General features: G+C 38.5%; 4 protein-coding genes across 7 annotated transcripts; 2 read left to right on the top strand and 2 right to left on the bottom strand.

The window, feature by feature from the left end:
- Positions 1-27,021: 27,021 nt before the first annotated feature.
- plac8l1 (PLAC8 like 1) lies at positions 27,022-35,787 on the bottom strand. 4 transcript variants are annotated; one of them, XM_052100505.1, is made up of 6 exons: positions 35,194-35,217; positions 32,799-32,850; positions 32,088-32,213; positions 30,143-30,326; positions 29,253-29,389; positions 27,022-27,776 (listed from the first exon to the last, which is right to left on the bottom strand). In XM_052100505.1, the coding sequence occupies exons 4-6, from the start codon at positions 30,318-30,320 to the stop codon at positions 27,645-27,647; spliced, it is 447 nt and encodes a 148-aa protein (XP_051956465.1). In that variant the 5' UTR covers positions 30,321-30,326; positions 32,088-32,213; positions 32,799-32,850; positions 35,194-35,217; the 3' UTR covers positions 27,022-27,644. The 4 variants fall into 4 exon arrangements, with proteins under 4 accessions (XP_051956465.1, XP_051956462.1, XP_051956463.1 ...); XM_052100502.1 differs by lacking the exon at positions 32,088-32,213 and adding an exon at positions 32,637-32,697 and having other exon boundaries at positions 35,194-35,211; XM_052100503.1 differs by lacking the exon at positions 32,088-32,213 and having other exon boundaries at positions 32,799-32,853; positions 35,194-35,787.
- A 305-nt stretch (positions 35,788-36,092) lies between these two features.
- LOC127624697 (leucine--tRNA ligase, cytoplasmic) lies at positions 36,093-81,951 on the bottom strand. The gene is made up of 32 exons (XM_052099534.1): positions 81,857-81,951; positions 79,786-79,907; positions 79,609-79,696; positions 79,164-79,244; positions 78,859-78,999; positions 78,505-78,666; positions 78,284-78,396; positions 76,157-76,220; positions 76,003-76,070; positions 75,024-75,249; positions 68,735-68,822; positions 68,219-68,295; positions 67,985-68,038; positions 66,460-66,600; positions 65,803-65,880; positions 65,338-65,423; positions 64,438-64,503; positions 64,244-64,326; positions 63,791-63,929; positions 62,748-62,960; positions 60,068-60,125; positions 59,918-59,981; positions 59,042-59,225; positions 58,810-58,900; positions 52,484-52,624; positions 52,058-52,198; positions 48,192-48,302; positions 45,889-45,999; positions 41,090-41,194; positions 38,776-38,871; positions 37,659-37,791; positions 36,093-37,128 (listed from the first exon to the last, which is right to left on the bottom strand). The coding sequence occupies exons 1-32, from the start codon at positions 81,860-81,862 to the stop codon at positions 36,923-36,925; spliced, it is 3,537 nt and encodes a 1,178-aa protein (XP_051955494.1). The 5' UTR covers positions 81,863-81,951; the 3' UTR covers positions 36,093-36,922.
- A 1,377-nt stretch (positions 81,952-83,328) lies between these two features.
- rbm27 (RNA binding motif protein 27) lies at positions 83,329-121,452 on the top strand. The gene is given in 22 exon segments (XM_052099535.1): positions 83,329-83,494; positions 84,085-84,203; positions 87,166-87,287; positions 90,387-90,466; positions 91,250-91,440; positions 92,168-92,244; positions 92,246-92,471; positions 95,546-95,764; positions 102,145-102,294; positions 102,831-102,977; positions 103,124-103,268; positions 107,264-107,417; positions 107,762-107,965; positions 108,427-108,543; positions 110,660-110,782; positions 110,900-110,974; positions 111,273-111,440; positions 112,547-112,651; positions 118,169-118,366; positions 118,463-118,546; positions 118,647-118,778; positions 119,434-121,452. Coding segments are annotated over 22 exon segments (2,985 nt in total). The 5' UTR covers positions 83,329-83,435; the 3' UTR covers positions 119,524-121,452.
- A 13,108-nt stretch (positions 121,453-134,560) lies between these two features.
- Positions 134,561-135,822, top strand: pou4f3 (POU class 4 homeobox 3). The gene is made up of 2 exons (XM_052099536.1): positions 134,561-134,656; positions 134,923-135,822. Exons 1-2 carry the CDS (start codon positions 134,561-134,563, stop codon positions 135,820-135,822), a joined length of 996 nt encoding a protein of 331 aa, XP_051955496.1.
- The last annotated feature ends 4,344 nt before the right edge of the window (positions 135,823-140,166 follow it).

Genomic DNA, 140,166 nt, shown 5'->3' with positions numbered 1-140,166 from the left:
GTCTATGTTACTACTGCTGTCACCAAAAAGAGAATTAAAAGGCTTACCGTGTGCTGAAGACCTGTTTTCTGTCCTCCATCCTTTAACTGTTCTACACTGGTGCCGAAACCCGGGAAGCTATTAGGAACACCTGTTCTTGTTCCAAATTATGGAACAGAATCGCCCCATAGAGTCCTCCCAGCTGGCGGAAGTCCTCCAGTCCCTCGCTACTCTTCATCAGGGCCACCAACAGGCTCTGGTGGAGCTCCGACAGGACCAGGATCGCCGGTTCTTTGAGATAATGCGGGCTCAAGCAGAGGACCGCCTTGCCATCCGAGCCTCCTCAGCCAGGAGGCTGCCCCAGACGCAGCCGCGACCCCGACCCCGCGCCACCCTGCCCCCGCCTCGCTACAGAAGATGGGGCCGGCAGATGATCCAGAGGCGTTCCTGGACCTCTTCGAACGCACGGCGGAAATTTGGGGTTGGCCCCGGACCAGTGGGCAGCCCGCCTCGTCCCTCTCTTGTCCGGGAAGCACAGCTCGCGGCACAACAGCTGCCGGCAGCAAGCCTCCTGGCTTACACCGATCTGAGGAGAGCCATCCTGCAACGGGTTGGTCGGAGTCCGGAAGAAATTCGCCAGCTCTTCCGGCCTTGAAGCTGGATAAACCGACCGCCCGCTTATGCCGCCCAGCTGCCCGCGGATGCCTGTCGGAGGTGGCTGCTCGCGCAGGACCGCTGACGCCGAGGAGCTAGTCGATCAGGTGGTACTGGAGCAGTTTGTCCAGCGCTTGCCCCGAAAACGGGCGGAGTGGGTCCAGTGCCACCGCCCGGCGCCGCTGGAGGAAGCCGTGCGACTCGCTGGAGGACCACATGGCGGCGATTCCCAGGGCGGATGAGCCCTCTCTCTCCCTCCCCTTCCCCTGTGCCTTCCCCTGTTTTTCTTCCCTCCCCTCTTCCCTCTCACTCTGCTCTCTCCCCAGGGCCCGCTTCCTGCCCCGCAGGCGCTGGAGGACTCGTGGAGACCAGCTTCCCGGCCGTGGGAACACCCGCCTAGCCCTTCCCTCGCCCTTCAGCCGCCTCCTCCTCAGGTGGGGGCACCCGCCAGCACGGTGCGGCCGCAGCCTCGGGCCGGTCTGCTGGAGGTGCGGAGACCCGACCACTTCCTGGATCAGTGTCCGCTGATGGAAATAGGGACAGTGGTGCGGGTCTCCGATGTCCCGCAGGCTGCCCCCGATCGGGCTGGAGCGCACTGGATTCGGTAAGGATCCAGGGGTACATACCAAGCTTTGTTGGATACCGGCTGTAACCAGACCACCATCCACCAACGCTTGGTTCAACCCGGGCTCTGGGCTCAGCTAAACTGGTGAGGGTGAGGTGTGTGCATGGGGATATTCACAAGTATCCCGTGGTGACTCTGGCGATCAAATTCGGGAGAAAGACATAGTGTGGAGGCAGCGGTTAGTTCCTCACTCACCCATCCGCTAATTTTGGGTACTGATTGGCCGAATTTTAGAAAGTTATTGGAGGGAGTTTGTGCGGATGGGTCCTGCATGAAAGTGAAGGGATGTGTGATGTGCGATGCTTTGGCGGGGAGGCGGAGCTGGGGCCGCCCTCTGCTGCTCGAATGACGTGGAAGGGGCGAGGTGGTCGCCTCCTCTCCGGAATTCCCGGAGGGGACTTCCCTTGGAGCAGTCGCGGATGAAACCCTTAAGCACGCTTTTGACCAAGTGAGAGTAATCGATGGTCAACAACTCCGCCGGTGTCGCCGTTTCATATCCGTATTTTTCGCTTATTAAAGATCGGTTATACAGAGTGACGCAGGACGCTCAAACAAAGGAGGAAGTAACGCAATTATTGATTCCACAGAGCCGCCGGAAATGGTTTTCCAGGCGGATCACTATAATCCCATGGCCGGTCACCTAGGGGAACGGAAAACACTTCTCCGCCTAATAGCCCGCTTCTATTGGCCAGGCATTGGCGGTGACGCCCGCAGGTGGTGTGCGGCGTGCCGTGAATGTCAGCTGGTAAACCCACCGCCACCCCAAAAGCGCCATTGCGCTCTCTACCATTAATCGAGGTCCCCTTCGAAGAATTGGGATGGACCTCGCCGGGCCATTAGAACGGTCAGCACGCGGACATCGCCGTGTTAGTCCTAGTGGATTACGCGACGCGATATCCGGAAGCAGTGCCTCTGAGCAACATCTCCGCACGTAGTGTTGCAGGGGCACTCTTCAAGATAATCTCCGGTGGGGATTCCGAAAGAAATCCTCACCGATCAAGGCACGACTTTTATGTCACTTAACACTTCGCTAACTTTACGAGCTCTTGGGCATCAAATCGATTCAAGACTAGCTGCTACTCATCCTCAGACAGATGGCCTAGTGGAACGATTTAATAAAACGCCAAGAACATGATTCAGTAAATTGCATACCGATGACGCTTAGAAATTGGGATAAGTGGCTAGACCCCTGTTGTTTGCAGTACGAGAGGTCCCGCAAGCCTCCACCGGTTCTCCCCGCTTGAGCTGCTGTACGGGCGACGCTCGCGGTGTCCTTGACGCCATCCGCTGGCTGGGAGGAGGGACCTTCTAATAGTAAAAATGAAATTCAGTTCGTTCTCGATCTTAGAGCAAAACTCCACACACTGGGGCAACTAACACAGGAGAATTTGCTCCAAGCTCAAGAACGCCAACGCCGGCTGTATAACAGGGGTGCTCGGCTACGGATATTTGCACCGGAGACAAGGTACTCAGATACTCCCAACATCGAAGCTCTAAATTACTCGCCAAGTGGCAAGGACCCTTTGAGGTCACACGACGAGTGGGGGATCTCGATTATGAGGTTAAACGCACCGATAGAGGGGCGCTGTCAAATTTATCACCTCAACCTCCTGAAATTATGGAGGGAGGAGGCGCCTCTGTGACGCTGGCCACGGCAGTTCCGAGAGGGCGGAGCTCGGACCGAGATAAACAAAAACTACAATCTCAACACTCGTTACTTGTGGAGACCAACTCTCACCGCGGCAGCTCACAGAGGTTTCTGAATTACAAAAGGAATTTGCGGATGTGTTTTCCCTCTACCGGGCCGCACAAACATCATACAGCACCACATCGACGACCGAGCCGGGCGCTGTGGTGCGTTGTCGCCTCTATCGCTATCCGAACATAAAAAGAAAATAGTACGGAAGAATTAGATGCGATGCTTGATATGGGCGTAATAGAGGAATCCCACAGTGATTGGTCCAGCCCAGTTGTTCTTGTTCCCAAGAGTGATGGGTCTGTTCGATTCTGTGTGGATTACAGAAAAGTCAACGCTGTGTCTAAATTTGACGCTGCACCCAATGCCCCGTGTTGATGAACTGCTCGATCGGTTAGGTACTGCTCGATTTTATTCGACCTTGGATTTAACGAAGGGTTATTGGCAGATCCCCTTGACACCAATGTCCCGTGGAGAAAACAGCCTTCACTACGCCGCTTGGATTACACCAATTTGTGACGCTTCCTTTCGGTTTGTTTGGGGCACCAGCCACGCTTCAGCGACTCATGGATCGGATCCTCAGACCGCACACCGCGTATGCCGCTGCCTATTTAGATGATATTATCATTTATAGCAATGATTGGCAGCGCACATGCAACATCTGAGGGCCGCCCTGAGATCGCTGCGGCGGGCGGGCTCACAGCAAACCCCAAGAAGTGCTGCGGTTGGGCGGTGGAGGTACGGTATCTGGGGTTCCACTTGGGTCATGGCCAGGTGCGTCCCCAAATTGATAAGACCACGGCGATTGCGACTTGCCCTAGACCTAAGACCAAAAAAGGGGTGAGGCAGTTCCTGGGGCTGGCTGGCTATTACAGAAGATTTGTGCCTAATTATTCGGACGTCACCAGCCCGCTGACTGACCTCACTAAAAAGGGGCTCCAGATCCGGTCCAATGGTCAGAGCAGTGCCAACAGGCGCTTACGCAGATTAAAGCTGCACTTTGTGGGGGCCGCTTTGCATGCACCTGACTTCTCTCTCCTTTTGTATTGCAGACGGACGCTTCAGACAGAGGGCTGGGGGTCGTACTCACGAGGTGGTGGAGGGAGAGGAGCCCGGTGCTGTACATTAGCCGGAAGCTCTCCTTAAGGGAGACTAAGTACAGCACCGTAGAGAAGGAGTGTCTGGCCATCAAGTGGGCAGTCCTCACCCTCCGATACTACCTGCTGGGGCGGGCCTTCACCCTCTGCTCGGATCATGCCCCACTGCAGTGGCTCCACCGCATGAAAGATACTAACGCCCGGATCACCCGCTGGTATCTGGCCCTCCAGCCTTTTAAGTTCAAGGTGGTCCACAGACCGGGGTGCAGATGGCTGCTGCTGACTTCCTCTCCAGAAATGGGGAGTGGTAGGCAGGTCGGATGACGCCCGGCCTGAGTCGGGCGGTGGGGGTATGTGGCAGCGGGGGCGTGGTCAAGCGCCCGTCCGGGAGAGAAAAGCTGTAAGGGCGCTCACACCTGAGCCAAATTATGTCTAACACCTGTCTCTAATTGCAGTAGAGCGAGGAGAGCGGATAAAAAGCCAGCAGCCACAGAGCATGGGAAGAGAGAGACCGACAGCAAACCCAGCGTTTGAGTCCTTATTGTATTGTGTGTGTCTATGTTACTACTGCTGTCACCAAAAAGAGAATTAAAAGGCTTACCGTGTGCTGAAGACCTGTTTTCTGTCCTCCATCCTTTAACTGTTCTACACATAATTACTCAAGTAGAAGTAAAAGTACTAACATAAATAATAACTTGAATAAGAGTAAGAAAGTATCCAATTAAACGAGTACTCAAGTATTGAGTAACTTGTTACTTTCACAAGTGACATAATGGATGTTAACTCCCATATATTCCATTACATAATACACATTTAGCATGTAATACAGAATTATGATTATTATTAATGGAAAATCTTCATCATTCACCGTCATGTTCCTATCCCATATAACTTTCTTTCTTTCATGCAACACAATAAGGAGATATTAGACAAAAATTTTGCCTGAATCACTATTTACTTTCAGTGAATGTTTTTTTTTCTCCATATTTTGAAAGTGAATTGTGACTGAGACTGTCAGTCCCTAACATTCTGTCTAACATATTTTGTGTTCCACATAATGCAAAGCGTCACACTGGTTTGGAACTACATGAGGTAGTGAAATTATGACAGAATATTAAATTATGGCTGAGCTATCACTTTAAAGAGATAGTTTAACCAAAAATGAAAATTCTCTCATCATTTACTCACCCTTATGTCATCCAAGATATGTATGACTTCCTTTCTTCTGCAGAACTCAAATTAAGATTTTTAGAAGAATATTTTAGCTCTGTAGGTCCATACAATGCAAGTGAATGGGTGGCAACATTATAAAGCTAAACATAACATAATAACAAAGCCAATCTCTTCACCAGACGATCGACTCACGCCCGCACATCTCTCGCAAGCACGCCCCGTGCACCTCGCTGTGCACACGCAGAAATGCTGTCTGTTCGCACTCCAGTTGTCCATCACGCGAATGGCAGTGATTTACACAGTTAATCCGCCTGAAGTAACTGTGATAGTTTCCAGTACCCCCACGTGGGCGTGGGGTAAATGCGTAAATACTGCTCATGACATGTGGGACAAAGCGTACTGATATATTGCTGCACTGATTTAAAAAATTTACACTTAAAAACTGATGTCATAAGAGCCCAGTTACATTATCACTCTGAATGACCATTTCAAAACACAGAAAAGCCCACTGTTATGAAGGTAAGTGAGGACCCAAAAGCGATATAAACAAAAAGAGTCTTTAATGACAGTTCAAAGCAGCAAAAAATGAAGAACACAAATCTTCTCTTTGAGAGGTAATGGCAAACACAAAATACCCGCAGAGAGGGCGATAAATAATGGAAAACTTCCTCAGACAGCTTTCAGTGAGAGTCCTTAGGCAGCGGTCGGGGTAGTAGTGAAGCGGCGACAGGCTGCAGGTGCCCCAAGGGTAGACAAGGGTCGAGGCGAGACTGTGGTAACCAGATCACTCGCAGCGTAGGGCGAACTGGACAGAATACAAATATCGAGACGATTAGTAGTGAACAGATAGCGTTGACAAGCGGATCCCAACAGGACAGGACTGGACAGCGACAAACGAGACAGTGATTGCTCCTTGCGTGTGAAACTCAAGTGAGACTCAGACAAAGAAAGCAGCAAAAGCAGAGAGGGAAGTAGAGACCTAATCAGCGGGGAAACGGGAACAGGTGGGAAGAGAACTAACAAGGAATTAAGGGGAGATGAGGAACAGCTGGAGGAGGAGAGAAAGGAAAGGAAAAGTAACCTATAAAGACCAGCAGAGGGCGACAGAGTAAAGAGAAAGAACAGGAACAAAACATATCATGACAGGACGAGACAAAAACATGACAGTACCCCCCCCTCAACGAGCGCCCCCTGGCGCTCCCGAGGAGGAAACCTGGCGGCTCTGGAGGATATCATCGATTAGCACGTCCCGAGAGGGAACCCAACTTCTCTCCTCAGGTCCGTATCCCTCCCAATCCACCAGAAACTGATGACCACGACCCCGAGGGCGCATGTCCAGAATCTTGCAGACCCTGTAGATGGGCACGCCTTCAACAAGAATGGGGGGGGAAGAGGGACGAGTGGGAGCACGAGAGGCGGGCTTGACACACGAGACGTGGAAGACCGGGTGGACACGGCGAAGGTAGCGGGGGAGAAGAAGTCGCACCGCAACGGGACTAATGACCTGAGAAATACGGATCAGACCGATGAAGCGCGGGGTCAACTTACGAGAGGCAGACTTAAGGGGGAGGTTGAGAGTGGAGAGCCATACCTTCTGGCCGCGACAGTATCTAGGGCTTTTAGTTCTACGCTTGTTAGCAGCTCTCACAGTCTGGTCCCTATAACGGCAAAGGGCTGACCTGACACCCCTCCAGGTGCGCTCACAGCGTTGAACAAAAGCCTGAGCGGAGGGAACGCAGGAATCGGCGAGCTGAGACGCGAACAGCAGAGGTTGGTACCCGAGGCTACTCTGAAAAGGAGACAGCCCGGTGGCGGACGAAGGAAGCGAGTTATGGGCGTATTCTGCCCATATGGGGAGGTGCTCAGACCAGGACGCGGGGTTACGGAAAGAAAGACTGCGCAGGATGCGACCAACAGTCTGATTGGCCCGTTCGGCTTGACCGTTAGACTGAGGGTGGAAGCCGGACGAGAGACTGACGGAAGCCCCAATCAAATGACAAAACTCCCTCCAAAATTGAGACGTGAACTGCGGACCTCTGTCCGAAACGAAGGCCATGAATTCTGAAAACATTTTCGATGATAATTTGCGCCATCTCCTTAGTGGAAGGGAGCTTAGCGAGGGGGATAAAATGGGCCGCCTTAGAGAATCGATCGATAACCGTGAGAATAACTGTCTTGCCCGCCGACGAAGGAAGTCCGGTGATAAAATCTAAGGCGATGTGTGACCACGGTCGAGAGGGAATAGGAAGTGGTCTGAGAAGTCCGGCAGGAGGGTTGGGTTCCCAGACTTAGTCTGCGCGCAGACGGAGCAAGCCGCCACGAAACGACTCGTGTCACGTTCCCGAGTGGGCCACCAAAAACGCTGGTGAATGGAAGCAAGCGTACCCCGAACGCCGGGGTGGCCAGCCAACTTGGCCGAGTGAGCCCACTGAAGGACGGCCAGGCGGGTAGGGGTGGGAACGAAAAGAAGGTGTCTAGGACAGGTGCGTGGCAAAGGAGTGTGAGCGAGCACTCGTCTAACCTGCCTCTCAATTCCCCAGACAGTCGACCCGATGACACGTCCCTCAGGGAGAATCCCCTCGGGGTCCGTGGAGACTTCTGAGGAAAAGAGACGCGATAAGGCATCAGGCTTGGTGTTCTTGGAGCCTGGACGGTAGGAAATAACAAAATCAAATCGAGTGAAAAACAGAGCGCAACGGGCCTGACGCGCATTAAGTCGTTTAGCAGAACGAATGTACTCTAGATTCCTATGGTCAGTCCAAATGACAAAAGGAACGGTCGCCCCCTCCAACCACTGTCGCCATTCTCCTAGAGATAGGCGGATGGCGAGCAGCTCGCGGTTACCCACATCATAGTTACGTTCAGACGGCGACAGGTGATGAGAAAAGTATGCGCAAGGGTGGACCTTGTTGTTAGAGAGAGAGCGCTGGGAAAGGATGGCTCCCACGCCCACCTCTGACGCGTCAACCTCGACCACAAACTGTCTAGATAAATCAGGAGTAGCAAGGATGGGTGCAGACGTAAAGCGATTCTTGAGAAGATCAAAAGCCCCCTGGGCGGAAACGGACCATTTAAATCACGTTTTGACAGACGTAAGGGCAGTCAGGGGAGAAGCCACCTGACCGAAATTACGGATGAAGCGTCGATAAAAATTAGCGAAGCCGAGAAAGCGCTGCAGCTCGACGCGTGACTTAGGTACGGGCCAATCTATAACGGCTTGGACCTTAGCGGAATCCATCCTAATACCTTCTTCAGAAATGACAGAGCCGAGAAAAATTACGGAGGAGGCATGGAAAGTGCATTTCTCAGCCTTCACGTAAAGACAGTTCTCTAATAGGCGCTGAAGGACGCGACAAACATGCTGGACATGAATTTGGAGTGACGGCGAGAAAATCAGGATATCGTCGAGGTAAACGAAAACAAAGATGTTCAGCATGTCTCTCAGGACGTCATTTATCAGTGCCTGAAAGACAGCTGGGGCGTTTACGTGACCGAAAGGAAGGACCCGATATTCAAAGTGCCCTGACGGAGTGTTAAACGGCATCTTCCACTCGTCCCCTTCCCTAATGCGTACGAGATGGTAAGCGTTACGCAGGTCCAACTTAGTAAAAAACTTGGCTCCCTGCAAGATCTCGAAAGCTGATGACATAAGAGGGAGCGGGTAACGATTCTTAACTGTTATGTCATTCAGCCCTCAATAATCAATGCAGGGGCGCAAGGACCGTCCTTCTTTTGAACAAAAAACCCCACCCCGGCGGGAGAGGAGGAGGGGACAATAGTACCGGCATCGAGAGCTACAGATAAATAATCTTCGAGAGCCTGACGTTCGGGAGCCGACAGCGAGTAAAGTCTTCCCCGGGGAGGAGTGGTCCCGGAAGAAGCTCGATATTACAATCATACGAACGATGCGGAGGGAGAGAAGTGGCTGACAGAACACCGTCCGCAGATCGTGATACTCCTCCGGCACCCCCGTCAAATCACCAGGCTCCTCCTGAGAGAAAGAGACAGAGGAAATGGGGGGAATAGCAGACATTAAACATTCCACATGACAAGACCAATTAATACAGGGATTATGTCGAACTAGCCAGGGATGGCCTAAAACAATAGGGGCGAAAGGTGACTGAAAAATAAAAAAAGAAATGGTCTCGCTATGATTACCAGAGACAGTGAGGGTTAAAGGTAACGTCTCATGCTGAATCCTGGGGAGAGAACTACCGTCCAAGGCAAACAGGGCCGTGGGCTCCTCTAAATCCATAAGAGGGATACCATGTTCCCGATCCCAGGTCTCGTCCATGAAACAGCCATCCGCCCCAGAGTCAATCAAAGCACTGCAGGTGGCAGAAGAACCGGTCCAGCGGAGATGGACAGAAAAGGTAGTGCAAGACCTTGAGGGAGAGGCCAGAGTTGTAGCGCTCACCAGTAGCTCTCCTCTTACTGGCGAGCTCTGGCTTTTACCGGGCAGGAGGTAACGAAGTGAGTGGCAGAACCACAATAGAGACAGAAATTGTCAGACAAGGGTCGAGGCGATACTGTGGTAACCAGATCACTCGCAACGTAGGGCGAACTGGACAGAATACAAATATCGAGACGATTAGTAGTGAACAGATAGCGTTGACAAGCGGATGCCAACAGGACAGGACTGGACAAAAGCAGAGAGGGAAGTAGAGACCTAATCAGCGGGGAAACGGGAACAGGTGGGAAGAGAACTAACAAGGAATTAAGGGGAGATGAGGAACAGCTAGAGGAGGAGAGAAAGGAAAGGAAAAGTAACCTATAAAGACCAGCAGAGGGCGACAGAGTAAAGAGAAAGAACAGGAACAAGACATACCATGACAGGACGAGACAAAGACATGACACCCACATTAGGATTAGAGCCAAAATTTACCTCAGCGTGTTGCCTTCAATCGGTGCTGTGATTTTAATCTTGAAATATCAGCTTGTCTTGGTGTTAAATGAAGGCATTGCATGACGAATCTATAATTACTTTCAATGTGCGGAGCGAAAAAAGTGTTTCACATTGAAGAGTTTGACACTGCAGCAGTAATTGAGTGACAGTCTGTGTTACCGGCTCAGCGTGCTTAGCTGTGTGAACTTCCACTCTCATAAAAGTCCCATTCAATAATCGCTCAATAAATTACACATTAATTAAAATTAAACCCAGTAATGTAATGACAGGAATGCCACCCACTGTTAAAAAGTAAAAGTAAACAAAAATGATTAGAAATTAACTTGAGTGAAAGTAAAAAGTACCCACTTTTAAACCTACTCTAAAAGTACATTTATTAAGTTACTCAAGTAAATGTAATGGAGTAAATGTAGTGTGTTACTACCCACCTCTGTACACAGAACATTACAGTGAGAAGACTGAATACAGATAACAAAATAATGTATTAATAGACATACAAAAAAATTATCCTGAAATTTCTCTTGAAGTCCACTATCATCTCTACTGTTTTGCTCAAGGTTGTTGTGACCGCACCAGACATCCAGCTGTTCAACCCATCTCTATGCAGACTCATCACCATCGTGGATGAGGAAAATGACCGTGGTGTTGTCTGCAAAATTCAGAAGCTTGACAGAGGGGTCCAATGCAGATCTGTCATTCGTGTACAGGGAGAAGTGCAGTGGAGAGAGCATCCCTGAGGAGCACTAGTGATAATAGTGAGGGATTATTTTCATCAGTAAAATAATGAATGTAAATGTTGATAATATAAGGTTCTAATAACATATGCCACTTTTACACTGGGGGGTGTATCCAGCAGCAACAATTGGTGTAAAAAGCATCTACCATTTCTTTTTCAACTGAAAGTATGAACATAATAGCAAATAAATTATAATAATAATTTAAATGAGTCATATTATTCATGTTAATTATTTATTTATTGTTCCCCTGAGGTCCAATTATAATGTTTGTAAAGTTATAGCCGTAAACAGTGATAAGCGTAAAATTATAAAGACCTATATAATTAAATGAGTTATTCTGACCAATAGAATTAAATGGGCCTTTTTTACTACTGTTCCTTTAAGACTTATGTGTAAAAAACAATTGAATTTGAAGAACAAAAGTCAAATAGAAAGAAAGATTAAAACAGCCTCTAAAACAAGATATTTCTAAAAATTCTTCCATATTAAATTACACTAATGAAATTTAATCTCTACATCAAAGCCAAGTTGAAAATGTGGAGTCTTCAAAATGGTAATTCTCCTCCTCACCTGACACAATGATGTTTTTATAGCAAGTTAATCCTCAGAGACTGCCTCTGCGCCCTCTTCATGTTCTTTGTAAGTTACACATTGGTTGTGGCAACACCTAAAAGATTTAGAACAGCCGTGAAGGGGCTCTATTAATTATGGGTCTATAGCACTCGCAGTCAAACAGAATACTAAAAGATTTTGCTTTGTAGTAGTGATACAAAAGGAGCATTGTTCGCCAACAAGGTCAGCCTCAGGAGTCAGGAATGCAGAGAATGACAGAGGCTCAGGACCCAAGTGCAGAGTTGAATAACAGGAAATGATTAAAACAAAAAGCATACACAATCTACCCCATAAGGGGAAAAAGTAATCCATGGTTGGGGCAGAAGGCAGCGGGGAACAGGACCGACCGGACTGAGTAGGAATGAGCAGGACAGGAAACTAGACTGAGCTTGATGTACACCTGTGTTCAGGAGAACCAGTCAATCTATTGACACGAGTGCATGCTGCTAAGATGACATAAGCATGATGCACCCATGTCAATAACAGACAGACATGGAGCATGAGTGTCCAGATCACGACACAGACCGAAACTGAACCAGACAGGAAGTCAGGACCCAGACACCATACTCCAGATATGAAACAAGACAGACCGAAGAGTATGCAGGGAATACAACCAAAACTGCACGCGCACACAAAGATAGACAACGAAGCAGAAGACAGACATGGGACGATAATGCCATGGTCCTGTCAGACCAAAACCCAGACTGACAGAGTGACAGGACCGTGACATCAGGTATTTTGTGAAAGCATCCGCATGTGGCATTGTGTTTAGCTGCTGCATGCAAAAAAGTTCTATCCTTGGACTACAGATGTGTGACATTGAATTCACACCTTGTGAACTTGCAATATCCAATGTATCTGCCAACTGGTCCAGACTTTCATGCTTATTAAAAGCACGGGTGTCGCCTACATGCAGTGATCTCATTGGTCATTATCTGTGTTGTAGGGACATCCTGTGGTGCTGGGGCTGGAGAGGCTAAAGATGGAAATTACTGTGGGAAGAAAAGAACATTCACGCACTGGCAAGAACACTTGCATCTCACTCAATTATTCACAAGTGCCTGGCTAATCCAGATGGAAGGGGATTTGTAGAAAAGTGCTTTGGAAGATACAAATTAAGGTTTGATTGGCAGCATCGCTGAATGTTTGAGTTAAGTGCTGATCTGGGAACACTTTTGCCTCATAATGGATCACGATTGAGGTAAAAATCATGACAGCAGAAATTTGTCCATGAAAAACCTATTTTTAGATTGTGGCACATGCCACATTTATTTTCAAAGTGTTCAGTTGTGGTGACTTGTGCAAGACCTCAGTGGTCAAAGATGTCCATCTAGTGCATGTTTACAAAGTGAATCAATTGAAAAACAACTTGTACGGATGGTGTGAATGTCTCCTTATACACATGACACAGCACAAGTTAAATTTATTCTAATTGGTTTCTCTGAAAATAGCCAATTCAAAAGAATGATTCATTCACTAATCAGGAATGTGATTCTACACAGCCGAAAGGATCACATGGAAAGTCAACATGTTGCTACCAAATGTTCCAGTATCCTGACATCAACCTCATTCTGCTGTTACTGACAAGAGGTATCTCCCATCATACTTTTTTGCATCATTTAAAAGGTGTTTAATGTATCTTCTCCTGAGGCGTTACTCATAGTGCGTTGCATCAGGACCATGGTAGCGCTGACAGTGAGGTCCCTGCCAAATTGTTTTGTGATGTTTGTGAGTCTTGTGAAGTCAAGTCTGTTCTCCACTCAGTTCCTGAACCTCGGACAATCCTGTCCTTGTTTATCTTTTGTTGATCTTTGTTCTGATTAGTCTTTTCTCTCCCTTGTGAGAGTACGTTTTTGTATTTTGTTTATTAAATAAATGCCATTATATTTGGGTCCTTCCTCAAAATTCGTGACTGAAAAATCGGGCCATTTTTGGACACAGCGGAGTCAACATGGGCATATCTTTAAACCCAGCTCCAGCCCAAGAGAGGTCGGCCTCCCAAGACACCACCCTGGTTCTTGGTTTCTGCTCCCAGCTTGGTCGCCCCATTGGTGTTTATGCTGAGGAGCTTTTCGATGCAGCCTGCAGGTGGTGTATTGGTGAGACCATCCTCAACAACCTCTTTTTTGTTGGGCCTAGACGTGTTCATTTATCCAGAGGAGCTGGGGGAGATATTTATCTGGCTCTTTTGGGATTTGGTGGACCACATCAGCTGGGTCACAGAAGTTGAGCTTATGCGGACGAGGAGGAATGTCATATCCCAAGACCCCTCTCAGCTGGTGCCCTGTCATCTCTGTGGCTGTTTCCGGGCTGCCGAAAAGGAGGAATTGTGCTGCTGAATGCCAGGAGGCTGAGGGGCCCGCAGCTGACCACCAGGAGGCGGAAGAGCTTTCTGCTGACCTCCAGGAGACGGAGGAGAAAGCTGTTGACCTCCGTTCCTGCAACAGTGCTTCTGACCTTCCAGAAGGGCTCCTGCTTCCCATTGCTGCCAGTGCTCCCAGCCAAGGAGTTTTGTTCATCGAGTTTGTCCAGTTTCCTGAGGGTGTTGATGAACCTGTCCTGTTCCCTGTGGTCATTGATGAGCCTGTCCTTTTCCCTGTGGTTATTGTGTCTGTCCAGTTCCCTGAGGCTGTCAATGAGCCTGTCCTGTTCCCTATTGCCGTCAATGAGTCCATCCAGGTCCTTGAGGCTTTCGACGAGCCAATATAGTTCCTCATGGCTGTTGACAAGTCTGTCCAGTTCCCTGTTGTGATTGACAAGACTGTCCTGTTCCCTGTGGCTTTTGTCAAGCCTGTCCAGTTTCCTGTGGCCGTCGAGCCTATTCAGTCCCCTGTGACAATTTACTACCCTGTACATTCCCCAGCTGTCTTCAACCAGCCTTTTGCTCAGTCCAGTGGCCAACACCCATTAGACACCAGCCACTAGTCTTTTGCTCAGCCCAGTATCCAGCACCCATCACACACCAGCCACCAGTCTGTTGCTCAGCCCAGTAACCAGCACCCACCTGACCTTGCTCCTGTCCTGGAGCTGCCTGACCTTGCTCTTCTCCTGGAGTCTCCTCCCATTTTGTTTATTTTCAATAAATGCCCTTAAACCTGCCTCTCTGTGTTGGGGTCCTTCCCCAAAATTCTGGACTACATCCTTTAAAACCAAAAACTACTCACTTTACAACTCATTTTTGGCTCCAATCTATGGACTTTTCACCCGAAACGAGCTCACGCATAACGTACTGTTAACAAATTCACAGTGAGATCAGCCTGGATAGAAATGTGGGACACACGTCTTAATTGCTGAAAATAAAATAAAAAATTGTCAGAGAAAATATTTCTCAGATCAGTCGGAATATTCATGATACCCACAGTTTGACAGCTGTACAACAAACAGAGTCTTTTAGCGCCCTAGGTGAGATTTTACATTTGCGCCCCCTAGCTGCCTTATTGTCATATTGAAAAGTTAGATCATATAATCTAATCAGTGATGAATAAGGGATTTGTTGTACACATACTATAGATACTAAATAATATTGGCATATATTTTGTCAAGGTTTTCATTCAATAAGATTTGCATATATTCATGCTGTATATCCAAATGATGGATTATCAATCATTAACACAAAAGGAAGGCCTAAATACAAATAAATTGTATGAATAATTTTTGTTACAGGTCTTTCAGCCAAATTTCAACAGAATCACATCAAATAATCATCCAGTGAAGACTTGGAAACAATGGTGAAACTTTTTTCCTTACATTTTTTATTGTATAATGTTGTAATTGTGGGTTGCCTTTTAACAGTGACACTCACCGATCAGGTTTCTGGTTTGAAGCATGAATATGCGCATATGTGCAAGTCTGCGAGTGCTGTGCATTTTGGTATGGACTCTTCCAATAGCCATATGATTGGCATGCCTGGTCTTGAGTGTGGCTTATACAGTAGGTAGTGGAAATAGGAGAAGGTAGAGGGGGGTGTGGATCCAAGTGCGGCTTTATTTGAATTAACATAAAAGAAACAAAACACAGAAACAAATAAAAATGGCAAACCAAATACTGAAGAATACGGAGGGCGGAGAACAACAGGGTAACCTCGGATGGACAGACGGATAACAGGGTAACCACGAGCGGGTAGACAGACTGGCAGGGAACACGAACAGAGAGAGTCAGAATCAGACATACGCGGAGACATGTAACGTCAACGCACGACAACAGGAAGGGAAAACAGGGGGGTTTAAATAAAGAGACACGGTAATGACAAAATGACAGACAGGTGCGGACAATAACACACTGACACGACGGGAAGAAGGGAAGTGTAGTTTTCACAAAGACAGTGAAACATGGGCGGACAACAAGGAAGACATGACATGGAACGTGATCGGCAAAACCGAAAACATGGTGCAGACGACACGAAACATGGTGCGGATGACACGAAACATGGTGCGGACGACACGAAACCGTAACAATTTGATAGCTGCTGTAAGTGGTGGGCATATTTTATTGTGCTAAGTGCTAATAAGCCCCAGCAACCCCAAACAACTCAGAATGAATAGTGGAAATAAGCCCCAAAAAAACTCAACCCATGACTGCCCATATTTTCAAGTGACTTTCTGAAAATAAACAAGCGCAAAACCACTTATGAGCAGTGGAATTGGCAACTATGGTAGAGTGGTTTGCAGTTGTCATGAGCGGGTGCACAGTTGTCATAAGCGGATGCACTTCTGACCAAAAAAATGTATTCTCTCCTGCAGTGTCCCCTTGTCATTTTGCACCTTAGGCATAGCCTATGTTGCCTATGCCACGGGCCACCCCTTTGACTGACAGTAAAATGGGCAAAAAAATACTTACAAAAAAGATTCTTACAATATAGAGGTACCTGTGCCAACCCCACCCCACCCCAACCACTTAGAACACTTTAGCAACCGTATATAATTAGTATAATTAATTAGTTAGTGCAATAATTTACATTACAAGATTTTCTTAACAAGTTTTTAAGAGAGGTTATGTTGTATGTATAATTCAACTTCCCAGATATTTCCAGGATGTCTGCTTACAAAAAAATCTATAGTTGCCACAAACTTGTTGCAAATTCCACACATTATTTTCACATGCATAAGAGCTTTGCGGTAAACCCATCATTGTCACGAAAGGTTTGCTACAGGTTCACCACTACCAGGGAAGAGCTGCAAACTTCTGACAAACATTTGCAGCAAATAGCATGATTATTTGCATGTGAAAATAATAAGTGGTGAATTTGCGTCACTCTAGATGGTTTAAGCATATTAAAGAGTATTTCATCCGGATAGCACAGCATTCTAATTAACATCTGCTAAATATCTTAAAAAGATCAGATTTAAAAACGTTCAAAATCATAAATGTCGCGAAGACATCGTGTGAAGGTTTTTTGGACGTATTGCTGATGATAAAACCACCTAAAAAGATGTCTTCCTTATGTAAACACACACATAAAACAGACATGGTTGATATGTGTGTTCTATCAAGGTTAATATAAGCATATCAATGCTCCAAATCAAAAACTCTGTAGTTCATGTGCATTAATCTAGAAAATCCTGGCAGAGTAATTTCCCACTTCATTGGTGTCTGTACAGGTAACAAGAATCTTACTCATAAATCATTACTCAGAAAAAAAAGCTGCCTACTGGTGAGCATGCTTTGTGGTTGCATAACTGTGACACTGAGGCTACATTCATCCAAATGAGTAGCTGGCTGTTCACTCCGCTCACAAGCAGCTTCAATTACAGATGGCTATCAACCTGATTTCCATGAGTGCTTGAAGCTTGCATCCAACTCTCTTGGAAAGGCCAGACCTGTTCAATGCCCAGCTCCAAGCTCAATGCATGTGTTTTATAGAACAGCTAGTTCCAGTCCTCTAATCTGATTGGACAAACGGTGTTCCAAGAGTGCTGATATTCAGTATAACAGCACTAGGATGCTTCACTATTTGTATCAGTCCAATTCCCTGTGGCTGAGTCATTACTGTGTTTATCATAGGTGACAACAGCTCTCTTGCACGTGTTATATTGCTTAAAAAGGAGCAGTAAGCAATGTTAGGGAACGTTAGCAAAATAGCATTCACACATGACTCATGAAGCTTATTAGGGTGTTAAACTTGAACTTTATGCTTCAACTACCTCACTCTCAGCTTCCCATATAAACACCAACGGCCAGTGGTCACACTTTACTGTTTACAGAGCCTAGCTGTTTACAAAGAAAGATGTAATATTGCATTAGTCTGGACACCTAATTCAGTGATATCTCTCAGGTAACAGAACTTTTCTGCTTGACATTTCATTAAAAAAAAGCACCTTTGAGTAAGGCTGGTAAGTTGCTTTGGCAACTTAATACAGCTCCTTTGTTTTGAACCATTTTTATGTTGTTATAGTGCTTGGGCTATGTTATTTTAATACAATAATTACATGTGACTGAGGAAATATCCTGGAGTTTAAAAACAGTGGTATATCCAGTCTGTAATATTGCATTTGCTTAAATGAACCTATTTGAGTCCGGACGTTGCTTTTGTGTAAACAAGCAAAACAAGCAGAGTAATAAAAGGCATGTAAATGCACTGTTGTACTTTATCAGCGTTTGATATAACATGACTAACAACCTGCAAGAAAATAAGCAGTGCTTTAAATCATACAGATTCTAAAAAGGAAATATGTGTAGACTGGTTTGGTTTAGTGAGCTTTAATTTACAACAGCATGTCTTTTGCATTATTGAACGGCAGCTGTTCATTTTAATCAAATGACTCAAATTGTCTGTGAAGTTTTCTGAAGATACAATTAATTAGTGTTTCCTGCACTTGTGGTCTGGAGAGGAAAGATTGTTGTTGTTTTTTCCAGGCTCTGGGTGGTTAGGCCCATGAGCAGTTCTATATCACCCTAATGCCTGCTTGTCCATGTGTGTCAGTGAGATGAGGGGGTATACTTCAAATGTACTAAAATCAAAGGACAAATACTGCACATTATTACTGAATTTATAGTAAAAGTACACTCTTAAGAAAAATGGTTCTAAATAGTGCCAAATAAGGGTTATTCAGCTTGTAACAATAGCAGAACCCTTTTTGGTGCTAAACAGAACGTTTTTTTAAATGTTCCATAATGAGCTTTATTTTGAAAGTGCTATATAGGACCTCAAAAGTGCTATAAAGAACAGGGAGGGGGTTTTTCTACCCCCAAATAAGAGTAAGGCATGTGTAATTTAAGAACATTCATTTTCTATTTAAATTAACCATTTTAGCAATGTTTTTAGAGCAATCATTAGTTGAATACATTTATAAATTATTGTGATTAAGTAATTAAAAATGCATAAATCACTCACATTAATAAATACATTAACAAATACATAATGTCAATAAATGCATATGCAAATGAAATAGCAGACCCCTACATTGCTCCACACATTAAGGCTAGGAAAGAAACTTGCACATTCTTTTATCTTTTATAGTATTTTTATTTCACACTGACAACCAATCCTTCAAGGAAGAACAATGTCCCATGAAAACACAAAAGGGAGAAATATTCTGTTATCAGAGCAGACAATTAATCATACCCCACGTATGATGGATACCTGAAATCACAATAAAAATAAAAAATTACCTCCTTTTTCATAACATTTTTCATTAATTTAAAGAAAATGACAAATTGATAGCTCAGCTCTTGAGTTGGTCACAGTTTCATGTTCTGGTAGAGATCTATAAAATAAAAAAAAGACAATCTTATGGTTAGGAAACCACCAGTTACAGAAAGTTTTACTTTGTAAAGGTTACATTTTAAAGCGCTTAATATGGACTTGGTCAACATTTTGCAAAAACGTACCCATGTTCTGTGCTGACTTTATCAAGCACTGACAAAACCGTCTGTTGTCTGAAAGCAATGGTCTCAATTCTAAATTTCAAATTACATTTACCTTGACACAGTCCTAAAAATGCTTGGTTTATGATGCAACGCTACCAAAGTCAGATGCTCCAAAAGCGTTGTCTAACACCATGTCCTAACCAGATGTGACACGATCCTAAGACACACAATAAAAGGTATCTTTGCCATGTTAAACAGAGTCGCAGAATGAATGAAAGTGACAGGGCCCTCTGTTTTTGGAATTGTTTCTATTTCTGCGACGTTGCGCTGGTCAGCACAGTCAACAAATGGGGGCTAAAATTATTATTGCAGTTTTTGGCACCTACCGAATGTTGTGCTTGAGGTCTAGTTCTCTTCAGCTGGAGCTCTGTCACACACACACACACACACACACACACACACACACACACACACACACACACACATACACACACACATGTTGGTCTACCTATCATTATGAGGACTTTCCATAGACATAATGACTTTTATACTGTATAAACTATAGATTCTATCCTCTAAACCTAACCCTACCCCTAAACCTAACCCTCACAGAAAACTTTCTGCATTTTTACATTTTCAATAAAACATTGTTTAGTATGATTTTTAAGCGATTTGAATTATGGGGACACTAGAAATGTCCTCATAAATCACATTTATAGCATAATACCCTTGTAATTACTAATTTGTAACTTACAAAAGTGTCCTCGTAAATCACACAAACACGCACACACATCACACACACACACACACACACAGCGTAAAATTACTTTCTCCATGTGACAGGGAAGTGACGAGAAAGTCAGAATGAGTCGTATGTCTCCCCACTACCATTCTAAACAGGTGTGTGTGTGTGGTCAGGTTTGGGTTATTATGCTATAAATGCCGTTTATGAGGACATTTCTATTGTCCCAATAATTTAAATCACTGAAAAAACATACTAAATTATGTTTTTTTTAATTTACAAATGCAGAAAGTTTTTTGTGAGGGTTAGATTTAGGGTTAGGTTTAGGGGATATAATCTATAGTTTGTACAGTATAAAATCATTATGTCTATGGAGAGGACCAACATGCACTGTGTGTGTGTGTGTGTGTGTGTGTGTGTGTGTGTGTGTGTGTGTGTGTGTGTGTGTGTGTGTGTGTGTGTGCGTGTGTGTGTGTGTATTTATCCCCTCAGGGTTTGCTGTAGAAAGTGTATGCACATACGGAGCTTCAGTGGAAAAATGTGCTGCGTTTAGGACACGTGATGCAGGTGTACAGTGTCCTTAGAAAAGCCTTTTTAAAAGTCTTTCTCAACAGGTTGATGATTTTGATTGCAAAATGCATTGCTGTGTACTGTAGGCCTATGCCAGGCTTCTGTTCAGTGATATGGAAATAAACAATATATTGCCTTTTACCTTTTGTTTTGTCTAATCAATGCTGTACTTGTCTGCCACAATATATATTTTAATTATCGGAAAAATAATAATAATTATTATTATACTGTATATATTTTCTAATGTTATTTATTAGATTATAATGTTAGATATATATATATATATTTATATAAAAAAATAATCATTGTATTTTGAATTATTGCTATCAATTCACCATATCATGTAATTAAATTGATTGACATCTCTAATAAATATTGCCTTTTTATACTTATTAAAAAAAAACTATATCTCTCATTTTCAGTTTCCTTTTTTGTTAATTTGGAATTTTTTGATGACTTATATTTTATTGATGTTTTAAAAATTTGTATTGATTTTTTAACACTATATGTATGAAAGGTGCCGCACAAATACAATGTATTAGATTATTACTATTATATAAACTATTGTGTTGTTGGCTCCAATCTCAAAATACTAATACTGATGACTGAAATATCTCCACCAAACCATGGCTGCCCTATCCAGAAGAGCTTCATTTTTAACATGAGGGAGACAGCTTAGTTACACAGAGCTGTTGTTCTCCATCTGTTGTTCTGCATTTGATGAAAGCAGTCTTGGCATTCTGTCCTCCTTCAGTCTCACATGAAAAAAAAAAAAAGGGCACTAGAAAAAGAATTTCTTGGAAGTGAATACAAGAGTGAATCATAAGGAAACATGTCCAGGTCAAATTTTATTTCTAAATAAAAATAAGACATTTTATTTTCAATTAATAAATGAGTCTAATAAAAAGCCTAATTTGAGTTGCACTGCAAAATTGTATTATTATTTAATTTGATCTGTTTACTTGCAAAGTCTCATTACTGTAATATAGTAAGATTATAAAGAGTATAAAGAGCATCCTTAAGTATTTAGAAGTTTTATGCTATGGTATGATATGATGAGCAACAACAAAAAAAAACTTTTTTTTTTAAATTATCAGACATCAAAAGTGTTCAGGTAACACGAAGAAACGTGCTATACTTGTGATATGGTATTAATGAAGATCTGAGATAAACTAGAGAGTTCGCAAAGGAAATAAATACATAGCAATGATGTTTTGAACTCAGACATGACCAGCCTGTGAATGGGGCACTGAATTCAGCCAGTAACGCTCATGATAAACAGTGAATCACCGGTGTCCTCTGCAGCTGATCTCAGTAAGTTGTTATATTTGTTACACTGTTGTCATCTTATTTTGTGCATTGTTTTGTTCTGTAAGGGGATTCTTGACCAGCTACTCACTAAGTTTGGAAGATCGCAGCTATCTAAAAGTAAAACGGTGGGATTCTCAATCAATAATATTATATGCTATGGCAAATATCCAAATACAACCATCTGCTACACCAATGTTAATAATGATTCCACTGTATCAGTTTACAGAACCTAGCAAGTTAAGCCATCGTTAATACAATATAATGTAATAACATTACCTGTTAGTATCTTTAGCATAGATGTCATCTCTGACAATCTTGTTGGGCAATGTTATAATGATGGATTGCATTAATCTGTATGTTTAAACATGTCCTCAAAAACAAGTGTAAAAGCTGTATACAAACACACTGTGTCGCGCCATGTTTGTTTATGTTTGTGGTAGTCATGTGAAAAATGCAACATATAGTTCTAATAAACCCCAAAGTCCAGCTACAAAAGTCAATTTTAAATACATTGCTCACCCAAAACTAAAACATTCTGTTCATCATTTACTCACCATCATATACTCTCAAACCCATTTAAACAATTTTTTGAAAGTACTGTACACAGATCAGAATGTATATTTTTTTTGCTGAGAGAATTGAACCTCGCTAACATCTGTCCTCCACATCTAGACCTGTTATCAGACCGGTTTTAGATGGAGCCCACAGACTAAAAACTCCCTCATCTTCCATGTCAAACTAAACAGATCTCTAACCAGCTATGGACATTTTCTTGCAAGGAAGCAACAGCTTTAAAGCCATTAACACCTCCCTCTGTAGTGTGACACATGTTTGATGAACAGGATCATGAAAACGCTAAGATTTGCCTAAATGCCTGTTAAAATAAATTTTCCCTGCAGCCACAGTCATGCTTTGTTATTCTTTACAACTGTCTGCTTATCCATTTTAACAGAATCAAGCTTCAGGCACTCAACCATCTAACTGGCCTTCCATCACACTGCTGGGCAGGATGAGATGTACATTATTTGCCCCAGGTGTCCGTGCGGTTGCTGTGAACAGTTACCAAGGAGACACCTGGCTACTAAGGAGCTACACAGAAACACAGAGACACGTCACAGCACTAGGGCACTGATCTTCCTAAAATGATGCCACTGATCTTGTTGGATTGTCTTGTTTTCTTCAAAACCTCCTGGGAAGATGTCCTTATGATTTGGGAAATGGTGATTACAACATCAGGCGCTTTAAGTGATTTTGGTCTAAATAATAGCATATTTCGGTGTCACTTTATATTAGTTTTTAACTACTATGAACTGACATTAAAATACATATATTATAATGTATTTGTTGTGTAACTACATTGTCTACTTCTAAATTCTCACAACATTAACAATTGCTACTAAGACTAAGATCTGGGTAGATTTAGGAGTTGGAGTCCAGTTAGGGTTAGTTTTGGGGTTGGGGTAGGGTTAGTTTTAGGGATAACAGTGTTACTACTAAGATTTAATGAAAAGCAGGTACTTTAATTGTTAGTACAATGCAACAACACCTATGTACATAATAAGCACATTGTATAATATGCTTAAGTACATAGAAGTTAAAGGCACCAAATATAAAGTGGGTCCCATATTTCATTCTTTCTTTTTTAACTTCCCAACAAAAAGGGAGCTTTTTAGCGCTAGATGTGAATTAGGTGTATAAATGGCTTCATGCACTAGCCAGTTGCATTATAATAATACATTTTACCAGAACCCGTAACTAAGAATGAACATGATTACATCCTGGTTTCCATGGGACCAGAACCTGTATCACAGAGTGAATACGATTACTTCCTGGTTTCCACTGGACCAGAACCCATATCTCGGAGTGAACACGATTACATCCTGGTTTCCATGGGACCAGAACCGTGTCTCGGAGTGAACACGGTTACTACCCGTGTCTCGAAGTGAATGTGATTACTGCTTGGTTTCTATGGGTCTAGAGCCAATGTCTCGAAGTGGATACAAATACTCCCTGGTTTCCACAGGACCAGGACCAGTGTCTCGAAGTGAAAATGATTACTTCCTGGTCACCATGGACCAGAATCCATGTCTCAGAGTGAACATGATTACTTTCTGGTTTCCATGGGACCAGAACCAGTGTCTCGAAGTGAAAACGATTACTTCCTGGTCTCCACAAACCAGAACCCATGTCTCAAAGTGAACATGATTACAACCTGGTTTTCATGGGACCAGAAACATGTCTCGGAGTGAACAGAATTACCTCCTGGATTCCATGGGACAAGATCCCATGTCTCAGAGTGTGCACAATTACTTCCTGGTTGGTGAAAACGATTACTTTCTGGTCTCCACAGGACCAGAACCCATATCTTGGAGTGAACACGATTACAACCTGGTTTCCATGGGACCAGAACGTGTCTCAGAGTGAACACGGTTACTAAATGTGTCTCGAAGTGAATGTGATTACTGCTTGGTTTCTATGGGTCTAGACCAGACCAGAATCCATGTCTCAGAGTGAACACAATTACTTCCTGGTTTCCCGGGACCAGAACCAGTGTCTCGGAGTGAAAATGATTACTTCCTGGTTTCCACTGGACCAGAACCAGTATCTTGGATATTGCTTGAGCAACACACTATCAGTGACACCACAGAGGGCAACGTATTTCAATTGATGCACAAAATGTCTGATGGGGGTGGTGCTTACATATAAACATTCAAAGGCAGCATTTTGAATTCCTGCGTGATTGATTCTTTATTAACAGTACTCAAATTGCACTCAAACTTAATTGAACAGTCGGCATTCACAATTCAAACTAAATTGTATTTAATTTTATTTTATGGTTCAGACTGACAATTCCATTTTTGCAGATAAATGCTGTAAACCTGTGTACGCAAATTATATTTTAATGCACCAAGATGCTATGTTGCTTGGCAACCATAAACAGCCTACAGGCTCATGAAGAATGTTACTTGGTGGAAGAATTGTTTTATCTGATTATTAATATTAAAACATTTGACTATTTATTGAACAGTGGTGTCTTTTTTCAGATTGCTGTTATTGCTATTAAAGTGGTTAAAGGAATAGTTCAGCCAAAAATGATTAGTCTCTCATCATTTACTCACCCTTATTCCATCCCAGATGTGCATGACTTTCTTTCTTCTGCTGAAAGAATTTCTCTGCTCTCTTGGCAAGTGAATGGGTGCCAAAAAAATGTAAGCTCCAAAAATCACATAAGTCATCATAAAAGTAATCCATACAACTCCAGTGGTTAAAACAATATCTTCAGAAGCAATATGATTGGTGTGGGTGAGAAACAAATCACTTTTACATTCTTCTTCTTGTGTTAGTGTCTGTCCAACTGGGCAGGGAGAATAATTTCTAGCAAAAAAACAACTTAAATATTTATGTTTCTCACCCACACCTATCATATTGTGTCTGAACACATGGATTTAACCACTGGAGTCTTATGGATTACTTTTATGAGGCCTTGATGTGCTTTTTGGAGCTTCACATTTTTGGCACCCATTCACTTGCATTATTTTGACCTACAGAGCTGAAATATTCTTCTAAAAATCTTAATTTGTGCTCTGAAGAAGAAAAATGTCATACACATCTGAGATGGCAGGAGGGTGAGTAAATGATGAGAATTTGTATTTTTGTGTGAACTTTCCCTTTAAGGTGGTAAGAACCCCATTTCTTACCAAGAACAAAAATCAGTAATGCATGGCCTTTCATGGATTATTGTTTTAATGATTAATACCAATTTACATTATTTAATACACTAGAACTCAGAAAGTCTTGTTTTTAAAATAAAAATATTTATAAAGTAAAAGATGGGTATATTGGTGCTCAGTTATATTTGAGCCAGGAAAGTGTGTGTAAGAGAGAGAAAACAGGGCTCCTTGAAACGTTCCTTGATCTTGTGTCACAGTCTTCCCTGTTCGCATTTTTCACCTCTCTGGATTTGTATCTGCAGTGTTTAGGGCTCCAGCGATCTCATGTCCCTCAGGAACCCCACAGAAAACCCTTGACAGCAGACATACCCATGCCATCTCACACACAAATACACACTCTCTGTACTTCATGGACGGGAAGGAAAGTGTGTGTTACAACAGTGCCCTCTACAGAAATGTAGACAGACACTAAGCTTTCTTGAAACAGGAAATATAATGCAATATTGTAATGAATATCTTAATAATGTGATGGGTGGGTTTTCAATACAATATGTACATGAAAGACATTTGGAAAGTATCAATAATAAATTATGAAGACCTGGTAAAAAGAGAGAGAGAGAGAGAGAGAGAGAGAGAGAGAGAGAGAGAGAGAGAGAGAGAGAGAGAGAGAGAGCGTATAGGGAACCAAATGTAAAATGAACTGCTCAATCCTCACAGATTTAATTCAGCATAAATACATAATACATAGTTTAATACATATATTACAATTTCCTATTAAATATAAATGTTAAATATAAATTAAATGGCTTAATAAGCACAGTTGTCTTTCCTGTGTTTATGTTTTTCCAACAGGAAACTTAACCCAATCTCATGTGTTGTAATAAGAGAATGAGATGGCGAAATCAAGAGTTGGCTTGAACAGAAACAGATAAGCTTTACATCCATATAGAAAAAAAAATGAACCAACAAACATTAACATTTTTCTTAAGTGTAACCCCATACATAAACCTAACTATAAAGTATAAGGCCTTACGCAAACCCTAAACCTAACCATGATTTTAATAGGAAGAAAATAAAAACCTTTTGCATAAAAGTAGTAGAGAGTAACCTAATTTGTACACAGACATGTCCTTTCTTAAAATAAAGCATTGGATAGGATGCTAGCTCAAATTTCATGCTTGTATTGTAACTATTTGAAATTCTGTTTGTTCTTTATCCGGTCTCTATGGACATAAAAGTCTTACCTTTTCATACAAGCCAAGTTGTACGATGTCTTGTGTTTTTGGCATCTTGTACAAATTATTATGATTTGTCATATTTTAATAAAAAATAGGCCTTTTTTAAGGTTTCATAAGAGAGATCTCAAATCAGTTTTGACCAATCTCTCATTTTTAAATAATTATTATTTTTAATGGCCAACCAATGACAGGATGTTCAGAAAACCTGTTTGACATTCACTACATTTATTATCAACAGTCATTATTTTTGCAGTTCTGTTTGGTGACAGTTGCGGCACAGAAATTACACTTCAGCTTTAATACATAATAAAACTGCATGTGTACATGAACTGTGAGACAACAGTATGAAATCAAAGTGTACACCTCCACTCTCCACTCATGCATCTCTCTACCCATCTGTCTCTCCATCTATCTGTCAATTTGAAATGTCAGACATATCAATCTCCAAGCAAAGAATACTAATATGTCTTACCCTGCATGAACTTCTGGACCCTGGGTAATAAACATGCTGACAACTGAGACTGCCCCTAGTCCTTAACATCATCAAAAACACTGATGAGAAGACAATCTGAGCTGACTGCACACACACACACATTAGTTTTTCTCTCATAGTGGGGACTTTCTAATGACTTCAATAATTTTTATACTGATCTAAAGACATTTGCTACGCACTACCCCTGAAACTTCCCATTTTAAACTAGAATTGAAATCTTATTTATCAAACCATTTTCCTCATTTGAACTGTTGGCTGATCCCCACTTTGTAGGTGATTTATGTTGTGCCTTCATTGTGGGGACCAAATGTCCTGACCCCACACACAGAGTATCTCATGAGCTCTCCAGCACCGTGGAAACGGTGTAGGTCTGCGTCTTCAGCCTCTTCTTCATCTCTCTGATCATCTGACAGAGGGCCAGAGGGTAGCAGCAATAGACCGTAGTCCAGTCCTCACACACACTGCCCTACAAACACACACACGTACACATGGGTATGCTGCATTGTTGAATGAATTGTTTTTCCAAGTGAGATATCAGTCTATGATATTTGAATAGTTCAATTGATTCATATTAAGCTCAAATTCCTGGTGTCCATTAGTGGTGTCCATTAGTGGTCAACAGATATGGGTTTTTCATTGGCTGATTTGTAAACTATTACTCCCAATGCAACATATATGGTTACTGTCTTGCACATGATCTAACGCACTACATTATTTCAACCCTGTCACAGTGGATAAGAATTGTTATTCTTAGGCTTCTTAGGCTTGGTTCAAGTCCAGCCACAAACTCAAGATGACCCTTGACATTACAGAGTCATAGAAGCAGCATAAAATGACGTGGTTGTTTCAGAAATTGTGCTTTTTAGGTTTAGGTATAGATTATTGATCATTGATAATTGATAATTGACAGATTGATTTTTTTTAACATCTCATTTATATTTGAAAACACTATTGGTTAGGTTCAGGCAAAATTTTAGGTGAGGGGGTGTGTTATAAAAAAAAAAATCTAAAATTCACTTTAAAACCGCGTCTGAATATGACACCATCTTACTTGCTATTGGCGCCCCAGTTGGACTTTTAACTGTAAAACTGCAGCCAAACGTGTTATACAGCACATACATTTTGAATTGCAAAAATGTTGTCATGTTCATGTAAATTGCATGACCATGCTGCATAGACTGACTCATTCTGACAAGCAGCTTACTCAACTCTATCAGACACGCCTATGTCGTCATAGAAACACACACATATTAGACGCATGCCTATTATTTGCTGCTCCCTGTATCTTTATAAAATTTACAGACGACTGCATATAAATGGATGAATGCATATTTAAAATCATACCACTAGTTCATTTGTATTCTGAAAAAAAATATGATATAACATGCAGCCCCACTGGCCACCACTAAATTCATAATTTGTTAAAATATTTATGTAATGTCACAGTGTTTATGCTGATTACTAGTACATTGCAAGATGGTTGCTGGATGGTTGCTGGATGGCTGCTTACTGGTCCAATTTAGAAGAGACAATCTGTAAGTCTCTATGATATCCTAACCTATAAATTTGTGTGGGGACCTTTTAAATGGAAGTCTATGGGTTTTTTTCACTCATATAGGCAGACATGTATGTACAATTTTATATATACAGTATATATATATATATATATATATATATATATATATATATATATATATATATATATATATATATATATATATATATATATATGGCCATTATCCTGTATTTGTTTCAAACAATAATTAGCTTTTTTTTCTCAAAGTACCACAACTGAAATTAATTATATCAGTAGTTTCCTTATATTCCCTAGAATGACCCAGCTGTATATACATTTCTCTTGACTAATAAATACTCTTCAGTTGAAATTTGTTGGAAACATTCCTTTCCAGCATGCTGCATTATTTACACGTTGAATCCTTACCCTGATCTTAAAGCGCTCTCGGATGCCCACTCTCATGGCAAATGTAGATCCAGGCAGCAGCGGCAGACACATGCATTCTCCATACTGATGAGCTACACTCAGGTCCAAACAGCATGGCACAAACGCACCCATCAGAACTGCACAGAAGAGACAAGAGATTCTTTAAAACATGGGCTAGTATCTGTTAACAAACTTGAATGTTTATATGGAATTAGTCTAAAGCTGCTCATGTTGATTGACTTCAAAAGGATTCAGTTCAAAATGAATCCACAAAACAGCCAAATGAATATGGCTCAAATGCGTAGAAATGGAATATTCAATGTTCTTGTAAAAAGTATTACTTTGCTTTATGTCCAGGTTTACTTTAAATTAATGGAAATCCTTAGCCTTTTATAATCATTAAGGAATATCATGACCTATTAATTATTTTGAGACTGTAAACAAACCATGCTTATAATAAATGCATACTAATGCATGGACCTGTACATCTGTTGAAAAGTTTGACCTAAAAGATTTTAAATTATGTTGTACATTATCTAGAAAAAGCAAATATCCTGGAGAAGATAAACCTCTGGATAACTTTAATTACAATTTAATTATGGCACAGTTATTCTTGTCATTGTTTGTAAGCCTGTAAATACATTCAGAGTAAATATATGGTTTGATATTCTGATATAATGCAGTGACATTCGCAAATTTTAAGATTGTTTACACTACAAAATCTCTACAAACCTTTCCACATCCAAATGTTAAATGTCAAAAATGCAGTTCTTCTAAAAAGTAGAAGATTTAGCACTTTGGTCTACCTGCTTATGTCTATATCTTTATCTATGCTGTTTTTTACCACATACAGTACTACAACCAGGAGCTTGTTTCTCATAGGCTCTTACATGTGCTGGTGTCACCACACACGTCAAACAGCCCTGTGCTCCAGTCTCCACCCGTCTGACTAATTGTGGTCACTGTTGTCGTGGTCATCCCGAGGCCAGGTTGAGTCATTACAGGAAGTTCCATCTTCTCACTTCCTGTTGCATTCTGTTCAACCTCTTGACCACCTGACGAGTTCATTTGGTGCTGAGAAGAAAGATAGTTTCAAACCAAGAACATTCACTAAGTCTCACTTAGCCAGACTTTTGACTAAATGTCAGAGGAACCACACATGTACACAGGGGGATCCATCTGACTGACATAATATGTTTCTTGGTTATATATTTGTAAAGCAATAAATCACAGTTCATTTTGTTTTTATGTGCCGCTTACAGGTGGGTTTATCTGAGATTGATTATACCAGAATAAAAACCCAGCATCCAAAATATTAATTTCAATAATGGTGTTGCATCCTCAAACAATCGTCTTCTTTGCAACTTGGACTTCTTTGAATCTTTGTGACATAAAAAGGAAGATGCAGCACAATGAATGACGCAGAATGCAATTTGTCTCAAGATGTGCTTGTAAAAATTATTTTTAACCTGACATGGTGTCTAAAATGGTGAAAAAAACAGAGATGCGGCACAACAAAAATGTCTGTCCAGTGCTTTTTATCATAGAAAAACACACAAAACACACGTTCAGTGTGAACAGCCCTTAACTTGTCTGTTCACAAGTATCTGTGAGTAACATGTGTGCATGTATGCATGTGTGTAATGCTGTAGTGTATATTGTATATACATACATATATATCGATATATATATGCAGTACTGTGCAAAACTTATAGGCAAAAATATTGCATAGTGAGGATGTCTTCAAAAAGTATGGCAAAAATCGTTTTCATTTATCAATTAATGTCATACAAAGTCCAGTAAACTTAAAAAAGCTAAATCAATATTTGATGTGACCACCTTTGCCTTCAATACAGCATAAATTATCTTGGTACACCTGGACATAGTTTTTCTTGGTTGTTGGCAGATTGGATATTCCAAGCTTCTTGGAGAACTTTCCACAGTTTTTCTATCTATTTAGTCTATTTTAGTCACAATTGCTTCTGTCTCTTCATGTAATCTCAGACTGACTCAATGATGATGCGACCTGGCCTCTTTGAGGGCCATACCATCTGTTGCAGGACACCTTGTTCTACTTCTATTTAATTTGATTTGCAAAGGGAATGTTAACATCTAATATATGATATTTCCAACTGATACACTAAAAGCAGAATATTTAAAATAACCATTTTAAGATAAATGTTATTGTGAAAAATAGAATGCACCTAAGACTTGCACGGATCTGTATATATACTGTACTGTATAATAGCAGACCTCTAGTACAGTACACAAAATAAAAGCCGAGTATTTCATTGACTTAAACTTGTTAAACAAAGCAGAATATTTGATTCAGCTAGTGGATATCTAGTTTACTTGTTACTTAGTGCCTCTAACAATCCCCAAATATTTTTTTAAAGATTGAATGGAAACACTTTACAATAAGGTTCCATTAGTTAATGCATTAGGTATCATGAACTAACAATTAACTATATATTTTTACAGCATCTATTAATCTTTGTCATTGTTAGTTCATAAAAATACAATTATTCTTTGATAGTTCATGTTAGTTCATAGTGTATTAACTAATGTTAACAAATGCAACTTTTGATTTAAAAATGTATTAGTATATTTTGAAATTATCATTAAGATTAATGAATTCATAATAAGTATTGATTATTGTTCGTTCGTGTTAAATAATGTTGTTAACTAACGTTAATAAATGGAACCTTATTGTAAAGTGTTACCCATTTTATGTCACTAACCTGACAAATCTTCTTTACTATTCTTCAAATTACTAGTTTATCCTCAAATGCACAAATGCAACAGATTTGAAAATACTAGGCATTACACACTTACCGACTTATTGGAAAAATCGGTTCAGACAAAAACTGGGCATCACACGACTCAGAATCCACATTATCCCACTTACAAGTCAATCCAATCCAATTTCAAACTCTTGTGGAAAAATGTCCCCTTCTGTTTCTGACAGAGGTAAACATACATGATATGGGAGCAGTTGTTGTTGTCGCTACTGCATTCCAAGTCGTAAAAGAAATGGGCAAAGCACATTTGGGTGCAATCTTGGTTGGGAAGACACCACAGCCAGTATGGCCTCTGAAGACGGCAACACTTGTTGAGGTGAGTGCCATTAAACATTAAACTCCACTTGAGTGCTTGTTTGCCATTCCCGTTTCGTAAGCTTTGCGACCCTGCATGCTTAATTTCCATTGGCTGCTCACCATATGTCTTCAGATTTGAGTCGTGGAGCATCATATCAACTACCACTAACTCGGCCCAACTGAAAATCAATGTTAAAGTCTTGTAGTGTATTCCAGAATGCTTGCAGAATTTGCATAAATCCAGTCAATTAGATTGGAACTTGCTATGTTAGTCAGCGGCACTTACCATTATTGTGAGCAATAAACTTCAAACAGTCAGTGAACAGACTATGGAGGTTCATAAAACCCTATAAAGGTAATAAATGGCTAGTCATGACCTGAGCTGAAAGATTTGACAGCATTGTCAACATTACTTATAAAATGCATACTAATGAGAGTGAACACTTACCTAGTGGTGGATGTCAAATTGGCTAAGAATATTTCCTCCCGATGACAATAAACTGCTGGAAAAAACAGGGGTGAGTTTCCCATAGTGACAGTGGTGTGGTATCTCTGATAGCCAATTGGCCAAGACGCCCTGACAGAAAGCTGCTGTGAGCTGATAAGACTGCAGCCCTCTTAATGCGTTTGTCACATAGACACAAAAGACTCAATATACAAACAATTCAGACCTCTCAATTGGGTGTGTCTTTATATATGGGCACTTTTGGCCCTAGACTTTTAGAAACTCTCTAAACTCTCTAAAACTATTCACACTCTCACTAGTTGATTTAATTTGTCAACTAACAAAGTTCAACAGTGCACATAAATTCATCACAGGAGAATTCTGAGAATTCTCATTTTTGTCTTTTTCAGAACCAAGAAATGTCATTTCAACCACATTGTTGTATCGTTTCTGTTAACATTCTGTGGTGGAAATGATGGTGACGTAAATTATATTACCAACATATTTGGAATGAAATGTCTGATTACTTCATCTTGCCAAGGCTAATTATGTAGTTAGCATTTTATGTTTCCTAAATACGCAAATACAATAAAATTATATTTTCAACCTTTTTGCATAATTGGACAAAATTACAGCTTAATTAGAAATGACACATACTAAAATATTCTGTTTACAATTTATATTTATCAAAATTTATGATTTTTAATTGTTTTATTCACACATCAAATGTGTCATATTTATGGAAGCCCTTTTCCGCAGTGTCAAATCATAAAACAAATACAGCTCACGAGTAATTAGAGTTAAAATCTAATTCTTTTTCAAAACTAACTTAAAATTATGAGATAGTTTCTCAAAATGAGATAATGACTACAAATCAGATGTCTCAGAATAATGAGATTCTAAAAGTAATGAGATCCTAAATGAAAAATTAGATATCTCATAATAGTGAGAAAATATTTTAAAATAATGAGATACTCAAAAAATGAGATATTCTCAAAATAATGTGAAAATAATCTAAAAACTAATGAGATGCAATCTCAAAATAAAAATATATTAACTAAAAATAATAAGATATTAACTTAAATTGAGAGTATCTCAAAATAATGAGATACCATCTCAATGAAAACATGAGAAAATATCCAAATAATGAGATACTAACTCAAAAATGAGATCTCAAAACAGTCAGATACTCAAAAATTATATTTTAAAATAATGAGATACTAACTCAAAATAATGGGATATTATGTCATAATTATGACATTTTAAAACATTTGAACTGAAATTAACTCATAATGAGAATGTATCATAATAACTGTACAAATATAAAATAATGAGATATCTCAAATAATATACTCAGTGAGAAATCTTAAAATACTGAGATACTAACTCAGATATATCTCAAAATGAGATACTAACTCAAAATCAGATAATGTCTAAGAATAATGAGATAATCTTCAAATAATGAGATTCTAAAATGAATGAGATACCAACCGAAAAAGTAGACATCTCAAAACCGTGAGATATCGCAAAATAATTATATATATATATATATAAAAATAGATATCTCAAAATAATGTGATAAAATCTCAAAATAGAGATATTAACTTAAAATAATAAGATAATAACTCATGAGTTACTATCTCAACATAATAAGATACTTACTCAATACGATCCCACAATACTGAGATACTAACTCAACATCTCAAAAGGAGAAAATGCCCAAATAACAAGAAACTAACTAAAAAATTAGACATTTTGAACTGATATTAAATCATAATGAGAATATATCATAATAATTGTACACATTTAATATAATGAGATATCTCCAATAAGATACTCAATGAGATGTCTTAAAATACTGAGATACTAACTAAAAATATTATTGAGACACTGAAAATGAGATACTGACTCAAATTCAGATAATGTCTCAGAATAATGAGATTATCTTCAAATGAGATTCTAAAATGAATAAGATAACTCAAAAAATGAGATATCTCAAAACAGTGAGATAATATCTCAAAATAATTATATATACAACTGTGGGACAGTCATATTTTGTGTAAAAAACGACAAATAATTTTAACACAAAAAATATATTTTTTAATGAGTTTTATATTGTTAAAGTCTAGTTTTGGGTAAAACAATCAGATCTATACATAAAAGTTAGTTTAAAAGTAGCCAACATTATTGAAGGCATTGTAAAAAAATTCCAAGACAGTTTTATGTAACCTACATATAACTAAAAAGTTTTTATGAACATTAACCTGCAGTCATAATGCATATCAAAGTCAAACTGAATATTAAAGTCACATAAATATAACAAGAATCCATTCCATTACACACACTTCTAAAACACATTCTCATGCACTATTGAGACAAACATGCAACAAGAGCTTACCAGTGATCCAGCCAGTGTGTGATGCTACACAAATGCACCCCAAGAACACAGAGACAGACAATGCAGAATTGCACGTCCTTATGAGGTTAATGTCTTGCTTCACTTCCTTCTTCAGAGCAGCTAACCTGCATTAAACTGGGTCACATCCACAAATGAAACCTTGCTTGGTTTTGTCATATGTACAATGGCTTGGTTATATGTTTGTCAGTCAAGTCTTTTTAAATGCATGTAAATGTCTATTTGAACACGCTTATTTGTGGTTGATCTTTTCTCTAGCGCATCCGACTGTAGAAATTAGCTGTCTTCATATCTGCAATGGCCTGCTTGACAGCAAAATAGAGTAATAACCCTTGCAACAATTCTTAGGCTCGTTTTCTCTTTGTTTTGATTTGAAATTTGAAGTTTGAATTTGAAAAGTTTACTTCTGAACTTTTAAGAAATTATATTTTTCCACTCAGGTTTGAAGTAGCAGGGCCATCAACACCACGATTAGTGAGGAACCATCAGGAGGGAAACATCCCCTCAATGTTCAGATTATTAGTAAACAAGTATTTTTAATGGATTCTTAAACTATTATCCTAAAAATTAGGTAAAAAATAATAATTTATTCACCAATATTAACCCCAAGTCTAACCCTAAATCATTACATCATGATCTGGTCAAAAAGCCTCACAAATATATCAAATCTAAAGCATTTTACTAAAAATATACAAAGGATATGATAAATCATATATACTGTATATTTTTTTCAATTAAAGCTCATTTTAAGTTGCATTTAATTTATTTCTTTATTAAAATGTAATGGTGATGAATGAGTAAATAAAAAATATTTCAAATTAAATACTATTTTAATTCTTATTATTATTTTGCATTACACACAGAGTAAGTAGAATATATCAAAAATATTAATATCTGTGATTCTTCTTATTAATTATTTTTGTAGCAATTCAAAGGGGGAAAAAAAATATAAATTTCCCAAAAATGAGCTAGTCACCTGCCTAATCTGATTAGGGTGTGGCATTTATTCAAACATTTTATTAGCATCTTGTATTAAGTGTTCATTGAATGCATGTAATTTGACAGAAAAGGGTCCAAAGAAAAAATGTTGAAGAGAGAAAAACAATTTAAGTCTGGAGTTTTACAGAGAAATACAGGCATTAACTGCACCCAGAAAACATACTGTAGGTTGTACAAGTTCACAGATGAATGCACAACACAGCAGGTCTTTTCACATCTTCTTTGTAGGACTGTTGCGGTTTACATATGTAGGCTTGGTTTAAAATACAGGACAGATGTAAAAATTACAAATGAATCTGATTAACAGGTATAAACAAATAGAAGTACAACAACACCTCCAAGTTATACAAAAGGTCCCACATAAAAAACATTAATTTTCCCAAACATTTCCAGTCTAATTAGCATTATCCTAAATAAATATGAATTGTGCGTTTAAAGCTCCCCATTGGGCTTTTACTACAGAAAAGCCTGAAAATGAACATATGAATGTGTTATAACCCTTAATCAGAACAAATACCAAACACCAAAGCAGGAGTTAAACAGGTTTGTAACAACATGAGGCTGAGTAAATGATCCGTTTTTATGAGTTAACTATCCCTTTAGCTTGTTGCAATGAGGCTAAATGACAGCTAATGATAGATTAATTGCTCTCAAGCAGCTGATAGAGGGGAGAGGGGAACTGTATATTGAATATATTTGTACGTAGAACGTGTCACAGGAGCAGATAGAATAGAGTGTTCCCAATGTCTATATTCAGGCTGTTATCGCTCATATGGACTTTGCTTTGCTCCAGGTTGAGGTGGAAGATTGAACTGTCTGTGATGGGCAGTTTACCCTCCTCTTCCTTTCCCAAAACAGGGATTCTTCTAGGTCCCAACAGAGGGTCTTCAAAACACATCAACTTCACTTTGGATAAATCTGAAATTTTCACAACAGGGTTTTTCATAATATAATGATAAATGATAAAATATGTAACATACTAAGTCATACTTCAAATATACAGTCAATGAAAGTCATTGCATTAGACAATAAAGCATCAAATCAAGTGGCATCTGCAAACAAATGATCCTAGGGCTTTTCTCAGAACTAACTATAAAATGAGCCATTTTGGCAACTAATTTTATAGGAATAGTTGCTCAAAGATGAAAATTCTGTCAACTATACAGTGTCCAAAAACGTATTTTAACAGTATATCTGTTGTATAATTTCATTACAAATAAAAAGTATACCTGTACTGTATATTTTCAAATAAATGCCATTTGGTTATATGATGTGTTACCAAATACAAGGACGTTCAGAATCCTTTAAGTGTGCCTTAAGTGTCCACATATATTTTGGGCCATCTTTATGCTTTGAAATCTGTTTTACATATTTTATTATTTCTATAAAACCTTATTAATTCTTTCTATTACATTACTTTGCTCTAATGGCAGCACAATAAGGCTTACCCTTGATGCCTCGGTTGACTCGGGATAGTCTGCGGACGATGCTGTCTTTGCGGTCTCCCTGTCGAATGTCAACCTTAGTTGAGAACAGACCATTTGATGGCTGTGGATTCACCATCAAGACTGACACTCCAGGCTGAGACACACAGAGGTCACAGCTAATGATGCTGTATTTATAGATGCTATGTCACAAAGATCAAAACAGTGGCATGTTCAAAAATAAAATGTGTGTGTGTACCAACTTTAATGTCATATTTAATCATATTTTTTGAATACAATACAAGTCTATAGTTTGGGCACATCTACTCATTTATTATTATTATTATTTTCCATATTTTAGAAAAACAGTAAAGTTTTCAAAACTATGAATTAACTAGGGCTGTCAATTGATGGAAATTCTTAATAGAATTAATTACATGATTCATTAAATTGCAAATATTTCACAGCTCTCTGGAATACTCTATTATAATTGGTTAATGGCACCATCTAGCAGTAAGCTAATAAAATACATTTAAACTCAAATCAGTATTTCATGTGCATTTATTTATTTATATAATTGGCAAGTAGTCTTGTAATAAGCAAGATAATAAGCAGTCAGAAAGTCTCATTCTCACTTATTTACATAATTTCAACGTAAATACATTTTTCATGTTCATGTATTTATTTATTTGGTTAGAAGCCATGAAATAAGTGGCTTCACTTCCTTTCGGGGGGTCCTGATCTCTGATCAGGGTTTATACATATATCAATATTTTCTGAGAACGGCCACTAAAATAGAGAAAATTCTTGAGTGTATCCAAACGTTTGACTTGGTCGTGTATATTCATTTTATTTTGTGAATGTGAATTAGGAAAGGCTTTTGTGAATCAGATTTTGCAAATTCAATTCCAGAAAATTATTTGAAGTCAACTAAAAGCCTGGCAATAATTCAAAAACACTGAATGAATTCTGTACACCTACACTGTACCATTACCAATGCACATAGTGCTTCTAAAATTAGCCTGCCTGTAGCTGCATGCAGTGCAGGGCAGATCAACCATTAAAAAAGCAAAACAAAAGACGGAGGCTTTTGAGCGCGTGCGGCAGCAATGACAAGGCCCCAGTGGGCTGTCGGTTTCACCTCAGATCTGAAGACACAGAATGGTTTCCCAGGGCAACAGTCCTCCTTTACTTTGTCATCAGCTTCAGAGGCAAACACCACGTCTATCTGATCCAGCTGATGAGGACAGAGAGAAAGAAAATGGTAAACTCTTTAGCTACAGATAGAAAGAAGTATCAAGAGAGCTCAGATCTAACAGTCAACAGATTATTGTTTTTTCTACACTAAGCACTGCAATTTGATTGGTTGTTACCAAAGAAAACTGATCAAAAATCTGCTATTTAAGGAAAGTTATTTAGTTCACTCAATAATAAAAAATTATCATCAAAATGTCATCATTTACTCACCTTCATGTGTCTTCAAACACATATGACTTTCATATGAGGAACACAAAGGATTTATGCAGATGAAAGTGTATGGTGACTTACATTCTGTCTAACATCTATTTTGGGTTCCACAGAAGAAAGTCATACAGGTTTGGAACAAAGTTAGCATGCTTTTGTGACATGTTATGAGCATTTATTATTTTTTTTTTTACATATTTCCATGTGAAACAGAATATTCAGTGGGAAATAAGGGAGGATGGGGCTTGTTTTTTTTTGCTTTGGGACTTTGATGGGCCTGCAAAATTATTGGTCAATAATATTTATTTCCCATGGTTACATCAACACAAAAGATGTTGTTTCAAAAGACACATTATTATATTTATTAGAAAAATCTAATTGTTATTTTTTTTCCCTTTAGAATAGCATGCACTGATGAATCATGCAAAAAAATAGAAGCAGCATTTGTTAAAAAAGTAAACTGGGGGGGCTTGGGTAGCTCAGTGAGTAAAGACGCTGACTACCACCTCTGGAGTCGCATGTACGAATCCAGGGTGTGCCGAGTGACTCCAGCCAGGTCTCCTAAGCAACCAAAGTGGCCTGGTTGCTAGGGAGGGTAGTGTCACATGGGGTAACCTCCTCGTGGTCACTATAATGTGGTTTGCTCTCGGTGGGGCACATGGTAAGTTGTGCGTGGATGCCACGGAGAATAGCGTGAAGCCTCCACATGCGCTACGTCTCCGTGGTAACGCGCTCAACAAGCCACGTGATAAGATGCACGGATTGACGGTCACAGATGCAGAAGCAATTGAGATCTGTCCTCCGCCACCCGGATAGAGGCAAGTCACTATGCCACCACGACGACTTAGAAATTGGAAATTGGCATTCCAAATTGGGGTGTAAAGGGAAGGAAATTTGACATCTTTAAGTGGGTTAGATGAGAACATCAGAGAGGTTTAAATGCAGGACATTTATGGGGCTTTCCCACTGCATGGTACAGCTTGACTCTGCTTGTTTTTTGGGGGTTTTCCACTGTGGATAGTACCTGGTACTTTTTTAGTACCACCTCGGTTGAGGTTCCAAGCGAGCTGAGCTGATACTAAATGTGACGTCAAAATCCTGGACATCACTGATTGGCCAGAGAGAATCGTCGCTACCGGCGTCACTGGATTTGCGACATGGGACATCAACCTACTAGTTGTAAAGTTAGCAACAGCGATAGCAGTATCATTTGTTCACGTGACTTTTGAATTGTAAAAAGAAATGGCTGTGCGCAAAACCACGCCGTGGTCAATAGATGAGGTGCAGACGCTACTCTCGTTAGCAACGAACAAAACGAAAATGTCTTTCAGGAAGTGTCTCCACTTTTGGCCTCACACGGCTACCACCGTAGCTACCAACAGTGTAGGGAAAAGATAAAAAAAAAAGTTAAAATGACTACAGAACCATCAAGGACCACAACAGCTGGAGTGGTTCAAACTGAAGAAAGTGGAAGTGGTTCGACCAAATGGGCGCTATCTATGGCAATAGACCGGCGAGCAATGGGAGGGAGAGTGCCCTGGACTCGGCCACGGCGTTATTGGAGTCCATAATGGATGATGTTACGTTTTGTTATGTTAACTCTATACTCTGCTTGAAAGTTTCACTTTATTTAGTTGAGCAGCTACTGGAAGCTTGCTTCTAAAACAAACAGGACAATTTAACTGTTACACCTGTGTAAAATCACCATGTAACAACTGCTTTATGCAGCACAATGAGCTAGTAGCTAACAGCTAGCGGTCGTGTTATTGTTTATAGTCAGTAATGTTTATGTCACGTTTAAGATGATGTCACGGCAGTAGAGGCGGCGCAACTATGATGATCAGCCTATAATCCCACCCACGTTGAGGCGGCACAAAACTGCAGTGGAAAAGCAAGCTCAGAAAAGTAAAGCAGGCAGAGTCGAGTCGAACAGTAACGTGCAGTGGAAATGTGCCATTAAGTTGTTCTTCAAAATAGTTGTGTGGTGCTACCTCAAGTGAATTGGTCAAATACACAATGTTCTCCAGAAGGACTGCACGTTCATCAAAATCCAGCTCTAGATCCAGAACCCTCGGCCCGCTCTTCTCCAGGTTGTCCTGGAAACACAAAGACAGAAACATGGCCAACTTCAGTGTAGATTCGTAGTGCAAGAGACACATTTGCTTCCATTAAAAAATGTAAATGAATTCACAAAGCAATCACAGTAACAAACAATTTGCAGAAACAGCAAAGAAAGTTAGTAATTTACTATAATATAGTTAATATTACATTTATTATTTTGTTAATGATATATATTTATATCATTATTTAAATCTAACATATGCAATATATAAATATATAAAGTTCCATTCACACTGAGACCGTGACGAATAAAAAGAAAAACTATTTCGCCCCTGTACAGTAGGAGGTGCTGTTGCTGTTCTACAAATGAATTGATTTTGCTGCTCTGACCTTATTCAGCTGTTAATGTATAAGGTTCATTTATTTGATGCAGTTAAGGCATTTATTTATCTAATTTGAAAAACTGTTTCATTGTTAGCTCCATGTTTTTGATGCATTTTATGGAATATAGTATCTGTGTTTTTTATCCGAGTAAGATAAGTAAAGAGTGATATTATATGAAAATATGTTCGCTTTATATTTGCACATGTATTTTGCTATGAGAATATTCCAAAAGGACTCCCGAACCAACTTCAAATACACCAAATTAAATAATGTGCATTAAGACAAAACACCAGGTATGTTATAAAATATGAGGAATCAGCACATTACATAAATATTCTTAAAAAGAATGTTTACAGCTTCCACATTATTTATTTACTGCACCAGAACTCCAGTGTTTTTATTTTTTCATGCCCAATGCCGTTGTATGCCTGTTGATTAGCGTCACCAACACAATACATGCATCGTTGCGCTCTTGACTGCGATTGGACACGCGTTGTCTGCCGGCTAAACATTGCGCTTGGTGTTTAATGTTCCACTGTTTATCTGTGCCGTGAGACCTGCAGGTAGTAGCGGTTTGTTTCATTACTCCAGCAGTGACCACTTGTTTGAACATTTTATCTTTCCACTTGCACTCACATTGTTTGGACTGTATGGTGGATCACACTACCTACTGATCAATACTATACATCACTTGAGATTTGTTGTTGTTTGTAGTATTAAGTCTATTGTGCTTGTTGTTATATTGTTTGGTTTGCTTGTTTTGTTTGCATGTACTTTTCTGTTTAAGCATTGGCTGAAAGCACAAGTAAATTTGTTATTACTTGTTATTATCCAGCTTGTGGCATCTCCTTTATGTTACGTCCTTACACCTAGACGTGACGTTATATAAATGAAATGCCACAAGCAGGATTTTTTTATTTCATTTTTTCTCCCAAATTTGGAATGCCCAATTCCCAATGTGCTCTAATTCCTCATGGTGGCGTAGTGACTTGCCTCAATCCGGGTGACGGAGGAAGAATCTCAGTTGCCTCCGCATCTGAGATGTCAATCCGTGCATATAATGACAAAAGTTATTCTAAATCCCCAGTTGAAAATGTACTTCCCTAATCAAAAAGAAACAAAAGAAAATAAATAATTCTTCCCTACCTCCCTAACTATTCCAGAAAGAAGAAAAAACTCACATAATAAAAGAGTTTAGTTTATTTAGCTGTTTTCTCTTTGTGTGGGAGGGGAAATATTGATGGTGGGAAATGGAGTTTGTTCCAGAAGTGTTCTCCCAGAATCTGACTTTAGAAGTGTTTCAGAAATGTAGGAAAGATGATCTAATCCAGCTAGACAGATTCTTTGAAATGGCAATATCTAGGTCTGATGTTAAACATGTAATTTGATCTGAAATTTTGAATAAAATCATTGAAAGGATTGTTGGAGAGCCTGCTGCACTGGTTGAAGTTGATGCAAAGCTCCTCTTGCACACCGGTGCTACAAGTCCGCTTTTTGACCCTGGATTGGCAATTAAATTAAAAGAGCTGGAATTGCAAGTAGCGAGAGAGGAACGTGAGAATAGACTGCTCCATTTGCGTGAGGTATACGAGAAGCACAGTATACATTTCCTCAGTTATTTCGCCTTCAGTTCCTCCTCCTATATGGGTGGCCCAGAATGTGATAAGGGGTGAAGTGGGTTCAGTGAAAGGTACTTCTACCGTGGATAGAGACACAGCGACATCTGTTGCTGAATTTGATGTAAGCAAATATATCAAATTAGTACCTTCTTTTAGAAGTGGATTCGTACTTTATGCATTCGAACGCATTGCTTTCACTCTTAGATGGCCTCTGGAAATGTGGGCACTCCAATTAGTGTAAATTGGTGAGGAAGGCACAAAATAATTTGCTCAGCTTTACCTATTGAAGAAAGTTTAGAATATGACTTATGAATTCGTTTCAGAGGCTTATCGTCAAAAATGTAGAGCCCATTTGAAATCAGCAAAACAAACTTTTGTGAAGTTTGCTAGAGAAAAAGGGGCATTGTTTGACAAATGGTGTGGGGCCTGTAAAGCCACAATGCTTTCTCAGTTACGAGAACTGATTTTACTGGAGGATTTCAAGAGTGGTCTGCCAGATAAGGTAATAATTATTTTAAATGAGCAGAAAGTAACAGTTAGACGCTGCAGTTTTGGTTGATGAGTTTTACTTGACTCACAAAACTGATTCCCTGTATCAGAACGTCAAGAGAAACAATTATTCCCAGTTATTGATCTTTCAGTTAGAGAAAAAGTTTGCAGCACTTTTAAACAGACTAAGAGTGATGCAGGTGAAAAACCTTGTAATACTGCACACCCTTGCTCATCCGATAAAGTATGTTTTTACTGCCTTGACTCATCTCATCTTATCTCTGATTGTAAGATGTGGAAACAGAAGAAATCTAAGGGAGTGGGGTTTGATTGTGATTTGGATGACACTCAGAGTAGTCTTGCCTCATCCCCTGCTGTTTACAAACCATTCATTCTGAATGGATTTGTGGGGTTTTCAGATGCAGATGGTTTCTAATTTAAAGGATACAGGAGTCGCTTAATCATTTATGTTGGAGAGCGTGTTTCCATAATCTGATGAGTCATACTGCAGAATTAATGTGTTAGTTAGGGAGATTGAACAAGGCTGCGTAAAAGTTAAACTACATTCTGTGTATCTAAAATCAGACTTGGTTAGCGGATTTGTGAATGCTCAATTGCCTGTTGATGGCAATTGATGGTATTGATTGGGTGGTAATTCTGTTCCCATCATTCCGACCACAATCCGTTGGTGTTTTTGAGTCGGATGTCAAACTTGAATCAATGCTTAATGCGTTGGTCTTTAATTGTTCAAGAGTTCAATTTGGAGATTCATCACAAAAAGGGTGTGAAAAATGTGATTGCTTTTACGTTGTTCCGTGCCTTTAGTGTTGAGTAGGGTATTTCACTTTTTAGTCAAACGGTGGATTGACATTTATGGAAGGGAGGTGTTACATCCTTTGACGTATTGTGCAGCAGGTGACGCTGTTATTATGTGTGTTGTTCCCTTTCTTTTTGTCTTTTGTCTCTCTCTCTCTCTCTCTCTCTAAGGGGATTGGACCATGGAGAGAATCAGCTAGTCCTGAGGATTGGTGGATGTGGAGAGGTCTGCCTAATTATGGGGACAGTGTTGATCCGATGTGGCTTTCTCCCAAGGCCGTGGTGACCTTTTGTACTCTATAGTGTTTTTCCTCATTGTTAACATGTGGTAGTGAAAGCCAATGTCTAATTTATTGAAATGAGTGATTGTTTTCTCCAAAGTCAATATGTGATTGATCTTAAAGAGGAAGCTGTAGGAAATGGGGGCCTGTTTCTTTTATTGTGTGAGGTTTTTCTTGTTTCTGGAATCACTAGGGAGGTAGGGAACAATTATGTATTTATTTATTTTTTTTAATTTATAAAGTTAATTTTCAACTGAGAAGTTAGAAATACATTTTGGCCACACTAGTTTCTGAAGTCTTTGCTTCACTCTTACAAAGATAAATGTTTCATCCAATACATTTGGGAGTTTTGGTTATTCCTGCTTGTGGCGCCTCGTTTATGTTGCATCCTTACCCCTAGATTGGACGTAACGCTGGTGTGATAATCACAGAACATCTCAAAGCTCGCAATAGATGTGTTCTACATCCTGCTGTCCTTCCGAGTTAATTCTTCCAAGGTAGCTTGGCAAGACTGGTCTTCATAAGATCACAAGTCCGTTCTCTGCTTCTTAGTATTGAGAAACACCCAATGGCTAAGCTTAGAATGTATTACTGCACAGTGTAGCTGCCTACTATTTTTTTTTTTTAAATACCGGTAGTATGTGACACTCTACTCATCATGCAACAAATGTAGTATGCTACATTTCTGTCACATGACCTCTTAATGTTGCAAGCTTGATTTATCAAATGACGTTATCGCCTCAAATATAGGAAAGTTGCAGACATCTTGCAATTTTTATCCAATTTAAAGTAAAGACATCTTAACTTTTTGCAGTCAAATCAAATAATGTGCGCTTTTATTCCTTCTGGTTCATTCATCACACTGGAAATGGGAGGTGTGTATTGTATTGTATTGTGGGATACAGTATTTTGCCCAGTGTGCCGTGTAATATCCCACTCATTTTGGCAGTTGTATTAGGTCATCTGGCCATTCTATGCAAAAAAGAAATTCCCCATACTGTGCTAAACATACATGCTGTGTACTGCAGAAATAGCAGTATACAGTAGTTTTATATTCCGAACATGGCCCATGTTGATCCTATTATTTGACAGGCTCATAAATCTGAAATCAAATATTCATGTATCAAAATCTTCTTGTACCTTTATCATGGCTACAAAGGGCATCACTCGCTTCATGTATTTCTTCAGCTCTGGTATGGCACTCAGCTCCATGGCAATGACCTTATTGTCAGGCAGAGTTCCATTGTTGCTCTGGAAATGACAATGGGAAAGAAGAGCTCTTTGATTGACAGTTTACCAAGATTGAAGACTTTCAAATTCAACTCTGACATTCAAAAGATAGTTCCGAGATGGATAATAATTCACCAATCACTGTACAACTATATGCAACTTGGACATGGCCTTGTGTTTCAGTATTCCTTTATACTAAACCTAATATTTACCATTATTACATGGCTCTCTAGAAAACTTGATTCTGATTGAACAATTCTGCATTATGTGGCCTTTGCATCATGACTAGTGAAAAACCGAAATGGGTATTCTAATGGCTGATGCATACTTTGATATCTAGGGAGCAGGGTGACCGATGACAGATTTAATGGTGATATACTGTTTAGGGATGCACAAAACATCCGTAGCCGATTTACTATAGACTATTTCAAGACAGTTTAAGAAAGTGAAGGTTTTTTGTTCAAGGAACATTTCCTGCTTGTTGAGTGTTCCAAAAGGGATAAATCACCCTCTGACGGGTACTTTGAAGGGAGGACAATCATGATAGTCATACTGTATGATCGCTTCAGACAGGATTTCCAATAAAAATTACTTCAAAAGTGAGTTCCAAATGAGAATTATGTTTGAGCCCCACATCTTTTAGCCTTTCAAAACTGGATGGTAAAGTCTTTGAAGGGCATAGGGATGATCACTTATGAATGGAACGCACCCTTATTCAAAACAACAGTGGCAGGTGCTTCATTCATAGTGACTTTAACATGATACTAACCTCCACAAGTCATTTACATTTTGTAATTTAGCAGACACTTTTACCCAGAAGACAGAAACAAGAAAAGTATTATAATAATTAAAAAAAGAAATCCTTACATTGTCTGTGGGTCGCGCAGACAAACAGCTTCATTGATTATAACCAGAGGCTATTTAAACGCTGGGTCACTTCAATTAAAATGAATGGGAGAAATTGGAATGCCCAACAGTAAATGGATGTAGAAAGCAAGTCCTGCCTTACAGATAAATGAGCCAGTCACATTTTAGATACAGACATCATCTGTCAATCAACTCCAGAATGTGCATGCACATTAGCTATACTGTACAAGTAGGGAAAATAGTTTTTTTTGCATATTTTGAGGTAAAGAAGCAGAATTTATAATACCAGTGTTGTCAGATTTTACTGCCAATTTGAAATATGTTCTTTGATCGAAATCTTGGCCAACAGTTTTGGGATTTTTGTCTTTCCCCTTTCAAGTAGATAGGAGCTGCACTGGCATGCTGCTTGTAATATCTGCCCGAGAGTGTTCCAAAGATGTCTGCCGACTTGACTAGGCTTGCCTAAAAATATTTTTTTATAACAGGAGCGAATATTCCTGAGCTCTCGGAAAAGGAAATAATTATGACCATCTAACAATTTATCACCTCTCTCCCATAGACGTTTAGCATCAAAAAAACATCTGAAGTCACTTCAGGTAAACATTTGACGATACTTGAGGAAAATATGTTCACTCAGAGCCTTATTTAAAGGATCTGTTAAGGACAACGGAAGAGCTGCAGGAAAACTTGTATTCCAATTCCTTGTTATTGTTTACATGCTTGAAATGGTCTATAGGCAGATAACTGGGAAAATAACAAATACTCTGCTTGCGAGTTTTGAAAACAGCCATTGAAAATGTTCTTGGTAGATTATGGAAATGACAATCGGCCGATAATCTCAAAATGGGCAAATATAGAACTGGTCGATATATCTGCTTAATACTAATAATGACGGCTAAACTTTTTCATTGACTGTTGTCAGAGAATGCAGTCTCTTAGATCTCTTCTCATATAATAAAATTATTTCAACTCAAATCAATTATTCATGTTCATTTATTTATTTGGGAAGTAGTTTTATTATTATTTTAATAAATATAATAAGTGGGATAATGTACAGTCAGCTGGTTATAACAGCAAAATGAAACATTTCAGTGTGTTACAAGACCCTTCTATACTTTGCATTGCGTTTCTGAAAGCCACGTAAGGATTTATTATGGCATAATGACTGTTGGTGCTACATTATCGCTTGATTAATTTTCTCCTTTTATAGAAAAACAGTGTGGCCCATTTCTTCTTCTCTGTGAAGCACCATGTTAGTTGAAGTTCTTACAAATCAGAGTTGTTCTGAGCAATGTAAATATATGAAGACCACGTTGTCATGCATTCTTTGAGAAAAAAACAAGTACCTTGTAATGCTTGCCCAGCAGAGAGAGGGCGCTGTGCTGCCAGGGTGGATAGGTCTTTGCTACATAGATGGTGCAGTGTGTGGGGTTGGCTGGAGGCTTGTTGTCCCCTTTCTGTAAATAATAAAGGATCAAATAAAATGTGGTACTGTAAGTACCGTCAAGACTATTAGGTTTTATTCATTATAAGCATAATTACGAAAATGTGAACAATAGTAATAACAAGGAATGACAGAATGAATAAGCGTGTCCAAAACAGCCACTGCAGTTGGTGTCGGCATTTCTGGAGTGTATTATATATTTGAACAAGTTCTTTAAATCTACTTTAAACCTATAAATATAACCCTAGCTCTGACAATACTTATTTTTTACACAGTTTTTTATATTCAGTTACACCACTTTATTTTTCCTTTAAAGCTTAAAACCCACTAAAGCACATCACCACAACAACTCCCATCCAAAACAACGTCTATTACCACATGCTCATAGAAACAGGACTGAGCCTCCCTCCTCGTAACGGTTACGCAAGAGCCAGCAAAGGTAGAAACAGACTGTAGGGAGAGCGGCCCCTGTCAAAAGCGAGGGATAATGCACCGCTCTTCTCTCAGGGGAGGTTTGAATAGAACTGTACTCATTCTGCATGACAGCTGTCGCTTTAACTTACCTCACTGCTCATGTAAATTCTCTTTTGGGTGGAGTTGGGTCTGCTGGACATCTGTCTAATGACTTGATGTTGACGGGGATAGAGGCCATAAAATTACTTTTGTGAATTTGGCTACTAAATAAAAGTACAAAAATACATTTCTGGCCAAATATTTAAATGCACATGTGTCATTAACTATTAAAAATACCCCTGATTTATTTTGGTCTAGTGATAAATACAATATTCAATTTGTGTTATTAGCTGCAAAAACAAACAAAAATAAATTTACAAAAGAAGGGGGAAAAAAGCATGTCAGTACATGGATTATTGTAACACAGTAGATAGCAGTTTTAATTTTTGACAGGAATATAGATTAATATAATTGTCTCTGATTCACCATGGTAACCACGCTCAATATATAAACCAATGATGTACCAGGAGAAGACATAAACAGAGTACTGTAATCAAGACTTTTCAAGATTAGTTAAATCGCAGCAGCCACAATCTCTCTCATGTAAACACCAATCAGTCACAACATTAAAACCACCTGCCTAATATTGTGTAGGTCCCACTCGTGCCACCAAAACAGCACCAACCTGCATCTAAGAATAGCATTCGGAAATGATATTCTTCTCACCACAATTGTACAGTCCAGTTATCTGAATTACCGTAGACTTTGTTAGTGTGAACCTGTCTGGCCATTCTCTGTTGGCCTCTCTCATCAACAAGGAATTTCTGTCCACAGAACTGCCGCTCACTGGATGTTTTATTTGTTTTTGGCACCATTCAGAGTAAACTCTAGAAACTGTTGTGTGTGAAAATCCCAGGAGATCAGCAGTTACAGAAATACTCAAATCAGCCTGTCTGGCACCAACAATCATCCATGTGATTATCTAATAAGCCAATTGTGTGGCAGCAGTGGAGTGCAAAAAATCATGCAGATACAGGTCAGGAGCTTGAGGTAACCTTCACCCGAACAACCAAAATGGGAAACAAATGTGATCTCAGTGATTTGGACCGTATCATGACAGCTTCCCTGGGGTTTGATCTCCATTCAGTTGTTTGGTACAGGCGTTTGTTGTGATTGTGGTCATGTTATCCATGTAGGCCCTGATTGGGGAAGATGCAGCCCATTCTTCAAACATTCCCCTCTGACAACACATTGTGATGCTTGGATAAAGAGCTCCATTGCCATGGTGAATGCAAGAGGATAGATGGTATAGCCCGCCATTATGCCTATCTCAAGGTGTAACCAGGCGGAGGTTTTGTCCTGTGTTGTGAGACAGAATTGGAGATCCAGGAAGTAAGTGTTGACCAGATTTGTAATGCTCTCTGGGACCTGGAAGATGTTAAAAGCTGCCCACAGAATCTCATGAGGCACCGACCCAAAGGCACTGGAAAACCACATGCAGGTCTCTCTTCTCCTTGTCAGTTTGAATCTGGTGCCAGATGACATTTGTGTGTTCCAGACATCCTAAGAAACCACGTATACCGGCTTTCTGCACTGAAATGTCGAAAAAGTTGTTGCTCTTCAGAAATGCTGATAGTCTTTGGGTTTCTATCTTTGGGTTCCAAACAAGATTTTCCGTTACACATTCAGGAGGCTGATCTGGTGGAACTGGCAAATTGAGGAGTTCTTTTCTTAGAAAATTAGGATTCATCCTGCCCTTCACAATGTTTTGGGTATGATTTCTTTCCCCATGCCACTTTCATTGGTTTTCAGAGGTATTTCAGGATGCCGGGGGTGTTCTTATAGAGCCTGTATGTGCCACCATTGGGCACTGGGGCTGATCTTGTTCTTGATCTTGCTCCTTTCACTGTATTCTCCACCTCATTCCATGGAAGGGGCCTTATGTCCATTTGATGCTATGGTAGGTGAATTGGAGGCATGTCATCTGGAATGGTGATGACACATGCCTCTGGTTGTCAGAGTAGGTCTTTAGCTCCCTTACAGGTACTCTAAGGATCCTGCTCTTCTCTTTGACAAAGAAGCTTTTGACAAACATGTAGGGATCTCTGTAAAAGCATGTCCTCACCCGTTCTTTCCACTTATGTTGTATTCTCAGCCATTCTGCTCTTTGCAGCATTTCCAGGCGCTGCTTTATTCCAGCCTGTAGTGCTTCGAGTCCTTTCCTTTCCACTTCTGTGGACTTCCTCCACTTTCTCAGCTGTCTTCTTTCCTTCAAAAGTCTTTCAATTTCGTGTTGTCTCCTGGACGTAGGATGGGCAGCAGATTCCTTCTGTGTCCTCTGTTTTTTTCCTTCACCCCAAATTTCTCCACCCCATAGCTGTATATTATGCCTCCCATCTTCTCCAGTTTCCTTTCTACACATCCTTTCATTCCTTCTAGAAGATGGACGAGGTCTGTGTTGGCAGGATTTAGGCCACACGATTTGAGGCTTTCCTCCCTCCATCTTCCTCTCTTCTGCTGGCCGTGCCTGGCTGGGCTCTGGACTCATGTCTATTGGTGGGTCTGTGCTTAGTTGAGCTTCGCCTGGGGTGCTGATACCCTGTGGACAGTGGTGAATGGCCTGCCACTGGGCTTCTTACTCAACTAATCTGTCCTACCTCTTACGAGGTAATGATCACTGCGAGGCCCCTCGCCGAGCTCCCTCAGGCATTTTTTCCTGCCCTGGTGGATCTTTAGGCTCTTCTCTGATGCTATCTTTGTCCAGCCACAGATGCAGCTTTGTAGCTTTTAACCTACCAGAGCTGATTCTCTTTCGATGGCAGTGCTGGTCGCCTGATTCATCGTCATTTCCAATATCAAAGCACAAAATGCTATGATTTCATTATATATATATATATATATATATATATATATATATATATATATATATATATAGTATGCAGGCTCTGCACACTTCAAGCTCTATTCTGCTGTTTACAACAAGCACAGCAATGCTCATAAGCTGAAAACACAGCCAAAACATTTTATATGCGGCATCAGCACATACCGACTCTTTTCTATTTTACACATCACTATTTTTATTTAATTAACTGTTAATTTCAGTGTAAAATGAATAATAGCACACACTCATAAATGTATGAGCATTTGAAAGCAGCCCTCTGTCAGTTAGACAGCGCACGTGGACCAAATTGAGTTGGTGCTCGGTATTACCCGTACTGCAGAAACACTGGTATCGTTACATCTTTTTTTATTTTAGTATCGACTTGGTATCAAAGTACAAGTACTTATGACATCACTACTGTGAATAGTTCATACCTTGCTCTTGGCAGGCTGCATGTAAGCTTTCAGGCGAAGGCGGAGGTCATGAGCCGTGTCCATCAGATATTGTGAGGATCGCATCAAGATCTCGTCCACTGGACCGACCGTGGGCCAGCAGGCCTTCATCAGAGAACTGCTCTGTATGAAAAATAAACAGTCTGAGAACGTTATCCGAGTCTGTGCTGAGTCTACAATGAATTTTAAGCATAAATTTCACTATATTTTAAATATAAAAATTACATTTCGTTTTTTTCACCATTCCTCACAATAAAGATAATAATTATTATTGTAGTTATACTTGAATAAAAGTCACTGATATTCACTTCTAGCTCCTCAACAGCCTTAATGTCTTTGAAATGTTATGGTTTAAAAGTGGACTATTCCTCAATGAACAGCTGTCCTTCAGTGTAGAGGGCGTCTCACCTTCCCCAGCAGGGACCAGGTGTGTTCACACAGGTGTGGGCAGATAGGAGCCAGCAGCAGAGTTTGGTTCTCAATAAACTGGAACACAAGATCTCTGTGCATGCCCTCGATGGCCAGCTCTCTGTACTTATCCTTAGCAGCCTGAAGAAACAAAAACTTAATATTCAATTTGATACGTAGGGCAGAAGGTATTGTACATATAGCCTGGCAGTGTATAAACAACCACAAATAAACGTTAGATAGGTTTCCGTCCAAGTTGCAAAATTATAATAAATAATAAATGTTATCTTGTGTTCAAAGAGAACAAAATAATCACTTCCAGGGAAATTAGCACAAAATAGAAATCAGAGATTCCCTATGATGCCTCCAACATTTTAAATGGGGTGTGAAAAGAGGCTGTGTTAACCGAACATTTTCCATTATTTACAGAATTTCAAAAATGGAAAATACAGAAATTTGTGAATGGAAACCAAGTTATGCGGAATAATAATGCAATTACACGCAGTCAGATGGTGTGTTAAAGGAATCGTTCACGCAAAAATAAATTCTCTCACACACTCATTCCATTCTAGATGTGTATGACTTTCTTTCATCTGCTGAACATAAATTATTTTATGAAGATTTTTTGAATAATATTTCAGTTCTGTAGTGAATGATGACCAAAACTTTGACTATCATATTGCTTCTGAATATATGGATTTAACCACTGGAGTCATTATGTTGCATTTATATCCTTTTTGAAACTTCAAAGTTCTTGTCACCATTCATTGCATTGTGTAGACCTACAAGGCTGAGATAGTCTCTAAAAAAGAATTATTTATTTCGTGCAGAAGAAAGAAAGTCCTACACATCTTGGATAGCATGAGGGTGTGTCAATTATGGGAGAATTTTCATTTTGGGTGAACTATCATGAGGGTATATGTTTTTTTAAGCAGATTTTGGACATTTTATTCATATCATGATATTTTGTGCAATATCTCAAAAATGTTCATACAAATATATGGATGGAAAACAAGCTATTAGGGAATGACAATTGCATGCTGTCAGAGTTGCGCTAACCAAAATATATAGAATAATCTTTGTATAAATAATTTATATAAAGAATTGTCAGATCAAATCAAATCAAATCAAATCAAATCAAATCACTTTATTGTCACACTACCATGTACACAAGTGCAACAGTAGGTGAAATTCTTGTGTGCAGTTCCGAGCAACATAGCAGTCATGACAGTGACGAGACATATACCAATTACAATAAACAACATACTTACACAAAACAATTTACAAATCAGATGTACACAAACTTACACAAAACAATTTACAAATCAGATGTACACATACTTACACAACACAATTTACAAATCAGATGTACACATACTTACACAACACAATAATTATATACAATGCAGAATATAGAACAGAATATACAATACAATACAATAAGTGGGAGTATATGAAATATATATGTGTATATATATATATATAGCAGTTGTATTGAGGAGAATATGTTGACAGTCCAGTGTGAGATTATAGCTGAATAAAGTGCAGTGCTAATTATTGATCCTCATAGATCAAGAGTTCAACAGTCTGATTGCTTGGGGAAAAAGCTATCATGTAGTCGGCTGGTGCGGGTCCTGATGCTGCGATACCGCCTGCCTGATGGTAGCAGTGAGAACAGCCCATGACTTGGGTGACTGGAGTCTCTGATGATCCTCCGAGCTTTTTTCACACACCGCCTGGTGTATATGTCCTGGAGGGAGGGAAGCTCACCTCCGATGATGTTCCTGGCAGTTCGCACCACCCTTTGCAGGGCTTTGCAGTTGTGCGCGGTGCTATTGCCGTACCAGGCGGTGATGCAGCCAGTTAGGATGCTCTCTACAGTACTGATGTAGAACTGTGTGAGGATGTGGTGGTTCATTCCAAACTTCCTCAGCCGTCTCAGGAAGAAGAGGCGCTGGTGAGCCTTCTTCACAATGGCCTCAGTGTGGACGGACCATGTGAGTTCCTCAGTAATGTGGACACCGAGGAACTTGAAGCTGCTGACTCTCTCCACCGGTGCTCCATTGATGGTGATGGGGCTGTGTTCTCCGTCTTTCTTCCTGAAGTCCACAACAAGCTCCTTGGTTTTACTGACGTTGAGGGAGAGGTTGTGCTCCTGACACCAGCGTGTCAGAGTGTGCACCTCCTCTCTGTAGGCTCTTTCATCATTGTCAGTGATCAGACCTACCACCGTCGTATCGTCAGCAAACTTAATGATGGCATTGGAGCTATGTGTTGCCACACAGTCATGTGTGTACAGGGAATACAGGAGTGGGCTGAGAACACAGCCCTGCGGGGCTCCAGTGTTGAGGGTCAGTGATGAGGAGGTGTTGCTGCCCATTCTAACCACCTGACGTCTGCCTGACAGGAAATCCAGGATCCAGCTGCACAGCGAGCTGTTTAAGCCCAGAGCCCGGAGTTTCTCATCAAGCTTGGAGGGCACTATGGTGTTGAATGCTGAGCTGTAGTCTACAAACAGCATTCTCACATATGTGTTCCTTTTTTCCAGGTGGGAGAGAGCAGTGTGTATTGTAGATGCAATGGCATCATCAGTGGAGCAGTTGTTGCAGTAGGCAAACTGCAATGGGTCCAAAGAGGGGGCAGAACAGAGCAGATGTGATCTCTGATTAACCTCTCGAAGCATTTGCTGATGATGGGGGTCAGAGCAACAGGACGCCAGTCATTTAAGCATGTGATTATAGCTTGCTTCGGTACAGGCACAATGGTTGATGTTTTGAAGCATGTGGGGACTACAGACAGGGAGAGGGACAGATTGAAAATGTCCGTAAAAACACCAGCCAGTTGATTCGCAGCACGCTCTGATGACGCGGCCCGGAATGCCGTCTGGACCCGCGGCTTTACGGATGTTCACCCGTCGGAATGATCGGGTTACATCCACAACAGAGACGGAGAGTGAATCAACCTCTGTAGCGTCAGTCGCGAGTGCACTCTCCGCGAGGGCGGTGTTACTGTCCTCAAAACGAGCATAAAATGTATTAAGTTCGTCCGGGAGAGATGCAGCGGTGTTCATGGCGGAGACTTTATTCCGCTTGTAGTCCGTGATTGTGTTAATTCCCTGCCACATACTTCTGGAGTCAGTGGTGTTGAACTGACTTTCAAGTTTGTGCCTGTACTGGCGTTTAGCTGCACTGATAGTGTTACGGAGGGCATAACTGGCTTGTTTACGCTCCTCCGTGTTAGGAGAATTAAAGCGGAGGTCCGCGCAGTGAGTGCCGCGCGAACATCGCCGTTAACCCATGGTTTCTGGTTGGGGTATATCCGTATAGTTTTGGTCGGAACAACGTCCTCTACGCACTTCCTGATGAAACACGTTACGCTGTCAGCGTAAACCTCGATGTCGTCATCAGAGGCGGACCGAACATCTCCCAGTCCGCGTGATCAAAACAGTCTTGTAGCGCAGAGTCTGATTGGTCCGACCAGCACTGGATCGTTCTGAGGGTGGGTGCTTCCTGTTTCAGTTTCTGCCTGTAAGCGGGCAGAAGCAGAACGGAAGAATGGTCCGATTTGCCAAATAGGGGCGGGGAGGGATTTGTAGCCTTCCCGGAAGGGAGAGTAACAATGATCCAAAACCCGGTCCCCTCGTGTGTTGAACTTTATGTGTTGGTGGTATTTTGGGGCGATTGCTTTGAAGTTGGCTTTGTTAAAGTCCCCGGCAACAATGAACGCAGCCTCAGGGTGCGCGGTTTCCTGCTCACTTATACACCCATACAGTTCCCTGAGTGCCCGGTCTGTGTCGGCTTGCGGGGGGATGTACACAGCTGTGATGATAACCGCTGTGAATTCCCTCAGCAGCCAGAATGGTCGACACAGAAGCATGAGATATTCCAGATCAGGAGAGCAAAAAGACTTGATGAAATGTACGTTCCTCTGATCACACCATGATTTGTTGATCATAAAACATACACCACCACCTCTGCTTTTACCAGAGAGGTCTTTCGCTCTGTCCGCTCGGTGCACGGAAAAGCCCGTGATTTCGATGGCCGAGTCTGGAATCTCCGTAGACAGCCAGGTTTCTGCAAGGCACATAGATAATGCACAAGGCACACAGATAATCCCACAGATAATGACATTTTGACAGAAAAAAATATTTGGTATACCGCTTTTGCCTTATTTTGAAACAATCCCACAATAAATAATGCACATAGGGATTAGAAGAGATAGAGAGAGATTAGAAGAAAAGGGAAGAAAACTAAAAGTTTTTTAAGTGCCTTGGAGAGAAGAACAGACTGAAGCCGCTTTCACATAGAGATCCTGGGATGTATCCCTGAAAAGTCACCCCTGGATCTGTTCTGGGACTGCAAGATTTTGATCATTCACACTGCCCAAGCTTTCCTGGAATCTGTGCCAAGACAAAAGTGGTATTACGATGTACAGCGTCTTAAGTTTACTGATAACCTGTGTTTTTTCGTGCCTTACCAATAAAATACTAAATGCTAGTTTTTATATTGTTCGATGGAAATAGTTTTTGGCCAGTAAAGGGCAGTGAAGATCGAAAGTCAAAGCCATAAAAACAAATATACTGTATATATAAATGTGCCATGGTGCATTGCAATATTATTAATATTAAACAATAGAAAAAATAAACGAGTAATTTTCATACTGTGCTGCAACAGCTAAGATGTGTATTTGATTTAGTAATTGCTTTTGTAATTTAGTTTAAATTCCTAACGGGTTAACCTAAAAATAAAGAAAACGAAATACACAGAAAAGGTAAAGCTATGTTTTTTCCTTCAAACTTTTCTTAGTCAAAAAATTATTATTCAATTGGCATTTATTGATGGTACTTTTTTAATTTGCACTAGCAATGTCAGTGTGTTTCTGTATGCCTAAAGCACTTTTACATTAAAACTTTTTTTTAAAGTAGGCTATTTTACTAATTAAATGTAACTCTTGCGTTGCACTTGCATTTAGAAGCCCCGAGGCAAAGGTCAAGGTATTGCATTCATGATATGATTCTACAAGCTGTAAAAGAAATGTTTTTTAAAAGGTATATTTGGAAGTAAAACAGAAATTTGAGACATTATGCATAAAAAAAATATTTCTGTATAGTTATGTTCTTGCCCTTTTAGGGTTAAAAATAATAAATGAACAAACAATTAGCCAGTCATACGATTGCAGTCGCTGCAGTGAGTTAAAGCTGATGAATTATTACAAATCTTCCAAAATGTACTGTATATGGTTGTGTTTCTTATTTAAGGGGATCTATAATTTATAAGACTATATACTTCATGTATTTACAATTATATTCATCTTTGCAAATTTCTTGGGATGATGCTCATGGAGATTGCACTTCCTGCATGAGACGGTTCTATTTTCGACACAATTTGGGTTATCATCAACATTTTACATATTCAAAGTATTCATACATCGCAGACTTCAAACGCTCCATACTGCTCCGACATTGGGTGTGCAGTGCTTTGAATGACCAAGGAATTTATTTGATCATGGCAGGTTTGTGATGCTGTAATTGTAGCTGATTGTTTCTTTGTTGAACGGATATTTACAATGGAAACATTAATTCCTTTACTTGGACTTGGTGGAAAAATCTCAGAAATGAGAAAATGGTAATGTATGACAGCCATTTATATGTTTGTTTTTTAACCGCAGTACACCGTGAACTGTTAAATCTCTATTCTGCATACAGAATTCTCATCATAAATACGTCATCAATACAATACACACCATTAACGGGATCGGCTCTGCCTTTTGTTCACAAAAACACGTTCTGGGATTGATCCCGGAAATATAACAAGTGTCTGATTTCCAGGACCAGATTTTCTGGCATTCCAGCTCTGGCTTGCGTTCACACAGAAGGCTCCCCGCCATTGACCCCGGCAACATCCCGGGATCAGAGCCCAGTGTGAATGAGGTTCGAGAGACAGACATCAGAGAGAAATAAAAGTGAAATGCAAGAGATTCCAAATTGGGAATATCAAGACGAAAGGAAATTAAAAGACATACGTCTATATAGTTTTGGGGACAATTGAAACAACGGATAAAAACGGAGCATGACAAAAACACTTACAACAAAGGGGTGGAAGACGAAAAAAAATAAATGTCAGCCTCTGTATGCAGTCTCTGCGTTTCAACGTTCTATTAAATTAAAACGAGTGATGCAGAAGTATTATCTCTGTAAGACTCTATCCAACATTCGCAAAGTTTATTCAGCACAACAGATGCTGGCCATCTGCAGACACACATCAAAAATCAAACCGGTGTGTTTCGGTAAAGCAGGTGGATGCAATTGTGCATATACTGTATGTTACCTGGAACTCAAAGAATCCGCTCTTCAAACCCTCTTTATACATCATCCTCTCATAGTGCTGCTCAGTTTTAATGATGCTGGAGTTTATTTCGCTGCATATAGATAATCAGGCAGGAAAAACATTACATTTTCCAGAAAGAAAACCCAATAAAGGTATTTTCCAGATTCAAATCATGCTTTAACGAAAGAGTAACCTACAAATGGCTTAAATTATTCTATATCATGATTGTTACCTAATAAAGACTCTGTCATTAAATGTGTCCGCTGGTCCAGTCCTCAGGTTGTTCTGATTGGTGACCATCTCTTTCACCCACTCCACCCACGTATAGAGACGGAGGATTCCCGCATCGGCCATGGCTTCAACGAAGTTAGCGTCCTCTACCGTGTCTCCTGCATCAGCCAGGGCCAATCGCATACCTGAGACACATACAGACAGAGAGACAGAGGCCCCATTTACACTTGGGACTAAGATGCATTTTGATTGATCCGATCACAAGTGGTCAGCGCTAAATACAGGGCTAAACAGGGTCCGAAAAATTTTGTGTTCAGATCACAAAAACCCATGTGACCACATTATATATGAGATGTAAACGCTAATCAGTCCTGGCCAGTCCACTCACCTGTAAATCAAACACTGCGCTAAAACAAGATTTTGTTTTTAAAGGAGTGTACTCCTAGCATATTATTTAGCATACAATAGCATGATTTTTTTTCCTGTGGTATCGAAAATGATACTGAACATCATGAAATTTTAATGGTATTTCAACTACAGAAATTTTTGTATTGTGACAACACTAGTTGAATTAGTATTTTTCCTAAACACGTTTATGACAATAATGATCTTACAGATCTCTTAAAAGACAATATTTGTCTTTTTGTAACCTCAAATGCAATGTGGGAATATAAAGTCATTCAAGTTTCTCATCTGATATAAATAAGACAAAGACGAACATGCTTACACACAGCTCCCCTAAGGAGATCAACATAAATCATTTAATTAAATTTAGGATTAAATGTATTTCTAATGCTGGCATAGAGTAAATCAGGCCGCTGTGCTCACGTTTAACAGGTTTGCTCCTCAAATGAGCGAGTGTTTATGGAGGACTCACCATCTGCTGAAAACTTGGCAATGGCTTGACTCAAAGTGAGGAAGTTACCAGTGGATTTGGACATCTGGTTGATACAAACACAACTGATTAGATGGATCAGCCACACACAAACACTTGTGCACAGATACTTGTGAGGACCTCCCAACTCACCTTTTCAGAGTTTAGCAGAAGATGACCATTGGCCCGTACTGCTTTTGGCCATTTACCACTATCATGGATAAAAAAAAATTACAATTTTATAAAAATTTTCCAAGTACAAAAGCTTGAAATGGGAAGTATTTTAAGTAACATTCACAAGTGCAGTGATTCTCAATTTGTTTTATTTTTAAATGCAAGTTAATGGCGGACAGAACTTTGAAGCTCCAGAAAGCACATAAAAGTAATCTATAAGACTTCAGTGGTTAAATCAAAGTCTTTAACCCTCTGGGGTCGATAGATGCGCCGGCATGTCCTGCTGGATTTTTTGCGTCATCACAGCAGAAACAATATAAAGTACTTTTGGGGCATACAGATAATTGTAAGACATCATTAGAAAATATAAAGTTTCTACTTTTATTTGTGTACACTCACAATAACAACAAAACCTTGTGCTTTGTAAAATAAAGAAAATAATAAGGGTGAGTTTTCAGCAGTCTCTGTGTATGCAAGTATATTTCTGAAACACATCACAAAAATTAAATGAAACGCCGTGAATACTTATTACACAAACATGAAACATATGTCTAAAGAAAGTTTAAAATGTCTACTTTTAAATAAAACATTTAAAATTTAAAACAATTATTCTCCTGAAATGTAATCTGTATGAAGCAAAGCGATGTATGGTTTCTCCAGGCTCAGCTAATTATCCCTTATGTGATCACACTCACGGGCAGAGGGCGCTATTCATATGGCAATGTGCTGAGACGATCAATGCAAATGGTAAATGCCCCCGACTGTGCCTTGAAAACATGCATGTTTGGAAGATGCAATATACACAGGCGAGAAAGCTCCTGGATAGTGACGAAGAGTTCACATTTTCCTCAGAAGAAGAGTGGGACACCGATGAAAATTTGTATTTTGAAGAGAGACTTGATCCAGCCAAGGATACAATTTCGGATGAGTAAGTCATTTAGTTTTACTTGCATATTAGTTGACATGCTATTTTATAGGTATTTAAATTATATGCTGTATGATATAAATATGATATTTAATATGATATAAAAATAATATGAATGTTTAGATTATATTTTAACTAGTGTTTATGAATGTTCTGAAGGATTTTACAATCAATATTCATGATAATTCATGCAATCTCGCATATTACCTATCAACACTAAAAGTGTCTTACAAAAGTTGAATGACTATATTGTTTTGTATGAATGCATGATCAGGATGATTTTCACATCATTTTGTAGCAAAAACTCTAGGCTACCAGATCCAGTTCTCAAAAATCTTGTGGACAAATGTTTAGTATGTGATATATGACCTTATTTCAATTACTTAACATTTTAGTTTTTTCAAAAACCATGCATAAACATTATTTTCTCAAAAATACAAAGATGTACACACATGTTGCTCACAAATTATTGTAGCCCAGTTTGTGCTGAATACAGTGTAATCAGACTTTAGCCATTAATATCTTTTAAAGCAACTAAAAAATGCACAAATGTCAAGGCATGTCAAAACTTCTCCAAGGCCCAAAACATCCTCAGACCCCAAAGGGTTAAAAGCAAGATGATAGATGTGGGTGAGAAACGGATACATTTTTAAGTCGTTTTTGAACTATAAATTCTCCTCCCTGACCAATAGGTGGTGATATGTACGAAGGATGCGAATCGCCAAAAACACAAGAAGAATGTGGAAGTGAAAGTGGAGATTTATAGCAAAAAAGGGCGTAAATATTGATCTCTTTCCCACCATCACCTATCATATCGCTACTAAAGACATGGATTAATATTTAATTTAACACTACTTAAAATATTGTATTTAATACTGTAAATTTACAAAAAAAATACCATGGTGAAACTAAGGTTACAGTAGTAAAACCAAGGTTATTTTTTCTCAGGTAAGCCAAGTGTGTACTTTATAGTATTCAGTGCTAGCTTAATTTACTGTACACAGGGACAACTCCATCAAAGAAGGTTTAGGGGTAGAGGTTAATGTAGTGTGTCTGAGGGACTCTAAATAAACACAATAAACACACTGCAGTGATGCCCATACAGGATGTTAGTATGTCAATATGGGTGCAAATAGTACGTATCTACCAATATTTGCACCAGGGTTGGGGTGTAAATAATATCTGTAAATAATCTTCTGATGCCATGCGATAGTCTTGAGTGAGGAACAGACCATATTTAAGTGCTAAATCACCTCTTCACCTATTTGACTCTGGCACATTCACAAAAACGTATTTACATAAGCGCACCTGACACCACATGAACACATTAAGACACAACAACTCCTGACACATCAAGTATAAACTCCTCTGTTTAAACTGTGCACGCTGGTTCTTGCATGTATTGTCACAAAAAAATTTTAGTGAATTAGAACAGGGCAGTCTTCTGCTCCCCTGTACAATGCCCCACACTTTGAGAACCACTGGACTAGCGCTTCTCTCAGTTGTTACATTAAAGCTGAAGTGTGTAATTTCTGCAACCTAGTGGCTCCAAATGGGATTGCAAAAATAATTTAAACAGAGGTTTAAAAAAAAAAAAAAGATAATCCCATTGGTTTAGAAACAAACAGAAGAATGTGTTGACAGCACTACAGATAGAGTCACAGTGTTTACACTTATAAAATATTAGAGGTCTACAACCTACACATTATTATAAATAAGTACACAGTACTGTACCTGTCATTTGGCCACATGGCTACATGATTGTAGAGGTAATATGAGAGATGGTTTGGCACCAGGTCTTTTCCTGATACTCTCACATCTACCGGGTACCAGAACTCAAACTCCCTCCTGAGCCTCTGCAGGTGCTCCTTCGGGATGTTCGTCTTTGGGTAAGGTGCTGTTTTGAAGAAGATGTAATCCCACACTTCTCTTGTCATCTGCTCAGGTCTACGAGTCAGGAGAAAGAGTATATATTATATATATTTTTTATTGCCGCTTTTATACTAGTAGTAACAATGCACGTGTGTCAGTATATTCAGATGATCATTAAATCTCAATTTTCTATGTCAGTTTGATTCATCATCAACACTATGGGGATTTTACAAGGGCTGTCAATCACTTAAATATTTGTATTATTTCACAGGTTTTCAGCATCTCACACCACGAAATGTAGTTTGAAACTATAAACAAAACACATTCCCAGACCCCAACATTCTGTTGTGCGGCATGCAGCTGTCTTGGAACAGCTGTCGGTTTGTTACTTCTACAGCTGGAGTTGCGCTGACTGCCACTTGCTGATGGCAACTCGCAAAAAAACGTAAAGGTGCTACTAGTTGTAATATTTTTACACAGAAAAGGTTAGTAAGTGATTTTATCATACTAAAATCATTTTTACACTCTTAATTTCAACAATTTAATGTTTACAGATTGGCCCCCATTCAATTCCATTCACTTTTATTGTTGTGGTAATCAACATTATGCAACAAATGCAGATGATTGAGTTGAACTTGTATTTAAAGGGATAGCACACCCCAAAGTTGAAGTCTGTCATTTGTTACACAAAAGAAAAGTGTCATACATGAGGAAGAGTGAAAAATGAACTAAGATGAGTGCAAGTTTATTTTCAGGTGAACTTGAAAATCAGTCCATAACAAATCTATTTCCTTTTCTTATTTAATTTTTGTATATTTCTTATTCCCCATTTCCTTCTATCCTTTATGTGGTTTCATATTTGACATTTTCCAACCTTTCTGGAAGAGTCAAAGCACAAATAATACCTGATTCCCAGTGGTGAGGGTCCCTGTCCGTTGAGGGTCCCTCCCTGGAGAAGATGTGCTACAGTGTAGAACGCCATGTAGATGGTGGAGTCCGACAGGGACTCAATGAGCCAATGTTCATCCCATGGCAACCGGGTTCCTATGGAAACCAAACACATAAAAGAAGTCCAAAATGAAAGGTTCTCTCTAAGGAAAGGCAAGAAAATTGCTGATGCTATCGCTGCGTGGTCGGGGGGGGGGGGGGCAAGGGAGGAGAGAGGAACAGAAATAAAAGTCCTGGCCAAATGCCTTTGATTAATATTGGTTTCACACAAATGCGCCGCTCATCTGAGATGCGTACAATATGATGTGTGCAAAAACGTCTGTCTATACTAAACAATTTATTCCATAAGAAAATCTAAAAGGACACAGGAAAAGCTTTCAATGAAGCATGTTAACAAAAACTGATTTTACCAAGCCCATATGTTCTGGAGCAGGCATGTTCCTGAAGCCATGCCAATGTTGCTTCAAAGTTCTTCCTGGTTTCATCACCGAACCTGAAGAGCAACAGTGAACATTCAGACATTCATACAAACTCTCCTGAAAGAGATCTTAAAAATGTTCAAGCCCCTGACTGACGTCCCACAAAGTGTGTGTGATAAACTTACGTCTCTAGATCCTCCAGGACGCCCATGGCTTGTTTTTTCCATTCCTCGTTGCCATAATCCAGATACCTGTTAAATAAAACCTCCAATCACTATCTGACAAGTCAAACTGATAAGCGACAGCACAATACAATTGACATCAATACAAGTTATACTAAAACCCCACAGAATAATAAGGACAGGATGTCAGTTTATTGAACAGGAAGCGGGTACACTATAGGACAGCAGTGGTCACTTATCTTGGATGTTATGATATATTTTGAGAAGCACCTCACCTGAGCGAACGAGACACGGATTTGGGAACAGTATATGCATGAATGTGTAAATACTGTAATGCCTCTTCTCTATCACTTACATTCTCTTCAGCATTCAGAGTTCAGCACTGTGGTGAGATTTCATGATGTGTGAATAAAGCTTTAGATAAACTATTATCAAACTTAAAATGAACAGAGCATGAAAAGTAGCTAGTTTTAAACACATGAAATGTATTTTGCATGATTTTATCCTAATTAATCAAATCAAACATATACAATTGGGACATAATTTGAATGTTACTTGGTGGGAAGTAAATAATCTAATTTCATTTTCCCAATTTTACATTACAGCGTTGACTGTATTCATCAACCTCAACCATTCAACTCGGTTTTCAAAGTTATTGAAACAAAAAAGATCACATTTATTATGGGAAATAAGTTTATCAATAACAACAAACAACAACATAATTTATGGTTAATAAGTTTATCAATAACAACAAACAAACATCTGGTCCCCATTTGTTTTTTTAAGAATTGTATTTTATTTAAAACTGCTCATATATTTAGTTTGACCTTTTAAAATAAAATTTACAATTTTTAAGAACTTCAAGCCCTATTTCATGGAAAGCAGTGTTAATTCTGCACTAACCATTGATCACAGAGCGCCACCACACACTCATCTGCAGAGCGAGACAACACCTGCTTCTCTGGCTCCATGTAAATCAGAGCTTCACCCTAAGAAACCAATAACAAACTGGGGTTTGACAGATACATTTATAAGGTTCAATCATGAACATATACTGCCCTATAAAGCCAAAATGCATTAACTACAACAACACTGAAACTGAGAAAAATAGCTTACATTATTTTAATTGTTCTGCCAAATATGGATTATAAAACAGTCTCACTCTGTTTTCTCTGAATCTGACTATAGTTGAGTCAAACTGAGTCACAGGACAGATCATAGTCCAAGAGACCCGATTTCAACCACAACTTCATTTTGACAAAATGTGTAGTTGCTGCGTTGTGCCTTTGCAAGGCAGAATACACCTTTGCACCATCATACTGAGAAATAAGAACGGCAATAAGAGTAGAAGAATAAAATTCCACAAACTTTTTCCACCATCATCTTCTGAATGGGTTTCTTCACATCCTGGACCTTCTGCCCCATGAAACCCTCAACCAACATGATCTAACAAAACATCAAACAAACAAAACAACTATGTAAAAAACAAAAAAGAAAACAAAAAGCAAAACAAAACAAAAAGGCAAATCAAAAAGCAAAACAAAACATAAAAACATGACAAAATAAAACATGACAAAAAAACTGACAAAAAAGACTCACGCTCGTCACCTTCCAAACACTCACAAATGTCTAAACCATATTTTGGGGATTTTTTCTTAGTTTTTTTCCATTCTGTGCAAATCAATTAAAAAAAATTAGCACAAGCCTTTCCTTCATATTTGATTGTTGACATGTTGTCATGAATAAACTCTCCCATTGCTATCTGTGAATGTTTGTATGAGAACTAATATTGAGATCGTAACTACATCTGGGGATGGGAACGGTCATGTACTTGAAGCAGGTAGTCTGCAATCAATTGTGTAGTAGTGTACACTTTCATTAGTTTGACAAGCTTTAGTCCTGTTGTGTGCGTTTGGCTTAAAATGAGCATATTTCATAAAGTGTCCCAAATGCAACCCACTGTATTGCAATATTAAGGGCTGATAATGGTGAATTTGAGGAGTGCTGGTGTTCAGGTGGTCTCACCCCCTCGTAAAACCCCTTTAGGTAGACCTTCTCTTTGGCCTCGGCCAGTTTCTCTCTGTCGTTCTGGCTTTGGATCTTTAGCTCGTCACAAACCAGAGGAGCCGACAGGCTTCCATATCCTGGGATCTCAATGATGGGCACCTGGAAGAACGCAGAATCAACTTAGACACACAGGACCTAGAAAAATGACTTAAACGACCCAAAGTAATGGTTTGATGGGCTCAGTTTTCTTTCTTCTGTTCAAATATTTCCCATTAAGATACAAAGTTGGGGCAGGACATTTCAAAGGTCGCTTTTGTATAGCCAACAGACTTTTGTAGTTAACAACATTGACAGTTTGCACCATAGATGAAAATATTGAAGACACTTGAATTCATACATTCATACTTTAACAAAGTGTCAACAACATTTCTTAAGAAAAGGTTCGTTGACCGGTTCGTTGACCGTCAACAGTAACGATATAAGGGGGGCCTGTGTAGCTCAGCAAGTAAAGATGCCGACTACCACACCTGGAGTTCCATGTTCACCAGGTGTGGAGACCTGGCTGATTGAATCCAGACAGGTCTCCTAAGCAACCAAATTGGCCGGTTGCTAAGGAGGGTAGTCACATGTGGTAACCTCCTCATGGTCACTATAATGTGGTTCTCACTCTCGGTGGGGCACATGGTAAGTTGTGTGTGGATGCCGTGGAGAATGGTGTGAAGCCTCCACATGTGCTAAGTCTCCGTGATAAGATGCGTGGATAGACAGTCTCAGACATGGAGGCAACTGAGATTCACCCGGATTGAGGAGACTCACTACGCCCCCACAAGGACTTAGAGCGCATTGGGAATTGGGTATTCCAAATTGAGAGAAAAGGGGAGAAAAAAAATTAAATAAAGACAAAGATGAAGGTGAACTTCAAATAACTTACATGCTAGTCAGAATACAAAACTTGTGTAGTGAAAACAATGTTTCTGTAAAACAGGCTAGACATAATGCAATATCCTAAACACTGAATAGTCTCTAGTGTGTGAAGAATTCACAACTTTTAAAAGAATTATAAAAAAAGATTTGTAAAAAATTGTAATTTAAAAAAAACACTTCATTATACTAATTATTTGCTATTATTTCAAGCGCTCAGGACAGTTTCACATGATGGTTATGTTGATAAATCTTACATTTCATACAAGTTTAAATAATTAAAAGACTATGCACATGGTTGTCATTTAAAAAATAATCCTATATTATTTTTGTTGTCTAAAATTGTTTGCCATTTCAGTGAAATTAATAAAATTGAATAAAATGACTTTATATGACATTTGAATTTGAATGAACATTTTCTTTACAAGACCGATATTATGACTAAAATAAAAATGTATACATTCACATTCAAAAATGCATTAAAAATGCAACATTCATACATTCATAATTTATTTAAAAAAAAATAATTAATTACACTGTTAAAACTGCAAAGTTTGATTTAATGGACTCTTTTTAAAGAAGTTTTATTTAATTCAGCAAATAGCAACAGAAAGCATACTACCGGCTCATAGGGCAGCACCATAAAATCTTGAATTCCATACTTCTCTCTCAAAGCCTAAATATATAAAATAAAAAACACACATTTTCCAGAGAAGATTCAGACATTTTTGTATTAGGTAACTTCATCATCTGATATACATTTATTATTACGTTTGCAAAAAAAAAAAAAAAAAAACGTAAACAAAATTGAATCCACAAGAAAAGAAAATGGACTGCTGTAAAATAAATACAACACCTGTTTCTTTTTGATGTCCCTGAGAGCGGCGATATCGTCAGGCGCGTCTGACGGCACGCTGGTGACAACTCCAGTGCCTGTTATGACAAATTAGATTTCAGCAATCTTAAAATAACGAGTTAATGCACTCGAAACGAACATTTTGGTGTGAGAACAGTGTACCAAGCCACGCACTTCATGATCGTGAGAACTCAGCGATTGATATTAACATTTCTGACATTTCAATTTGGGGAAGGTCCTTTTCACTGTGAAAACGGGAGCCCGAGGCAAAAGCAACAGAGTAATTCACATTGCAGAATCATGTTAGAAGACAAGCAGTGCAGTAATGTGGCCCCCGCTGCCTGAGGGAAACATCCATTAGAGTCATTTCCATATTCCATTTGTTTCGCGATGTCTAACGCCGCTTTCACTTTTGCCATTATGAAAGTGAGAACTGTCCCGTGGGACCGTTAAGAGACGCGCCTTGACAGTGCACGGTAATGTGATGAGATAATATTATGGGGTGGTGTCAGGTACCTTTGTCTTCTTTAATGGTGAGCATTGGCAGGGCGTAGATGATCTTGTATGAGGTGAGGGGGGCATTCAAAGCACAGCCGAGGATGTCCTGGAAAGGTGAAAGAGAGAGAGAGAGAGAGAGAGTGAGCAAGACACAAAGTGTGTGGAGGAGCAGTGTTTGAATGTATGAATCATTTTGTGCACAAACTCATCCATGTACAAACATGATTTAATTTGTGACTTTACTAGTATATCATGAGGTTGGTATAACAAGAGTAGTCAGTAGATTCAAATAAATAATCATAATTAATCCCATGATTTATTTGTAGTTATTTATGTATTGCGTTTTTTTTTAAATGTTCACCCAAAAATGAAAATTCTCTCATCATTTGCTAACTCTCATGCCATCCCAGATGTGTGACTTTCTTTCTTCTGCAGAACACAAATGAATATTTTAAGAAGAATATTTAAGCTCTGTAGGTCCATACAATGCAAGTGAATGGTGACCAGAACTCTGAAGCACCCTAAAGCATATAAAGGCAGCATAAAAGTAAACTGTTTTAATCAATGTCTTCTGAAGTGATCCAATCGGTTTTGCGTAAGAACAGTCCAAAATATAACTCCTTTTTTACTGTACATGTTGCCATTGCAGTCTCTAGGCACAACCATGATTTCAAGATTGATTACACTTTCTAGTGCTTGATGCATTCGCTGAGTGGTAAATGGGGCTAGGAAGTGTAATCCTGCTTGAAATCATAATCACCAAAGACACTGCTGATGTCAAGATTTATAGTAAATAAGGAGGCTCATTCAAGTCAAGTCAAGTCAATTTTATTTGTATAGCGCCTTTCACAACACACATCGTTTCAAAGCAGCTTTACAGAATATCAGCATTAACAGACGATAAAACTGTAATGTCTATAAAGTCGATTAATCATCATTGTGTAATTTCGATAAAATACGATTTTTAATAGTGTTTAAAAATAATTAAATGATAATTGTATTAATAACCCCAGTGAGCAAGCTGAAGGCGACTGTGGCAAGGAACACAAAACATAAGATGTTGATTAATGGAGAAAATAACCTTGGGAGAAACCAGACTCACTGTGGGGGCCAGTTCCCCTCTGGCTAACATTTTGAATGTAATGTAAATATTAATTATGTATAGTTATTCACCCAAATACGATTGGATGGCTTCAGAAGACATGGATTATGTAACGGTTACCCTGTCTTGTTTCACTGTTGCCCTCTTGTTTTCCATCTTGTCACTTTTGCACTTCTTAGTTTTCACTTTAGTCCCTTATGTAACTCCATAGTCCTCTGTTAGCGTTCGTGTTCCCTGTCATTGTTTTCACCTGCCCTCATTAGTTTGCCGTTTGCTTCTGTTAATCACCTTATTATCTTGTTTGAGTTCTGTTCGTTCATTGGCCCCTTTCCCCCTTGTTTATGTATTTATACCCTGTGTCTTTGTTCAGTCTCCGTCGATCGTCGTTTGATGTCAACCTGGTGTGTGTTTCCTCCTCGAGTCCCCTGTTGCTTACCTCGTGTTTAATTCGCTATTTTATGTTTCATTTCCCCATCGTGGGTTGTTCCTTTGTGTTTTCCTGTTTGGTTCACGAAATAAAGTTCAAACTGTGTTTGGATCCGCATCTCGTCTGCCTCGTTACTCAAGCATAACAGAACGATCGACCCACCCATGGATCCAGCAGTCCAACGTGCGAACTACCATCTGCTCTGCTTAAAGCAAGAGGACCGCCCCATTGAAGACCACATCCACGATTTCCTGAACCTGGCGAGTGTCTCAGACTTCCCGGACTCAGCCTTGGTGGCCTTCTTTAGGGGCAACCTGAACGCGGCGCTGAGGGAGCGGTTGCCACAGGCAACGCACGGCTGGACGCTCTGCGACTTCCTGGAGGCGACCCTACTAGTTTGCGGCTCACAGCTCACCGTGGGCGTCGTGGAGGAGGACCCTACCCCTCCACCCACTGTGGAGACCCTTCAGCTGTCCGGGGCCCCCCCGTCACACCTACCCCGGTCTGCAAGCCAGAGCCCACGCCTGCCCCGGTCTGCGAGCCAGAACCCATGCCTGCCCCGGTCTGCAAGCCAGGGCCCACGCCTGTCACAGTGAGCGAGCCAGCGGCCACGCATGTCACAGTGAGCGAGCCAGAAGCCACGCATGTCACAGTGAGCGAGCCAGCAGCCACGCATGTCACAGTGAGCGAGCCAGCGGCCACGTATGTCACAGTGAGCGAGCCAGCGGCCACTTATGTCACAGTGAGCGAACCAGCGCCTACGGCCTCTACCATCAGCAAGCCTGAGTCGTCGTCAACCACGGCCAGCGAGCCTGAACCCACGCTGACCAGGAACAGCATCCCAGCCTCGCCAGTCGCATCAGCCCGGAGGAAGAGGAGAAAGGGAGTGGTCTCTGTGCTCCAGCCTCCGCCTGCCGCAGCCCCATGCCCTAAGCCCCCCTTGACTCTGCCCTCAGCGCCCGGCGAACCTAAGCCGGCACATACCACGGTAACCCAGCCAGAGCCTGTAGCCTCAGACGTCAGTGAGCCAGAGCTGTTAGCCTCAAACGTCAATGAGCCAGTGCCTGTAGCCTCGACCGTCCCTGAGCCAGCGCCTGTAGCCACGACCGTCCCTGAGCCAGCGCCTGTAGCCTCGACCGTCCCTGAGCCAGCGCCTGTAGCCTCGACCGTCCCTGAGCCAGCGCCTGTAGCCTCGACCGTCCCTGAGCCAGCGCCTGTGGCCTCGACCGTCCCTGAGCCAGCGCCTGCGGCCTCGACCGTCCAAGAGCCAGTGCCTAAAGCCATGACCGTCCAAGAGCCAGTGCCAGTAGCCATGACCGTCCAAGAGCCAGTGCCAGTAGCCGTGACCATCCAAGAGCCAGTACCAGAAGCCTCGATCGTCCAAGAGCCAGAGCCTGAAGCCATGACCGTCCAAGAGCCAGTGCCAGTAGCCATGACCGTCAAAGAGCCAGTGCCAGTAACCGTGACCGTCCAAGAGCCAGCGCCAGTGGTCGTGCCCATCCTAGAGCCAGCACCTCCCGGGCATTCCAGGGCTCCTCCTCTCGAGCCTAACAGGGCTCCGCCTCCCAAGTCTCTCAAGTCTCTCGAGTCTTCCAGGGCTCCTCCTCCCGAGCTTTCCAGAGCTTCGCCATCCGAGTTTCCTGAGCTTTCCAGAGCTCCGCCATCCGAGTTTCCCGAGCTTTCCAGAGCTCCGCCATCCGAAGTTTCGAGCTTTCCAGAGCTCCGCCATCCGAGTTTCCGAGCTTTCCAGAGCTCCGCCATCCGAAGTTTCCGAGCTTTCCAGAGCTCCGCCATCCGAGTTTCCCGAGCTTTCCAGAGCCCCGCCTTCCGAGTTTCCCGAGCATTCCAGAGCTCCGCCATCCGAGTTTCCCAAGCTTTCCAGAGCTCCACCTTCCGAGTTTCCCGAGCTTTCCAGAGCTCCGCCATCCGAGTTTCCCGAGCCTTCCAGAGCTCCGCCGTCCCAATTTCCCGAGCTTTCCAGAGCTCCGCCCTCCGAGCTTCCCAGAGCTCCACCTCTCAAGCCTCTCGAGCCTTCTAGGGCTCCGCCTCCCAAGCCTCTCGAGCCTACCAGGGCTCCGCCCCTCAAGCCCCTCGAGCCTTCCAGGGCTCCGCCTCTCAAGTCTCTCGAGTCTTCCAGGGCTCCGCCTCTCAAGCCTCCCAAGCTTTCCAGAGCTCCGCCCTCCGATCTTACCAGGGCTCTGCCCCTCAAGCCCCTCGAGCCTTCCAGGGCTCCGCCTCTCAAGTCTCTCGAGTCTTCCAGGGCTCCGTCTCTCAAGCCTCCCAAGCTTTCCAGAGCTCCGCCCTCTGAGCTTCCCAGAGCTCCGCCTCTCAAGCCTCTCGAGCCTGCCAGGGCTCTCGAGCCTGCCAGGCCCTCAAGCCTCTCGAGCCTCCCAGGGCTCCGCCTCAAGCCTCTCGAGCCTTCCAGGGCTCCAGCCTCTCAAGCCTCTCCCGAGCCTCCCAGGGCTCCGCCTCTCTCGAGCCTCCCAGGAGCCTTCCAGGGCTCCGCCTTCCAGGCCTCTCGAGCCACCCAGGGCTCCGCCTCTCGAGCCTTCCAGGGCTCCGTCCCCAGAGCCTCTTGAGTCTCCTACAGCTCCGCCCCCAGAGCCTCCTACGGCTCCGCCTACGATCCACTCAAGCCTTCGACGGCTCTGCCCCCAGAGCCTCTCGAGCCTCCTGCAGCTCCGCCTCTCGAGCCTCCTGCGGCTCCGCCTCCAGAGCCTCCTATGGCTCCGCCTCTCGATCCACTCAAGCCTTCGACGGCTCCGCCCTCAGAGCCTCCCGAGCCTCCTACGGCTCCGCCACTCGAGCCACTCAAGCCTTCGACGGCACCGCCCGCCGAGCCTCCCGAGCCTCCTACGGCTCCACCGCTCGAGCCACTCAAGCCTTCGACGGCTCCGCCCTCAGAGCCTCCCGAGCCTCCTATGGCTCCGCCTCCCGAGCTTCCTCCGGCCCCGCCTCTCGAGCCACTCAAGCCTTCGACGGCTTCACCCTCAGAGCCTCCTACGTCTCTGCCCCCAGAGCCTCCAGAGTCTTCCTGGTCTCCGCTCCTAAAGCCTCCCACGGTGCCGCCTACCCCGGCTCCGCCTCCTGAGCCTCTTTCAGCTCCACCTCCTGAGCCTCCCTCAGCCCCGCCTTCTGGGCCTTCTGAGCCATCACCTCCCTCGGCTCCGCCTCAGAGGTCCTCCTTGGCTCCGCCTCACGCAGCGCCGCCGGCCTCCCCTGTGGCCACTCCATCTCCTAGGCCACCAAAACCGGCCTCTGCTCCGTGGTCACCTCCCAGGTCCCCTGAACCGGCCCTTGGCCCACGACCACCTCCCAGGCCACCAAAGCCGGCCTCTATCCTGTGGCCTCCTCCCAGGCCTCCTGACCCGGTCCCTGTCTTGTGGCCACCTCCCAGGGCTTCTGACCCTGCTCCCATCCTGTGGCCTCTTCCCAGGCCCCCTGATCCAGTCCCTGTCCTGTGGCTTCCCCCCAGACCTCCTGACCCAGCCCCAGTCCCGTGGCCTCTTCCCAGGCCCCCTGATCCAGTCCCTGTCCTGTGGCCTCCACCCAGGCCTCCTGACCCTGTTCCCGTCCTGAGTCCCCCCTCCTGGCATCCTGACCCAGTCCCCGTCCAGTGGCCTCCTCCCAGGCTCCCCAAACCTGTCCTTGCCCGATGGCCCGCTCCCAGACCATCAAAACCTGTCCCTGCCCGGTCGATACCTCCCTGGGCCCCTAACCCTCATCTCCACTTGTGCCCCCGTGGACTGTCTCACCTTCGTTCGTGCCCTCGTGGACTGACTCATTTCCCCCCCGGACTTCCTGTCTGCCCCTGGCACCTCCCGGACCTGCCTGTCTTGCCCTCTGTGCCCCCCGGACTTCCTGCCTGCCCAATGTGCCCCCCTGGTCTGCCTGTCTGCCCATGTGCCCACTTGTACTGTCTGTTTGCCCCTGGTGCCCTCATGTTGTCCTTGTGGATTTTTGTCTTTTGTTGTTTGTTGTCAAGGATCGTCTGGTATCCGATCCTTGAGGGGGCTATGTAACGGTTACCCTGTCTTGTTTCACTGTTGCCCTCTTGTTTTCCATCTTGTCACTTTTGCACTTCTTAGTTTTCACTTTAGTCCCTTATGTAACTCCATAGTCCTCTGTTAGCGTTCAGTGTTCCCTGTCATTGTTTTCACCTGCCCACATTAGTTTGCCGTTTGCTTCTGTTAATCACCTTATTATCTTGTTTGAGTTCTGTTCGTTCATTGGCCCCTTTCCCCCTTGTTTATGTATTTATACCCTGTGTCTTTGTTCAGTCTCCGTCGATCGTCGTTTGATGTCAACCTGGTGTGTGTTTCCTCCTCGAGTCCCCTGTTGCTTACCTCGTGTTTAATTCGCTATTTTATGTTTCATTTCCCCATCGTGGGTTGTTCCTTTGTGTTTTCCTGTTTGGTTCACGAAATAAAGTTCAAACTGCGTTTGGATCCGCATCTCCTCGTCTGCCTCGTTACTCAAGCATAACAGATTAAACCACTGGAGTCCTATTAATTACTTTTGTGCTGCCTTTATTTGCTTTTTGGAGCTTAACATTTTTGGTCACCATTCACTTGCATTGTATGCACCTACAGAGCTGAGACATTCTTCTAAAATCGTATTTTTTTTTTATCTAGATAAGAAAGAAATTCATGCAGGTTTGTAACAACGAGAGGGTGAGTAAATGATGATATAATTTTCATTTTTGGCCAAACTATTGCTTTCATTTATTCTGTTTACTGCACGTGTTCAGTGAGTGTGTGGATCAGAGAGAAATAAACCTGGCCCATAATCTGCATGATCACAGGAACAACTCCGTTCTCTTTGGTAAAGCCCTGGTAGGACATGTTTCTAGCTGAGCGCTGGGTACTGATAAACAGATCGTTGCTGGCCGTCTCAAACACGATGTACTTCATATCAGGACGGATCCAGCAGTTCGTCTGACCAAACATGGTTTCAGGTCTCAGAGTTGCTGCCACCAGAAAGATGTTTTTGCATTTAAGAGTGCTGAAAACATTTTGAAAACCATAAATGTGGGTGCAATTTATATATCAACATTTTAAAGCAGGGTTTAAGACATTAGGCTTCTTATGAATATATAAGGGAAAGTATATATTTTAGGCCATATATTATGACTGGTCACCCTTTCTACATTTTAAAATCTTTTTGCCTTCATTTGTTCATTTGGTCACACTTTATATTAGGTGGTCTTAACTACTATGAACTGACATTAAATACATACAAGGCTATGTATTTACTGTGTAACTATATGTTGTTCTGCAGAATTCCTACATTTATTGCTACTGAGGTTTAGGTATGGGTAGGTTTATGAGTAAGGGTAAGGTTAGGGTTAGGATTAGGGGTTAGAGTTAGGTTTTGGTTGAAGTGTTGGGTTAGGGGTTAAGTTAACAGTGTAACTACAAATGTTATTAAAGTACTTTAAATGTAATTACAATGCAACAACATGTATGTATATAATAAGTACATTGTATCAAATGGTTAAGTACATAGTAGCTAAGGCCACCTAATATAAAGTGTGTCCATTTATTTTAAATGGTCCATCGGTATGATAAATGATTTGTTTGATTTGACATAATGACATTGTAATACCATGGAATTTGTTGAAGTATCTAAGAGTACCAAGTAAACGCTATGGTAAATAAATATGGTAAACATTCAGTACCATATTTCAAAGTACAATGGTTTTCACACCTGATACCATAAATGTACCGTGGTACCACCACATGTAAGAGATTGTACCTCAATTTTGTTGGGAAAGGTTCAACAATCTTCATTTTGATGAGGGTGTACTCTTGAGGACCGACTCCCTGTAATAGAGAGATCATTACTTTAAGGAAAGTTATTTGTCCTAATTTAAGACACAAAACGGATATTTATTTCAAATCATCCCCACCTCTCCCGTCTGTCTGTCATGATCCATGCAGGGCTGCCCATCTTTGGGGGAGTAAATGGTATACCTGTAATAGACAAAACAAATCTAGAATTTTGTTTCTGAAATCGATCATTTTACTGTAAAATACATAGAGATGCCATGATTATAAGTTTTTAAAATTAACCACGCTTAAAAATGGCACGGTTAATTTAACCGTAAGAATTTAGTATCTACGGTTATAAACTGCAAAACTTTTTTATTTTTTTTATTTTATAGCCTATTATTTATTTGATTTTATCAAAAAACTTTAAAAAACAAAATATAGGAATACAACAACTTAAATACAGGACAAACAAAACAATAGACAAAAAACAAACAAAACAGGCTTTGCATGTGATTATGTGAAGTGTAGGTGTGAGGTTGTGTTGTGCGTCTGTACAGCTCTATGGTAAATATATATGTAAGGTAAGCAGTGAAGAGGGGAGAGAGAATTAGTTTTTTTATATATATGTACATATAATATAATAAACTACAAACAAAAAAGAAATTAATAAATATAGGGAGGAGGCATAATGAGGAGAGGATGGGCCACCATTCGGGAGGAATCAGAGTAGGACAGTAGGGCACCCCCAGCAAGGACCCAGCACTCTGATGCACCTTCCCACTGGACAATCTCTTTCAAAAAACCTCTCCAAAGCCCCGTGGGCGGAGTCAAAGTTTATTTACACGTGGAACAAATTATTTACATATATTAAGCGTTTTTGTACGATTTTGTGGTAACACTTTACAATAAGGTTCCATTTGTTGACATTACCGGTAGTTAACAGCATTGGTTAACATGAACTAACAATAAACAATACTTATTAAGCATTTATTAATCTTAGTTAATGTTAATTTCAACATATACTAATATATTTTTAAAATCTAAATTTGTATATGTTCACCATTAAATAATGCACTATGAACTAACAATGAACAATTGTATTTTCATTAACAAAGATTAATAAATTGTGCAACACATATATTGTTAATTGTTTGTTCATGACACTTAATGCATTAACTAATGTTAACAAATGGAACCTTATTGTAAAGTGTTTTAAAGTGTAAAGTGTTTTAATTTGTAAGCCTAAATGTAAAAACTCTTGTTCCTAGATGGGTAGTGGAGCTGGTTATGGATCGGTATCCACGTGGTGCTTGGCCAGGTGACACGGACTGAACTGGGCTGAAACACACAAACTCCAAAACATAAGAATCTTAAGATTACATATGATTCTTATGATCGACATAAGATCGAGGAATTCGATCTACAGTACCAGACTATTATCTACTAAAAAATGACTTAAATTGTCTGTTTGGGAGCATTTAAATGACAGAGAGTTACTTAAGACGACGAATGTGAAACATGCAGACAGAAGTCATTTAGTTAAAGAAACACATCCTACAAATGGGACAGGTGTTCTACACTACAACAAATTAGTGAGTTTAATATTATTAGCTGTGGTGATGAATTGAGAGTTATAAAATACCCCTGAAAATCTAATTCAAGGGGCAAATATTGCTAATTTGAGGAAAGGTTCATTTCAAACCCTGGTCCATTCTATGTTAAAAAAAAAAATTAATTTTCAAAACATTCTAGAGAATATCTCCTGAATCCCCATATAATAATCAATATCTGTTCTCAGCCACAATACCTCCTAATGTACCATATGTTATGTAAAAACAATATATATATATATAAATGTACTCAAACACATATATTGTTGATTGATCTTTTAATATTCTTAAAGTAGACAACCTTTAGTAAATGTCCTAAATAAGCCACTGGAAAGCTACTGGATTAGCTAAATGTTTAAATAGTAAATAAATAAATAATACGTTTACAGATCTCCTGCAATCGATCATTTCTCTTGGCCCACCCACCCAAAAGTTAATGGCTATGCTACTGGTTTTGACACCATTGTTTGTCTGTAGTTAATTGTAAAAATCCTGTCAAAGCATTGAAAATTGATCAATTAGTTATTGGAAACAAAACAAAAATACAATTGAAAATAATGAAAAATCATCATCATCAACTTATTTTTATTTAGCAGACCAGCATCACATGAATTGAGAATTCTCCTATTGAAATTGTTTAATCAAAAGACATACCTCTTGCCAAACTTGATCTTTTTTCTCTCTCTCAGAGTGATGTATTGCCACCTTACAAAGGAGTCGTAATAGGGGTTTACATCAGTCGTGATGAAGGAGCGACGCCAATCAACCTACAACATTCACGAAACAAAACTCGGTGACTGTAGGGGCGTAATGTCAAGTCATTCTAACCAGCATTGGTTACAATAGAAACCATTCCAATGAGCTTTCTCTAGTACCTTCAGGCCCATTTTCTTCAGGTCTTCTACAGCGAGAGGAGGGAAATAATCTAGCCAATGCTCCGCTTCAGCAAACTTCATGATCTCATCGTCACACAGCCCCAGAGATCTCATGATGTCCCACTGGAACTTCGAGCTGCCAGCCTTTGCCACGGCTTTACTCTATTAGTCAAGTGAGATTCAATACAGGAGGAAGAGAGGTGGGGGTTAGGACCTACAATCGTTCAGTTGCAAACCCTGATCTTAAACCTGATCTTTCAGCTACACCACCACAATTTAAAGAACATTATTTAAAGAGTTCTGCTCGTAGTTTAAACAGGGGCCTAAAATGTAACTGTAAAAGTACAGTTGTACCTTCTTGCCCTTTGTCTTGTCCTTGATGATGACCTTATCGGTGGTCTTTGGCTTCTCTTCCTCCTCCTCATCATATTCCTCAGGGAACTGCGGCGGGTAACCGTACAGCTCCATCTCTCTCTTTAGCTTGTCTGCACATGCCTGTTACACATGGACACAAAGCCTGTATGGATATTATGGCTATATTGGGAACAGCATACTACTTCACTATTGCTGCAGTATATGGTAAGTAGTAACTGTGTATGAATGATGTATGGATCTTATTAAGCAGAACTCATTGTGTGAGAGGAGTTTAAATGACTCACTTTGATGGGCATTCCAGTGCAGTGCAGCCCAAATGGAAAAAGACATTTTTTTCCTTTCAGCCGCTGGTAACCCACTGCAAACTGCAACACACAGAAGTTATAGGCCTAGTATAAGACACTCTGTCATGAAAATAAAGCCCATTTAGGACCATTACAATTTTTTGCATTGCAACAACATTATATTTCATGACAAATAAGCACATTTTCCAAGCAAATTCTCATTACTGTAATGTGTCTAGAAATGTACTTATTGATTCTTTTTCATCACATTATCATTACTGTGTTACAGTTATTCTTTTACTGTTTTATAATAAAATGTATTTTATTTTTAAATCAGCATAAGCAGGACATAAATGTATTACCATTATTTATAAATGCTTTACAAAACAGGAATGACAGGTTTCCTGAGATTCATCTGTAGTCATTTCCTTCTGTGGAAACTCACCTCACACTTAGACAGGCAGAATGTGTGTCCAAGATGAAGTCTTCCATTCATGTACGGGTAAGGAAACGTAACAAAGTACTTGTTCTTACTAGATAGATGTAGAATAATAAATAATTAGGCATGAAAATAATCAGGGGCAACCAGGAATAATTCTTCAAGACATGAGAACAGACTCACTTTGAACTTTCCCCAATGGTGGTGGGAGCATCATTCTCAAAAACTTTCTCCTTCTCCCAATTCTGCTGGACCTTCTCCTCGATGTTTCTCAAGAAGTCAAGCTTTGCTGTTCCCTTGCGCTCCTGAGATGACATATAACATTGATGGAAAATATTAGGATCATTCAACATGAATGATTAGTTTTTATAACTACAAGTTCATACAGAAAGACTAAAAAAAACACAGAAGTGCAACTCTTGGAAGAATGGGATAAATATCAATCACACTACAGTCATTTTCATTAAAGGCTATCCCTTAAATGAAAATGCTCTCTTAATTTACTCATTCTCATGCCATCCCAGATGTGCTTGACTTTCTTTCTTCTGTAGAACACAAATAAAACATTTTTTGAAGAATATTTCAGCTCTGAAGGTCCACAAAGCAGTGAATGGCGACCAGAACTTTGAGATCCAAAAAGGACATAACTGCAGCAAATAAGCATATCATACATTTCCAATAGTTTGATCCATGTCTTCTGAAGCAATATGATAGGTGTGGGTGAGAAACAGCTACATTACAAAAGGACTTAAGTCCTTTTTACAAAGAATATACATTTTTGACCAGCTCCAGTTGATCAGGTGACGATATAAATGGAGAATATGAATAAAAAAAACAATAGAAGAAGAATGTGGAAGTGAAAGTGGAGATTTAGAGTAGGTGGGTTTCTCACCCACACCTATTATATCACTTCAGAAGACATGGATTTAACCATTTGAGTTGTCCACTGCAAAAAATATTTTCAAGACAAGTATTTGTGTCTTGTTTTCCACTAAAAATATCAAAAAATTCTTAAAACGTGATTTAGTTACTTGACAACAAACTGGCATAAGATATTAAGTCTTGTTTTGAGAGAAATCTAACTGAATTTAGAGAGATTTATGCTTAAAACAAGAAAAAGCTGTTTGTCAATGGGGTAAAAACATTCCTACAAAGGAAACACAAGTTTATTTTTCTTACCCCATTGGCAGATTTTGTTTTCTTGTTTAAGATTAAAGTTCACTTAATTTTGTCAGATTTCCCTTAAAATAAGACTTAATTTCTTATGCCATTTACTTTTTACATTTACAAGTAAATAATTCAAGTTATTTAAAGAAATTTTAACAATTAGATGATTTTACAGAAAAACAACACAAACATATTTTTCTTGAAATTTTTGTTTTTTAAGTGTATGGATTACTTTTATGCTGCGTTTATGTGCTTTTTGAAGGTTCAAAGTTTTGGCCACCATTCACTTGCATTTTGTAAACCTACAGATCTGAGATAATCTTCTAAAAATCTTAATTTGTGTTCTGCGGAAGAAAGAAAGTCATACATATCTGAGAGGGAGGGTGAGTACATGATGAGGATTTTATTTTTGGGTGAACTAGCTTTTGAACATTTCTCCAAAAGGAAAAATAAAATAAAATAAAATACAGTTCATTGAACACACAGTGACATTGTTTAAAAAAAAATATATATATATATATATATATATAGTATAATCATATAATTCTGATATTGTCATTTTATGTTAAGTACCAATATTATATTTCACACTACAGACACATTTAAATTTAACTGTATTTAAAATAGATAGAAATGTCATGAAACTTAATGAAATGACATACTGATCTGTTAAGCATTAGCTATATTTTTATTAATTACTAATTAATTAAACTTTTTATAAAGTGCTACCCGAATATTCGCTGGTTATTTTGCTAAACAATTCTTTATTACAAGGAATACAACCAACAAGTCACATCAGCAGTGATTGACAGCTGTCACTTCTCTGTCCATGTCACCCTGCCACCAATTTACTCGAACATACAATAGTTACAACAGTTAGAATAGTAGGTAGTTCTGAAGATTTATTCTGACTCTCTGTTCAGAAATGAAAGTGTAAATGTGAATGCATGACGCTAGCAGCTAAAGATAACCTATGCTGCTGCACAATTACTTAATGCTTTTTGTGATTTGGTATAGCTAATGAAAAGGACAGTGAGACAAAATTTTAAATACAACTCGAATTAACTTAATGAAGAAAAAAAATTACCGTCATCCTGATTTAATCACAATAACTTAAGCAGGAATTCTTAAAGGTGGTACGAATCGAGTAGTGACAGTGACGCCGCTCTCGGCTGATGAAACCGTCAAGAAATGCTGCCGGAAGACGCGCTGTGCTCAATGGGTAATGTATTTTTATTTATTTATTTATTGGAATGTATTATTAAGACCTGTCTACGGCAGTCGATCACTTTAAAAGTCCAACAATAGTACTAAGATGAAGAACAAAACCCCAAGTAACAATTTATGGTTCCTAAAACGTTCTGGGAATGTTCGTTTTTTATTTAAAAAAATTAAATAAAACATAGAAAGAACGTTCCTCGACCTTTAGGAGTTGGTTCTCAGGAAAAAATAACCAAATGGCAACCATACACTAACGTTTGGGGAAAGATTTGTGTGTGTGCTGGGAATAAAGTGTTATTGTCACAAATAATTCATAAATGGCATTTCATAAACATTAAAAAAAAAAGATTTTGTACTACTTCAACACAATATAGGGGTTTTAAAATGAGAAATTTAGCCTATTGAAAGACTTTAAAAAATTAACTTGGCTAACATTAATATATTTCTTACCACTAAAGTGTACAGTTTTTGCTTCTCTTTATTTGTTATCATAAAAGAACACTGTTATATTGCATAATCATCACTTTTCGAATATATGAGTGAAATAATGATCAAATCAAAAACATATACTGTATATTGAATCTTAAATTTTGAAGTATTAGTGACTGAGGAGATTTAAAGATTAAGATTAAGTGAGCAATCCTGGTCATGTGATCATAACATGGCAGCCCCATGAGGTGACCCTCTCCATGTAAAATTAAACAGCATTTTTCAGGGTTAATGATATGACTGGAGTCTTCATCTCATGTGAGTGGTCATGATTTTATACATCTGTTTCAAAATTATGATTAATTTCTTCAGAAGTAGGAGGTTTTTAATTAGAACAAAATTACTGAGTGCACCTTTAACTTTGAAATTGTAAAATCATATGCAGTTTATACAAAAAAAAAAAATAAAGAAAATTATGAAAAAAAATAAAACTTTAAAATAACCTTTAGGGAACATTACATTCTTGTCAGTTTATAACACGAAAACCTCCCTGCAACATTTTGGGAACGTTAGTTTATGGTCACAAAAACGAACTAACCAAAAAAAGAAAAAGATGCTAACATTAGGGGAACTGTTTGCTGACTTGGTTTTCTCTCGAAACACCAAACTGTTTTTCAACTAAAAATAAAAACCGATAGATAAAACAGATGCATAAAAATCTCCGATCAAGGTTTGGTCCTTTACTCTTCACAATGCAAACCACTTAAAATCTTGCATACCATTATCGTACAACATGAGATAAATGGGATGAAATTATATGCAAATATAATATTTAAGCAGCTCTGTGATTGGCCGCCACCGTTGCCCTTTGACATCACCGCGTGACGTTGCCATGATCCTCCAAGCAAGCAGCCCGTCCGACGTGCAGTTACTACAACAGGCCCAGTAAACGATGCTAGTAGAAATCTTGCATAAACACCCAGCCGTTTACCAGTATTAATCACTTGCGCGTCAGGATGATTATAGAAAATGTTGACGCTTTGAAATCCTGGCTGGCTAAACTTCTTGAGCCCATGTAAGTGTTGAAATGAGTGACATTTGAACCAACGCTGCTAACTTGCTAACACATTAGCTGGGCTTCAAACCATTTACATTCACCACCATTAGACCGGGATAACTTTTATCATGTGGTTAAATGTGAGGTAAACTGTGTTCTATTAATCGATAGCTCTGTTCGTTCAATAAATCAACAAACCACCCTGTTAGAAGACATATAGCAGGAAGCTAAGCTAAGGGGATCTGAGTGGTTGCTCATCAAAACAGTCTCATAGTATTTAGAGACCGGGCCAAACTGGATCAGGGCACAAGTTATTTTAGATTAAGCGTCTCGGCATGTAACCATAAAGTGCTCGGGCTGGGATCAGGAGACAGACACTTTATTTAAGTGTTTGCTGCACAAGCTGCCAACTTGTCAAGCATCTTGCACAGTGCATCATTGCAGAGCTCTTGCGAAAGCTGCTACTAAACATTACAGAGACACCAGGCGGTGTATTATTGTTTTAACTGGACCTCTGGATCAATTTGCACCCATCTTTCATGTATTTTGCATGTGTGTGGCCCCATACAAATGGAATGTATTTTAAATAAACCTGTGAACTTTTGCAGATGTGATGCTGACCCATCTGCACTGGCAAACTACGTTGTGGCTTTAGTAAAGAAGGACAAACCAGAGAAAGAACTGAGAGCATTGTGTGCAGATCAGTTGGACGTTTTCCTCCAGAAGGGTAATGGCATGCAGTTCACACTTTAGTTGTTTTTTTGTCCTTAAACGGTCATGTGGTGTCAACTCAACCAGTGTTTGACTAAAGAGACACATGTATCGCTTATTCTTAATAGTAGCGTTTTTTTTGCATTCTTGAAAATTGAGATTACCGGTACCTTATTGCTTTAATCTGAATAAATAAAGGTACATTTTCTATATTAAAATGTATTTAAAAGTTACAACTGTAGGGGGCCTGGGTAGCTCAGTGAGTAAAGACGCTGACTACCACCCCTGGAGTTGCGAGTTCGAATACAGGACGTGATGAGAGATTCCAACCAGGTCTACTAAGCAACCAAATTGGCCTGGTTGCTAGGGAGGGTAGAGTCACATGGGATAGCCTCCTTGTAGTCGCTATAATGTGGTTCTCGCTCTCAGTAGGGCACGTGATGAGTTGTGCATCCATACGCGCTACATCATGTGGTAACACGCTTAACAAGCCACATGACATGATGCGCAGATTGATGGTCTCAGACGTGGAGGCAACTGAGATTTGTCCTCCATCACCCGTATTGAGGTGAGTCACTACGCTACCAGGAGGACGTAGAGCATTCCAAATTGGGGAGAGAAGAAAAAAGTTACAACTGTAGACCTTTTTGTTGGACAAGAAAATCTAGCTTCATATCATGTGACCCGCGTTTGATTTTCTGATGGAACCACACTGAGGGCCCCCTATCTCTGCGATTCAACCATACAGGGTCCTAAAGATGAAGATACAAAAAGAAAACAATTTTACAATGTTGTGACAAGGCAGAAGGCGGGGCTGGGTCATGATTCTGCACACCTGCCCTCTTATCAGGCTAATCAAGCCTCCGAGAGGGATAAAGGCCAACTGCGGACGGTGGTGCAACAGAGAGAGAGCGTTTACGAGCAGCTGTCTGTTGTGTATTTGAGTCTTTTGGTTTTAAGTTCTTAATTAAATATGATTTATATTGTTAAGCCGGTTCTCACTGACTCCTTTCCATAACTCCCTTTACACTGGTGCCAAAAAGACACAAACACACACATATGATGAACAGCTGCCCAGAAAACACTCCCTCTCTGTCGCACCACTGTCCGCAGTTGGCCTTTATCCCTCTCAGAGGCTTGATTAGCCTGATAAGGGGCCAGGTGTGTAGAATCATGAGCCCACCCTCTGCCCTGTCACAGATGTCTAATACTTCTGCGGTTATAAACACTCCAACTTTGGAAAACAACACGAGAGTTTTTTTTTTTTTTTTTTTTTGACTCAAAAAAAGTATTCAGACCCCCTTAAATTTTTCACTCTTTGTTATATTGCAGCCATTTGCTAAAATCATTTAAGTTCATTTTTTTTCCTCATTGTACACACAGCACCCCATATTGACAGAAAAACACAGAATTGTTGACATTTTTGCACATTTATTAAAAAAGAAAAACTGAAATATCACATGGTCCTAAGTATTCAGACCCGTTGTTCAGTATTTAGTAGAAGCACCCTTTTGATCTAATACAGCCATGAGTCTTTTTGGGAAAGATGCAACAAGTTTTTCAAATCTGGATTTGGGTATCCTCTGCCATTCCTCCTTGCAGATCCTCTCCAGTTCTGTCAGGTTGGACGGTAAACGTTGGTGGACAGCCATTTTCAGGTCTCTCCAGAGATGCTCAATTGGGTTTAAGTCAGGGCTCTGGCTGGGCCATTCAAGAACAGTCACGGAGTTGTTGTGAAGCCACTCCTTCGTTATTTTAGCGGTGTGCTTAGGGTCATTGTCTTGTTGGAATGTGAACCTTCGGCCCAGTCTGAGGTCCAGAGCACTCTGGAGAAGGTTTTCGGTCCAGGATATCCCTGTACTTGGCCGCATTCATCTTTCCCTCGATTGCAACCAGTCGTCCTGTCCCTGCAGCTGAAAAACACCCCCACAGCATGATGCTGCCACCACCATGCTTCACTGTTGAGACTGTATTGGACAGGTGATGAGCAGTGCCTGGTTTTCTCCACACATACCGCTTAGAATTAAGGCCAAAAAGTTCTCTTGGTCTCATCAGACCAGAGAATCTTATTTATCACCATCTTGGAGTCCTTCAGGTGTTTTTTAGCAAACTCCATGCGGGCATTCATGTGTCTTGCACTGAGGAGAGGCTTCCGTCGGGCCACTCTGCCATAAAGCCCCGACTGGTGGATGGCTGCAGTGATGGTTGACTTTCTACAACTTTCTCTCATCTCCCGACTGCATCTCTGGAGCTCAGCCACAGTGATCTTTGGGTTCTTCTTTACCTCTCTCACTAAGGCTCTTCTCCCCCGATAGCTCAGTTTGGCCGGACGGCCAGCTCTAGGAAGGGTTCTGGTCTTCCCAAACGTCTTCCATTTAAGGATTATGGAGGCCACTGTGCTCTTATGAACCTTAAGGGCAGCAGAAATTTTTTTGTAACCTTGGCCAGATCTGTGCCTTGCCACAATTCTGTCTCTGAGCTCTTCAGGCAGTTCCTTTGACCTCATGATTCTCATTTGCTCTGACATGCACTGTGAGCTGTAAGGTCTTATATAGACAGGTGTGTGGCTTTCCTAATCAAGTCCAATCAGTATAATCAAACACAGCTGGACTCAATTGAAGGTGTAGAACATCTCAAGGATGATCAGAAGAAATGGACAGCACCTGAGTTAAATATATGAGTGTCAAAGCAAAGGGTCTGAATACTTAGGACCATGTGATATTTCAGTTTTTCTTTTTTAATAAATGTGCAGAAATGTCAACAATTCTGTGTTTTTCTGTCAATATGGGGTGCTGTGTGTACAATAATGAGGAAAAAAAAAGAACTTTATGCAAATGGCTGCAATATAACAAAGAGTGAAAAATTTAAGGGGTCTGAATACTTTCCGTACCCACTGTATAATGCAACAATTGGTGCTGAAGTCAATTGATTTTAGTAATAGAATTTGATTAATTGTTTTCTGTTTTTCACTTTCACAGAGACTACAGGGTTTGTGGATAAACTATTTGAATGTCTAGCCACCAAAAATTATTTGGGAAATCCACCTGCTAAAGAGGAGGTCAAAACCCCTTTAGTGCAGAAGATTGAGGAAAAGGAAGAGGTAAAATCAGTTCAAACAAGTTAATCTGTCAGTTTTGTAAACTGTGCCCAAAAACCATTAGTTTAACTAGTGAAAAAATATAATATTAATTTAATCTAATGTCCATCTTCATTCCCAAAGTTCCTGGTTCAAATTCATGAAACACAAGCAGAACACATTTTTTGTGTAAATCATTCACAAAGCCTTTCTGACGTAAATTTTCAGATTCATGAAAGTTTTCATATTTTAAAAATGTTAGTTAGTACGAACAAAATTTACACCTGCTCCAGAACACACATAAAACTGTTTTTTTGTTCTTTCTGATAAATTCCTATGACTACATTATGACAGAAGTTAAATTAAATAAGTAATGAAAGATTAACTTATAATGAAATTAGTAAAATTTTATCTTAAAAATAAATTAATAAAAATGTATTTGTTTATTTTTTTACCAGATTTAAAAATGTTTGTTTATGCTTGCATTTATTCAAAGTTTATTCTCAACTATGCTTCATTAATTGAATTGAATTACATTGCATGAAAATTACTCGTGTATGTGATTTAAATGTTGTGCGATGCGACTTAAGAATGGCTTGTAAACATTCTGTTTTCACTTGCCAATGATTGAGAACATTTCTCTGCATGATGCGTCTTGTTTGCGCACACTATGAAGGAAATGTTTTCCGCTACCTTATTTGGCTGCAGTGGATCCTGAAGTGTCATGGATTGCGGTGTCACCATCACTTTCGTTGAGCTGTGATATTCCATAGTTACAATTACATTACATTTAACAATAGTGTGACAATTGAGGAAGGCAGGGCTGGGTCGTGACTACACATGTCCGGCCCCCAATCGGGCTAATCAGCCGAGGAGAGGGATAAATGTGGCGGAACGTGGCAGTTCGGGAGAGGGAGAGCTACAGGCAGCTGCCCTATATGCGTTTTATGTTTGCGTGTATTTTTGTTTTCATTAAACATTATTTTGATGGTTCGTCCAGTACCCACCACCTCCTTTCCAGTGAACCCTGTTACAAATGTAACTTGTTTTTAATACTCTGAATTTGCTTAAACTTTTCCATGGACTGTTTTCACAACATTCTCTGTTTTACTGCATCTGCAGACCAGCCACTTGTCTGTTGGAAGGAAGAGCATGTGGACTTGAATTTGTGTACATTACATATTTTTACACACAAGTCAATACTCATAATGTGAGTAAAGTTTGGTTTGACAAGTTCCGTGCAATGTGTGTACAAAGACGAGATCGAAACACTCCCTTTTCATTCAGTTATGTCTCTTTTAATATCCTTTCTGTTGTTTACATTCTGGTCAGTTGTTGTTCAAAAAGTAAAAAGACATTTCTCTTGTTGATGTGCGCTGTACTCCATTTTAGCACCTGCTACACCTATCAATGTAAATAGTTGTAAATCGTACATTGTGCATATACACCGATCAGCCACAACATTAAATCCACCTGCCCAATATTGTGTAGATCCCCCTCATGCCGCCAAAATAGCGCCAACCTGCATCATTCTGAGAATATATTCTTCTTGCCACAATAGTACAGTGCGGTTATCTGAGTTACTGTAGACTTTGTCAGTTCCAACCCGTCTGGCCATTCTCTGTTGACATCTCTCATCAACAAGGATTTTCCATCCACAGAACTGCCGCTCACTGGATGTTTTTTGTTTTTGGCACCATTCAGAGTAAATTCTAGAAACTGTTGTGAGTGAATCACAGAAATACAATACAGAAATACTCAAACCAGCCCATCTAGCACCTACAATCATCAAATACAGGTCAGGAGCTTCAGTTAATGTTCACATAAACCATCAGAATGGGGAAAAAATGTGATCTCAGTGATTTGGACGGTGGCATGATTGTTGGTGCCAGATGGTCTGGTTTGAGTATTTCTGTAACTGCTGATCTCCTGGGATTTTCACACAATTTGATATAGTAGCACTTAAATGTTACAAGTCTATTTTCATTATTGGGTTCCAAACTTTATTAACCAATATTTTATGTAACAAAATGTGTATGAAATTTAAAACACTTGTATCATTATTATAAATGCAATTTTATGACATATAAATTGTTAGAATGTGAAATTTGTACATATAAAAAAAAAAATCTAAAATGTGATTAAAATGATGAAAATTCAAATATATAATATAAAATATACTCAAATATTATAGCATGTAAAGTCATATATATTTGATGATGTACCTTCCCGGATTGCTATATATCCTTTTTATTTTCATTATGCTTGCATGTTGAACTTGCCAATGCAGATTTTTTTTCTCCTGTGTGTCCGTAGAAGGGTTGGACCTCTAATGTGACTGGTTGGACAGTTTCTTCATTTAATATGAGCTCAATAATTAACATTTCATAATGTAGTATAGTCATCGATAAATCACGTTCAGTTATTAACGCATGGTCTATTGAAATGCTGTTAAACCTGTAAATAAACATATCACGGGCAGGTGCGAACACAGTATAGTGAACAATAATTCAATCCTAGCACACTGTTGTGGCTTTCAAATTTTTAGTAGCTCACAACTTTTTGGTCAAAGACCTTCTACATGTATTTATTTCTCTGAAGATTCTTGCAGTGGAAGTATATCACTGTTAACGTAATAATTTACCTGAGAAGTTTCACCAATGATTTTGGCAATGTGCTTGACTGAACCAGAAGGTTAATGGTGTTGGATATCCTCCTGCTGGCATGAACTCAAATTTTGTGATTTGACTGCACTTCAATTTAAACCCCTTTCATTACTGTTCCTCACATCCCTATTTGCATTTACTAGCGAATCTGATGCTATCCTTATAGAGCGTTTTCATGGGCATGAATTATGATAATTGTGAGTGAACTAATTTACGAATGTTTGGAATCCACCTTACATTCACAAACCCATTTAACAAATCTGGTGGGTACGAAGCATTCGTGAATCTGTAGGAAAGATCTCGGGAAGGTCCATTTTATGCGCAAATTACTCAGAATTTTCTCATATTTATGAAAGTTTCATGAATGAGGCCCATTGAATCGTTTGCCATGCTCAGGTTAGTTTCACTGGCCAAATAGTTTTTGAGGCCACTGAATAATAGCATTTTTTTTTTTCAGTCTAATCCTGTTGTAGATGATCTGGAGAACAGAAGACGAAGAAGCCCGTTAAGGAATCGTTCAGACTTCAACGAATCAAGGTTGGTCTCCTACTGCTGCTGCTTTTTTATACTGTATCTGAATTATTAGATGTTCATATGTATTCTAGACCTAGCATAGTGTGAATCTTTCTACATATAGAACAGCTTTTGTTTTTTTTATTGTTTTGTGTGGCTGTTCTCTATCTATCCATTTTTACTTTGTGTTGAGCATTTTTTCTTTGTTGACCTTTGTCGTTTGTGTACACCACCAATGTCTACGTCTACCATCAGATACCAGTTAATTAAGTTAATTAATAATAAAGCAAAATTGGGGGCCTGGGTATCTCAGCGAGTAAAGACTCTGACTACCACCCTTGTAGTCGCGAGTTCGAATCCAGGGCGTGCTGAGTGACTCCAGCCAGGTCTCTTAAGCAACCAAATTGGCCCGGTTGCTAGGGAGGGTAGAGTCACATGGGGTAACCTCCTCTTGGTCGCTATAATATGGTTCTTGCTCTCAGTGAGGCGTGTGGTGAGTTGTGCGTGGATGCCGCAGAGAATAGTGTGAACCCTCCACACATGCTATGTCTCTGGGGTAACACGCTCAACAAGCTATGGTATAAGATGTGTGTATTGATGGTCTTGGACAAGGAGGCAACTGAGATTTGTCTCAGGATTGAGGCGAGTCACTACGCCACCACGAGGACTTGGAGCGCATTGGGAAGTGGGCATTCTAAATTGGGGAGAAAAAATAAAAATAATAGAGCAAAATCAATAGAAATTATAGGTCAAATTTAGGCAGTAACAAAGCTGTCTATCATGAAAACTCAATGTGTATTTCTTCAGGGCTAGAGATGACCGAAGGAGAGATGATCGTAAGCGGCGGGAGATGGACCGTCATGGGAAGAGCGGAGAGTCGTACCGGGAGCGACATGAGCGGCGGGGTGGGAGCTCACGGGGGCGGAGCTACAGTCGCAGCAGGAGTCGCAGCAACAGCCGTGGAAAGAGTCGAGAGAGAGAGCACAATCAGAGAAGAGGTGATGACTGGATCCAGTCTGATTCCGAACTTTGATTTGATTAAATTCCAATAATGTTTTTCAATCTGTAAATGTTAAAATACTCACTGTTTTAAAAGTACAGCTACAAGACGTAAACTATGAGTGTAAACCTGACATTAGTGTACTAAAATTGCTCAATGACCTTTTCTGTGACTAGTTATATTAAAGTTTGTTGTCATGATGACGTAACACAGTGAATCCTAAAACTTTAAAACGACTGTGAAAACGACGGTTTATCAACTTTACAGCTAAATTAACACAAGTTTAAACAGAAGATTAAAGTAAGTCCTTTTATGAAATAAGCTTCACATTTCTGCCTTCTAAACCACTTAAAAATTGGCTCCATTCACTCCCATTGTAAATGACTCGCTGTGACCCAGATTTTGTTTTCTTTTTTTTTCTTTTTTTTTCTTTTGTAGTGGTCAACATTATTCCACAAATGCTATCGATTGAGCTTCACTTGTATTGAACCCAGAAAAATCCTTTTAAAATTCAGAAAAACATGAGAATTTAGAACAAAATAGATTTGATTAGGCTACTGATGAGACTGGATTCTTCATCTTATGTGAGTGTACTTAATTTAAACTATATAGCTAATTATATAACTGTGGTTTAAAATATTTCAAAAGTTCAGTATTTGTGTAAAAAAAAAAATTATGACAAAAAAAATACTTGTTGCATCTTCAAATGTGCTTCATTTCAACAGAGCACAGATCCAAATTCGAGCAGGAGCGGAAGGACGCTGAGCCCTACAACCCTTCCTCTGCTCACATAGGTAACCCTACACCACCAGCAGTCTCATCCACCCCCCCTGCTCCCTCTGCCCCTACCCCAGCACCAGTTCCCCTCCTCGGGGAGTCCCGCAATCCCCAAAGCCGTAACTGTGGTAGCACCGGCTCACCTGCCCGACAGTACCTCAGAGAGTTGGTCCACATACTTCAGCAACCACACAGACGGCAAGACATTCAACAAGAGCAGTGCACCCAAACACCGCTGCAGAGACTATGACGGTAAGAATTGTTGCATTATGATTATATATTTTTTGAGAATTTTTGACATTTAGCTGCAAATATTTGTTTAGCGGGAAGCTTATTCATTTGGCTTTTGCTTTTTATCAGGTTTGTTTTTGGAAAAATGTTTGCATGTTGTTGAAGTTCAATACAAATGAGATTAGTAGATACAAAATATAAAGGCAAATGGCAACAAATGATGCTTGAGTTTTTGTCAGAACTAGTTTCACTTATTGGACCCATTTTTGCAATGACTTTCAATCGATTGGTGTCAAGGTGATTTTTAGTGGATGAATGAAGTCAGTTCCCCTCAAGTTCATACAGGTGTCTTGGTAGCCTCAGGTGCAGAGTCAGAAATTAAATGTCTTTTTTCCTATTTCATTTTTGACCCAGCTCTGGGGTAGTTAATCACATTAATTATAGACATGTTCTGTTTCAAACCAAATAAACATATTTTTGTGAAGTGCTTTGCTTGACATTTTATATATTTTACCCATCAGGGTGTCTGTTTTTTAATGCATTACTAATCATTTTGCATAACAGTATCCCTTTTAGGCCTCCTGGGAGCTGTGCTAAATTGGCAGTGTTTATATTTGCCGCCTTGTCTCCCTGGAGCCGGGGTATTTTTCCACACTAGTGGGAGTTTGAGGAAATGTACACAGGGAGCGAATGAGGAATGGATGGTTAGCTTGATTGTGTTATGATCACACTAAAAAAGCTTTGAATTGTCATGCTGGGTAGCTCATCAGTACTTAAGATTGATATATGTAAACTATGCCAATGATATAACTCATTTGTAAATACTAGGGATGCGAGTATATGGTTGTCTCATGATTCGGTCCGACATATGACATGAGGTTCACGATCAATACAATCACTGTTTGTTATAACAACATATATATGACAAAGTATCACAGAGGTTTTTCTTTTTGTATTATTATTTAAAGAAATGTTTGAGCAAAATGCATTTCAAATTTCTAATCAGAATAAAGTTCTGTACTGTAAATTCTCATTAAGAGTAGTGCCCCATGAAATCTGTTTGATCTGCTTAATGACTAAACATAAATTAAAACAGAACAATAATTTTTATCTTAGCATTGTATTATTTTTATCAAATGAAGTGTTTTCAGATCCTCACGGCACATTCCAAAATACAGCGTTGTTATATTTTTGTCAAATAGCAGATCATCACAATAGTAATGAAAGCATTGGTGAAAACCTTTATTTGTACAGCACTCTTGCTAGTGAGATATTGCTTAGCCTAATTATAATTTTTGTTAGTAGCAGTATTTATTAATACTGCATTGATTATTACATTGTAATATACAGTAGTAATATATTTCTGTCGCAATTTCTTCAATTTCAGAAAACCTAATGAAGCACTTAGTTTTTGTTTTTGACGAAATAAGCAGTTTGCTACATGGATTAATGTGCTTATTAAACCAAAAGGCTTTGATTTAATTATATAAATATACATTATAGTCTTCATGTGCTGCGCACTTCCCAGTTAATAAGTGCTCTGCTCTTTGTCATCTAAACACACACACGTGATATGATGCGGTTTTATCAGTGTTCAGTTTGAAATACACAAGGAAATATCACAAACAAATAAAACCTTGAAGAATAGATGGCTACATTCAGGCTGAACATGTGCAGGACCAGCCATATGACCGAATAGAACATCTATAAAAAATGTAACCATAATATACAAGGGTATGATTTTATGGTTTTAAATAACTTACTGATAGTCTGTGTCTTGTCAGCTACTTGTTTTCGTACTTTATAGGAAAGACAAAGTGCTGCCACACTGGTGAATTCAGCATAGACACCACATTCTCAATCTCTGTGTTGGGTGTGTTGCTGTCGTCTTTAGCCATTTTCAAATAATAGAAACACGTTTGGTGAAGTATGGCTACTTTTGCACACAACATGAAGATTGCTGCTTCTGTTGTTTGGCCTAAATAGTGTGGAATAAAGCAACCGAGAGCTTTTAATAATTTACTGGTGATTTAGTTTGATTACATTTATGCACATTTTTGCAAACTTCTAAATGTCAAATGTTATTATTTATATTTGGTTTCATCATATTTTTTGGTTTGCGATATTTCGAAATTCAATATATCGTCCCATACCTAGTAAATTATTTATTATAATATTAGAGGTTGACCGATGGTGGATTTTGCTAAGATTGTGGAAAAGGCAGAACCAATGAATCTGTCTATGGTTTTAAAAATCAATTTATAGAGGTTTTCTTAGTCTTTCCTTACCATGATTGGCACAGATGTAGAGTCTTACTTGCTTGAAGTACTTTTGCTAAATGGAAAGTTCACCCTTATGACATTCTAAACATATGAAGACGTAAGAAGACAGGACAGGATTTAGTTTTTTTTTCTGAAAGAGTTTTGCGTGCGCTTGCAATTGTTTGCATTTCACTCGCAAAAAGTTTCCCTTGCAATATTTTAGCATTCCCATGCAATAGTTTAGCACTCCCTTGCAGTGAGTTTTGCGTTCCCTCGCAATAGTTTGCGTTACCTGACAATAAATGTACCATTGTTTTACTACAGTAACCATATTATTAACCATGGTATTCATAGTGAAACCATAGTAATAATAGAGGAAAACAAAAACTATGGTAATAAAAATCATAACTTTGTGTTTATTTTACTATACAAATGCCATAGTTTAACGTATTATTTAACTTATACACACTAAACTTATTGTGACTGCACACAAACAGTTGCAAGGGAACCCAAAACTATTAGGAGGGCATGCAAAACTTATTGTGAGGGCACGTAAATGCTTACTAGGGAACCCAAAACTTATTGCGAGGGCACGCAAAATTAACCAGTTCACACCCTCTCCTTTAAGAGGCTCTGTACAAATATTTTTTTTCTCTGTGCTGAGGTTTTTCAGGCAGATTGACAACCTCGGGCACTATTTACATTCATTGTGTTGAAAAAAGATGCTATACAAGAGTGATTGGCTAACTTTTTTTTAACAAAGACTTTTTATCTGTCTTCGCTTAACATTTAATGTTATTTTGAAATATTTTGTCTGTTGCTGTGTCTGAGCAGAGAAAGGATTTTGTATTCGAGGTGACCTCTGTCCCTTTGACCACGGTAATGACCCCCTGATCGTGGATGACGTCACCCTTCCTACAATGATCCCGTTTCCGCCCCCACCATGCCAGCCACGGATGCCCATGCCTCCCATGACTGAACCACCTCCGGGCATGCGCATGCCGCCACCCCCTCACGGGCAGCCCCCGCCTCCGGGCATCTACCCCATGCCAGGTGAGAGTGCAATTTTGATTTCAGCATGTTAATCGAACACCTCTTGTATTCCGAAGCAGAGCAGAAGTAGTACGAATTTTTTTTTCCAGTGTCCATGTTAACAGGTTAGTTTTCAGAAGCAGAAACAGCCGGACAGAAGTATCCCAGAAGCAGCACTGCTCCGATCTTTTCGAGTTTATTTTTGCTGCGCTGTGCATGCTGAATTAAAATGATAGTGCACTGTTGATGGACATCATGAAGATGAGTTGACATGAAAAAATATAAATTGACAGATGAAGCATATGTTTGAAGTCTGGTGTGTTTTTGTATGGTTTAGAGCAGTGTTTCCCAATCTTTTTTCTGGCACGGCACACTTTGTACAACTTAAAAATTCTACGGCACACCACTATCCCACATAGGCTAACAATCATCAATATTTTTACTTTTCAAGAACTTGTCCATGTTTTCTGTCCATCTCAGTAGTTTACTTGTAATGTTTGAAATTCGGCTATGCAAAAAAAAAAAAAAGAAGTCTCATAGGTTGGCTTGTGTGAGGACACCGGTGGCAAGAGCGCTAAATGTGTAATGAAAACAAATTTGCTGCTTTTCTAATTTGTAGATTTGTTCTTGCAATCCCACAACAAATTAAAGGGATACAGACTCTGGGCGAAAAAGGCAAGACAATCACTGGTCCACAAACATTTTTTCTGAGTATATTGTTTTTAAAGAATAAGCTAAAAGTCCAGCTATTTTAGTGATTCAAGTTTACAATTGTGCAGAATTGGCTACAAAATAAAGAGTATTTTCGTGAGACTTGCTTCTGTTTCACAAATGTGTTCATTTTTATTAACTGATTAGTTCAGTGACCCCTTCTGGATATGTCACTAGGTGGTGACAAATGAGTGTCTTATGTGCTATGAGTGAGTCAGTGAATCATTTTGAGATGTTCATGACCGAAATCTACCAAGAGACTTAAGCATTAAAACATGTTTAAGCATAAAAAGAACAAAGCAGATCTATAGTCTTCCTTCAGTAAGAGCATGATTTTTCATCCAAAATGACAACAATAATAGTCTAATAATAGTGAGTTTCAATAACGTCCTTACTTTCTCCTACATTAAAACTTGCATGACTACAAATCTACTGACTTCAGCAGAAGAATTATAAACTCCAAGCAGATCTACGGTATCATTTACAGTAGCCTATTTAAACTGCTGAGTATAACAGAAAAGACCACAATAATAGACCAATAATAATAATTTTGAGTTTCAATAATGTTCTTTTGTCATTGTAAAGCACATTTCACATGAGTTGAGTCGAGGCGTCAACGCTCCATTCAGTGCCAGCGTCAAGTGCCTTCCACATGACAAGAGTTGCAGAAGGATAAAAAGACTCGTTTATGTTTAGGTCTAAGCGTTTTCTTGGTGAATTTAAATTAGTTTAATTACTGGGGTCTCTGATATTGGTAAACAATAAGGTAATATTTAATTAAAAGAAATTATGAGACATTCAATATCTCTTCACAAATTTTGAACAGTTTTTAAATATTTATTGTTGTGTAGAACTCTCAAAGACATTATTGGTGAAGCAAAAACGTGTGTGTAAATCACTTTGGTGTAAAGTGACGTCACTTCATAGACTTCAGTGTATTCTGCAGCGCTGACACGAGTCATGAGAAAGACCCTTAATGCGTATAAATATCAGTCACTTTTACACATTAATCACTGCTCTTCACAATCACAAAAGTGACTGGTTATGGTTTCAAAATTCAAATTTCTCCGAAAGGTGAGGAGTTTGCATCCCTGAAATTTTTATTTTTATTTTCATGCATTTATTTTGTGGAATTTGATCATTTTCCACAGCACACCTGACAGTCTTTCATGGCACCCTAGTGTACAGCAGCACATTGGATGGGAAACACTGGTATAGTACACACAGGAAAATTCTTCAGATGGAATCATTTTTCAAAGGTCTAAAAGATGTTAATTTTTCAATCCAACTTTTTTTTTTTTTTCAAACTTAATTTTTATATATTCTTATCTTTTTAGGAACAAACTTAAACCTACATCACATATAATTGTTCTTGCATTTGTTGCGGGTCAACATAGTTTACTAAACATGAACAATAAACAAACTAATTTAACAACCAATATACAAAAGTAATCCACATTGGAAAGAGAAGAACAAAAATAAATAAATAAATAAAATCAATAATAATAAAATAATGACATCATAATAAATACAATCAACAAAACTATATGAATAAATTAATTCTTGAATCCAACCAAGGAGAGTGGTAATTAAAGCCAGAGCCATATCATGTGTGATTGGCCAAAGACTCTCCATTGTCTCTCCAGCAATAAGCCGTCTGGTTGAGATTCATCTTGGATACCACTACTTGTGTTCTAAAAAATCAGATTGAGGATTTCCCACTGAATTCTCCATTTAACTGAATTTGTGACTTAATGCAAGTCAATAAAACTATATCTCCAGGCCTCCTTATTTATTTCCTTAAGCTAATTTTCCCATTTGTGCCTAACATGCTCAATATTATTTTTTTTCCTTTCAGATAAGGCCAGGTATAGAGTAGATACTGGTTTACCTGCAAACTCATTAAGCTGAATTCTTCAAAACTATTGTTAATTGGTTTGGGATTTCTTTTGAATTTGGGCATTTGAGAAGAAAATTTCTTATTTGAGGATATGGGTAAAAATCAGCTCTTGGTAAACCAAAATCTAATACCAGCTGTTGAAAGGTTTTCAATGTATTACCAGTAAGCAGTTGATGAATATATAGTCTCCACCTCTAAAAGCCTAAATCTAGTTCTAGGGGCATAACTTTCTTTAAATATGAAATATCTGACAGGGCTTAGTCCTCAGTTGAGAGACTGAAACTCTGCTGAACTTCTCTCAATGCTAAAAGAGTAGTCATTGTCATCTCCTAAACTGATTTTCCAGCTCTTTTCTTCACAAAAAGGAATAGCCGACAATGGCGCACACGAGCAGATTCTCTTCTCTATTTCTAGCTTCTTGTATCAGACCTATCTGATACCCACACAGTCATTGTTCTCAACTGACATGCTAACCAGTAATATCTTAAATTTGAATACATTTCAGTAATATCAGAACTGTCTATCTACCTCTAGGGCGTCTTCCCTGGCAGATAAATCTTGAAGTTAATCTGTCCAACCGTGAAAACATGGACCTTGGAGGTGTTAGGGGTAATACCTGAAATAGAAACAGCAATCTGGGAAAGATATTAATTCTAATCGACTCTGTTCTTCTGGCCTTAGAGAAGGGCAGCACATACCACCTGTCCAGATCACTTGTAATCTTTTTCAATGAGCTTAATGTAGTTGGCCTACTGATCTGAATTTGGGGGGGATTTTTGTTTGTTCCGTAGTATGTTATGCCTTCTCTTGGCCATCTAAAATGAAAAGATGCTTTAATATGAGGGGAAATGTGTGCATTTAGAGCTATGGCCTCAGTTTTATTCACATTAATTTTGTATTCTGATAAATTTCCAAATTGTTTAATTTCCTCCATTTAATATTGAGACTGAACTTAGTGGATCTAAAACATATACCAGGACATCATCAGTCCAAATTTTTGCTCTAATCGTTATATTGATGATATCATTTGTGGAAGAAAAAAAATAAGGTGATATAACGTTTTTGATGTCAAAATATGTTCTATCGTAGTTTATGGTTAATTGACAGGCTGTAAGTAAGCCATTTGTGGGTTTACCTTTCTAGCTCAACCTATAGCATGAGTTGGGGCGTGGCTACTTGTTTAGCCGGGCGAATAAGAACATCTATGGCAGACATGTACAGATGAACGCTACGCCAAAACATAATGACAGGCTAAAAGACACAGAGAACAGCGTAAAACCAGAATGAATATTGGCATTGCATGTACAAGATGAAGGAATTTTGGGTTTCGATGGAGACACTGAACTTGACTATTTGCTTCTCGACGGGTAAGCTACACTCGAGTTAGCTCATTTCTGTCGAAATTCAAGTTCATTCTTAAGATACTCGGAATATGTATCGTTACACTTACTATCCACTAGAAGAACCATCCTACTTCATGTGGTGGATCCCCCACACACCCAGCCGCCGTTCAAACCGGCGATGTTATCAGATGACACGATTCCTCTGCTACAATTTCTGTCCGGTGTCTATATGTTATAGTGGTCTTGTTTAATATGACATTGTTTATCTCCTTTTATTCAGTATGGCCTATTTGTTCATATAGAATCCGTGTGTCATGATTATGAAATTTGGCTGATGGTTAATTGTCAAACTTATAGTTGTGATTATGACGATTAATTGACTCTTTTAGGGCTTTTACGATTCATTGTCATATAAATTGTCATATTTTATTATTTTTTTTTTTATTTTATTTATCCTTTATTTAACCAGGAAAAAAACCCATTGAGATTAAAAATCTCTTTTGCAAGGGAGACCTGGCCAAGATAGGCAGCAAAATTACATCACATCATTACATGCGTACAAAGACACACAAATGAAATAAATAAAAACATTGACATGTGAGGGAGTCCAACTCAAAGCATCTCATTCTCAACTTAAAAACACTCAAAGGAATCAATTTACTAAGTTTTAAGTTGTTCTGCAGCAAATTCCATGTAAAGGGAGCAGAATAAACAAAGGCCTTTTTACCCAACACAGTACTGACATGTGGAACAGAAAACAAGACAACAGCCTGAGAACGGAGAGAGTAATGACCAGCTCTTTTTTTCATAAGAAGTGAACATAAATAGGATGGGAGCACACCAAGAATAGCCTTATATATAAATGTATACCAATGACAAAGCCTCCGTGTGGCCAGAGCAGACCACCCTACACGAGAATACAGCTCACAGTGGTGTGTGCGAGCTTTACAATTAGTAATAAATCTCAGCGATGCATGATAGACTGCATCAATCATGTGAAGGCAGTGAGCAGATGAATGCATATATAATATATTACCATAATCCAGCACAGATAAAAAAAGTGGATGCCACTAACCGTTTTTTAACTTTAAAAGAAAAGCACAGCTTATTTCGAAAGTAAAAACCAAATTTTAGCCTCAACTTTCTCACTAGACAGTGAACATGAGGCTTAAATGATAGGCAATCATCAGTAATAATACCAAGAAATTTATAAGTTGTAACAGTCTGTATTTCACGTCCATCAAGAGTAATCACTGAGGGAACATTCAGTGGTCTTTTCCGAGGTCCTGTGAAAAGCATACATTTTGTTTTGTCTGCATTGAGCACAAGTTTCAACTTTAGCAAAGTGTTTTGGACCACATTGAAGGCATTCTGTAAATGTGCAATGGCTTGATTAAGAGAGGGTGCACAGCAATAAATAACTGTGTCATCCCTGCATAAAAATGAAAGTTTGCATCAGACACATGCCAATTAAGATTATTTATATAAATAGTAAATAAAAGAGGGCCTAATACAGAGCCTTGTGGAACCCCTTTTAGGATTGGTAAAATACCAGATTGAACACCATCATGCTTAATGCACTGAGTTCTGTCACTAAGATAGTTTGAGAACCAAGATACAGTTTTCTTTGAAAACCCTGAATTAAGAAGCCTAATCTTTAAAACATCATGATCAACCCTGTCAAAAGCTTTTGACAAATCAATAAAAAGTGATGCACAGTGCTGCTTCTTGTCACGAGCAACAGAGATGTCATTTATCACCTTCATTGCAGCTGTGATGGTACTATGTTTTTTCCTAAAACCTGACTGAAATGGTGATAAAATGACCATATGTGTGCTTCATACACCGTAAGAAGTTATTTTTACATATTTAACTTCATATCTATAAATAAAATAATAAAGTTGGGGTATATGAATTCCTTTAAACTTTTAAAATACTTCACCTTTTAATAGCTTTTACTAGTGGTAATCATCAAATCAAATGTATATTAATAAATTCAAATATTATTTTGATTTAAAAAGTAGCTAAATCCAGATTATGCCTAAAAATATTAGTCTACAAACATTTTTATTTCATTACACATGACTTATCGAGCTTTGCCTATAATAATAGTTCACCCAAAAATGACTTTTCTCTAATTTTGTCACTTATGTTGTTGTTCCATGGTGCACAAAAGCTTATGTTGGGCAGAATATTAGCCTCAGTCAGCATTCACTTACACTGCATCTTATTTCCATACAATAAACGTGAATGGTGAGGCAAACATTCTACTCAACATCTCCTTTTGTGTTGCGTGGAAGTGTAAATAATGACAGAATAAAAAAAATAAATATCAATGTCCCTTTAAAACTATGTCCTCGAGTGCAAGAATCAAACATTTTATCATGACAACAAGTGTACTAACTGTAGTGTTTAGCATGCTTCAGTGATCTGTTGTCTTGTTTTAGGACCCCTAATCCCAGTCACTGGGATAGACACTCCTCACACCAGATCTAGCACATCCTCTCCTTTGGCCCTGCCTGGAGTGGGACCACCTCCTCCTTCCTCATCTTCCTCCTCTTCTGCTTCTCTTCACCCTCAATACACTTTGTCTGAATGTAAGACTGCCACTGTGCTTTTCTCCTCTTTGTCACGAGCAGTGGTGTTTCTACAACTGACCCTGTGTGTGCGCTTTAAAGTGGCCATATAATAAAACAAATAAGAGTTTAATGTATTCTGAAGACATACTTTAACGTTTTCAATGCAAAATTTCAAGGGAAAAAAAAGACTACAAAAGTGTCTATTATGGCCCCTTTAATAAACTTGTGAACTCATGTGTAAATCAGTGAGTTTATTCCCTTTAGTGAATGTCAGGACTTGGGAATGTTTTTTTAAATTTTTTTATTTTTTTATATTCTTGTAGTCTGCAATAACGGACTCTGACCATGTAGTAGCGCTGTTGCTAAATGTTTTAATTGTGGAAGGTTGACTCGCACCACACTTTTAAATCACTATGAAACTTTTGAAAAGTGTGCGGTCTGGGACATCTGCAAAAAAGTTGTGTGCCGCAAACAAAAATAATGCACATGCTGATTGTTTGTAATATTTCATTTTATGCATACAGTTAAACAGTTCTTTCATCTTGCTCATACAGACAACTATGACCCTGAGGCGTATAACCCTGAATCTCCGGGGCTGACCGGGCCAGGCAGAGCTCAGTACCGTCATTTCATCCCTCGCATCCAGACACAGAGACCCAACCTTATCGGCCTCACCTCCAGTGATGGACAGACTTGCCGAGGTATCAGATGTTTAAAATAATCAGACCCACACTGTTTTGCATTTGTTTTGAATTCTGAATTCTGACAGGTTGGGAAAGAGTTTTAAACTGAAAGTTCAACATAAGGGTTTTATTGAATTAATCTTCGGTTTATTTGTATTTTTTAGCAGCTAATATCGTGATCCAAACGGAGCCGGCTGTCACAAGTGTGTTGAGCAGTGAGATGAGGTACAGCTCTGAGCAGGAGAACAGAAAGCGAAGTCTGCCAACTACAGATGCCGGACCACTGGCCAAAAAACCCTGGATGGACAAGTGAGTGCTGGAATCAACTGATCTGAGATCAGTGCCTTAAATGACATGTAGCACAGGGTTCCCACGGATCTTAAAAAATCTTAAATTCAGGTTTCTTTTTGTTTAAAAAAAGTCTTTAATATCTTAAATGATTCCAAAAAAGTCTTAATTATTCTTTAAAGAGGTCTTAAATTTGGAGGCGGAAAGACAGGAATCATGATATGACCTAATGTGATTATCAAACTTCCAAAGAATGTGATTCAAACGCAGCACTGTATTTTCTCCAATCACGCGGGAGCTTGTGAGTGTTTCCAGCTGTTGCTGACCAGTTCTCAATCATAACAAGGCCATATAGGAAATGTATGACATTTATATCTGTTGATGGTGATTTAATGTTGATTTAAATATGTCAGTGTTTAATTGTAATTGTTTATATTGTAATACATTGTAGATTATTGTAGGAGTATACATTTCTATCCCTTATTTGTTTAATTGAGCAACTAGAATCAATGAAGTGCAAACATTTCAAAATAAGAGTCCTCTGTGTACTTCTGCCTTTAAAGTTAAAAGGTCTGTGCTGTGAATCTTTATTTTCCTGGTTAAAAACTATCTGGAATTTAATTCAATTTGGAAACTTGTAGCCTCTGACTGGCCCTCCTCATCACAATAAGGAAAGACTAAGAACATTTAATATATTCTACCAATTTTAAAAACTATTGGCAGATTATCTGGCTTTCAACATCAAATCAGCACAACCTTATATTGGTCTACTTATAATTTGTATTTATTTATTTATATAATGGTACATAAACCAATTGAATGTTAATAATATGTATATATATATAAATACATTTTTGATACCGATACCTTGTTCCTAAAACTTTTTCGAAAAAGAAAAAAAAACTTAGCAGGAAAACGATGAACTGTATTACCAGTATTACCGCTGGTTGGATGCTAGGTGGTACTATTGGATAATTGTTGTTAAACGTGGTTAGGGTTAATCTTACACAATAAAGCAAGACACCTTGATTTAAAACTTCAAACTTTATTTTGTATTTATTTTAACAAGTTCAAATGAAACTGCACTCATTTTGTTTTCCATTTAAAATGTGTTGTTAAACTTTATGAAAGATGGCTTTACAACAGTTGTGAACATCTCTCTGGCAAAGAAGCTTCATCTGTGCATTCTCTACCCGTCGGGTATTTCGTTATCCAGGAAAATATATCATGTGTGTGAAATAAATTTGTTTAGTTCCCTCCTTCACAAAATAAGTATATATATATATATCTATCCAATTACATCGGAAACCTCGGGGCTGAGGGATTAGTGAATATTCATGCTTTAGTGATTTTGCATTGAAAATTAAATAATTTATTTAAAAAACTAAAACTTAAATCAAATAAATTTCTAAATTCAAATTGAACTCCAAACAAAAAGCAAATAAATAAATAATAAAGTTATAAAATTATATATATATACTTAACCACTGTCAGGCAAGAATCCGTCTAAACAAGCAGGCGGAAAATTACTTATACAGATGAAGACATAAAAACAATTCTAAATGTAAAAATTATAATTATAATGATGATAATAATCACTGAAATATAAATCATGGTTGAGGTGAACTTGTTTTGTATTATTTTATATAGTTTGTATTATTTTACAGGCTGCAGAGTTGCGTTCACAATAAACCACTCTGTGGATATAAAGTGAACTGAACACAAAGCACCTCCAGAGCTGAGATGTCTGAGGTCATATGCAGCACCCATAAAAAGTAAAAATCAGAAGGCAGAAACAAAGTGTGAGATCCTTAGATGCTCGTGTTCCACGAGACTGCATGCCTCTGTATCAGCGCGTCATACATGCCCATATACTGCTTTTCTGTCATCTGTACTTCAAACATGTGTCTTTGAGTCTATGGGCAAATTATTTGTTATATTAATTTGATGATGATAATAATAATAATAATAATAATAATAATAATAATTTAATAGATTAATGGGAAAACGAGCCAAATATCGTCATGACATGTTCAAAGGCATCAGCTATTGGCAATCTCTCTGACCATCATTGATCCCGAGATCATCGTCTGTTTGCTCAACCCGAATGTGCATTTCTCTCTATAAATGAACAACATTTTCAGACAGACTCTTGCTGGTTTTTCCAACACATTCAGAATCATTACTGGTTTTCCTTCTTGTGTGCGCTTGTAAAAATTATATTTTAAAGGCTCATTATTACGCTTTAGTATTTCTCTGTAATGTAGAACAGTGTTAGCAATATTACTGATAACATTCTTTCTCAGCCCTGGAACTCAAACCAATTTCTGATACTAGTGTTTTTTCTTGATGCCTAAACACAGCCAATCACCAGCACTTAGATTTGGACACATCTAGCATGCTACATGCTTATCACTGACGTTGACGTGATTAACCCCTTGGGTATCGAATTTGGTACCGAATGACAAGACGTTTTTCAATACTCAATTGTTTAGAGGCAATTCGGTCATTGCCTAAAATTTATCGAACTCGATACCCAGCCCTAGTCTTGAGTAATTTCAACTTGCATTAAGCCTACCCTGTTTTACTGATAAGCAATGTTAAGGCCTTGTTGAATGTGTGCCCCTGTCTAATTAAGAGTCTGTGGTACTTGATTTATTTTGAGATTGTGTTGGATTGTTTTGGTATGGGGATACGGTTTTAATTTTATTTGTTCAGGTCTTAAATTTGCTTTTAAAAACACTGCAGCAACCCTGTATTGGAAGCGCACTTTTTTCTCTCTCTCTCTGTTCTGGATTCCAAAAAGGTGTTTGTTTTTTACATTTGAATTGAATCTATAATAGTCATAATTCAAATTATTCGTTTAAAATATATTTGTATTCATTTATTTTTAATTATTCGTTATTATTTTATGTATTTTAAATCATAAATTTAATCTATTAATTATTAATTGTAACAATTTAATTATAAAAGAAAATATTTATTAAAAATGTATTTATTTAAAAAAAAAAAAAATCAAGTTTCATCAAGAAATTAATATTCTTAATTAAAAGTTCCAAGGTTTTAGTAGACTGAATATATTTTTAATAAATGTTATTTTAAATAAAATAATTTAAAGATATTCACTATTAATTATTACATTTAATAATTATTATTTGTGAGAATATTTGTATATTGTTCTTAATAAAAAACATTTTAATGTATAAAGTCCAACATTTTAGAACACTGTATTTAATTAAAATTGTAAAGAAATATTTCAGGTTAATTACAAGTTAAGCTAAATCAAGAGCATTTGTGATATGTTGATTACCACAAAAATACATTTTGACTCGCCCCTCCTTTAACAAAAGCAAAACTTGAGGTTACAGTGAACCACTTACAATGGAGGTGAATGTGGCCGATTTTTGGAGGGTTTAAAGGCAGAAATGGGGAGCTTATAATTTTATAATAGCACTTTAATTCTTCTGTTTAACCTTGTGTATTATTTGAGCTGTAAAGTTATTTAAATAATCGTTTAAGGGATTACAGTGATTACAGTGATATGGCAACATAGTTGTAAAATTGGAAATAACATTAATCAGAAAAGTTTAGTAAGTGATTTTTATCACACTAAAATCATGTGTATAAGCCAGTTGTTTACATCTTTGTCTTTACTTTTGAAATAGTGAATATTTGAATGTTTACGGATTGGCCCCATTCACTTACATTGTAAGTGCCTCACTGGAACCAAGATTTTTGCTTTTGTTAAGGAGGAAGTATTTTTGTGGTATCAGTATTATGCCACAAATGCTGTTGATTGAGCTTACCGTAACTTGTATTGAACCCTGAATAATATTTTCTGAGTATTCATTTTTTATGTTAAAAACTTGAAACTTGAAAACTTGAAGTATGTACTTGAAACACTTATTTGTTATTTGTTTCTCTGTTTATATAGATTTGGACTTGGTCACTGCCTTAAGGTGGCGATATCCCGAGATTCGTGATGTTGTGGTGTGATAGGCTTCTCTGTTTTACAGGCAAAATTTCAATAACCAACATAAACCCAACTTCCCAAAGAAGAACCATTACGTCAACACCAAACTAGAGGTCCGCAAAATCCCCCGAGAGCTGAACAACATCACCAAACTCAACGAGCACTTCAGCAAGTTTGGAACAATAGTCAACATTCAGGTACACTTTTTCCAAAGATCTTTTACTGTGAGATTTGACTGTGTTCAGAGTTTCATATGCATCATATAAATTCTCATAATATTAAATTTAGCAGCGATATTTACAAATCACTCCCAAACACAGAAACAGAAGTAAAATGCATAGTTCACATAATTAAGCATTTTAGAGACATTTTTCACAATTTAAAGGCTAACTTTTGTTACACAGGCAACCTGTGTAGTTGCACCTATAAATTGCAAAACATTTGGAACTTCAGATTGCATCAAAATGTGGATTGATTTTTTTCTCATTTTCTTGTGGTTTGGATGTAATGTGAAACTTTTTTCTACTCTTAATTTTTACAGGTGGTGTTTGGGGGCGACCCGGAGGCGGCCTTGATCCAGTATACAGCCAATGAGGAGGCGCGGAGGGCCATCTCTAGCATTGAAGCCGTTCTGAACAACCGCTTCATCAGAGTGTACTGGCACAGAGAGGCCACAGCCAACACACAGGAACAGGGACCCAGTCAGGGCACAAACCCTGTCCAACAGCACCCCATCACAAACAAGGTCAGATGTGTGATGCTGATCAGTATTAATAAAAAGAGAAATTCACTCACTGTACCTAATTTATTTTTTCTTCATTTTAATTTACTAATTTAAATATAATTTGTTTTATTTATTTATTTATTTTTCATTTTCTTGATTGAATTAATTGGATACAGCTGTTGAGAAATATTTCAAATCTACATGCCATTGTTTTAATTTAATATTTCAATGAAATATATAAATTATATTATAATACTAGATATTGTTTTAATTAAATTATTTCATATTAATATTAACAAATGTAATTAAAACTATTACATATAAATTCTATATTACATTTTAATATAAAGGACTGTGTTCAATAGCAATTTATTTATTTTTGGGTTTGAAATTTCACTGGTATTGGTATCAAGTACTGAAATTTTGGTATCCTAAAAACCCTACTTTATACTTATGGTAATCATATTTTGTTGTGCCTGCAGGTTATTAATATGCAGCAGCACAGTGCAGGATCTTACGTGCTGAACAAAACCTTCAACAAACACCAGACCACCACAGGAACTGCTGAACCTACCACCCCTTGCCAAGAGCCCTCAGTGGTATTAAAAAAAACCACATATGCCTGCAAGTGCACACCCCAGAGAGATTTAGCAAGAGCCCAATCGTATCATATAAAGCAGTTCTTCTCAGCTGGTTTTGCTTCAGGGCATCAATTGGCGACCCTATGCTGTACCATAATTGGACCTACTTTGTACTGTGTCTTTGACTACTATATACTTAGGTGATTCAGTGTACTTATTATGTGCATACATGTTGTTGATTTGTACTTTCATTTAAAGTACATTAATTTAATTACATTTATAATCACACTGTTATTTCTAAACCTAACCCTACCCCAACCCTAAATGCTGATTTACTGATTTATCAAACCTATGGCGTAGGCTCTGTGGATTGGCCAACACATTGGTTTGCATTTATAGTTCTGCGTTGGTGTGTTTACCTCGTTCTGTGAGTACAGTCAAAATGCAATTTTTATTACATTTATTTTTGTTTTATTTTCTCCTCAATTTAGAATGACCAATACACTTTAAGTTATCTTGGTGGAGTAGTGACTCGCCTCAATCCGGGTTACGGATGACAAATCTTTATCACGTGGCTTGTTGAGCATGTTACCGCTGATACATGGCGCATGTGGAGGCTTCAAGCCATCCAAGCACAACTCGCACACGCCCCACCGAGAGCGAGAACCACATTATAGCGACCGCGAGGAGGTTACCCCATGTGACTTTACCCTCCCTAGCAACCAGGTCAGTTTGGTTGCTTAGGAGACCTGGCTGGAAGTAAAAATGCTAATTAAACTTTCATAAATAAACAATGGAAATTTAAGCAATGTAATTTGTGGATAATTTATTAAATGATTGTAGCATTAAAAAAGTTTGAAGTATGTGAGCATGTTGAAATATAGGCACATTTATTATACATGCTCCCTGCATTACAGGTAGAAATAATTTAGGCAAATACTGTATGCTTGCTCGCTCTAGTCACTTCAATAATAATTATTTTGGCATACTTTTTGACGTTCGGTGCTGAAAGACAAATCATCAAATTAATGAACTACTGGCCTGAATTACACACAATGGGTAGGTATATAAGCAATATAACCAACTCTTTACAAGTGAATTTTAATTTTCTGCCAAATTAGAAGTGTTCTTTTCCCATAAATTATGAAGTATGATCATTGCTGTACACCGCTGTCAAACATACGGTTAAAACGTTGTGCAGATCGGAAAGTTCACGATTAGAAAACACAGTAGAAAACGTTGAGTTTATAAGCTGTAAACTGATTAAAGACCAAAGCTTATGCTTGTAACTTCATGAAACACAAACAGAACATAAAACCAGCAGATTCTCCCAATAAAGAAAATAGCTTTTTATTCCAAATAAAATTTGATATGATGCATAGATAGAAAATGCAACTCTGTTATCCTTGTTATCGGCCTGTGGGCCGGTCTCTGGTTACAAAGTGGAGAAATCACAGCTGTTGTGGTCCGCATCGACACAACGCACATTACAATTTTTGAAGAGTGCACGTCAGGCTACGGTGTAGACTATGCTGTAACCGCTGTAGCTAACAATAGCCTATGGCGTAGGTTCGATGCAAAAGTATAAATTAGCCAATACCCTAAACCCCTAACCCTTCTACTCCTAACCCTACTCTAATACCCCCTACCCAATATCTTTTGAATTTTGATAGTTGTATGCTCTTAAATTCACATCACAAAAATTTACTCTGGGTCATTTTTTTTTTTTCACCTAGAACAGTTTTATTTATGGTTTTCAAGGATGTTGCAATCTGCCTAATTTGTGAAGCTTCTAGCATGAATTAATTTGCAGCAAAATGCTTTACAGTTTGACTGGGCGCATAGCCATTGAGGTCAACAACAAAATATATGGCGTTTAAAAGTTGATAAGCCTGTTTACTTTGCCATCTTAACCATCAATGATTTTGTTTATTGCATTTAATTTTTTGCATATAGCTTTTTTTTTCCGCTGCTGTCCACAAACTGATCAGAACAGACTTGACCCATTTTTGGGTTGTGACCAACCAGTTGAGAACCTCTGCTCTAAACTCAGTACACTCCCAAAATACATGCACAGAATCAACAATGATCAATTAGTTAGTTGGTTTCAATGTCAGTTTCTCTGTTAAAACAGGGCTTGACGCCACCAAGTCTACAAAAGGGTCCGTTCTCGCGCACAGTGTTGAAAACCGCATCAAAGTCATTGGGAAAGACGGGCAAAGCGCTGGAAGCTCAGGATGTGCTAAAAAAGAAGCATGTGAGTATTTCCTTTCTTATTTTTACCTCTGTAAACCAATCACAGTGGTTCTTCCTGTTTCAATTGCCCTGTCTAGAATATACTTATGAGTGAGCTAACATGACCTCTGGCCTTCAGGAGGCATTGAAACTGCAGCAGGACATGAGAAAAAAGAAACAAGAAATGCTGGAAAAACAGATTGAATGCCAGAAGGTATGATAAAATGAAAGGACGTTTTAATGTACTAGATTATAAAAAAGTGGACTTTTTCTTTTCATTTGTGTGCATCTTACACAACTGTGTTTGTCTATGCTTCATTATTGTGAAACTTTTTTGTGTGTGTGTGTGTGGTTAAAACCAATAAACAAACCTGTGAAGGGGGAAGAAAAAAAAAAGAGTGAGAGAGAGAGAGAGAGAGAGGAATTTAACGTAGACTTGGTACTAGACTTTTTTTAATTTATTTTTATTCAGTAAACAATTGTTTTTAGTCACTAAACCTGAGCCGTTTTAGGTGCTGATAAACCGCCTGGAGAAGAACAGAGGGATGAAGCCAGAAGAGAGAGCTAACATCATGAAGACGTTGAAAGAACTGACGGAAAAGATCTCTCAACTGAAGAATGAGATTAGCCCGGCTTCAAAAGCTCCAGCCAGCACAACACAAGCAAAATCCAAAACAGATGTAAGACAATTCACATGTACCTTGTGCTGCTGCTTTGGGGGTATATACTGCGTGTGTGTATATATATTTATATTTATATATATATGTATATTAGGGCTGTCGATTTAATGCGTTAATTCAGTGCGATTAATTTGATTAAAAAAAACGCATTAAAAAATGTAACACAATTAATCACAATGCCTCCCGAGGGTAATAAGGAAGATTCCTGAGAAAAGTAAGCTTGTAGTACTACCTGTTTACTCAAGAGGGCAGTAATTGAAATTTCAGCTGTATGGGCAACGAGCATCAGCAGGCAGGACAACACAAACATGCGTTACGTTCTTGCATTCAAAACACTTGGAGCGCAAATTCGAACTAAGGGATCACAAGATGTTTTCTAAGTATTAAACACAAGCATGTCTGATGCAGGTGTAAATTGACGGGTCCTTAAACAAGCCCTCATAATAAATCTCAAACTGACTGACAGATTCACTTGTGAAATGGATTGCTGTGAACTGTATGCCAGTGATTGACTTATGATCAATAATATGGTAGTAAAAAATATATTGTATTCTAAAGCCACTTTATGTATTGTCTTATTAATGATGAACTCTTCTGCCACAAGAATGTAATGCATTTTACTTATATATATATATATATATATATATATATATATATATATATATATATATATATATATATATATATATAGAATTTTTAAATAAAGTTAACAATTATTTCATCATTATATATTGAATTATTGTGAAATGAGGGGCTTTCTCAGCAAATATTTGTATATGCGATTTAAATGCGATTTAATCACAATTAATCAATCGGGACACTATGTAATTAGTTTGATTAATTTTAATTTGTGTGTGTGTGTGTGTATATATATATATATATATATATATATATATATATATATATATATATATATATATCACCCCTAATATTCCTAGAAGTAGCTCTCAGTGACCTAGTGGAATGGAAATGTGTTTTCCATAAGATTTTATGTTGTAGTCTTTCTCATAAGCCTCATTGTCAACCAATGATAGTTGTCTCACATTTGGCTTGTGAGTTTTTAATGAATTGAATAGATTTTTTTGCTGTCTTTATTTCAAATGTAGGCACAGAAAGAATTGCTGGATGCAGAGTTGGACTTTCATAAGAAGCTCACGTCAGGAGAGGACACCTCAGACCTGAAAATGAGGCTGGGTCAGCTGCAGGTGGAGGTAAATGCTACATTTTTTACTTATTTTGGCACAATTAATCACGTTTTTATCAAACAGCACAATGATGACTTAAGATATTACAGCTTTTTTTTCTGTTATAGCATAATTTCCAGTAAAGCTGCTTTGGCAAATAAGAAAAGGGTAGTGTGTTTAAAAGAACTTTAAGAGATAGAAGATTGAGTGATAAATGATTAGGAGTATTATGGACTGATAAATCAGTTTAAGGTGTTGAGCTGCTGTTAAGGTCATGTTGCTGATCGGATCGGAGGACTCTTGGATGAACAGACAAATTTGAAGAATATTATTTATTTAAATAGAAAAGTACATTTTTTTATATTATAAATGTCTATACTGTAATTATTTATCAATTTAAAACATCCTCAGTGAATTCAATTATTTATTTATTTTTCATAAACAGTTTTTGTAGTGTTTGTAGTTTTTCTCTGCTGTAAATTAGCTAGATCCATTCTTTTGAATCTGTTCTTTTTCAATGAATTAGTCTTGATTTGTTAGCAAATTGGTTTAGAAGAAATCCGTATCCGGTTATTATAAATGCAAAAATGAAAAAGTCATGGAAATTCAATTTAATGGTCATAAAGGGTGGCCAATGTGTGCTTCGATGAATCTCACAAAAATTATCCGTCCCTCCCTGAAGTTCCTAAATAATCCATTGTCTCACACAGACAGACTCACTGTCTTGCAATCAGTCCCAAAATAAGCATCCCTAAAACAAGAGCCACAACACCAACATCATGGCTGGTGCTTAGATTAAATTGGCCTTTGTGAAATATTCATGTCATTACCATCTCCTGCACATTAAACTGTAAGCACTTACAGAACCCCAAGGACTAATTTCTAACCAACACGTCTCTCTCCTCACACTCATGCATTTCAGAACATTAAAGTTTCACGGCTTCCATGTAAGGACAGTCAGGACATGTATGAGATAGTGGTGCACTGATCAGGAAATTTGAGGCCGATACTGATCTCAGATTTGTTTTTAACAAGAAGATCAGCTGATACCGATTTGTTTGTTTTTTAAAGTGTTCTTTGCCAAACATTTGCAAAATATATGCTGAATTTATATGTTTATGCCCCACACAGTAATATTACAGTAACACCTTACAAAAAGGTTCCATTTGTTGCCATTATTTAACAACATTACTGTAGTTAACATGAACTAATGATCTTTTAGTTACAACATATACATTTTCCAAAAATCTAAAGTTGTATTAGTTAATGCACTATGAACTAACAATGAACATTATGATTAATAAAGGCTGTATAATATATATTGTTCATTGTTTGTTCATGATACCTTATGAATTAACTAATGTTAAAGAAATTAAACCTTTTTATTATGTGTTACCAAAATTACATTCATTGTGAATTGCTAACATTTGTATTGAAAACAGTTATGAATAGTTCTGTTGTCAATATCAAAAGTTCATTGTCACATACTGGCTACCAAACACCATGAGAGCACAGTCTCACACACAGTAGAGATACGTTCAAAAATATGAAAAATAAATCCATTACAAGCTCTAAAATGGCTCCAGTGAGATATGATTTGTAAATCACTAATTATTAAGTAAATGCGTGAAGACTGCGGTGCGTAATGGTTAAAACATAATTGCTGTGATTAGTGGTATTGTGACTAATTTTAATCTGATTTAAATTGGGATCCTCACAGAATAGCACTGAGATGAGTGTTTGAGATATTGAGAGCACCTGGACAGTGCACGTGTTTGACTCCAGAGCATTCATGTTAATGACAGTAAAGCTAAAAGTGCTCATGATCGCTCAAACAGTCTCTATCGCTGAACACAACATTTGAGCGTCACAAATCGCGTTACATCACGTGTACTCAGATTTATATACACATTTATTTATTTGCAGGTTTCAGAAATTGGGGTGCACGAGGACAGTTCGTGCAGATTGTGCTGATGACAAAATTGACGTAATTTGTTCTGTGAGCGACACAGTGGCATGCCTAAAACCAAACTTCAGCATTTATTATAACCAGACACAATGCAATAAATTATCTCTTCCATGTTCATCATTTTCTGTCCTAACAAGCCTCGATGAGCGACAGGAGATTTTGACATTTTAAAGGTCTTTAAAAGTTCATGTACATTACTTATTAAAAATCAACAAAAGTGTCAGTGAAGAGCATGCTTGAAATTTAAATATGAGACAAGTGATTTTTCAAGAAAACAAAGCAAAATCAAGGTACAGTCAATATAATTTGTGAGCAGAATATTTTTATTGGGCATCAATTCCAATCAAGCTGTAAGTTATGCACAAAGTGTGAGTTTTATTTAATTGTGCATATTTAGAATACATACATTTTGAAAGAGTCTGCCATTTTTTTCAAAAACGCTACAAATGTAATTTCCATCCGTGTCATTTCCACCACTGAATTCTATTAAATACTCCGTCCCATCAGGATTTTGTTGCATTTATTTCCTTTATTACTTCAGCCCAAAATGGCTGAATTTGTTTTTATAAAAATTTGCGATGCCATTTGTTTTTTTTTTTGCAGTGAAAAGTCATAAAGAAATCCTTGTATACTTGTGTCATGTGTGTCAATGATTGTGTAAGTGCAATTACCTGTAATTATTTTAGTACCTAAAGTAGAGACGCCAACTACCACACCTGGAGTTCGCAAGTTCGAATCCAGGGTGTGCCGGTTGCTAGGGAGGTTTGTCACATGGGGTAACATCTTCATGGTCGCTATAATCTGGTTCGCTCTCGGTGGGGCATGTGGTGAGTTCTGCATGGATGGGTGAATCCTCAACACACGCTAGATCTCCGTGGTAACGCGCTCAACAAGCCATGTGATAAGATGCGCAGATTGACGTCTCCGATGCAGACGCAACTTGAGATTCGTCCTCTGCCACCTAGATTGAGTCACTACGACGCCACGAGGACTTGGAGTGCGTTGGGAATTCGGCATTCCAAACTGGGGAGAAAATAAAAAAAAAAAACAATACCATACTTTTAGGAGAAACCCATGATATAGCTAATATGATCTCAGTGGAAGACCCTTAATTTTCTTTTTTTGCATTACCATTTCACACAATGCAAGTTAACTTTGGTATGGTTAAAATAGTAGCCCACTCCTATGACAATTTTTTTTCTAAAATAGTAGACCTACAATAAAACTCAATTAAAAACACAACTATATTAATAATTAGACTAGGGATGGGTATTTTCGAGTAATTTTGTAGTCGAGTACTCTAACACACAAGAAAAAGTACTCGATTACTCAAATAGCATGTTAAAAATAACATGTATGACACGTAGTAGCCTATGTGAATCTTATATTTAGTTTTATTAAAAGATGTCACCAAGAACTGTTTCAAAATAAGATAACTTCAACAAACTATGCTTTTCTTTTGGGAAATGTAAATGTTTTTAAAAAATAACAGTGAGCCACATTTGCACTCACCCGGAGCTTGCATAGAACCCAATACTAATGGCATTCGTGTGATGCACATACATAAACCCTACATACTGTGTTGTTAAAAAGTATTTGACCCCTTCCAAGTTTCTTCTATTTTTGTGTATTTTTCATACTAAATTGTTTTAGATCTTCAAAGAAAATCTGAGTAAATGAAAGTTTTCAAAATATATATATATATATATATACACTTTGACTAGGCCACTCCAAAACGTTAATTTTGCTTCTTTTGAGCCATTCAGAGGTGGACTTATTATCATGCTTTTGATAATTTTCTTGCTACATAATCCAGTTGCGTAAAGACTGACGACCAGATATTCTCCTTTTAGGATTTTCTGATATAGAGCAGAATTCATGTTTCCTTCAATTACTGTAAGTCGCCCTGGCGCTGAAGCAGCAAAGCATCCCAACACCATCATGCTACCACCACCATGCTTTGACCGAAGTCAAGATGTACTTTTTGTGGAATTCTGTGTTTGATTGACACCAGATGTAACAGGAAACCTGTCTTCCAAACAGCTCTACTTTGAACTCTTCAGTCCACAGAACATTCTACCAAAAGGTTTGAGGATCATCAAGGTGTGTTTTGCCAAAATGCAGATGAGCCTTAATGTTGTTCTTTGTTAGCTTGGATTTTTGCCTCGCACTCTTCAATGGATGTCATTTTTGTCCAATGTCTTTCTGATAGTGGGTCATGAACAGTGACCTTTATTGATGCACGAGAGGCCTGCAGTTCCTTGGGTGTTTTCTTTGGCTTTTTTGTGACTTCCTGGATGAGTCGTCGCTGTGCTCTTTTGGAAGGTTGGCCACTTATGAAAAGGTTCATTATTGTGCCAAATTTTCTCCATCTAGAGATAATGATTCTCACTGTGGTTCTTTGGTTGTCCCAGATTCTTTGAAATACATCAGTCTGGGAAGGGTTACAAAGCTATTTCAATCACCTTTTTCTTCATTTCAGAATTACTTTTGACTTTGGCAATATTGTGCTACTGGGTGAGACCTTTTAGCCAACTTTATGCTGCTGAAAAAGTTCTATTTAGGTGTTGATTTGATTTAACAAGGCTGGCAGTAATCAGGCCTGGGTTTGTCTATTCCAACTGAACCCCATTAAATACTAAATTAATATATTTGGGGATTTAGTAACTGGGTGCAATTCTTTTTCACACAGGCCCAGTTGGTATTGGATAACTTTTTTGCTTCAATAAATAACATTATAATTTAAAAACTGTAGTTTGTGTGTACTCCGATTCCCTTTGATTTGTTAGATTTTGTTTTGAATTTTTGAAACAGTTTAGTATGAGATGTACACACAAACGGAAGAAATCGGGATGGGGCAAATACTTTTTCAAAAAACATTTTTCAAAAACGAACAAGTGGTGAATCTTTGCTTTTTATAAAATGTACGCTGTCTGTATTCAGAGGTTTTCCGCACATACACACATACTGTCTGATTAGCTTTAGAGTTCGCTTCTCTTTTTCTTTCCAGCAATAAAAGCAGATCCTTATCTGTTGGTTTGCATGACTCTGACAAAAAAACAAATGCAAATTGAGCAGAAATCAGTAAGAATCTAAATATTACAAGTATTGCCACACTTTGCTTTCAAAAGCACAGACGCTATGAAATCTTCTCTCATCCAACAGTTCAGCAGCACCCCCCAGTGGACTCAATTGTAACTGCCAAATTTGGTGAGAGATTTAGAGGAACACAGTGTAATTCAGGGCTGCTTACAGTAGGCAAATGCGTAAAGGAACATTAATTTGCAATATTAGAGTAGTGATTTTAATACAATAGTAGCTAGTGCAGAACAAGTACTATTACTCTATTACAGGTGAACATCCCTTAATTAACCTATGTTGTGATTATTATGTCACCTAATGATCACTGATAGATCATTTGATCTATCCGTGTTCATTTGTGATAACTGCAATTATTGAGCACTTTAAACACTAACTACTAAGAGTGTGAAAAATGTTTTAACGAGACGTTCCATCTAGATGTACAAAGTGCTCGACGTTGAAGACTCATCACATTGTTAAAAATGTTTCACTAGGCAACACGGCTGGGACTCATAACTGCTGGGCGTGGCAAGCCACTGGCAGCTCCAACCCGAGGCAGAGGGAGGGGCCGAGGGCGGAGCCTCAGGGGGCGTGGAGGAGCCAATCACATGGTTGTGGACCACCGGCCACGGGCCATCACCATTATTGGCTTAACACAGGAAGAGAAGGAAGAGCTCATGCCACATTTCGTGGTAAGATTTAAGATTTGTTATTAGTGCAAGCTTATACAGAAGTACATTTCACTAAATTTATAATCAATCCACATGCCACGTTCTTTTGTTTTATAGAAATTTGGCGAGATTGAGGAGCTTCGTGACCAAGATGCAACCAGTGTCGTGATGACCTTCAAAACCCGCTGTGAAGCCGAGAACGTACTATGGCTTCTTCGTTTTTTGACATTCATTTTTAACTTAAGCTTAATGGTTTTTGTTAAGAGGTTAATCGCATTTAACACAAATGTATCTTTTTCAGGCTGCAAACCAAGGAGCGAAGTTCAAAGGTAGAATTCTACAGATCTCATGGTACAAACCTAAAATTCCATCTCTATCCACTGAACCAGTTGAGGAGTCATCAAAGGAAGACGTCAATGCTGCTGGATTACATGTAATGGCAGTAATTATTCACATTACACATAATTATATAGTATTTTAATTATATAATTAGTAGTGTTTGCCAAGTTAAATATCATTATTGATAAAGGAGCAACAGTGTCCACACACATTTCCTGCCATCTTGTTTCCTAGGTATTTTTACCATAAATTTTTTCCATAGAGATTTAATAAGATCCTTTAGAAAGGAGTTCTAAGCCATGAAACAAAACAACTAGCTCCGAGGTGAATCACAACATTGCAATTTGTTTTGAAGCAGAAATTGTATTTGAAAATCTGACAAAATAAAAGGGTACAAGACTGTGTACTTGACATCTTTCATTAGGGAAAGAAACTACAACAAAATGCATTGTGAATAATGTAATTGAATTAAAACATAATGGAAAAATAGAAAACTATTGATTTAAAGTCATTGATTTTAAGTAGAGGAACAATATATTTTAAAATTATTGCAGAATTTTCAGATATATACAAAGTAGCTTGAGACATTAACAGTGCGTTGTGGAAATGTTAGGTTGCTGCAGGGCTCTTTTGGTGCACATTGTTTGCCGTGATTTGTATTTTAGAGCCTGGAAAAACCCTGATAATATCAGCAATTCTTAGTTCCACTAGAACGGTTCACATGGATCTTTGTTCCTATATATTTCCAGGAGCCAGTCAGCCCCTTCCTGCTTCCAGAGGAAGAGGAAGAAGAGGATGATGAAGACGATGAATATGAGAGTCGCTCGTGGAGACGATGAGGAAGTGGAATCAACGTCACTATTCTGTATTGAAAAGGACTCTCATAATTGGGTTTTGTTTTTCAAAAAGGCTAATTTATGCGTGTGTGATTAAGACAAAAAGGTCTTACTTTTTCTCAACGGTTTTTAGTATTTCAGAGGCTGATGGTCTAAGCAACAGCATTTCCTTAAAAGGAAAAATATGTGAATGTGAGACGTATGTGGACACTTGCAGTGTTTCTGTCACTTTGAAATCTGCGTTTATATAGATATATATATGTATATATATATATCAAACTCTCACTTTTGCTGAGATTGAAATCAACATTTTGTTTCACTGTGCATGACCAGATATCAGTAATTCACAACATTTGTGACTACTGTGAATTTTGTTTTTTAAATATCTGATTAAGTTTTTTCTTGCCCAGTGTTTGATAGATGTCAAACATATGATTTAACGTGAAAATGAATCTGCACTTTGGCCTCAACCCTTGTTTCTTCAGTTCTTGATGGATGCACTCATCAGACACCATTCCCATTAAAGGCATCTCTTTCCTTTATGAAGAAATGATATGCCATCTTGCCATCAAACCCTTTCAAAACACTTTTTGTATCTGCTCTAAAGTTTAGGCAATATATATCCCTAAATGGATTATTATTTTTCTTCTTATCGAGATTAATATGCCACCGTCTGTAAATAGGAATTTGGTCAGTGTGTCGGACTGTTCATATTTATTTCTCACATTCTGAGGATGTTCCAAAACCAAAAGGTTTTGAGAAAATAATCGTATTGTTAATTGAGGTCAGATATGAACAGAGGTGTTTTGAATGAACTCTAAATTGATTTTCACTTAATTTATGCCTTACATTGTCGTGTACCGCTGACTTTTTACGAGATTTGTGTCTATTTTTTTGTTGTGTAAATTTTGTAAATGAATGCAGTAGAAACGACTGTTCACTATTATTTTAACCGTTAGAATGATTTCATCTGTTGTTACATGAGGCTTATTTAAGTGACTTTTCAACTTGGTCATGCTTTGTTTTTGACTCTCAAGCTAAGATAATTACACAATGCTTTGTAGATTTGTACTTCAGTTCATATGTTGATACCTTCATGTAACGTTTTATTGCATCATCTAGTTTTTGGCACTCCAAAAGCCTGGTCCTGCAGAAATGGGTTGAATATGTGTCAGTTTCTGTAACCTTATTATCAATAGCATGCTGGCACCTGTATGAGTGTGCACGCTGGGGGGAAAAAAGAAAATATAATGTGTGTTTGCAAATATATTTTTTTAATTAGCATATTTACATACTTTGCTAAAAATGATTAAAATATAAGTTTATAGATCCTTTAATGAAGAACCAGTGTTAAACTTTGAAACCTTCCCATATAAACTGTTGATTTAACATTTAATAGCATGTTACTATGCTGCTTGAATTCAATCATTCAGTGATCTATGGATTGTACATAATGTGTTCTTCAAAGTCTCTCAAGAAAGTCTAATTTCTCTTTCTCAATAACTCATGTTAGATCTGGCAGATCATCGTAATGTTGGTTTTGTACACAAAAGAGTCTCGTAGAAAGACTCCAGACTGTGTGTATGTGTATTTGAAGAATGGGTTTCATTCATTTGTATATCCCTTTAACTGCACCACATTAGTATAATGTCATACGTTTAGCGTAAATAGATTTTGACTTTGTTACTGTTTATACATTTAAAATCTATGGATGTATTTTTGAGTTCTCTGTTTGTAAAATGGATTTCTAACAGTCGCATGTTTGCTAATCAATAAAGATAATGGAATGGGGGTGAGGAAGAGGAATATCAAGAAGAAGAAAAAAGAGATTAAAGTTCAATTGGCCAGAAATAAAGATAAAGTTAAACAAGCAGAAAAGAAAAGCTCATCTGAGAGAAAAAAAAAGTTCCATGATCCATTCCATGAATTATTCCTTCTAAATCAGTTGTCATTGTGTTTTTTATGTATGTTTGTTCTTGAAACATTCCTACTTTTAATTCCATAATCTTACTTTATTCTCAACAAATCATTACTTTAATATTTTGATGCTGCAAGTTTATTTCTTGAAACTTTGACAGTGTTTTCATAAAATGCCTTTTATGAGATATTCAAAACACGACTTTAGTCTCATAGTACAACTATTATCTTAATGCTACTATATTCTCCAAATATGAATACTAATCTCCTGATGTTATTACTTTTTCATGTAAAATGCCTATAAAGACATTATTCTTGAAACATTACTACTTCATAATGCTACGACTATTCTCTTAATATTATTACTGTAAACAATATTACAACTTTATTCTCGTTAAATGCTCATTGTGAGATTATTCTCAAAACATTACTAATTTAATTGTATAATGCTATGACTATTCTCAAAATATGACTTTATTCATGACAAAAACTTTGACTTTGAAGTCTTGTAAAATGCCTATTATGAGATAATTGTTGAAACATTTTAATCTTGTCTTTAATCTCTAAATTCTACATTATTCTCAAAATATGACTTGAATCTCACAATGTTACGACTTTATATTTGTAATACTTTAACCTCAAATAATTAGTACATCTCGCGATGTTCCATTATTCTTGACACTTTTACTTTATTCTTGTGAAATGTTGATTATGTTATGATTTTCAAAATCTCAGGATGTTTTGACTATATTCTCGAAAATAATTGGTTTGTTCTCAAAACATTACTAAAATCTCTTTTACTTTATTCTCAAAATATATGACTTTAATATCACCATGCCACGTTATTTTCAAAATGTTACTATAATCTTGCATTGTTACGACTTTATTCTTAAAATGGACTTTTTAGATTTAAATTGTTTTGATGTGGTAGTGGCACTAAACTGCTGTTGTAGTTTATTGGGTAAATGATTGTAAATACAGTTGAAATACAGTGATTAGCTGAAATGAATGTTAGACAAGGAATTTGAACTACTGTATTTATAGGTTTAAAGAGTAAAAGAAACACTATATATGGATCAACTCAAAACATGCTATAATATATATATATATATATATATATATATATATATATATATATATATATATATAAACTATACTGTCTATATATTAAAACTACAGTGTCTTGACTACACACAAATCTATAGAATGTTTCCAATGTAATTGAACAGGAAAACATCCTACCCTAGAGTTGGGTAAACTGTATGCAGTATCAACTAAATCTACTATATATTAACACTTATATGAGCAGAATGTTTTTATTTGTATAAAAAAAAAAAATACATTTGTATGTACTACTTTAATAGACTATTATATACTGAATCTAGTGAATATACTGATCTAGTACTGAAATACTCTCTTGGTTACAAATCTTAATATTTGGATAGAGGAATGGTGTTACATTTTCTTTGTTAAAATGATTGTTCACCCAGAAATGAAAATTAAATCATTACTAATTTAGTTTTTATGAATGAGTACAGGACAGCTTGGTCAGTCAAGATTTTCACTAAATAATATATTAGATTTGATTTCTCACCAAACCTCGTTATATGCTTTCAGAACAATCAAATGGAAAAATGTATTAGACTTTTGAATGATACTTTTGCATCTTTTGAATCTCCTTTTGAAGAAGTGGTCACCATAAACTGCCATTGTATGACATCACTGAGAACAAACATTTTCTCCCTTTGTGTTAAGAAAGAGAGTCATGTGGGGTTATAACAACACAGGGGTGAGTAAACAATGACTGAATTTTTATTTTAAATGGATAGTTCACCCAAAAATGAAAATTCTCTCATCATTTACTCACCCTCACACTATCCCAGGTGTGTTTGACTTTCTTCTGCAGAAGTCAAATTAAGATTTGTAGAAGATCTCAACTCTGTAGGTTCACAAATTGCAAGTGAATGGTGACCAAAATTTGAAGCTCAAAAATCGCACAAGTCAACATAAAAGTAGCCTAATCCATGTGACTCCAGTGGTTAAATCCATGTCTTCAGAAGAGATATGATAGGTATGGGTGAGAAACAGATCAATATTTGTCATTTTTTACTGTAAACCTTCACTCTCAGACTTTCATTGTATGGAGAGCTGAGATTTTGTTCTAAACATCTTAATTTGTGTCCTGCAGAAGAAAGAAATTCAGTAACACTTCATTTTACAGTGTCCATGTTACAGTGTAATTACCAATGTAAGTACAGAGTACTAAATAATGTATAACATGAAACAATATGTACTTAATATGTAATTAAGAACAGCAGGTACTTACACATTGTATATTTTGTGCAATAGACAAAATTATTACATATGTGAAACAGGCCAGTCTTGTTACACCCCTCTTTGTGTAATAGGAAGATCGTTTTACAAAACATTATGTGAAAAATAACGAACGTTCGTAAAATCGCTTATACAAAACACTCTTAACTGCAAAGGTCAATCGTTATTGGGAACATACGCACGCACACACACACACACACACACACACACACACACACATATATATTTGTGCAAGGAACTGCTTTCTTACGTGACGGATCAGAAACTGCCATTGCTGGTTCAAACCAAATAATGCATCCAAACATCTTAAAAATATCCCTTCAGAACTAGTATCACAGCTTGGGCCTTTTTCTAACAAGCTTTTGGAGAAACAAGGATGTACTGCGTGTGTGTGTGTGTGTGTGTGTGTGTGTGTGTGTGTGTGTGTGTGTGTGTGTGTGCAGTGCGTGAGAGAGAGAGAGAGAGAGAGAGAGAGAGTGAGTGATAGAGAGAGAGAGAGAGAGAGAGAGAGAGAGAGATGGAGCGTGTGCGATCATTTGTTGATTTGCTTTCTGAAGATAACGTAATTTTGGTGAAATTCATCCTATTTTCTTAGTGGAAAAATAGCCATCCAAACCGCATTCTCCTCCGACATATTGTCCTCTCCAATGTGGAAACTCCATTAAGAGGTAAGTGCCTTGAGTTTGTGTAATCAGTCTGTTGTGTCTATCAGCTGTGATGAGCCTTATTGCTGAAGTTGTTCGTTTAAAGACGTTTAAAGCTATTTCCTTGCTTTGGCAGTGTAATAGTAATAGGAGAGATCACGGAGTGCTGATGAATAAAAACACTTTTTTTGTTTAGTAATTAATCTATTCATCCATTTATATTGACTGTCTATTTTATGCATTTCGTATTATTATTATTATTATTATTATTATTATTATTATTACACTTGTCAGTTAAAATAAAAATAAATAAAACTTAGGTATCCTGATATTAAAGTTTTAGCATAAAGTGTATATTTAAAATGTAGGTGTTTAAATTGTATCAGGTGTAATTTCACATTTGTCCTGCAGGTGTCTGCATAAGTCTATGTACTTATGATGTTCTTAGCACTGTACGATTACTCCAGAGTATGTGTAAATCTACAAGCATTATCAAGAACTACTAAAGTTACGATGCTTTTGGGAAACGGGCCATAAAACAGCTGAATCGTAAGATGGATTCTACGATCTACTTAGGCTTACGATGCTTTTGGGAAACAAGACCCTGGCCTGTAGCACATACAGATATGTAATAATACTTGTCTTTTGCACATTACATAATTACATTGTGTAAGTACATGCTGTTCCACAACTTAATTATATATTAAGTACATGTTGTTTCATGTTATTACATTATTCATTACTCTTATTTATTCAAATTATTACTTTTTATTTATAATTATACATTATTTATTGAACTTACTTTACTGTTTACATTATAACAGGAACACGATAAATAAAGTCTTACCAGAAATTAAAATTTGAGTGAATTATCTCTTTAATTGCTAAGTTTTCTAAGAATTACAATGCATATTAAATAAAAGCTTGAACTTTTGTCTTGGTCTTGATTTTGACATCTAGGATGTGTTCTTGTGATTCAAATCCTCGTGGTGGCATAGTGATGAATCTGTTAGAAATGTCGTCTGATTTTCCCAACAACATTATTGTGATGACACTTATTTGCAATGTAGACAAACAAAAAAGCAACCAAAAGAAGACAAATATTTTAGAAGCAATTAAAAATTATTTTAGCTGCCACTCATAACCTTGTGTTGACTCTCGGGTCCTATTTGTGCGGCTTTTGTCCCATCCCCCTAATCCAAACTTAAAACACAGTGTAAAACTTAATTTGGCTTCGATGGCTATAACATTCAAATGTTCATCCATAATGCATGGCCATCCCTTACTTTGGGAAGCCAAGTGAAAAACACTCAGAGTCTATTTGATTTAATGCAAGCAGTGTTGATTGCCCTGTGGGAGGGGACATCAAGCACCAGCTTTACAGACTTGTCATTTTCTCATCCCTTGTCACTGGACCAACAACCACTCAGAGCTTGCGCGAAGCCTGGATACGAATGGAAATGGATGTAGCAAGAACACTGCATCAAAACAATAATGCCTAGAGAAGAGCAGACTCCTGTCGCATCTCACCATAACCATATCAATAAAACATGTCAACTGAAATCAGTGCCATGTTGTTGTCTACTGATGACAAGTCTGCAAATACCATCACAATCCCTAAATAATGCAACTGTTCTTTAGATGACAATGGAAGTTTTTGAGTTGATAGGAAAAGATGCCTGACTGTCAAAGCAAGAGACTTGTGAAGTCACTGTGAGGTTGATTTTTCCCGTGCAGGCAATGTGAAACCTGGTGCAGAACCATCAGTCAGGTGATTTAGCTGTCAAGGCCTCATGACAGAGGAACCATTTACTCACCTTTTTCTCAGGTCTGAATATGTGCTTGTTTGTTTGTTTTTTGCTAGGTTTGCCCATCATCACAACTTTGATTTTCAATTGATTTCATTAGCACACAGATTTAGAAAAAAAAAAAAATACATTTCAAGGTAAAACAAAATGTATATCATTAATTTTCAAATTATAAATATCATGATATTTGGGTGTTAAACCATCTAAAAACCTGAAATAATGATGCCTTCACATGCCATTGGAATGATCGCACTTCCACCTTCTGAAGTCTTAATTATGTGAGCGTCATATTCAAGTGATTTGTTATTTGAAAGAATTGGAAACATGGAGAATGCTCACTTCATATTTCTAAGAGAACCCTTATTTTGACAACAGAATATAGTCAGTTTGCCTTGCTGACGATAATATCATTTTGATCAAATAATTTACATGCCATTTTCTGTGAAATAAATTCACAGTTTGCATCAAATGGTTAATGATACACATGAATGTATATGCCTAACACGGCAAGCGATAACAAGGTAGCTGCATTTTGAAAAAAACCCGTCATTCACAATAGATACCGCACTCTCACTTGTCCCTGTAATAAGTGCTGTAAGTTGCTTTGGATAAAAGCATAAATGCAAATGCATGCAAAATATTCTGATATGTACACATACAGTATATAAGTAGGTGAAGGGAGTGAATGACTTGATTATATAATTCACAGTGCATCATGGGGCCATCATGTCTGAGGCACATTTTGTGGTGGTTCTCTAATTGCTGAAGCTTTCTCTGCTGGATCATGGGTAATGTAGTTACCATGATCCAGCAGAGTTTACCATGAATTCTACACGATTCAAACACGATTATTAAACAATTAAGTTGAAATAATGCAGACTGATGACTTCAACAGAAGCGTATTCCATCGATGAGCAACCTCAGAGCTCACTATAGATCTGCTTCTAATTTATCCCATAGACTAACTGATTTTCAAAGATTTTAAACCTTTAATGGGATTTTTAATTCCGGAACCAGACTGTTGCGCTCTGTTAGTTCTGGTCCTCAAATCTGATTGGACGAGCTGCATTATAAGAACGCTTAAATACAGTCCAACAGCACTGGGAGGCTTCACTATTTGTATTACTCTCTGTTTCCATGTTTGTGCTTTTCAAACAGTGGTGGGGATTTTTGATTAATTGTTCATTTTAAATTCTTTCCCTGGTTCCTACAGTTATCGTTTCTGGAGATTGCACATTTATGGCATAAAGAGGTGACAAATGTGCATCTTTTATGTTATGAGTGATGATTCGTTCAAAAAGTCCTTCACAACCCAAATACCCACCCAACCCAAATGATTATAGTCCAGCCCGAATGTTTTTTGCTTGTAACTTTTTTCATTGAAACTGAAGCGGGAGTTATCGAGAAGGTCAATGTTGAAGGCTTAGGTTTGATCATTGATCGTTTCAAAAACCTTTTTCAAATATTTTCTGTTGCCTGTTAAGAATAAGAACTAGTGATTCCCGATTCACTAAAGAACCACTTGTTAGAGGTGGTTCTTTTTAATAAATTTCCTGAATGGTTTGATTCAAAGTGGACTCAGTTCGTGATTCACTCTGAAACATTTGGACGCCTCACATATGTTCTGAATTAGTAAAACAGTGACTAGATCATTTAGAACATTAAAAAGCCATACTGAAGGGTGTAGAGTTGGTTTGAAAATTGGTAGGGACATATTGCAAGGAGGACATTGCAAAAAACAGTGTCTATTTCTACTCATTTTCTATTCCTCTGCCCCACCACATTAAATATTAGCCTTTTTCACAAGAACCATTTTGATCATGAAGGTCTAATTTTATTTAATGTATTTTATAAATAAATCATGCTTTTCCTATCTACCCCAATGTTCTTCTCCAATGTGCAAAACAAAACATGTATTGGCAAAATATGCCATGCACTGTGTGCAGAAAATAGGAAATAGTAGTTAAAAATGCAAACATTCTTGGGCTGTCATAGACCGACTCATTTTGATATATATATATATATATACATATAATGCAGCCACTAGCCACAACTAAATTCTTAATTTGGCCAAAAATTCAGGACTTAGATAGGAAACATTTGCACACGAAACGTGCTTCTTTAAATCTATTAGTTTAAAGGATTTTATGATACAAATGGAAATCCGCTGGTGTAATGCTTACAGAATGATTTAAAAAGCCCTTACAGTAATCACCAATGACTATGATTGGTGCATCCTGAACAGCGCTGAGAAAAACAGATGCCATGTGACAACACCTTTTATGTGTTTAGAAGATGTCAGACAATAATTTACGTATGCATAATAATATTGACAATGTTTAAAAGTAATTAAAATAAAAAAAAATATATACATTTTAAGTATTTTCTAAGCGATAAAATTGCCCAAATAATAGTCAGGACATTTTACATTTTTTCACGTTGATAGGGGCGTGTCCCCATCATCCATACCTAAATCTACGCCTATGGCCATAACTATACCCTTAGCCCCTAAAGATTTCAAATTAAGCAACCCTGCACCAAAAGAGTGGAATTAAACCAGAGTGATTCATTCAAAAACACTGATTTTTGTTCAAAGAAACACAACTTGTTTGAAACATGAGAGCTGTGCAGAAAGAATGTTGTGCTTGATGCTTTGCCTTATTTTGGAACTATTTTCACTGGAAAAGAAGAAACCGCTTCTTTCTACAAACTGCTTCTGCTCACTCAAAAAATAAGGATGTTTCTAACTCCACTGCTCTATGTTTCATGGAAACCTGGCTGAATAAAGCCATCCCAGGCAGAGCGTTACAGCTGTTCTGAGCGGATTGTGTTGCGGAATCATTGGGGAAAACGAGAGGCGGTGGAACATGCTTTTACATCAACGAAAGTTGGTGTACAGATTTAACAGTGTTGAAGAAGATGTGCTGTCCTAATTTCCAAGCACTCTTCATCAACTGTAAGCCTTTCTACTCACCGTGGGAGTTTTCCTAATTTATTCTGGTGTGGAGTGTGTACATCCCGCTGCAAGCATGCATGAACGCAGCGTTGCAACAGCTGGCTGATCATAACACAATCACGAAGAAACAACACCCGGACTATTTGATCACTGTCTGGTTCATCTTCTCCCAACCTACAAGCAGAATCTAAAATCAGCTAAGCCTGTAGTAAGGACTGTAAAGGTATGGACCAATGAAGCAGAGCTGAAACTACAAGACTGCTTTGAGTCCAGTAGTTGGAGTGTTTTTGAAGCTGCAGCCACAGTCCTGGATGAGCGCACTGATACTGTGACATCATCAGTTTCTATGAGGATATGTGCATACCTACTATGACATTTTTTATCATTCAAAAGTGATAATCCATGGTTTACAGGGAAACTCAGACAGCTTCTTCATGCCAAAAAGATGATGCTTACAGAAGTGGGGATAAAATATTATACAACTAGGTCAGAAACACACTGACTAAAGAAATCAGAGTGGCTAAAAGAAGCTACTCTTAAAAGCCAATGATCCTTCATCTGTGTGGAAAGGCCTGAAAAGCACTACCTAGTACAAGAATGTGTTTTACTGCAAGTTTAAAAACCCCAGTCTCACACCCCTCCCCTGTTCTGATCTTCACTTCACACACACACCAACACCTCCTGGAACCCCCCTCCTCCCCCTGCTGCTACTCAAACTGCACTTATGGTATGTGAGGAGAATGTGTGCAAGGTCTTTCGGAAACAAAAGTCTTGGAAAGCTTCAGGCCCAGACAGCGTTTCACCTGCCTGTATGAAAGTCTGCGCTGACCAACTGGCCCTCATCTAAACACAGATCTTCAATAGATCATTGGAGCAGTGTGAAGTTCCCTGCTGCTTCAAACGCTGCACCATTATTCCGGTCCCCCAAAAAAATTTAAATCACAGGACTTAATGACTAATGACCAGTCACTCTCACGTCTGTCGTTTGAGAGACTGGTTTGGACCCCTGTTTGACCCTTCAGTTTGCTTACAGAGCAAACAGGTTTGTAGATGATGCTGTCAACATGGGACTGCATTATATCTTGCAGCACTTCGACAGACCAGGAACTTATGCATGGATCTTATTTGTGGACTTCAGTTCAGCCTTCAATACCATCATGCCTGATCTTCTCTCAACCAAACTGACCTAGCTCTTCATGCCCACCCCAATCTGTTGATGGATCAACAGCTTTCTGACAGATAAGCAGCAGCTAGTGAGACTGGCAAATTTGACATCTGTGACCCTCAATATTAGCACTGGTGCTCTTCAGGGATACATTCTTTCTCCATTGCTCTTCTCCTTGTATACGAATGACTGCACTGCAAAAGACCCCTCTGTCAAGGTCTCGAAGTTTGCAGATGACACCACGGTCATCGGCCTCATCCATGACGGTAACGAGTCTGCATACAAATGCAGGTTGAACAGCTGGCTGTCTGGTGTGGTCTCAACAACCTTGAGCTGAACACGCTCAAAACAGTGAAGATGATAGATGACTTCAGGAGAACCCCCCGCTCACCATCCTAAAGAGCACTGTGGCAGCAGTGGAATCATTCAGGTTCCTGGGCTCTACCATCTCTCAGTACTGAAGTGGGACACCCACATAGACTCCATTGTGAAGAAGGCTCAGCAGAGGTTGTACTTCCTTCACCAGCTGAGGAAGTTCAACCTGCCACAGGAGCTGCTGGCACAGTTCTACTCAGCCGTCATTGAGTCTGTCCTGTGTACATCTATAACTGTCTGGTTTGGTTCAGCCACCAAATCAGAGAGAAGGAAGCTACAACGGATAGTCAGGACTGCTGAGAGGATTACTGGTGCCCCCCTGGCCCCCCTCCAAGACCTGTATGTCTCCAGAGTGAGTAAACGTGCAGGTAGAATCACTCTGTATCCTACACACCCTGCCCACTCCCTCTTTGAACTGTTGCCCTCTGGCCAGCACTACGGAGCACTGTGCTACAGGACATCTAAGCACAAGAACAGTTTTTAGCCTCAGGCCATTTTCCACGTGAACAATTAAACTGCCTTCAGGACTACCCCATAGTGCAATAATGTAAATACATATCTCATGTACATATGTAAATTCACATATTTAATTCAATAACTGCACATACAACTATCTTGCACATACATTACCACTTGCACATGTACATACACCATTCAATATATGTCTTATTATTTGCGTTATACTCTTACTTTGTTTTATATTCTGTGTCTCACTGTAATGTTCTGTGTGCAATTGATTCTCCTATCACCAAAAAAAATCCTTGTGTACTTGAGAACACTTGGCAATAAAGCTCATTCTGATGTTGATATTCATATTTTAGCCTATTTTTTTTTTTTTTTGGATTTACGCATTTCAATTTCATTACAAAATTTCTTCAGATTGAACCATGTACTTTTTAACAAATTTGAATTAATGCAACTTAAAATATTAAGGTTTAGCTCAAAATTAAATTAAAAAATATATATATTTTAGGAGTGTAACTGGACAACTGAAAAGTAATTTAATATTATTTTGATTTTGTTTGTGAACTATTGTATAAAAGTAAAACCACACTCGCAATCGTGCTGCTGTTCTATCTTCAAGTTAAAAATAAATAAATAAAAAATACAAGAAAAACCTTGGCCATAATTCAAAAAATTTAAATAGTTCCTCCTTCCGTCGGAGCACAACTAAAGATTACACTCAGTTTGGAAAAGTGTCCATGTAAATCAAGATGACGCGATGAGCTATGAATGGGGCATTTTTAGGTTGTGCTTTTAAAATATTCATGAGCCGAAACTTTATCTTGTGAAGTATAGGGACATGACTTTATCATAAAAGGTATTACAAACAAGCTAGGGAATATTATGAATAGTTGGCCCAACAGGACTATTTACATTTTTGCAGGTAGGCACTGTTAATCTCCATTAATCTCCATAATGAAAGAGAAAATGCCAGAGAGGTAATGGATGCCCGCCACATAGCGGATGAATAATTGAGCGTCTCGGGAACAGGAGAGGTGGCCGGGGTCGGATGGTGCACGTGTCACTGTACTGTCAGGCTTCTCTTTCTGCAGTCACCAGTGCGGTCGCCACGTCAACCGGCTATGCAGTGAGAACAGGTGTTCACTTCCAATACCGTCTATTTACCTGTATTTGTGTGTGAACTTCACGGTGAGCTGGTGGACGTATGTTGGGGAATTCAGTGGTTTTCAAATAGGAACATGATTACACCTCTCTTTTTAAAAAGTAGCTAAATTGACAGAAGTTCAAAATAATAATAATAAAACAATCTAGATTTTTTTTTTTTTGTCGTAATGTACCGAGGCATTCTATAGGCTTGTAGTGAAAACAATGACTAATAAATTACCCTTTAAATATTTTTATGATGCTTTATCTTGGTCTGCTATATTTTGTTTATATCCTGCTAGATCATCTCTTGTATATGATTTCTTTGTTGATATTTGTTGACAAAAGATTCATACATTTTAAAGAGCTTTTAAAATGTTGTTGTGTTTTGTTTCTTGTTAGTATCAAGCTGTGAACATGTAAGGTGAGCAGCTCTGTCAAAATCCATAGGTAATGAAGATCAGGGGGAAGACAAGGTGAAAATTCGTGCCATTGATTTTGAGACGCTCAATTTTCCTTCCAAGATAATATGGGCGATTAGTATATCACCGATTCCTGAAATAAGGGACTATATATATATTATTATTATTTTTATTTTTTTATCTTAGTTTTTTCAGGCTAAATTGATTCGAAATGGGTATACAAGTGTCTCAGCTAACGAACAGGTTTTATAAAATAATTGATATTTATTCACTTTATAATTTACACAATTAGCATCCAACAGGAGTGTAAAGTCTTTAATTATCTAATACAAGTGTTCAGTAAAGGAGTTAAGTGTTAAAAAAAACATTTTTAAAAATTATTTCTGTTTTCACACTATTCTGACAAAATTTTATATTTTTCCATCTTAACCATGTGTTGTAAACTTGAGCCATTTTTTCATCTGTAAAAACTGCCTCTATAACTTCAACTAAAATGGCCAAATGTTGACACAAAGCCAGGACACAACTTTGAATGGCAGTTTTTTTTTTTTTTTTTTTTTGGGAAAATATAATTTAAACTTTATGTGTTGTTTGATATCTTACTGATCCCATATTTTTAATTTGATATTTATATTTATGAATTGGTTGCATTTTTAAACACTTTGTTTGGCACTTTAATATTGTGTTCTCTGAGGGCAGGTTCAATTGCATGTGCTTCCAAGTATAGAGCAGGCACTTTAAAAATTCTAATGAAATTATTTAAAAATATAAATAATAATTGTCCTGAGGATACAAATTCCCTTTAGAATAAACATTTTCAGTAATTATTATTATTATTGTATTTTTTTACACAAAGAGTCTTTTGTATGTAGGACATTTTTGGTCTATTATCTCAATAATCAGAGATGTAAAGTGAATACATAGGCTATATGTAAATATTTGTTTAAAAAACTAAAGAAAAATCACAATTTTAATCTTAGCACTTAAAGAAATTAAGCACAATAAAAAAACACATTGAGCGAGTACATATTGTTTTATTAATGTTGCTATTACATCACAAGACATTCATTATAAGTTACTATAAATTCTTGGATTTTATGCATTTAAATGTAAATCTACAAAAATGCTCTTTGAGTCAGCAATATAATACAGTATATTGTTGCAGTAGTACGGTGTGTCAAATACATAAATAAAACAAATATATCCAAGCCCTGTATTAAGTATAAATACATCACAAACTAAGAACAATCTACACTGGAAAAATGTATTATTTTTGCACCTGTATAGTGCATCTGTAATTATTATTTCTCTATATATTATTATTATTATTTTTATTATATTTCGTTTGTCAAATCAGAAGCCCACATTTCTCAAAACGTAAATACAAAATAAAATAATGGTAAAGATATAAGAGAATTAATAATAATAATATAAAACAATATTAAATCATTAGTTCAAATATAAATTGTATTAAATTAAAAACCAAAACAAAGACAAAATGAAAATAAATATTTATTCCATTGTAATGACTGCGTACGAACGGTTAAAGTAATTCATTCGACATTGAATATTTTCTATACCCGTTGAAATATTTTTCTTGGACACAGTAAGCGACGCTTGCGCGCCAGTCCTCTTGCTCTCACTGACTTGCAGCTTGAAAGTTGAACACAGGAGCGGGTGGAGGCAGGAGGGCAGTGAGGGGGGGCACCAGGCGGTGCTGCCAATGGAAACAGCACACACAACGAGCGTCTAGCCAGAGCGCCGCGTCGCCTCCATGTCAGGTCCACTTACCTGCAAGGTGCGCAACGAAGATGATGGGAATGAACGGCAAGCAGCACTTCTCCATGCACCCCGCGCTGCACGCGAGCTCCGAGGGCATGCGGCGGGTGTGTCTACCTGCCCCGCAGGTATGTCTCACGGTACACTACTCGTACTGTCTCCGTTCTGTCACTTTGAGGTGTTTTGTGTTGCTCCAACATCACTCCCTCCCCCACCTCCGCTCCTCTCCTTCCTCCTCTGTCTCCCTCTCCCGCACATGCCTATCCAAGCAAAAGCTCCTGCTTTCATATTAATTTTTATGACCTGTGCTTTGAGGAGTGTGCTTGGGAATGTTCTTTAATCCGGAGTTGACACAATTCCCCACTGACTTCCATATGCGCGCTCTTGCCTGCAGCTCCAGGGCAATATATTCAGCGGCTTTGATGAGAGTCTGCTGGCCCGCGCTGAAGCTCTGGTGGCGGCTGACATTGTGTCTCACGGCAAGAGTCACCCTTTCAAGACGGACGTCACCTACCATACCATGAGCAGCGTCCCCTGCACGTCCTCTTCCTCCACAGTGCCCATATCGCACCCTCAGACCAACCTGCCCTCGCACCATCACCATCACCTCAGCCACCAGACCCTGGAGGGGGACCTGCTCGACCACATCTCCTCGAGTTTATCCGTCAGTGGGATGGGGGCGCCGCCGGACCCGTCGGTGATGACCACGCAAGCCCACCAGCACCACCTGCAAATGGGTCACCTGCACCAAGCCATGGCCATGGGCCACCCGCACGCCCTGTCGGTCCACAACGGGATGGCGTGCGTCAATGATGTGGAGTCCGATCCCAGAGAGCTGGAAGCCTTCGCGGAGAGGTTCAAACAGAGGAGGATAAAGCTCGGAGTGACCCAGGCGGACGTGGGCTCTGCCCTCGCCAACCTGAAGATACCAGGGGTCGGGTCGCTTAGCCAAAGCACCATCTGCAGGTTCGAGTCGTTAACGCTTTCCCACAACAACATGATCGCCCTCAAACCCGTCCTCCAAGCCTGGCTGGAGGAGGCCGAAGCGGCTTACCGGGAGAAAAACGGCAAACCAGACCCCTTTAACGGCAACGAGAGGAAACGAAAGCGCACGTCGATCGCGGCTCCGGAGAAGCGATCGCTGGAGGCGTATTTCGCCATCCAGCCGCGACCGTCGTCCGAGAAAATCGCAGCGATCGCGGAGAAGTTGGATCTAAAGAAGAACGTGGTTCGGGTTTGGTTCTGCAATCAACGGCAAAAACAGAAAAGGATGAAATATTCAGCAGTGCACTAGTCTTGTTATTGCAAAACTAGACATTTTAGGAACACCACAGGGATCTAAATATTTCTTTAAATCATGTTAAGCCTGTAAAGACTCAAAGTAGCCAACCTACTTTTCATATTGCCTTCATTTGGTGCACCCTACAATTTTACACAACTTCAAATAATATGAATTAGCCTCATTTTTGGCCACACTTTACATGACAGTGATCATGTGTAATTACGAATAGGTGTAACACTAATGCACAACATGTAGCCAATGTGTATTTAGCTACACATTGTATGCATTTATGCATTTAATGTGTAATTATTTCCCGGAGCTGATTGCGGTTACACGTGGTTTTATTATTACGATATTAATAAATAATAGACACATGTCATTTGTGTTTTGGTCATTGTAATGTAAAGTACCACTTATGCTTTAAGAAAATAATTAAATGGATATTAATTTGGCACTAAGCAATAGGCTGCTCTTTTTCTTTCATTTTTTTTTTTTTTTTTTGAAAATAATCACATTTATTTTCCAGGAGATTAACTGAACAGCTAAAACTTTGTTTCAGTATTATCACACGTGAAATTATATTTTGAAGTGTGTACGTGTGTTTTTGGTATTTAAAGATTACATTTAAAGACGTATTTATATTTATTAACTATACAATTTACGCACAAGGTATATATTGTGTTATATCACTTGAAATGTATTTTGACATTTGTGTACCAACGTTTGTAATAATCGTGATTGCTTTGACATACGTGACTGCATAGCCTGTATGGTGGACACGCCCCCCCAAAAAAGTCAAAGTGATCCTGATATCCAAAACTGATGGTGTAATGAAGAATGCTGCTATTTGATTTGCATTAATGTAGTCATTGCACTCACTCTCACTTTTAATCTCACTTTACAAAATGTGTGACTTTGAATGTCATTTAATAAACTGTTGAATTTTTCAAAGCGTTCGTGACTCAATTGATTTCTCCTTCTGAAGAGTTCACATGATGTTTCCAAGTTGAACAAATGAACAGAAAAACGTATAACATCTAATTCAATTCAGATTTACTGCACAGGACTATTCTTTTTTAACTCAAAAAGCCACGTGTCGCAACTTTGATAAACCCACATGGACTGCATATTTCTTTCATTTTACATAAATTACATCCAACGAATCAGACGCGTCAAAATCATTGTAATCTCATACATTATTAAGACTAACGTGTTGTTTTATTAATTAGCCTCTCGATCTCAATTGGGTTTAAAATGTCATGAAATAGGCAAATACAGACTAAACATCCCCTCATTTTAGTCACAATAAAGAGAAAATGATCACAAATCAACTTTAAATCCTTTCCCCTCTTTTCTAATTCGCGATGGCAACTTCTTAAGCAGATATCGCTAAATAATAAATGTCTATCACGGCTTTGTGCAGAGGGATTTGAAATTATTAAGTAATGACGATGCAATATTCATTGTATATTGGTATAAAACAGCCCGAGAGCTGAGGGGAGAGTTGTTAGTCAGGAACTCTACTTACAGGCTCAAGGGATGGAGGAAGACTCCGTGTGTTCAGGTAAGATGAAGATGATCCGAGTCGTTCACTGTCACGTCTGAAGATCTTATTCGTAAAGTGCTATGATGTTGTAGTAGATTTTTACAAGTATATTTCTGTTTTAAAAACGAAATGAAAATGTTACATTTTTTACCTCAGAATTTTCTATTTTTTATTATTAGGCTACTGTTCTATTGTTCTATTGCTATAATAAAATGATTATAGGCGATTTCATTGCTCAATTCGCGAGTTTAATTCGTTGTGCGTAATGTTTCACGTTGAGTTTTCATTCGCCCAAATCGTGAATTTTAAAGCAGAACATATTTTATTTTATAACCAATACTAATATAAAAATTTTTTAATACAACGATTTGTGTAAATATTTGAAATGTGTTGCTTATTTATGGACATTAGACACTTGTTTATGGATATTATGTGGCCGATATAAAACGTAGCTAATGTAAGTTAATCGGACATATTTCTTTAATTCAATGTAGCCTATTTCATTCAAGGTATTTACCAAATTTTATTTTTTAGAAGATTTTTGTTTTGTATTTTTCAGTAGGCTACTACGTTGAATCTGAATTTTTTTTTTCTTACACAAATATATAGCCTATATATATATATATATATATGATAATCAGACCCAGATGAGTTACACGGCTAAAGTGATGGAGGTGGGTGGAATTCATTGACTGATGTGATTCATAAATTATTAATGGCATTAATTCAACTTTGTATATCATAACCCACAATGGTGTAAACCAATCTAAGTTCAGCACAGAGAAGGGGCATGTGGCCAGTGGTGGCGAGTGAATTATTGATGATCTATTGAAAGGTAGAGGTCTATAGGCTAACTCATGTGTGACGTCCAGTGGTGTGTTTAAATGTGGTTACTGCCTATTGTTGGTTCAATTTATCATTTTGAATTTTCATGCAATAGCTTTCAACCTTCAGGCACGTATTTTCGGCTGCACTAAAATTAGCTTCCAGTTATAACCAAAACGGATTTTACAGGCTGATGCCATCTTGCCATAAAGGACAAAGTTCCGCAAATAACTTTTTAATCCAGTTGTACTGAAATCTATCTACTGGTGCTAGAACCCAGAAACCAATACTCAAAAAATATGAGGGTTCCCTCTTTACTGGCTTTCATAGTATAATTCGGAGTCATAAATCTACCTAAATAACTTTTTTTTTTTTTTTTTTGGCCGAAATTGTTCTTTGGGTTTGGGTTTAAGGCTCTTTACCAGTGGAGTTTCAAGCAATTTATTTGTGTTGGGGCACAAGCCCACCATCAGGATTGGGAGGGTTACTTTTGAAATGCCTACAGATTACTGAATGCATGCTGTAAAATGTCATTTATAACATATTCCGTTTGATTATTCAAGGTCAGTAATGTATTCTAAATACTTTGGATTACTTCTTCAGCACTGGGAGATGTTTTCACTTATTTTGACTATAAAAACTCTGCCAGTACAGTAAGACAAAATACACATGTTCAAAATACACTCTCTGAAAATTAATTATAACTTCAAAAATAAACATGTAAATTTCAAAGCACCAAAACCAATTTAAAGGAATAATTCAGGTTCGATAAAAATTAAGCTGATTACCACAAAACTTATTTTAACATTTTTGTCTCTCCTATTCTTTAAAAAAAGCATATGGGTTTATAAGGAAGTGAAGTGAATGTGGCCAATCCATAAACGCTAAAAAACTCAACTTTTCAAAAGTATAGCCACAAGAGGTAAACAATATGCCTGTTAACACAATTTTTGTGTGATAAAATACCTTTTCTGTGTAAAGTTATATGTTTTACAACTTTGTTGCTATGAAAACTTTATGGCGTAATGCCCTAAATGACTGTAAACAATAATAATAAAAAACACGATTTAAATGTCAAATTAATGTATTAAATTATAATCTTCACATTTCTCCAAACACTGGCCCCAATCCCTTTATTAGAGCCTCACTGTAACTTTTTTTTAATGAGAGGGTACAAGTCAAATTATTTTTGTGGTAATCAACAATATGCCACAAATGCTGTCGATTGAGACTGGAATATTCTTGAACCCAGGGGTGGACTGGGACTAAAAAGTGACCCTGGACATTATGGCCCAGAGCGGCCCCCAAACCCGGCATTATGTACAAATTAGACCATAACACACAGTCTCATTGATTTCAAATTAAGGCTCAATTTAAACATTTTGTGTTGAAAACAAGACATTTCTATTGACTGCTAGTCATGACAACGGGCCCCACCAGTGAAAAATTGACATAACTTTAAAACATAAAACCACTATAAATGTGATGAGTTGAATTTTTAGAGAAAGCACTAAAATAAGCACTTTATAGTTCAGACAAATAACATGTCAGAAAACCTTTCTCCTAATGTACAGATATTAGGTTAAAATGTACTTGAATGTACAAGGGAAAGTTTTTAAAGATCTTAATCACCTTTCAACTTTTTCTAGAAGTGCAAATAAACTATTGTTTTAGTTCATATGAGGTTGTGGAAGCAACGAGTACAATAATTATATATTATATGTGTATATACACTCACCTAAAGGATTATTAGGAACACCATACTAATACTGTGTTTGACCCCCTTTCGCCTTCAGAACTGCCTTAATTCTACGTGGCATTGATTCAACAAGGTGCTGAAAGCATTCTTTAGAAATGTTGGCCCATATTGATAGGATAGCATCTTGCAGTTGATGGAGATTTGTGGGATGCACATCCAGGGCACGAAGCTCCTGTTCCACCACATCCCAAAGATGCTCTATTGGGTTGAGATCTGGTGACTGTGG

The sequence above is a fragment of the Xyrauchen texanus genome, chromosome 31 (genome assembly GCF_025860055.1).
Source record: "Xyrauchen texanus isolate HMW12.3.18 chromosome 31, RBS_HiC_50CHRs, whole genome shotgun sequence".
Classification (NCBI taxonomy): domain Eukaryota; kingdom Metazoa; phylum Chordata; class Actinopteri; order Cypriniformes; family Catostomidae; genus Xyrauchen; species Xyrauchen texanus.
This window is presented reverse-complemented; position numbering and strand designations above follow the sequence as displayed.

Bases quoted from the DNA above. Each gene is read 5' to 3' on its own strand.
- LOC127624697 (XM_052099534.1), bottom strand. The intron at 78,667-78,858 runs GTACAACTGTAC...CTTGACTAATAG, and splicing joins ACAAGACAAAGGGCAAGAAG to AGTAAAGCCGTGGCAAAGGC. The intron at 37,792-38,775 runs GTGAAACCGACA...TGTGTGTCTCAG, and splicing joins TCTGTGTCTTCAGATCTGAG to CCTGGAGTGTCAGTCTTGAT.
- plac8l1 (XM_052100502.1), bottom strand. The intron at 29,390-30,142 runs GTAAGAGCCTAT...TCTTCTGTGCAG, and splicing joins GTGTGGTGACACCAGCACAT to TTCTGATGGGTGCGTTTGTG. The intron at 27,777-29,252 runs GTAAGGATTCAA...GTGTGTTTGTAG, and splicing joins GAGAGCGCTTTAAGATCAGG to GGCAGTGTGTGTGAGGACTG.
- pou4f3 (XM_052099536.1), top strand. From the start codon at position 134,561: ATGATGGGAATGAACGGCAAGCAGCACTTCTCCATGCACCCCGCGCTG. The intron at 134,657-134,922 runs GTATGTCTCACG...TCTTGCCTGCAG, and splicing joins TGTGTCTACCTGCCCCGCAG to CTCCAGGGCAATATATTCAG.